Source organism: Pongo abelii, chromosome 3 (assembly GCF_028885655.2).
Source record: "Pongo abelii isolate AG06213 chromosome 3, NHGRI_mPonAbe1-v2.0_pri, whole genome shotgun sequence".
In the NCBI taxonomy this organism is placed as follows: Eukaryota; Metazoa; Chordata; class Mammalia; order Primates; family Hominidae; genus Pongo; species Pongo abelii.
The window spans coordinates 121,016,172-121,160,350 of NC_071988.2; the positions used below are offsets into that span (position 1 = coordinate 121,016,172).

At 36.4% G+C, this 144,179-nt stretch overlaps 4 protein-coding genes and 2 long non-coding RNA genes across 11 annotated transcripts in view; 2 read left to right on the forward strand and 4 right to left on the reverse strand.

Moving 5' to 3' along the window:
- The first annotated feature begins 1,632 nt into the window (after positions 1 to 1,632).
- Positions 1,633 to 37,023, forward strand: C3H4orf17 (chromosome 3 C4orf17 homolog). Its single transcript, XM_002814993.3, has 9 exons — positions 1,633 to 1,922; positions 3,633 to 3,852; positions 12,505 to 12,714; positions 14,524 to 14,588; positions 19,830 to 19,973; positions 32,438 to 32,519; positions 33,920 to 34,127; positions 35,129 to 35,172; positions 36,630 to 37,023. Exons 2-9 carry the CDS (start codon positions 3,726 to 3,728, stop codon positions 36,836 to 36,838), a joined length of 1,089 nt encoding a protein of 362 aa, XP_002815039.3. The 5' UTR covers positions 1,633 to 1,922; positions 3,633 to 3,725; the 3' UTR covers positions 36,839 to 37,023.
- A 5,118-nt stretch (positions 37,024 to 42,141) lies between these two features.
- TRMT10A (tRNA methyltransferase 10A) lies at positions 42,142 to 58,720 on the reverse strand. 5 transcript variants are annotated; one of them, XM_063723547.1, is made up of 9 exons: positions 58,547 to 58,684; positions 57,247 to 57,916; positions 53,838 to 54,045; positions 52,733 to 52,895; positions 52,036 to 52,107; positions 50,833 to 50,907; positions 48,474 to 48,623; positions 45,581 to 45,686; positions 42,142 to 44,050 (listed from the first exon to the last, which is right to left on the reverse strand). In XM_063723547.1, exons 3-9 carry the CDS (start codon positions 54,020 to 54,022, stop codon positions 43,782 to 43,784), a joined length of 1,020 nt encoding a protein of 339 aa, XP_063579617.1. In that variant the 5' UTR covers positions 54,023 to 54,045; positions 57,247 to 57,916; positions 58,547 to 58,684; the 3' UTR covers positions 42,142 to 43,781. The 5 variants fall into 5 exon arrangements, with proteins under 5 accessions (XP_063579617.1, XP_002815042.3, XP_009238489.3 ...); XM_002814996.6 differs by lacking the exon at positions 57,247 to 57,916 and having other exon boundaries at positions 58,547 to 58,720; XM_009240214.4 differs by lacking the exons at positions 57,247 to 57,916; positions 58,547 to 58,684 and adding an exon at positions 58,191 to 58,386.
- A 42-nt stretch (positions 58,721 to 58,762) lies between these two features.
- Positions 58,763 to 118,081, forward strand: MTTP (microsomal triglyceride transfer protein). Of its 2 annotated transcripts, none has more exons than XM_063723545.1 (18): positions 58,763 to 58,871; positions 76,312 to 76,499; positions 77,782 to 77,925; positions 83,713 to 83,820; positions 85,290 to 85,406; positions 85,702 to 85,841; positions 88,795 to 88,945; positions 91,125 to 91,282; positions 94,606 to 94,774; positions 95,643 to 95,750; positions 100,791 to 101,003; positions 102,799 to 103,010; positions 105,183 to 105,280; positions 105,369 to 105,490; positions 106,946 to 107,173; positions 113,009 to 113,133; positions 115,100 to 115,270; positions 116,753 to 118,081. In XM_063723545.1, the coding sequence occupies exons 1-18, from the start codon at positions 58,805 to 58,807 to the stop codon at positions 116,922 to 116,924; spliced, it is 2,691 nt and encodes an 896-aa protein (XP_063579615.1). In that variant the 5' UTR covers positions 58,763 to 58,804; the 3' UTR covers positions 116,925 to 118,081. The 2 variants fall into 2 exon arrangements, with proteins under 2 accessions (XP_063579615.1, XP_063579616.1); XM_063723546.1 differs by lacking the exon at positions 58,763 to 58,871 and adding an exon at positions 69,369 to 69,612.
- LOC129059041 (uncharacterized) lies at positions 87,296 to 91,256 on the reverse strand. The gene is made up of 3 exons (XR_008524658.1): positions 91,158 to 91,256; positions 89,558 to 89,739; positions 87,296 to 88,943 (listed from the first exon to the last, which is right to left on the reverse strand). It is a non-coding gene; the product is annotated as an uncharacterized LOC129059041 (long non-coding RNA).
- Positions 93,086 to 120,133, reverse strand: LOC129059040 (uncharacterized). Its single transcript, XR_008524657.1, has 3 exons — positions 119,977 to 120,133; positions 114,925 to 115,020; positions 93,086 to 93,149 (listed from the first exon to the last, which is right to left on the reverse strand). It is a non-coding gene; the product is annotated as an uncharacterized LOC129059040 (long non-coding RNA).
- Positions 120,134 to 130,615: 10,482 nt separating this feature from the next.
- The window catches only part of C3H4orf54 (chromosome 3 C4orf54 homolog), an 18,153-nt gene continuing 4,589 nt past the window's right edge, over positions 130,616 to 144,179 (reverse strand). The window contains exons 1-2 of the mRNA XM_024246254.2: positions 143,311 to 144,179; positions 130,616 to 135,287 (exon numbers count right to left, since the gene is read on the reverse strand). The exon at positions 143,311 to 144,179 is cut by the window's right edge and continues 4,589 nt beyond it. Of these exons, the coding sequence (XP_024102022.2) occupies positions 143,347 to 144,179 (833 nt within the window). The 3' untranslated portion in view covers positions 130,616 to 135,287; positions 143,311 to 143,346. The remainder of the gene's footprint in view (positions 135,288 to 143,310) is intronic.

A 144,179-nucleotide genomic window follows, 5' to 3' on the forward strand; every position in this document is an offset into this window, starting at 1 on the left:
TGAATTTCCTGCTTATCATGACCCCAGATAATGTTTAAAAATCACTAATTACCATTCATAAATATATGCACATATTCCAAAAAAACTTTCCATCTATTTTCTTTGCTAAAATAATAGAATGTCCAAGGCAACAAGGATACCTGTGCTACCCTGAGTGCAGCAGAGCAACCTCTATCTTTTTGATTCTGACAAAATTAATGCAAACAAGCCAGTTGTATCATTTTTTCCTAGTAATGAGACAGGAAAATTCCCCATGGGGCTTCATAAACGGAAAATAACATAGTTACATAGCCAAGTACGTGTTTATCTCTAGTGGCCCTCTCTAAGGGAAAGCACAGCACACAGAGTGTAGACTTCTCCTACCCAGAGTTAGGTATTAATGTCAGGATCTGTGGTTGAGATTGCTTTTTATAACCCAATATACACTTTCTCCATCTCTTGTTACAGCCCCTGTTTTAGAATGGGGTGTCAATGTGCCCTGTTAAGAAACTACATTTTCTATCCTTCCTTGTAGCTATAAATGGTCAATGCAACCTAGATTATTGTCTGAGACTCATGAGAAGGCTCTTACAAAGAGAGCAGATAGCTAGCATGTGCCCTTGTCAGCCCTTACCTCCCCAACCTTCCTCTTGTTTCCTGCTTGGAGTACAGATTTGATATGTGCAAATATAGCAGCCATCTTGGATGACTGGAACTTCAGGAACCATCTTGAACAAGGGATAATTTCAAAAATGGAAGCCTAATATTAAGAAAGATGGACCTAAAACATAGATGAAGCCGAGGTCCATAATGATGCTTCATAAAGTTTCCGTACCAACCCTAGACGGCTGAACTCTTTCATGTGAGGAAGTAATACATGTCTATCTTACTTAAAACACTATTTCTGCTCTCTGTTATTAGCTGTGTAAAAAAGTTTCTCAACTGATACAAAGTGAAAACTAAAAATCTCAGAATACAAAAAATTACCTTAGAAAGTCAATTAGATCTCCCATAAAATTCCCCATAAACTGCAGTAAAACAGGGAGGCATAAGGCATAAGAATGGGTTATAGGCAAAGGCAATTAAGCCTTTAATTCTTGGGCCAGTCAAGAAAATAGACAAATTAGGTTATATCCTTGCATTGTTTTAAGCTAGTATTTGCCTTTCAGAAATTGTCTGTATTGCTCTTAGAGATTGTAATTCAGAAATTCAAAATCCTATGTATTCTGAAAAGTCTTGTGAAGCACCGCATGTACGTGTGTGTGTTTCTCTATGACTTCTAATTAACATTTCAATATTTTTTCATGGCCGTTGAACAAGTCATCAGCACAGACATCCTGACTACCAGAGCAGTATATTCCATTCACAATTATTAGAAACTCCTTAAAAGCATGTATACCTTCTCCCCGTTGGTTTTGGATTAAGCTATGTTTGGTTATATCATAACTGTTCTTTAAGCAGAATTGTGGGAAAAACTGTAAATTTGATTTATATTGTTCTCTGTTTTATTTTTCTTCTTTTTCTTTCTCTTGCATTGGATTTAATTCTATTATATGTCCAAAATTGAGGAAAGCCATTTGTGGCCATATGGTTTTGTCAAGTGGGTAACTGGAGGTCTGAGAAGAATAGTGGGTGAGAGGTTCTAGAACTTAGATTTTTCTAAGGAATGTTACCACGTTGCTAAGCTATGTAACGTATCTTAACAACCAGGGAACCACACAGGCTCCTTGGAGTAAGAGCGTGAGAAACTGGATGAAGACAGCTGTATTCTTTTGGAAGCGTTCGAGATTGGTCTGTCTCTACCAACTAAAAACTTCTAGCTTAAGTGCAGAGATTTAAGGAGATCAACAAAAATTCAGTCTAGACATAGTATGAGGCTGGGAGGGTATCAACAGACTTGAGTTCTTGTCAGCAAGATCGCCTGCTTTTAATATTGTCCTCAGGTATAATTTTAAATTCATCATTAGAATAATGTTCTACAATTTTAGGTATGATTTAGTTAATAGTCCTAAAGTTTATTCTTTTTTCAAGAGTATGTAAAAGCCAAATAAGTCTGTTTTAAGAAAATGAAATACACATTGTTTTCTTGTTAACTTTTTTTTTTCAAAATTTAAAGTGTATCATTACCCTTTAATCTAAGAGAATTGATGTGGGACAGACACATATAGAATAACTGAATAATATCAGCTAACATTTGTCAATTTCATCAGGTTATAGATAAACAGACTGAAATCTAGACAATAAAACAATTAATCTGTGGTCACTTTGCTGGTTAATGGCAAATCTGGGACCATGAATCCTATCTTTAAATTTCTGGTTTAATGTCTTTTTCACTCTCCAAATTGTCTGTGTACTCTTTTCCCCTCAATACAAGTAAAAAGCAAATTTACTGGCTTAATTGTACAAAAGGTCCCACACCAAAAGAATAAGTCTAAAGTGTGATTTAAACAAAGAGGTTAGAACTAGCTCCTCACCGTGATATTCATAAACAGCAATATGAAAATATACTTTTTATTGCTAGATAGATATTTTCTGCATTTAATGTCTACATATATTTTACCCAACCTAGGATAATTTTAGTATTTATATATATCAAACTGAAGTTCCTGAAAACCAGATGTTCTGTGGCAACAAGTCTGGGAATTTATACACCATACAGTCTAAGTATATAGCATGAAACACTTAAACATAGATTGCTTTGGTCTAAAAAGATAGTCAACGATGTAAAAGCATCCATCCCAACAAAATCCTGAGATCAGTTTCTAGAATGTGAACATTTTTTGACACTGCAAATTATTCTAACCCAAAAAGTATCTGCCATGGTTATAAATAAAATGTGCATTTCCCAATTCTGCTATGATGAATAAGATTTCCATGTAAGATAGAAAAAATACAACAGGCACTAGAAAATCATCCTTCTTAGATTTCAAAAATATACTATTTTCAAGAAAGTTTAAATAATGACTTTCTATGTTCTTAATCCAGAAATGTTCTTTCTCACATGGTTGTGAATTCACCAAGATACATAACATTATCTTTAATCTCCCAGGTCTACGACACTGTAGGTGTCTAAAAATGTTAACTGTTACTCAATATTGCAAACAACAACATGGCAAAGGTTCTCTGCTTTATCATCTCCAGATACATCACTCTTTTGGATTTTTTTCGTTCTTTGGGTTTTACCATTCTCTCTGAAGATTATATACATTTTAAGATGCTGGGTTTTAAAAGTACAATATGAAGGGACTTAACTTAAAATTAAGTCAATGTGAAGTGCATTTGTGAGTATTGTATAAAAGTCATCATTTAAATTTACTATATCAAAATTGATAATCATGTAATACTTTTTTTGTTGGTAAGTCAACCAAGTGAGCTCAAATGAAATTAAAAACAATATACTTTATACTTTTTACAAATATAATATAAATATTTCAAAATAAAACACTTTGATTTTCCCCTAGGTAAATGTTTTATGATCCACCCATGCCTATACTTTTCAATGTTTACAAAAATTTGGTCTGAAAACAAAATAGCCTCACACTGCTGTAACAGGAGAAACAATTTAGTTCAAGCAAACAAGATGGAGAAATGTTTGATATATAAGAAAGTGACAAGAAACTCTTGTCAGAATGTTTGTCATTTTGTGATTTTAGGGTCTGAGCACATCTGGAAGTGAGGTCAATCAAGTTAGACTCCAAAAACTTTTGTGACAGCAGTGAAGAGGGGAAAATAAACACGCCACAAATATGAACCTCAACCCCCCGACATCTGCTCTTCAGATCGAGGGCAAAGGCAGCCATATTATGGCTAGAAATGTAAACTGCTTTCTAGTCAGGCACACCCCTCATCCCAGAAGAGTCTGCCACATCAAAGGTAAGGTGACTTAAGGTCCTAGTATGTGTCTCTATTCTCTACACTTGGACTATTTGATAATTCTGGAAGGTAAACACAACGCTGCTATTCAAAATATTTAACCACTGGAGAGGTATGGGCATTGACTAGATGCCAGCACTGGAGTGAGAGCAGAGGCCTGCAGTCCCTCTCTGTGTTGGACAGTAACCCTTAAATTGCTCGATTGTTAGGACAGGGGCCTGGAGAGGGGCCAAAGTGGCCAGGAAAATGGGGACCACTCAGGGAGCTCAGGGCAGCCTTGACCAATTGATATAAAAATATTTCAGTATTTTAACAATCCACACATCCATGCTAGCATCTACTTGCTAAATATCATCTCTAAGGAAGCATATGTTTTACTCTTGCTTCCTTCCCTTCTGTTTTGTCTTTTCTCCCTCCCTCCTTGCCTCCTGCCCTCATTCCCTCCCTTCCTTCCTCCCTTTCTTCTCTTTACTTCCTCTCTCTCTTCCTACCTTTTACTTTAACTTTATACAATAGAATTACTTAAAATTAGACATTAATAACAGCATTTCCCTTTTGAGGGAGGCAGTCCAATTGAGCTTGGATTGAAGAATTTTAAAAGTATACAGTTTTTAAACACATCTTGCATTCTGAGATGTTTTGAGAGGTACAAAGAGAGAAGGGTCCTGATGTTTTGAGAGGTACATTTCTCAAGGTTATGAAATATATGGAAAACAAGCAGAATTGTTTGGACTTCATAGGGTGAACCAGCCAATTCACCTAGGATGGGGTGACTGTGTGATACCACCCCCAACAAAGTAGCATATCAACACTGGCTATTGGGTGTAATCTAAATAGACCCTCACACCCATTCCTGAGATTCTTATCCCCAAGAGAAATGCTGCCATAGTGAGCTCCAGCAGATCGAAATGTGTCATATTCCTGAGGTCACAGAAAAAGTGATATTAAAAACCAGTGTCATTTGGCTTAGGCAAATAATTCATGACTAAGACCACAAAAGCAAATGCAACAAAAACAAAAATAAATAAATAAATGGAATCTAATTAAACTAAAAAGCTTCTCCACAGCAAAAGAAACAATCAGCAAACAGACAACCTGCAGAGTGGGAGAAAATATTTGCAAACTATGCATCCGACAAAGGACTAATATCCAGAATCGGTAAGGATCTCAAACAAATCAGCAAGAAAAAAACAAATAATCCCATCAAAAAGTGGGCAAGTAACATGAATACAAAATTCTCAAAAGAAGATCTACAAACAGCCAGCAAATGTGAAAATAATGCTCAATATCACTAAGTATCAGGGAAATGCAAATTAAAAAACAATGAGATATCACCTTACTCCTGTAAGAACGGCCATAATTAAGTCAAAAAACAATAGATGTTGGTGTGGATATGGTGAAAAGGGAACACTTTTACATTTATGGTGGAAGTGTAAACTAGTATACAACCACTGTGGAAAAACAGTACGTAGATTCCTTAAAGAATTAAAGGTAGAACTGCCATTCAATCCAGCAATCCCACTACTGGGTATCTTCTCAAAGGAAAATAAGTCATTATATGAAAAAGACACATGTGCATGCATATTTATACCAGAAGAGTTCACAATTACAAAGATATGGAACCAACCTAAGTGCTCATTAACCAAGTGGATTAAAACAATGTGGTATATATACACCATTGAACACTACTCAGCCATAAAAAGGAGTGAAATAATGTCTTTTGCAGCAACTTGGATGGAGCTGGAGGCCATTATTCTAAGTGAAGTAACTCAGGAATGGAAAAACAAAGATCATATGCTCTCACTTACAAGTGGGAGCTAAGCTAGAGGATGCAAAGGCATAAGAATGATATAATGGACTTAGGGACTCAGTGGGAAGGTTAAAAAGGGGGTGAGGATAAAGGACTACATACTGGGTTCAGCGTACACTGCTTGGGTGATGGGTGCACCAAAATTTCAGAAATCACCACTAAAGAACTTATCCAGTAATAAATCATTCTGTTATAAAGACACCTGAACCTGTATGTTCACTGCAGCACTATTCACAGCAGCAAAGACATGGAATCAACCTAAATGCCCATCAATGATAGGCTGGATAAAGAAAATGTGATACATATACACCATGGAATACTCTGCAGCCATAAAAAGAATGAGATCATGTCCTTTGTAGGGATATGGATGGAGCTGGAAGCCATTATCTTCAGCAAACTAATGCAGGAACAGGAAACCAAATATCACATGTTCTCCTTTGTAAGTGGGAGCTAAATGATGAGAACACAGGGACACATAGAGGGGAACAACACACACTGGGGCCATTCAGAGGGTGGAGATTGGGAGGAGGGAGAGTGTCAGGAAAAATAACTAGGCTTACCACCTGGATGATGAAATAATCTGTACAACAAGCCCCCATGACACAAGTGTACCTATCTATGTAACAAACCTGCAGTTGTACTCCTGAACTTAAAATAAAAGTTAAAAAAAGAACTTATCCATATAACCAAAAATCACCTGTGTCCCCAAAAACATTGAAATAAAAATAAAAATTAATTATTAAAAAAATTAAAAATAAAAAAACAATGTCATGATACAAATAAACCAAGCTTTATTGAAAAAAAGGGCAGATCCTGGAGATAGAGAAGAGAATTAGGAGGCTGTTGCACCTATGCAGATACACGAGGACAAACATCCCTGCTATGCTCTTGGCAGCAGGACCAAGCAATGGCAGAATATGAGGCTAGAGAGAGTTTGTAGGGAAGAAATGAAAAGGTCCTGGTAACTGATTAGTATAGAAGGTGAAGAGGAACAAATCACATATCCTTTGCACTTTTCTCCACCCGTAGTTATTATAACTAAAAAATGATGAAACAGGAAAGCTGAAAGGGAGAAGGTGAAGTCATTTCATTCAGCAGATATTTATTCAATTTCGAACATATAAGAAACTTTGTTCTAGATGTGGGAGACAGACCAAAGTTTCTGAGGGAGGAAAAAAATGTCCCTACCCTCATGGAGCTCACATTCTTGTCAGACAGTAAAATCAATTCAGTGGTATACATACTGCATGTGTAGTAACATCAGGCATCCAAATGGAAATGAGCTGCCCACAGTCCCAAACCTAGAATAGAAATCTATGTCTGAGTCTCAAATAGGAACTTAGGAGTAGAGATGCACATTGGGAATCATCAGCATAGAAATGATATTTAAAGGCATGAATATTGATCATCTGTTTACTCATTCAGCCATCTATATGTTTATTCATTCATTCAACAAACATTTATTTGGAATGAAAATACAGCCAAGAGCCTGCCCTCAGGAGCTGGACTATCTGGCTGGTCAAGCCACTCTGTAAAATGACATTAGTAACAACAATATCTACATCAGGGTTAAGTATACAAACAAGGAAGGCAAAGAGAACAGCGAAAGAATATTAGGAAACTTTGTAGAAGAAGCTCCATAGGCCTGTTATGGAGCATGTGGGGAGGAGGGAAGGGATAATGGGAAGTTGGGGTGGAGAAGTGGATAAGAGGCCAGATTTAGGCAGGCTCTGGATATCATGCTAGGGAATTTATATTTCTTCACAATCAAAATAAATGTCTACATTCATGGTTTTTACTTCCTCTCCTCGGAGCTACTCTTCAGCCCACCGAAGCCTGGCCTTTTCATCCACCATTCCGCATAGGCTGGGCTTGCTAAGGTTACCAATATCCTTCAGTTAGACGAATCCAATGCAAAGAGGATCTATTGGCTCAAGTAACTGGAAAGTCCATCAGGGAGGTGGGCTTTAGGTTTGATTTGATGGCTCGCTTAAACAACCTGCTTTTTAAAAGCTCTTCTCTCTGTCTTCCACAATTCCAGACTCAACCTAGAGCTGGCTTGCTCCTCTCCTAGTGGCAAGATAGCTACATCAGTTCTTAGTTTCACATCTGCATGCCGCTCTGACTTCTTTCCCAGCAGATTTCAGCAAAATTCTCTTTACATTTTCATTTCACTAGCACACACTAGGTCTCATGCTATCCTTGAATGAATCCTCATGGACAGGGAAGTGGCGTGCACAGATTAGTAGGCCATGGTTCAAATAACCAATCACTACAGCAAGGGGAATGAGTTCAATCTTCCCCAGAACATATGGCTGCAGGAGCTGCAGGGGCTGCAGAGTGGTAGATAAGGGGAGGATAATGAAGCAAAATAACCTGGGTACTGTTGTAAAGGAAAGATAGAAACAGGTCCTGGGCAGAACTGACAGATATCCACTACACTGCAATCCTCATCTTGACCCCTTAGCTGCATTTGGCACAGCTAACCACCCCTCCCTTCCTCTCTCTCTTTCTTTCTTCACCTTTAAAAAAATGTAGATTCTGTAACAATATATGCTTCAGTTGTTTTTCCTATACCTCTGTGCCTTCTCCTTCCTAGCTTAATTTTTGTTCTTCAGTAAATGCTGGAGTCCCTCACTGCTCAGTCCTTGGCTGTTTTCTCTTTTTAATCTGCACTGGGATGCTAGGCAAATACGTTCATTCACAAGTTTCAAATACCCTCTATAGACCAAATATTTTTCAAGTATGTATCTCAGACTCAGACACCTCTTCAAAAGTTTAGACCTGTATATTCAACTGTCTACTTGCAAGGCACGGAATGCCTCATGGGCACCTTGAACTGTGCTCTTCAAAACTGAACTCTTGATCTTCCTTCAAAAGCAAGGTCCCCCAACCAGTGTATCCTAACAAATAAATGGTGTTGTAAATTTGAAGTCTGTAAAATTGAAGTTCTTCTTTAACTCCTCTCCCTCATTCTCTGCCCCTCCCAATACTTCACTTGATCTTGTCATTTTCCTTCTAAATATTTTGTAAATTAAGCCACTTCTCTCCATGGCTACTGTCACAGCTCCATTCTAGGCCACTATTATCTCCTGCTTTGACTGCTACTTTGCAATTTGTAGCCCTCATAGCAGCTTTACTTCCACTCTTGCCCTCTCTCCAGTCTATGCTCCATAGAACAACCAGAAAGATCATATTAAAATATAAATTTGACTGTTTAGGCCAGGTTCAGTAGCTCACACCTGCAATCCCAACACTTTGGGAAGCCAAAGTGGGAGGATCGCTTGAGGTGGGGAGTTGGTGGTGCACCTGTAGTTCTAGCTACTCAGAAGCTGAGATAGGAGGATCACTTGAGCCCCGAGTTCAAGGCTGCTATGAGCCATGATTGTGCCACTGCACTCCAGCTTGGGTGACAAGCAAGACTCTGTCTCTTTAAAAAAAAAATATATATATAGAGAGAGAGAGAGACAGAGAGAGAGAGAGAGAGAGAGAGACTGTTTATCCTACACAAAATCCTTTGGAGGCTTCCCATGCATTTAGGATAAAGTGGTTAATTTTGACATAGGCTAAAATGTTCCCTATTATGTGGCCTCATCTCCTATCAACTCCCTCCCCCATTATGCATATGCCACAGTGGACTTGTCTAAGTTGCTTGAACATGTCACAAGCCCTTTCCCACCTCCGTCTGGATTTCCACACATACTCTTCCCTCTAATTATAAACCTCCCCTCATTATTTGTGGTTCCTCATTTTGGTTTAAATATCATTTCAGAGAGACTTTTCAGGCTTCACATCCTCAATCTAAATTAGATTTTCTTATGGTATTTTTTCATAGTACTGTATATTTTTCTTTAAAGTAATTGTCTTAGATAGACTCCGAGGTGGAGATTTGTGTGAAGGAGCTTTATTTGGAAGTGCTTTTGGGAACAACACTGATAAGAAAGCAGTAAGTGAAGGAAGAAGAACTGGGTAGAAGGGGAAGTGGAACTGCGGATACAATAGGGACCTCAGCCAGTTGCACAAGGAGCAGTGGAGCTGGGATATCCCTTCAGAGGTGTCTCAATTCCAGGTAAGGGGGCCAGGCCTTTGTAATTCCCACCAACCAGTCACTATATACAAGAGCTCTCACTGTGTACAAGAGCTCCCTTCAGCCGAGAGCAATTCCTGGAGAGGGACTCAGAATGAGCCATAAGTAACTGACATATGTGGAGCTGGGGAGCTGAGAGCCTAGGTGCTGAAGGCATGATCTAGGTAGGTGGTGGATGTACTACAGCAATTACCACACCTTATGATGTGGTAATAGTTATTTTCTTCATTATTTGAATAGTTTCAGAAATTCTCCACTAAGCTGTGAGCTCCATGAAGGTGTGTCTGTTTTGTTCATGATTTACCTCAACTTCCTAAGGAGTAGTGGCCACAAGTGAGGTGCTAGATAAATTATTGTGGGAGGAAAGGAGTTTAAATTGCATGCAGATAAAATTGTAGAGTTATTGACAGATTTTAAATAGGATTTACATTCTACATCAGCAGTCTCACAGTTCTGTGTCCCTGAGCAATTGATTTCTTTCAAAAAATCATTCTAGCTGCATTGTAGAAAGTGGAAGATGAGCAGGACCTCACTAGACATTGGGAGATCAGTTAGAAGACTGATTCAGTCATCAAAGTGGGAAGGAATGAGGGACAGGCCAGGGCAGAGAGAGGAGCAGAGAAGGTTGAACTTGGGGTAGAGTGAGGAAAGCCCAGCTAAGCAGCACAGAAAGAACCAGCAGAGGGAAACAAATTCAAGGAAAACGGCTAGGTGACGAGCAAAGTCATATTCCTAAAGGAGATTAGGAAAATGAAGCACTTGATATACCTCTTCTATATTTTATTTCACATTCTGCTTCAAATTTTCTTATCATATACTATAAAACTATTGGCAGGCAAGGGACTAATTTTTATGTCTTCAACTCTCTTCTAATGCCTGCCACAAAGCCATGCTCATAGTAATATATGTTCAATTGAAAGAAAATTTTCAATTCCAACATTATTTGTCTGCCTTAGAAATCTAGCAAATTTTAACACTAACTTCTTGGTGGGGGGGAATCTTTGATTAACATTTGGTCACATTTACAAACTTTGTTAATACCTTTGAAAGCTTTAAGTGGCACTTATTCATTAAATATACTTGATTTTTAAAAAGATTTTATGTACTTAACAAATTCTCACTAAGCTGTAAATAACTCCTGTAAGTTAAATAAATTATACTTGTGGATAGATTATTTAAGCCATTTCTTTACTGTTTACCAACTTAATAATATTTTCATAGTGTTCTACTTAAAATCAGAAATGTAAAATCATTTTAACATTTTAAACTGTAATTCCAAAGCTAATTTGTTAGATATTCTAATATTCCAAATTAGCTAATAAGCATTAGCTTAAATGTGTATTTAAGATGTAGATGGGGCCAGGCACGGTGGCTCAGGCCTGTAATCTCAGCACTTTGGGAGGCTGAAGTAGGCGGATTACAAGGTCAGGAGTTCGAGACCAGCCTGTCCAACATGGTGAAACCCCACCTCTACTAAAGATACAAAAAATTAGACGAGCGTGGTGGTGCACATCTGTAATCCCAGCTACTCAGGAGGCTGAGTCAGGATAATTGCTTGAACCTGGAAGGGGGAGGTGGCAGTGAGCGGAGATTGCGCCATTGCACTCCAGCCTGGGCGACAGGGAGAGACTCTGTCTTCAAAAAAAAAAAAAAAATTGTGGCCATTGCATATTGTGTATTTAAGATCTATATCTTAAATAATTTAATCTTACGTTCTAATGCAGCTCAGAAAAGCAATGTGCAAACAGATGTATTATGATATGTGATAAATGCTGTGGAAAAAATAAAAGCACATAAGGGGACAGAGAGTGATTGGGCACATTTCAGACAGAGTTGCCAGCAAAGATGATTTTGATGTTATGTGAGAAGACAATTAAGAATGAGGTGAACCAGTGGTACTGGAGAGAGATTTGGAAAAATGAGCAAGTGTAGAAAACATTATCCAGAAGCTTGCCTGGCAATTTCTGGGAAGACAACACAGCCATCTCTTACTACCTGTCATAACTCATTGATTAACAGAAAGCAATGCCCAGCACACCCCCATTTCCTAAGCTGTCCAATTCCACATGACTTAGCATTGATATTGTAAAGAGAACCTGTCTATAACTTATTATTTGAACCAAATCCTATATTTGAGCCAAAAGCGAATAGTTATTTTTAGGAGAGTGACTGAACCCAGAAATCTCATATGAGGAAGGAGTTCCTTTCATACCAATTTCTCCTTCCTCCTTCTGTCACAGTCCACCTTATCCTGTCTCCTATTTCCAGCTCCTACAGCTCTTTACCTTCTGCCAGGACAAAGGGGGAGCCAGTGTATCTCTTCTGGAAGACCTAGTTACATTGAGGCATTCTGGATGCTTTAAAAAATTTAAATCTGACATTCATGAAGAGAGGTAACACAAACCCTCTTAGTCATTATCAAGCTTTGGGAAGTGAGAGATTTGTCTGGGATAGAAGAAAGTCTACTCCACTTGAATCCCAGAACAAGATGGACGATGTGGTCTGGCTCTCAAGACTGACAAAATGGCAGGAGAGTTTAAGGAAACATGTAATTGGCTACACTGACTTTCAAAGAATGTCTACCTTGCACTGGTTCATAATACAAATTTTTTTTGGTTTATACAATTTGAAGTCCAACATTTTGCATAGATTTAATGATATTTGGTTGGGAAACTGTTGATAATTCAAAGAAAACCTTTCAAACATCTAATCTGGTTGTTTGATCTGTCTCTTTTTTTAATCTTTACTCACCTAGGCTTGAATAACATTCCAATCTGTACTGTGAATGATGATGAGAATGCTTTTGGAACATTGTGGGGAGTTGGCCAGTCTAACCACTTAGAGAAGAACAGGATACCATTTGCCAAGTGCAGTTACCCACCCAGCACTGCAGTCCAGGAGAGCCCTGTAAGAGGAGTGTCGCCAGCCCTAAACAGTGCCAAAGTGCCTCCACGGCCTCATTCTGGTGAGTTGAGTTACAACTGATGAAATGTTTCCTTACGCCTCCTGCAAACAAGGGTGTGGGGAGTCTGTATGATGCTAAAATAGCTGCAGTGGTTTTTACATCAAGTTTCCTCACTGTGAGGAACATACATTTTGTTACATAATTTTTTTTCACTCTTCTAATCTCATTTCAGTAGCACAGTGATGTCAAAAATGTTATTACCATTATTATTAATAGTGCCTAAGACATATTTGGTGTGGTCCTAGTCTTCAATCCCTACAAAACTAGCTAAAAGATGCCAGAAATGAATGTTGTTCCAACATTGATAGGGAAACTATGTCAGACGAAAATCGAGTCCAGGAAACGCAGTAAGAATGAAATTGCATGTTTACATTGTCCTCATGAGACTGTCGTCTCCTTAAGGTCAGGCCCTGTGTTATTGCTTTCTGTGTTTTTGCCATCCTTCCTTTCTCCCCAGGTCCCAGCACAGTGCCTGGTCCTTAGTAAACAATTGAATTAATTTTTACTGATTTGAAGGAAAAAGGCATTGATCAAAAGTAAAGTGTGGAAAAATCCAAAGAGCAAGGTAAAATAGAAGAAAGGAATTCTGCATGGTAGAAATTATATCCAGTTCTCTTTTTCTTGCCCCATACAATTTACATGCTATTACTAAAACTGTCAGGATACATGAAAATTATTATGGCATAATGTAGTAAAATATATCTCTAAAGATAGCAATAAGAGTGGTCAATTATAGAGTACTCACTATGTGGACATATACCATTCTAAAGTCTTCATACTTAATTCATTTCATCCTTTCAAGAATTTCTCTTCCCTCCCTTCCGCTACCAATGAAGAGTTGAAGCCCACTTATTTTCCCTTATTTCTTGTGTCCCTTTTTATACTGTAGAACCTAGAAACTTAAAAACTACATTTGCAAGAAAGAGGCCTTTGATGGGAATCAGGTGTCACCACCTAATAAGATTTCTATAGCAGATGTGGGAAAAGCTCATCTTTTTCTTTTATCTATAAATTAATGTAAAGGGAAATTAAGTAAAACTTTAAGTGGTTTTAGGGTAACTTAGGGGGATTTAGTTATATGACTGAGTATGAAATGGGTAGGGTTGAGAGGCTGATAAAAGAAGAAAGAAAATAAACAATGTAATTGTAATTCAGCACAAACCATCTTTCTGTCTAAAGGTCAAATAACAAAAAAATTCTCTTTAATTAGATAAAGTGACATTTATATGGACAGGAAACAGAGAAAAATATGTCTTACACTAAAATATATACTTTTTTTTTTTTTTTTGAGACAGAGTCTTGCTCTGTCGCCCAGCCTGGAGTGCAGTGGCACAATCTCCACTCACTGCAAGCTCCACCTCCCGGGTTCACGCCATTCTCCTGCCTCAGCCTCCCAAGTAGCTGGGACTACAGGCACCCGCCACCACACCCGGCTAATTTTTTTGTATTTTTTAGTGGAGACGGGATTTCACCGTGTTAGCCAGGATGGTCTCGATCTGACCTCATGATCCGCCTGCCTCGGCTTCCCTAAAATATATACTTTTTAAATCAGTTTAACCAGATCAAGAAAGCATTTGCCGTGTGTTTTTATATCATCATCTTGGGCATAGAACTAGTTTTTAAATGCAAATACTTTATGTTATTATAATGCCATTTACCTGCAAATTTCCTAATATTTATAAACAGATTCCTGAATTGACCTTAAAGTCAGAAATACTCTCATCTATTTCAGCAATTGACACATATATCATGTGATATAAATTCTTTTTCAGTTTAATCTAAATACATTTTTCCTCAATTTTATTTCAGAGCCCAGTAGAAAAATTAAAGAGTGCTTCAAAACTTCCAGTGAGAATCCCTTAGTAATTAAAAAGGTAAGGAACAGCTATTTACCACTATCTATTTAGTTTGACTTCTATGAGTCCCTCTCCTTTTCTTAACATACCTTTCCGAAAAGTCACCATGTTTCACAATATTTTTACAGCTTTAGTAAAGTCTAATTAACATAATATAAGATACACATATTCAAAATGCACAATTTAATGAGCTTTGACAAATACACACCTGGGAAACTACCACTGCAGTCAAGAGAATGCATGTCCTCATCACTCCCAAAAGTTTTCTCACGATTCTGGCCCTCCCACAGGCAAATCTTTGTCTGCTTTCTGTCACTAAACATTAGCATGGACTTTTTTGGATTTTATAAAAATAAAGTCATATGGTGAGTTCTCTTTCTAAAATCTGGTTTCTTTAACTCAGCATGATTATTTTAAGATTCATCCATGTTTTTATGTGCATCAATAGTTCATTCCTTTTTATTGCTGAGTAGTATTCAATTGTATGGTTATCCTACAGTGTGTTGATCTAGTTACCTGTTGAGGGACATTTAGGTCGTTCCCAATTTCTGGCAAAGCTAATATGAACATTTGTGTACAAGTCTTTGTTTGGATATATACTTTCTTTTCTCTTGGATAATTCCTATGAGTGAAATAACTGTGTCTTATAGTAGTTGTATGTTTAAGTTTCTAAGAAATAGCCAAATTGTTTTCCAAAATGATTGTCCCATTTTACATTCCCACCAGCAGTGTATGAATTTTTTTCCTCCATGTCTTCCCCAAGCTTAGAATGGTCAGTCTTTTTATTTTTAGCCAACCTAGTGGGTATGTAGTAGTATCTTATTGTGGTTTTAATTTGCATTTTCCTCATGACGTTGACATCTTTTCCAATTCTTACTTGCCATGTATATATCTTTTTATGGGAAATATATTGTTAGATCTTTTGTCCACTTCTTAAACTGGGTTGTTGGCGGGGCGCAGTGGCTCACACCTGTAATCCCAGCACTTTGGGAGGCCGAGGCAGGCAGATCATGAGGTCAGGAGATCGAGACCATCCTGGCCAACATGGTGTAACCCCGTCTCTACTAAAATACAAAAAAAATTAGTCGGGCGTGGTGGTATGCACCTGTAGTCCCAGCTATTGGGAGGCTGAGGCAGGGGAATTGCTTGAATTCGGGAGGTGGAGGAGGTTGCAGTGAGCCGAGATGGTGCCACTGCACTGCAGCCTGGTGACAGAGCAAGATTCCGTTTCAAAAATAATAAAAATTGGTTGTTGACTTTTTAATTATAATGTTGTAAAAGTTCTTCATATATTCTAGATTAAATCTTTTGTTACATGCATGTTTTTGCAAATATTTTCTTCCAGTCTGAGGATGTTCTTTTTTTGATAAGTGTCTTTAAAAAATTTATAATTTTTTCCATCATAGTTTCACATCTGCATGCTGTTTATCTCTGTATTGTGCTTTATTGCTATGGCTAGAACCTCTAGTACAATGTTGAATAGAAATGATGAGGGCAGACATCCTTGCCTTGTACCTGATCGTAGGAGGAAAGCATTCAGACTTTCACCATTAAATATTATGTTCATTTACTTTATTAGTGGATGACCTTTATATGGCTGAGAAAGTTCCCTTCCATTCCTCGTGTGCTAAGAGTTTTAACAGAAATGGGGAGAGATGTATTTTGCCAAATGCTGTTTCAGTATCTAGCTGAGATGATCAAATGATGTTTCTTTTTTAGTCTGTTAATATAGTAAATTACATTGGCTAAGTTTCAAATTTGAACCAACCTTGCATATCCAGTAAAAACCTCACTTGGTCATGATGTATTATCATTGTCATACACTAAAATTTCATTAAAAATTTTTAGCATTCTTGTGTCTATGAGGAATATTTGTTTGTAGTTTTCTTATAAAGTCTTTTTCTGGTTTTAATATCAGCATAATGCTGGCTTTAGAGAATAAGTTGGGAATTCCTGTTTAATAGTCTGGAAGATTTTATGTAGAATGGACATTAATTCTTCCTTAAAAGTTTAGTAGAAATCTTCAGTAAAATATTAGGCTAGATATCTCCTTTGAGTCAAGGTTTTTAACTACAAATTCAATTTCTTTTTTTTTTTTTTATAGATATAGGCTATTTGGGTTGTCTATTTCTTCTTTAGCCAGCATTGGTAGTTTGTATTTTGCAAAGAATATGTCCATTTCATCTAAGTTGTTGACTTACTGATATAAAGTTTTTAAAAATATTCCGTTTATTATTTTATAATGTTTAATGTTTGTTCTCTCATTCCTGATTTTGGCAATTTGTGTCTTGTTTTTTTCCTGATGTGTCTAGCTAGAGGTTTGTGAGTTTTATTGATCATTTTAAAGAATCAGTATTCCATTTCATTGAGTATCTCTATTGTTTTGCTTTTGTGTTTCCATTTCATTGACTTTGGCTCCTATCTTTATAGAAGGTAAAATCTTAGGTCATTGATTTGAGACTTTTTTTTTCTAATATAAGCATTTATTATTACATTTTTCCTATAAGCATTACTTTGGCTGCATCCCCCAATTTTACTGTGTTGAATTTTGATTTTCGTTATGTTCAAAATACTTCCTAATATCGTTTTTAATTTCTTCTTTCACCCATGGGTTACTTAAAATCATATTATTTACTTTCTAAATATTTGGGGGATTTTCCAGATATCTTTATGTTATTAATTCCCACTTAATCCCATTGTAGTCAGAGAACACACTTTGTATACTTTGTAATGTTTTAAATTTATTGAGACTTGTTATATGGCCTAGAATAGTGTTGACTTTAATAAATTTTTCATCTACCCATGAAACAAACATTCACTCTGCTGTTGTTTGGTAGAACGCAATATAAATATCAATTAGGTCAAGTTAGGTGATACTGTTGTTCAAGTCTTCTACAGCAGCAGCTCCCAAACTTTTTCGGAAGACTATTTTTCTACAGACCTGTGGTGGGGTGGGGGAAATGGTTTCAGGATGAAATTATTCCACCTCAGATCATCAGGTGTTCCATTCTCATAAGGAGCACACAACCTACATCCCTTGCATGCGCAGTTCACAAGAGGGTTTGCACTCCTGTGAGAATCCAATGCCGCTGCTGATCTGACAGGAGGCAGAACTCAGGCGGTAGTGCTCACTTGCCCCTCCCACTGCTCACATTCTGCTGTGCAGCAGGTTGTGGTCCAGGGATTTGGGGACCCTCGTTCTATAGCCTTACTGATTGGCTACTTTTTCTGCCAATTATTGAGGGAGAGGTGTTGAAATCACTGATTATAATTGTGGATTTTTAAATTTATCTTTCCATTTCTACCAGTTTTTAATCATGTATTTTGAAGCTCTCTTATTAGGCATAAAACTGTTTAGGTTTGCTATGTCTTCTTGATAAAACGACCTTTTTATCATGATGAAGTTACTCTCTTCATCCCTGACACTATTCTTTGCTTTGAAATCTATTTTTTATAAAACTGTTCAGATTTTCTATTTCTCCTTGAATCAGTTTTTGGTAATATATTCTTTTCTGAAAGTTGTTTATTCAGTCTAAATTCAGATTTATTGACAAAGTTATTCATAATATCCTTATATTCTTTTAAAAATATCTGCTGGTTCTGTAAGAAGTACCCTTTTACATATTAGTTGTGTTAATTTGTGTCTTTGCTTTTCTCAATGAAAAGAAGTTTATAATTTTCAACAAAAGTTTATTCAGTAAGTTTATTGATTTTATTAGTATATCAAAGAATTGATTTTCATGATTTTTTGATTCTCTATGTTGTATATTTTCTATTTTATTAATTTCTGCTGTTGTTAGTTTTCTCTTTCTATTACATACTTTATCTTATTGCTGTTTTTCTAACTCATTTTATCTTTCTAATATATGTATTTTAAAGCTATAAATTCCCTGCTGAAGATTGCTTTAGCCACTCTCACAATTTTTGTATATACCATTTTCACTGAGTTCAGTGTATTTTCTAATTCTCATTATTATTTCTTCTTTGACTCATGACTCAATTGCTGGACTTTATTTGTGTGACATATACAAGATTGGGTAATTTATAAGGAAAAGAGGTTTAATTGACTCACAGTTCTGCCTGGCTAGGGTGGAGTCAGGAAACTTACAATCATAGCAGAAGGCAAAACTGGCATGTCTTACATGGCAGCAGGCAAGAAAAGCGAGAGCCAAGTAAAGGGGGAGGCCACTTATAAAAACCATCAGATCTCATGAGAACTCACTTTCATGGGAACAGTATGGGGGAACCTGACCCCATGATTCAATTAACTCCACCAGGTCCTGCCCTTGACACATGGGGATTATCACAATTCAAGGTGAGATTTGGGAGGGGACACAGAGCCAACCATATCAGTTGATGAGAAAAAAAACTGGATTTGTTATACATCATCTCACATAAAGTCAGTTTCTAAGAGCTATCAACAACATTAAGGACTTACTGTGTTATTATTTTTCCATAACGACGTCTGTATAATAAACTTAAAAAAAGAATGCCTCAAATATAATGTAGATTTATTTTTGCTAAACATAAAGTTAAATATTGTTTTATCAATTCCAATCATCAAAATCCCAGGTTGTTGACTCATTTAGGCACTAGGTTCTATGTGTTGTTATAAATCAGTCACTTCTGAAGGGTAGAAAGCCTTTCCTGGAACAGACCCATGGATCTAAGGCTTCTGTAACTCTTCATGGACTTAAAGCTCCCAGAACCTTTTAATTTTTAAAAACTGCAAACAGTGTACTTACCTCCCAGAATGGGAAAATAACCTTTCTATTTCCCTTCTAACTGATAATGGAAGAAATTTAGTTTGCCTTTCTAACTCTCAGCTGTTAGCTGTTACTTGGAGCAAGGAAGTAGCAATTTGCATCATGCAGTTGCTTCACAGACAAAGCATAAAACCTCTCAGCTGTCTTTTCCTGGCCATAAAAGAGAAATCTTCCCAACTTAACAGCAAATTTCATGTGTCATGAGTTGGCTGTTATCTGGAACTGCAATATAAAAGGTTATACATTGCATATTACAAATTTGTTATCTTGTTATTTAGCCAAGAGTTTAAAATGATTTCATCAAAAGTTAATATCACTATTTGTTTTGTCTCCAAATATAAATATTTGATAGCTTAAGATAAAACTAACCTTTTTTTACTTTCATGTATCTCTCTTATTATCCACAATATTTCCAATTCATTTTACATTGAATTTTCATAGAAAATATAGGTGGATGCAAATGTATATTGGTTATATTATACCTTTGATTTAGGAAGAAATTAATGCCAAAAGATCACCATCACCTCCAAAGGCATGCTCTACTCCTGGCTCCTGTTCTTCAGGGATGATGAGTACCAAGAATGATGTGAAAGCAAACACCATTTGCATACCAAACTATCTGGATCAGGAAATAAAAGTAAGTATCAGGTTTATCAAATCCTTAACTTGGAAACAGCATGATATACAAAAAAATTTATACCACTAACATCCTTAAAACTCTTAAATGATTCCTTACTGATAACTGAATTGATTTAAGACTGCTTAGCCTGAAATCCAAGGCATACTCCTATTTTCATTTCCAGTCTTACCTTTCCCTGGAATCTTGCCACTCTCAGATAAACACAATTATTGATTCAGATGTAATGAAAAGCTTGTTGTTTATCTCACATACCCAGCCCTATTCTTTCCATCTTTCGTTATCATCTTTCTAATACTTGAGAGACACTACTCTTAATGTCTTGCCGCAATCTATACATTTACTTCTCATATTTTAAAGCATAGATTCCTCCAATCAACATTCATCTCTTCCTCTTTTCTTTGCAAAACTATGTCTTCAAACTTTCTCTGTCTGGGGTTATAAACTTAGTTATATTAATAGTAATATGTCATATCAGCTTCCTGAAAGGCCCTCCCCAGCCACAGTTATTTCTGAGAATGATATAAAATCAAGAATACATCAGTCAGCTGATATTTGTCATCTGCCATTTTTTTTCCTTCTTTTAATCTCTTTGGTAACCTCCATATTGAACTACCGTTAAGTCCCACTACAATGAACTAAGGGTTAAAAGATTGTAAGATGCCTCTAACTGGAATTTTAAGTAATCAGTGTCTGTAGTTACAATTACAAATAACAGAGCATGTTGTAGAGATGGTTATTGAATAAGCCTAACAAAGAAGTATTTTAAAAGTAGAGCACAGACTATGATAGTGACATTAGTGTAATAATTTATGCTGATAATTAAACTTGAGAAGGAGAACAAAAGGAAATGTATAGAAAGGAGAGTATCTACATATTTGACTTATGCTTATACATTATTTCCTGATGATTCTGGCTAAAGACTTTATATTATACAGAGTCTTCAGAATCACTGTTTCACCTGCTACACTCTGGCCACTTTGATCTTTCTAAAATTTTCTCATTCTCATTTTAAGAGCTTTCCTCTAAGAATTATCTTTCTCTTTATTGGCTCAGTGATCACCTGCCATTAAGGTCTCAGTTTAAGTATTGCTTACTCAGAAATACTTTCTCTAACCATCCAATCTAAAGTAGCTAACCAGTCACTCTATATCCCATTACCCTTGGTAATTTTTTGCATAAATATGCTATATATGTATGTTCAGACTTATTTATTTAGTTCAATATTTTCTCTCTCTCCTCTCCCTACTCCCACTAAAATTTAAATCATATAAGATCTCACACTTGTCTGCCTTTGCTACTGCTTAATCTTCAGTGCCTAAGTGAGTGCTAGACACCTAGTAATTGTTAGATAAGTATTTGTTGGATATTGAATAAATAAATTAAAAGGAAAAGTGAACTCAAAATCAAAAGCACAACTGTAGAAAATCAGCTAAATACATAGTTCTCAACTCAAATAATCCATAAAATGAATGCAGTTTTAGTAAGACTGTCATTCTTCCTTGGGCATATGAATAGAACAGCATGATCCTATAGAGCTGGCTTTCTGGGCATCTATGAAAGAGCCCTCCTCTCAAAAGCATCTTCTATCTTACAAAAATCAACTTAACTGGACATTGGTTGATATAAAACACACTAAAATATAAACTCTTTGAAGGCAGGGATCTTGTCTGCCTTGTTCACAACTGATTTCTTAGCACTCACCACTTCGCTTTAAAAATATTAACTGGCACACAGACAATGGCATTTTGCCAAATAGTTGTTGACTATTTGCTAAATAAATGAACAGAGAGGGAATAAAGTGATAAAGTAGTTTTTATCAAGATTTTTTTGGCTTGTATAAAAGAGCCCTGGAAATACTGCTCATCTTGGAGGCATTCTATTCTTCCATGTTTCCTACAAAAAAAATGTGGAATATTTTCTAATTTCCTACTATCCGTTGAGTAACTCTAAATGGGCTGTGAAATCAGGAAATGTTTTTGCAGGGGTATGTGTGAAAAGGTATGCAGTTTCATGATTATTACTTTAAAAGGAAAGAGAAACATAACTCCATGTCTATTATCTATTAGCACCATGTTTTAAGCCTTCCTTCCAAAGATCTTTATAGACATAACACCAAAATGTCTTCCAAACTCTTATAAACTGTTGGTGGGACTATAAATTAGTTCAGCCCTGTGGAAAGCAGTTTGGAGAGTTCTCTAGGAACTATAAATAGAATTGCCATTCAAACCAGCAATCCCATTACTGGGTATATACCCAAAGGAAAATAAATTGTTCTAAAAGATAAAAAGACACCTGCACTGGCATGTTTATCACAGCAATACTCACAATAGCAAAGACATGGAATCAACCTCAGTGCCCATCAGTGATGAATTGAATAAAGAAAATGTGGTACATATACACCATGGAATACTACACAGCCATAAAATATGGAATAATACATTTTGCAGCAACATGGATCCAGCTAGAGGTCATTATTCTAAGTCAATGAATACAGAAACAGAAAACCAAATACTGCATATTCTCACCGGTAAATGGGAGCTAAACACTGGGTACATGTAGACATAAAGATGAGAACAATAGACACTGGAAACTCCAAAAGGTAGGAGGAAGGAAGGAAAGCAAAGAATGAAAAACTATCAGGAACTCTCTTCACTATTTGCGTGATGTAGTCAACGAAGCCCAAAGCTCAGCATTATTCGGTATATCCATGTAACAAACGTGCACATGTACCCGCTGAGTCTCAAATTTAAAAAGAAGAGTCGACCAAACACATCCATTTATTCTGTAAATATTTAATGTCAAGCTACAAAATACTAGAGTATGATACAATCAATTTCTTCATTCATAGAGGTTATGAAATAATAGTGCAGCTGTTATAGGAATATGTACCAGGAGACTTTGTAGCTCGGAGAGCCTTCAAGGAGAAAGGGACATAAAGAATATTTAGGATATAATTAGAAGATAAAGAGAAGTATGGAAGAGATCTTTCCCAGTCAATTGACCTTCGTATCTTAAGACTAAGGAGTGAGAGCATTGCTTATTTAAAACAACGAACAACAATTAATATGATTGATGCAGACAGTGCTTGGAGAAAGTGGCAAGAGATGGGGCGGGGGACTTAAGAACAGACTGGATAATGTAGTACTTTATAAGTCCTATCAAGGTGTCCAGATTTCATCCCAAGGGGTGTGGGAAGCCAATAAAGAATTTTAAGCACTAAATGATACTGAATTACTTTGTAAGTATAAGAATTACATAGTTAGAACTGTACTTTAGAAAAATCACTCTGGATACAATATGCAGATTAATTTGGGGAGATAAGGGGTGACAAAGTTGCAAACAAGGGACTCTGGTTCGAAAATGATAGATTAGGCTGGACCCTTAACCTCCTGCTGTAAAAAACTATATAATTCAGCAAAATATATACAGAAACGATTTTCAGGTACTGGGCAACAGACACTACAGATTGGACCATTGAGAGAAGAGAAACAATTGGGGTTATTTCCATGTTCAACCCAGACTTCTGCCTGGGGCACATGCCTAATCATGGCACAGAGAAGTGGAGCCTGAACAGAGAGCAGCAGTTTCACTAGGTACAGAAAACAGAGTTTAGTATTTGGGGATGCTGAGGTGGCTGGAACTTGCAAAGTAAGATCTGAAGAAGATAAATCTGTGCAGAGAATGAGCTCCAGAAATTTAGGGGTACCATTAAGTGTTCAGTCCAATATGAAGCCTCACATGTACAGGGCGATTCTGAGACCTGGCAAGGAGAGCTAATGGAAGGTATCACAGAGCTTAGAGTTGCTGGAGTTCTAAGAAACCTTGAAAAGACCTCGCCAGAGTGAAGATACCTTGCGGAACATACCAGGACTTCAATTCAGACCACAGAAAAGTTACACCTTAAAAATAGCCCTGCAATAGAGGCTACTCTAGGCTAGATTCTCAAATCCTAAAATAAAATTTCAAGACATCAAGTTCACTTGCCAATATATTAATTACGTTCAAGAACCAAACACTATTTTTTCCCTCAACTTTTATTTTAAGTTCCGGGATAGATGTGCAGGATGTGCAGGTTTGTTACACAGGTAAACGTATGCTCTGGTGGTTTGCTGCACAGATCATCCCATCACCCAAGTATTATGCCAAGCATCCATTAGCTATTCTTCCTGATGCCCTCCCTCTCCCCCAACCCCCCCCGACAGGTCCCAGTGTGTGTTGTTCCCCACCATATGTCCATGTGTTCTCATTGTTCAGCTCCCACTTATAAGTGAGAACATGTGGTGTTTGGTTTTCTGTTCCTTCATTAGTTGCTGAGGATAATAGCTTCCACCTCCATCTATGTCCTTGCAAAAGACATGATCTTGTTCCTTTTTATGGCTGCATAGTATTCCATGGTGTATATGTATCACATTTTCTTTATCCAGTCTATCATTGATGGGCATTTAGGTTGATTCCATGACTTTGCTATTGTGAATAGTGCTGCAGTGAACATATGCATGCATATATCTTTATAACAAAATAATTTATATTCCTTTGGGTATATACCCAGTAATGAGATTGCTGGGTCAAATGGTATTTCTGCCTCTAGATCACTGAGGAATCACCACACTGTCTTCCACAATGGTTGAACTAATTTATACTCCCACCAACAGTGTAAAATTGTTCCTTTTTCTCCACAACTTTGCCAGCATCTATTGTCTTTTGACTTTTTAATAATCACAATTGTGACTGGTGTGAGATGGTATCTCATTGTGGTTTTGATTTGCATTTCTCTAATGCATTTAGCCCATTTACATTTAAGGTTAGTATTGCTATGTGTGAATTTGATCCTGTCACCATGAATGTTAGCTGGTTATTTTGCAGACTTGTTTATGTGGTTGCTTCATAGTGTCACTGGTCTGTGTTCTTAGCTGTGTTTTTGTAGTGGCTGGTAAAAGTTTTCCTTTCCATATTTAGTGCTTCCTTCAGGAGCAAGGCAGGCCTAGTGGTGACAATTCCCTCGGCATTTGCTTGTCTAAAAAGGATCTTATTTATCCTTCTCTTATGGAACTCAGTTTGGCCAGATGTGAAATTCTGGGTTGGAAACTCTTTTCTTTAAGAATGTCGAATATGGGCTCCCAATTTCTTCTGGCTTGTAGGGTTTCCACTGAGAGATCTGGTGTTAGTCTGATGGACTTCCCCTTGTAGGTGACCTGGCCTTTCTCTCTGGCTGCCCTTAATGTTTTTTCTTTCGTTTTGACCTTAGAAAATCTGATGATGATGTATCTTAGGGTGGATCTTCTCATGGAGTATCTTACCAGGGTTCTCCAGATTTCCTGAATTTGAATGTTGGCCTGTCTTGCTAGTTTGGGGAAGTTCTCCTAGATGATATCCTGAAGTATGTTTTCCAACTTGGTTCCATTCTCCTCATCTCTTTCAGGTATTCTAATCAGTTGTTAAGTTCAATCTTTTTACATAATCCCACATTTCTCGGAGGTTTTGCTTATTTCTTTTCATTCTTCTGTCTCTATTTTTGTCTGCCTGTCTTATTTCAGAAAGATATGCTTCAAGTTCTAAGATTCTTTCCTCCACTTGGTCTTTTCTGCTATGAATACTTATAATTACATTGTGAAGTTCTTGTGTTGTGTTTTTCAGCTCCATCAGGTCAGTTATGTTCCTCTCTAAACTGGCTATTCTTGTTATCAGCTTATGTATTATTTTATCATGATTCTTAGCTTCTTTACATTAGGTTACAACATGCTCCTTTAGCTTAGCAAAGTTTGTTATTACCCACCTTCTGAAGCCTACTTCTCTCATTCAGCCATCTAAGCCTCAGCCCAGTTCTGTGCCCTTGCTTGAGATGTGTTGCAGTCATTTAGAGGAGAAGCAGCACCCTGGCTTTTTGAGTTTTCAGCATTTTTGCATTGATTCTTATTCATCTTTGTGGGCTTATCTACCTTCAATCTTTGAGGTTGCTGACCTTTAAATGGGATTTTTGTGGCATCTTTGTTGTTGTTGTTGTTTTCTGTTTGTTTGTTTTTCTTCTAACAGTCAGGCCACTCTTCTGTAGGGCTGCTGCAGTTTGCTGGGGGTCTGCTCCAGACCCTGGTTGCTTTGAGTTTTCCCATACCTAGAGGTATCACCAGTGAAAGCTGCAAGACAGCAAAGGTGTCTGCTTGCTCCTTCCTCTGGGATCTCCATCCTAGGGGGTTACTGAGCTGTTGCTGTCTCGAATGCTCCTATAGGAGGTGTGTAGAGGCTTCTATTGTGAGGTATTACCGGATCAGGAGGAATGGGATCAGGGACCTACTTAAAGAAGCAGACTGGCTGCTTTTGGGAAGAGCAGGTATGCTGCATTGGGGGGAACTCTTCCTTGTCCAGACCTGAACTCTCCAGTGCTGGCAGGCTGGAATGGCTGAGCCAACTGAAATGCAGAGACAACAGCTGCCTCTCCCCCAAGGGGCTCTGTCCCAGGGGGAGATCAGAGCCCTGTGTGTATGACCCTAGCTAGAGTTGCTGAAATTCCCACAGGGAGGCCCCACCCAGTGAGGAGGAATGGATCAGGATCCCACTTAAAAAAGCAGTCTGGGCATGATCTGGCACAGCAGCTGTGCTGTGTTGTGGGGGACTCCTCCTTGTCCAGATGGCCTGCACTCCTGGAGCCAGCAGGCTAGAACAGCTGAGTTGACCAAAACACAGATATGCTGGCTGCCCCTTCCCCTGGGAACTTGGTCCCATCACAGGCAGTCTCCAGCCTGTTCCCACTGGCTGGCTGGAATTCCAAGCCAGTGGGTCTTAACTTGTGAGATGCCCTGTAAGTCGGGCAAACAGAATGACACTGCTTAGCTCCATGGATTCAGTCCTCTTCCTAGGGATATGTACAGATGGATTTCCTGCCTTGCCAGGATTCCTGAGCTGGAGTATATAAAACTCTCAGGTTTCTGTGTGTGCCTGAGTGGCTATTCTGCTGAGACTCCACACAGCTCTGTGTTTCAGGCCCAGGACCCTGTGGCGTGGGCTCATGAGGGCACCTCCTGATCCACAGGTTGCAAAATATAGACTCTCCACAATGTAGCATATATAAAGTCGCTAAAATAATAGTTATTAGACATGCAAAGAATAGCAAACTACAACCCATAAGCAGAAGAAAAAAAAAGAATTGATAATAACAGACACAGAAATGGCACAGATGTGGAAATTAGTAGAAAAGGCTGTAAAAGAGATTGTTTTTAAAGATTTTCAAGGATTTCTAGGAAAAAAAAAGACACACTGAGTGAATAGATGAGGCATCTCTCAAGAGAAATGGAAATTAAAAAGAGACCAAAAGGAAATTTTAGAATTGAGAAATACAGCTATGCACTGCATAACAATGTTTCCACCAATAACAGATCATAAATATGACAGTGGTACCATAAGTATGTAATATGGTATCTTTACTGTACCTTTTCTATGTTTAGATATGGTTATATACACAAATACTTACCAATGTGTTACAATTGCCTACAGTGTTTAGTACAGTAACACGCTGTACAGGTTTGTAGCCCAGGAACAATAGGCTATACCATATAGCCTAGGTGTGTAGTAGGCTGTATCATCTAGGTTTGTGTAAGCACACTCTATGATGTTCACACAATGACAGGATCATTAATGATGCATTTCTCAAAACATGTTCTTGTCATTAAGTAATGCATGACTGTACAATATTTGAAATCAAAATTTCACTGGATGTGATTAGCAGCACACTTGGCACTGCAGAAAAAAAACATATAAGTGGAGTTAAAGAGAGGGCAATAAAAAATCCAAATTAAAGTAAAAAGACTTAAAAAATGTAAACAAAACCTTATTGACCTGTGAGAATACATTGGGTGGTCTAACATATGTGCAATTGGAGTCTCAGAGGAAGAGGAAAGAGAGATTAGAGCATAAAAGTTATTTGAAGAGCTAATATCTAATATTTTTCCAATTTTGACGAAACCTTACAAAACCCAAGAAAGATAAACACAGAAGTTACATCTGGGCACATCATAATAAAGTTGCAGAAAACCAAAGAGAATATCTTGAAATCAGCAAGAGAAAAAAGACGTATTACATATGCAGTCATGCATCACTTAATGACAGGAATACATTCTGAGAAATGTGTCAGACAGTTTCATTGTTGTATAAACATCACAGAGTGTACTTACATGAACCTAGATGTTACAGCTACTACACACCTAGGCCATATGGTATAGCCTATTGCTCCTAGGCTATAAACCTATATAGCATTTTACTATACTGAATACTGTAGAAATTGTAGCACAATGGTAAGTATTTGTGTATCTAAACAGGAAAAGCTACAGTAAAAATACAATATGACAATCTTATTGGACCGCCATCATATATGTGGTCCACTGTTGACTGAAACATTGTTATATGGTGCATGACTGTAATGATAAAAATGACAGCTGACTTCTCACTAGAAATATGCAAGCCATAAGACAATGAAATGACACTTTAAGGCTCTTAAATTTTTTTTAAAAAGCTGACATTTTATAGTTCTGTCATTCGGAAGTAAAGGAAGAGGTGAGAGGGAGATAAGTGTGGTTATAAAGAAAACAGAGTGGTAAAATGTAAAACAATAACACAAAGTTCGGGTGAGAGATAAATGGAAGTATAACTCATAAGGTTCTTACATTATACATTAAGTGGTATAATATTAATTCAAGGAACACTATATTAGGTTAAGGATGCATATTTTAATCCCTTGAACAACAAAAAAAGTATAGCTAAAAAGCCAATGGAGAGGATAAAGTGGAATACTAAAATACACTTGATTAATCCAAAAGGAGGCAGAGATAAGAATAAGGGGAACAGTAAGAGAAGGAAAAAATAAAAAACAAATAGCAATACGGTACACTCAAAACTATGCAAAAGGACAAATAGACTAAAAACTCCAAGAAAAAGATAAGGATTGATAGGTTAGATAATAATTTTTAACAAGGGCCATTGTTTCAGCTTCTTTAAATGTTTGGAGTTGATAGTGAACATATTTAGAATTATTTATTTTAATACAGATGTGCAGAGTAAATGGTAACTCCTTCATTTCAAATGTTAAGTAATCAGCAAACAAATAATTTAACATCTCTTTTAAGGGAAAAATATGAATAAACAATGTCAGATAGTTCATGCCTAGGTTTTCAATTTTAAAAAAAAGTTTGGACAAACATAGGGATAGAAGTCTCCTATTCCAGAACCTGGCAAAACCAGTTTTCTTTGACCAGAGACGACAGTTTCTTAGAAATCCAGTTCATTGCCATTCAAACCTCGAATCCCAGGACTGGTTTGGGTAGTTTCTTCTGGTAATGTGCATTAATACCACCGATTTTTTCCCCTGTGACCACTCCTTACAGAGATTCGAAGTCACTAAATCCTGCCAGACCTGACCTTTTACCACTCGGGAGGGCAAATATATTGTTAAAGAGGGCTCAACCATGTTCTTTGCACACTCCATTTCAAGCCACAACACACAAAAACTGAAGATGGATCCTTGACTCTGATTTCTAATTGAATAGGTCCAATGACCAGGGAGCTCCCCGCTAGTGGGAGTAATTGAAAAAGTTCCATTTCAAGTTTCAGGAATTTCCCCATGTGTTAAAATTTGCACTCATCCTTACAGCACATAGACTTGTGAGTATAGAATAATGCCAATAAAGATGAGAAGATATGAATCATATACATTATGCCATTTCATGAAATATGTTCAGGACAGGCACTCAGAACTCAAGGTCAGGAACCATTTTGGAAAATATGATTGTTAGAATGAGAATTGCAAAGTCCTGCAAAGACAGGGTGTCAGGACAACTTTTATGGTAGGTACCAAGGCTGGAATCCCCAGAATCTTTGCTGGACAATGGTGGATATCTCTGATGCTGAGCACCTATCCTCTGAAGTTGGAAGAGAAGTTTTCAATTCCAGAAGCCTTCCTGGTAGTCTGCTCTGAGTTTTTGCCAACCAAGATGATACAGAGAACCCTACATGTAATTTTTCAGTTACTCCTATGGCAAAAGAAACATGGGGTTGCCTTGAGGAATTAAGGTTTCTCTGCCCCTAGAAATCATGAGATCATTGACAAAAAGTATTTGGAGGGATTCCAAAGAGTGAGTTCAATAAACTTCCACAGGTGGAATCACAGAGAGAATCTACGCATTGGATACTTTTCCATTTCTCCAGATCTGATCAAGACTCGATTTGTGACCCTTTGGAAAAGCTATAACGTCTCTAACACTCAAGAAGCCTGGTTTACAGGCATAGTCATCCCTGCCCCAAGCTGCAGAAATAAATGTTTTTCTCAAGGGATTGGAAGCTACTGTGTTCATTGTGCATCTGCGTAGGTTTCTGTAACAGAGAATGCAGGAGATTTCCCAGGAAGACATATTCTACATCCTCTCACTAAAAGGATAATTATATTCTCTAGGATGTTGTCGATCAATTAGTGATGTATGACAGAAGAAGCTAGGAGTGATGTGCAATCACTATATTGATGAAAAATCTATAGAGGCAGAGTGGCTTGGAAAATACTGTGAGGCTTTTTTTCTATTTTCGCCACAGTTGTTGATTTGTTGTGAAATTAGGAGCAAATCTAACTTTCTCTCTTTAGGATATGTCATTATCAAAGACAGAAATCTTAACATAATAACAAAGTTCAATACAGGGCAGTTGATTTTTCAGCCCTTTAATTTTGCTTCTCTATCTTCAGCATCTAGATCAATGACTAACACAAATATTTGTTAAATTAATAATAATTTAAGACTTCAGGCAGAAATACTAAGAGAATAAATGTTGCAGTAGTTCAAACCAGATTTGATGTTGCTTTAGGCAATGGGGATGAAGACAAAAGGAGTGATTTAAGAAATATTTAGAAGGTAGACTTTACTGAATTTGTTTAACATTATGTTTTAGAAAAGGGCAAGGGAGTTGTCCAGGATGAATCTCAGCATCTAGTTTGGACAATTTAATGTATGTTGGCGCTGTTCATTGAGATAGGGGAACCAGGAGGAAAAGTAAGTTTGGAGCACGTTTTAGGAAGAGAAATGTGGGTTTTGTTTTATATATTTTATGCCCAAAATATCTATAGTATAGCTAAGTGAATACATCTGGTAGGCAGATGGATATATAGCACTGAAGTTCAGGAGACAGATATGAGTATCAGATATGTCTAAATTCTAACAGCAGACACAATTAAGACTCAGTCTGGAAACTTCATTACCTGCGCTTATTTAACACATTGTACTTTTATTTTAATGCTTATTATAGTCAATTTTTATGAGAATTATTCCATATTTCTATCTCTACTGTCACCTACATTTAAGCCTGTAGCTCCAGAGTTTTTTTTAAAAAATCTCAAGGAAGCATTCTGAATAAATACAGGGAATTATATTCCTATCCCATTGGGCCAATTGCTGTGTTCAGGAAACTGAGGTACAATAACTCCAGCCCAGATCACATCCCTCTGTCTCAGACTATGTAGAGGAGCAGGGCAGATGGGGTCAGTTCTGTGACTGATGGATTCTCATTAGAACCCTATGGTACAGTGGGAAGGATAAATTCACCAAAAGTATGTTCCTACTAGAAGATGTTGGTACTGAACAGAAAAACAAGACAAATGTTGGGATTCACTCAGGATGGTGGCAGAAATATTAAAGGGAAATATTAGGGAAAGTTATAGGGAATAGTCACGAACCTTTTGGAAGGCCAAAAGGTTACACAGCTTGTAATAATTGAACAGGCTGGAGGCAGCCCGTTCTTACCTCAGAACATTAGGTCACAGGGTAAATACTAGGGACAATAGAGGCTTCCCCAGTTGTCTGTTTACCCCACCTGCATTAACTAACCTTTGACCCAGATGGCCTTCTTGGTAGGAGGCTGACTAGGGATATTGCCCCCTAATGGTATTTACCTTAGACCTCGGTACCTGAGCTTTAATCATTCCTAGAACTACTCTCTTAACCATGTTAATTATCTGCAAGTGTGTTTACTCAAAGCTTCTGTTGTTAATTGTATATCAAATAAATGCCTGGAGTGCGAGCTGCTCAGGGCCAACCACAGTGACAAACCTGTCTTGGTGCGCAGGCGGTTGGACACTCAGCTGGACTGGCAAAACAGAATATCTGTGTGTCAGTGTATGTTTTATTCATCTGTCGTTTAGGTCAGGGTCTGCAGGCAGACCCCCACAGCTAATGCCCTCTTGTGAGGAGCAGTACCTCAGACAAACACACTCCATAGCCTACCCTAAACTGTTAATTGTACTGGAAATGTTGTTTTCACTAAGATTCTACTGTGTGCTATTTGAAATTGAGCTCGTGAGTTAAAAATCCCAATTGACTAAATTGCACATCATATACAAAGTGGTATTTGGGAAGATGGGATTCTGGAGAAGGTAAAGGAAAACTGATAAGCCTTGTACTATTTATTTGCTCATATGTAACTCTAATGTTCTCTGTCAGATCCTGGCAAAGCTCTGTGGCATTTTGCATACTGATTCTCTGGCAGAAGTTTTACAGTGGCTGCTTCATGCAACTTCAAAAGGTGCGATTAAGATACAAATTTTAAAACACCGAGCTCAATTTATTGTCAGAAACTGGGAATATGCCAATATCTAAAGTTTTGTACCTTGGATTTGCAAAGATAATGTTGCAATATTATTTCCGCAATGTTTCAGTATCAGGATAATTGCTGTTCTGCATATCCAGCTGCATGCATGTGGGTCATTCAATGAACCCAAAATTCAGTATGCTTTAAATTGAACTCATGTGGGTGCCATGAAACACTTGTGTCCAAAGGCGGTCTTATTCTCAGCTAGAGTTGGTTTATGCTCCTCCAGAGTCCACACACCCAGAGGCCTCCCTGAGCACATCCTCTGGCCTGTTGTTAACTCTGAACACAAAGCTTATTTCTTTCCTTTGGTAAGCAAAACAGTAGAACAGCTATCCAACCTGTAACAGCTCTGCCAGTTGCCCAGCAAAACCATCAACTCAGTCATCTCCTAACCTCTTTTGGGCCCTTCCTGGCCTGTTCCATGAAAACACATGCCATTCCCAATTGGGACAATGATAAATGGCAGAGAGCAGCTATCCTCAAATGTAGTTGATCATCAGACTGACTGAGGCAAAATCTCTGCAGTGGGACTTGAGAATTTGTGTTTCTGACAGGTTCCCAGGTGATGCTGATAATGCTGGTCTCAGCACTACTCTTTGAGAATCACTGCACTGATCAATGCTAGGAAGTACCAATGTGTAAGGAACAGTCTAATGTTTTAACGTAGGAAGCATTCTGGAAATATTACCTTGCCCCAGGAATTCAATACTACTTTTTAGGCAATTGAGAAGTGTTTAGAGGCAATGGGTCTTTAGTTACCTTCCAATTATTTTTCCTTTTTAAGAATGTAACATTTAATAAACTATACAAGTAATAAATCCTTATTGTTGGGAGAAAGAACAGATGAACCAGAAAGAAAAAAAGAGATGAGACAGAACAAAAAGAATCAATAAAATTACCACAGACATCATTTCAGTGAATACTTTGGTGTATATCTTCCTTGATATGCTTGTAACTATTTATTACCTATTAGTCTGTATTTTAATGGAATCATGTTACCCTTCTTATTTTTGTATAGGTATCCTTATATCTTTGGCAGCAGCCTGTAAGACTGGCTACTGTACTCAATATTTTAAAACTATTCCACTGCTATTCAGGGACAAGTGCCTCAGTGAGTTAACTACTCTGGGCACTCTACAGTATCACAGTTCAACACAAACTATATTAAAATGAACCAACTTTTCTGCAGAAGTCTTTACTCCCACATAGGTAACTATCTAGAAAATAGATAACCAGTCTTTCATACTCAGGAGCTGGATATTCCTGTGTTTCCAGACAACATGATAATTGCAACCTTCACTCCTCCCACCTGTTTTTGTCTTTTAAACCAGAAAAAGAGTGGGTCTCAGCTTTGATTCATTCTGAGCTTGCCGAGATAAACCTGTTGACTCATCACAGCAGAAACACCTCAATGGAACCAGCAGCAGAGAGTGGGAAACCACCCACAGTTAAATCACCACCCACAGTTAAATTGCCCCCAAATTTTACCGCAAAATCAAAAGTGCTGACCAGAGATACAGAAGGGCATCAACCAACCAGGTAATTAGATATAATGGCCCCCTAGAGGGAGGGCCTATGGCACATGAAGACTTTGAATTCTCTTGTTATTTATCTTTCAAAATGTTAAACAGGAGGTTCTAAAGTTCCGCTTTATTCAGTAAGTGACTGCAATATATATTTGCTTTCATTTTCATATATGTAATATAAAAATTGTTCTCAATTCTATTGTTTAGAACATTTTGGCAGAAACTATGTCTTTCTTATCTGGTAACCTTTCTTTTTAAGAAAAATTATTTTTCCACTAAGGGAAAAGCAAGAGTGACTACCTAGAAATCTAAGATAATAAAGGTTTTTATAGTTTAACTAAAAATAGATACAATTAAGGAAATCAAAATTGTATTGTTACAGTTATTGTATATTTTGTTAAATGTGTATCACACAGGTTTCACTTTTTTGTGTAGAACAATGCAAGATTAAAATAAATTGCTTCACTTAATTTTCTCTGATTTACTCCTGGGGCCCCCTAGAGAGAAAAATAACTACTAAAATAATTGAAATTATTGCAGGAGAAATTTTTCTTAAATGCTGTTATTTCAATAACAGAAGAAAAATATATATTTATGTAGAATCATGGTGAAAGAATGTGTGGTAGGATGTTATTTAAGCTCGGAGAGAAAATCTTGTTGCTTTAAAATTAAAAGTTGAGTAAAGCTTAAAGTTAGAGGAAAAATACATTTTTGAAAATATAAATATGTCACTTTAAAAAGCATTAAGACAAAAAAATTGTATTACTAATTGTCCCTATCTTAAAGTTTCCATAAAATCAGAAACTGGAAGATAGTAAGAGTTAATCTCTACCTTAATGACTAACATATGATACAACAGTTAAATATTTACTCAAAGAAGAATTTTTCATTGGGAAGTAAATTTAATCATATTTAAGATACATATACACTGAACTTATTGATGACAGTGTAGTCTATAGAAAATACTTTTTTGTATCTGTGAAATTCACTTTTGTCTTTCTCCAACTGATCTAGAGTGTCAAGTCAAGGATCTGAAGAAAACAAGGAAGTACCAAAAGGTTAAGTACAGTTTTTGGTAATTATTGAGTTGGTATAAAGAAACCAGTAAGTACTAATGACTCAGGGAACAGATTTTAAGGATCAGTGCTTTTAAAAAAACAGAAAAATACAATAGTAATTTCCAGATCAATTCTTGAGAGAGCATCTGCTTACTTTCTCATAAAGATAAATTTACCTTTGTTTTGAAAGGCAAAGTGCCTGATCATGGACAGACACTCTTTGAGAAGCAAGACAGCAGGACAACAGGAACTATAGGTTTGGTTATAGCAATTCAGTGAAAAGGGAAACCCTGCATTGACCTAACAAAAGGACAATGATCTCAGAGTTTTGGTTCTTCACAGCTTAATGGAGTTAAATAAGTTCACTGGAGACAAAGTCAACCAGAGAGAAGAGTAAAATGGCAATCAGCCACAAGCAGGTGACTTACAAGACAGCTGAAATACAATTGAAAAGAGCAGTTTTGTGTTCCACCAGAAGCCCAGCTCCAGTCTGTAGGGGAACCAGGGAGAATCAAGAATTGTGGAAAGTCCTACCTTGGTCCAAAATAGCCCAAACAAAGTATCCTTGTATGTTTGGCAGTTTCTAGCTTTAAAACAAGCAGAACATTCACGACTACAGAGCAACAACTACGAAGTGTATCTACAAGCTTTATACAAAAATGTGTCTTGTCATTTCTACAAGTTCCCTTTATACCAGGAATGATATATAATCAATTAGAGCTTACTGGGGTCACCCTAGACCCCAGCAAGTTCCGCTGTGATTAACCAAACCCAAAAGAGACACTATCTGCTAACAGCCAATAATAAGTATAGTTTAAAAATTACAAAGTGCTCCCTTACTTAGACTCCAAGGACAGCCTATTGTATCCGGCCTCTCCTACCAAACTCCTCACCCTGGGACTATAACATCATGACAGTGATGGTTTCTATTATTCAACTTTATGTCTTACCTGTAAGGCTCACACATATTTTATCATTTAGATATTTGGAACTTTTTTGTATAAGAATTCCCAAGTCATGCCCCTTTCTCTCCATTGCCAATATTTAGCATCTCCTTACATCCCTATTCCTGCTTGGGTGCAACTATGTAGGTCTTATGAGCACAATTAACTTGTTTTAGCCTGCTTGTCTCTTCTCTTGTTGCATCTATCAGGACCATAGATCTTCCTTCTTTCTCTCACTGTCACTCTTACCTATAACCAACTCTATGCAATCAAAATCATGTTTACTTTTGAGAGTGAAGGAACATATCCTGCATGTTACAGAACAAATAACTCATTAAAGATGAGCATGTGGTGAAAAAAAAGAAAAGGAATATATTCTTTCGTGAATTTTGGGTGTATCTGATTCACCTAAACTTCATATAGTTTTTTATAGATAATTTACTACTAAAACATGGAGAAGGTGTATTCAGTGTCTCAATTATGGTTGTATTTAGATTTTTTTCTCCATTTCAGAGGCTGAGCACAAGCCTCCACTACTTATAAGAAGAAATAATATGAAAATACCTGTTGCAGAATATTTCAGCAAACCAAAGTCTCCTCCCAGGCCTAACACTCAGGAGAGTAGATCAGCAAAACCAGTGTCAGCAAGGAGTATACAAGAATACAACCTCTGTCCCCAAAGAGCATGTTATCCTTCAACACACCAGAGGCAGAAGTTCTAGACTGGGTGAATTCTTTCATGAATATGAGCTTCACATTTACATAATCGAATTATTTTTCAAATGAATATTTTTGGTATAGAGGAATCAAGTGGTCCTCTTTATGGTGGCGCATGTAAATCTAAAAATACCTGTATGTAATGCTACAAATAAATATTACTGGAAATGATATTTCCATTTGTAGTTAATACGATGTGTAAAAGAAATATGTTTATTTATATACTATGTTTCCAGTCTTGCACTATTAGTACATGAGCATAGAGCCCTGATACTAGAAAAATCATCCATAATCAGAATTAGCAGTTACAGTTTGACACCCACCCCAAACTCTGTTAGAGGGGGAAAAAAACACAAAGAACAAAAAACAAAACACCACCATCACCGCAAAAACAAACAAACCCAACAACAGAATTTTAACATGTGAGATGATTTTTATCATCTAGTGTCTCACTGTTGTTGAACTATTATGAAAAAATGCTCCCCTCCCCTCCAAAAAGAAAACATATACATATTGTTTCTAACTCATAAGCCAGAAAGAAACTAGTTTTCAGTCAGTACTAATGGTGGATATTAACATTTCATATTGAATTTTTTTTGTTTTTAAAAGAAACCACTTGGCTGGGCATCGTGGCTCATGCCTGTAATCCCAGCACTTTGGGAGGCCGAGGTGGGCGGATCACGAGGTCAGGAGATTGAGACCATGGTGAAACCCTGTCTCTACTAAAAATACAAATATTAGCCAGGTGCGGTAGTGGGTGCCTGTAGTCCCAGCTACTTGGGAGGCTGAGGCAGGAGAATGGCATGAACTTGGGAGGCAGAGCTTGCAGTGAACCGAGATCGTACCACTGTACTCCAGCTTGGGTGACAGAGCGAGACTCCGTCTCAAAAAAAAAAAAAAAGAAACCACTCTTGGGCCACAGATATGATTCTTTGAGCATGTTGCTGCAGTCTATCTACCAATAAGCCAATCCTTTATTTAGAATGTTCGCACTGATGTTCATCAGAGATATTATAAATTCAGTGTGTGGTGTGTGCATATGCATGCATGTCTATACATTAAATTTTAATGATAACATACTATGTGTCAGGAATCATTCTAAACACTTTAGATATAATAACTTATTTAATTTTCACAAAAACTATCTGAGGTAACTTCTCTTATTTTTCTCATTATTTAAAATAAGAAAGCTGAGGCACAGATTTGAACTCATGGGGATGGGATAAGTTGTAACAAATGCTATCATTCAAATACAATTATTTCCCATGTGAGAGTCTAAAGTGTGTGTTTCAAAGATAACTTTGCTTTACTTGGTGATTTAGAGGCCCAGGATCTTTCCATCTTGTGGCTCAACCATCACCTAAGGCTCCATTGTCAACTGTACCATGCTGGCAAAAGAAAAAATGAGAGTAAAGTATTAGTTTCCTATTGCTGATGTAACAAATTACCACAAACTTTGTGACTTAATGCAACACGAATGTATTCTCTCACAATTCTGCAGGCAGAGGTCTGAAACGGGTCTTACTGGGCTAAAATCAAGGTATGGCAGGACTGCATTCCTTTCCTAGGCTCTAGGGGACTATTTGTTTCCTTACCTGTTCCATTTTCTAGAGGCTATCTATACTCCTTGCTTCATGGGTCTCTTTCATCTTCAAAGTCAGCAATGGCCAGTCAAGTTGTTCTCATAACAAATCACTCTGATGCTGACTCTTTTGCCTCCATCTTCCACTTTTGGGACTTTCTGATTGCATCGGGCCTGTTATCCAGCTTATCCAAGATAATCTCCTTCATTTAAGGTCAGCTGATTAGCAATTTAATTCTATCTTCAACCTTAAATTCCCCCTTACCACGTAACTTAACATATTCAAAGGTTCTGGGAATTAGGATCTTTGAACGGACATTATTATGCCTTCCACAAGGAGGATATATCTGCTTAAAGTCTTTGCCTTGAAATGGTAAACATCACTTCTAGTTACATTCCATGGTTGAAGATTAGTATAGCTGAAAGGGAAACTGATTAAAAACTCTTGAGTGGGAATCATATTCCAATTACAGCTATGTCCTATGTTAACAAAAATTAGCTTTTGGTGGACAGTCAACTTTCTCTGACACAAAGATTTCATGGCTGGCTCAAGGTATGGCTAGAATCTGTGTGCTGAAGCACTAGGTGCTAGTGATACATAACAAGATTATGCTCAACTCATAAAATTAATAAAGTGCACTCTCTCTCACTTTTCTGTTATGAAGATGTTACAATGGCATTGCCAATTCTTTTTCATTAAAAATTTGCTAACATTCATCTATCAGACCACATAGGTTTTGTGTTTTGGGGGTCGTAGCTTTTTGACAATTTTATTTCTCCTGTGGTAACTGGTCTATTTATATTTTCTGTATTTTTGGAGAGGAGGATCAATTTTGGAACTTCATATTTTCCCAGAAAACTATCCATTTCATCCAGGTTTCCAAATTTATTTTCATAGAATTGAGATTTATCTCATAATTCATCTAAATTTGTTTATTCTGCAATCTTATTTTTGTGTATTTGTAATTTTTTTCTTGATCCAGTTAGCTAATATTTTTCACATTTTGCTACCATTTTCAAAAAACAACAGATCTTGGATTTATTCATATGTCCAACCATTTTCCTATTTCTATTTTGTATCTCTTTTCATTTTTTATTAAGTTCTATTTTTTATTTCTTCAGGTTCATTATTGTTCTAATGCCTTGAGTCAAATCTTTTTAATATGTTTATATTCAGTTATTCTCATTAGCATAAATTTTTTAAGTGATGAATTTTCCTCTAATCACAGCTTTAGCTAGATCTATAGATCTGATATGTAGTGTTTTTATTATCTCTATTTTCAAAATATTACATAATTTCAGATTTGGTTTCCTCTTTTACCTTTCCCCTTTTATAAGCACTTGAGAAAAAAATTTTAAAATAAGGCTTTCATCCCATCTCACCAAGTTTATTTTCCAGTTTAATGTATTGTTATCAGAGAAATTGCCTATATTTTTACTTCTCGAAAATTTTCCTTGTGGTCTAATATAGTTACTTTTATGAATACAAGTTGCATTTTTTTAGCCTACAAAATTTGATATCACTATTTGTATTAATTATAGCATGTACATTTTCCACATACTCATCTTTTGTCTACTTACATTGTCATAGGTTGAGAAGTATGAGTTAAAGACTCCTTATACTGATGTATTGTTTCATGTAATTCCCAAAGGCTGTCAATGACTTCGAATACTATGTTACCTGATACACAGATATTCATAATGGTTAGATCTTTACTAAGGACTGCCTTCTTGACAATTATAACATGTCCTTCTCCTTTTCTTTATTTGTAATGTGCTGGACCTTATCTAATGTTAAGATTGTGACTTCTGACTTCGTTTTATCAGCCTGGTATGGCTTTTTCTATTTTTTATTTCCAATATTGCTGAGTAGCTTTAAATACAGCATATATTTCTTTTATAAATCCAATCTGGAAGATTTTTGGACCATTTAAATTTGCTGATAGGCCATATAGATTTTGTCGTGCGATTGTGTTTTATGTTAGCATTGTTTTTGTTGCTTTTATAAATGTTTCACTAAATGATCTGTAATTTCCTTGTTTTGTTTAGTGAGTGTTCATTTGGTAATTTAGAAAGTTTACATTTTAAAAATCTTATCTAAGCCTGGGTTCCTCAGAAAGTACAGCCTGAAACAAAAGCCCATATATTATTACCATTTTAGGACAGGCAATGTCAAAAAGACTGAGAAACAAGGGAAATAAGGCAAGAAATGAGAAAGCCAATACAAGCATTATCATTAGCTACTGCTTGACAATTGTTTGCTCAAGCAAGCTCTGAGAGAGAGAGTAAATGGAATAACATTTCCATTTTACATATAAAAACACTGAGACCTAACAAAGTTATTCAACTCATCCAAAGTCTCATCACCAACAGTGGCAGTGGCAAGGCTTATGCTTAGTCCAGTTCCCTACTGTTTCCATTGATTCTGTCAGTATACCACCTTTTGATTCTGTCACTGCTTCTCTTCTTCACATTTATTAGATGACTACTGTATTTCTCTGGTAATGAGACAGGGAAACAGAGATAAATACTTGGATGCTAACTGAAATCAAAGTTTAATGACTACTAAATGCCTTTACTGCCCTGAATTCCTGAATTCAAATCTCTGCCATTCTCTTTTCTTTTTTTCTTTATCTCATTTTACACCTGTTGTCTGTATACTTTCTCAGGGCTCTATGGACAATTCTTGCGTTTTATCTATATCATTTCTGTGACCTTTTCTGTCTATAAAGTCAAATAGTATGTCACTTTGCTTTACAATTGCCAGTCACTGGTGGATTTCATCATTGTTCATTTACCTCCCAAAAGATGTTTATTCAGTAGAATTACTTTCTTTTCTCATTTTTGATTTTTCCATTCTGAGCATTTTCAAATGCTGTAATGTCAACAGCACTAAACTCTGGAGAATCAGAATGAAGAATGGTTCTTCTCTTAAGAATGAGCTTGCTTTATGATGACTGTAGGTTATTAAAGAAATTAAATGTGAGGAAATTCTGTATTTCAGCAGACATATATTTTTTGATGTGTTTATTTAGGTAGTTTAATTCCCCACTTTTATTATGTTCTAATACAAGTAACTTTAATATTTACTGAAGTTTTAACAAATAAAGAACCTAAATAAACCAAAACAATGTTGACAGAAAAATATACATTCAAATGAGCAAAAAGCTTAATGTTTTTAAAACCAAATTTTTAAATACCTCAGAAACTAGTTATATCAAAAGAGGTAGTAATCTTCGCCTTCTTGCCACCAACATCCTAGATAAGATATGGGCCTGTAGTGGGTAGAATTGTGTCCCCCAAAAGATATGTCAAATCCTAACACATGGTACCCTGTAAATGTGACCTTATTTGGAGACAGGGTCTTTGCGGATGCAGTCAAGATGAGGTCATATTGGATCATGGTGAACTCTAACCCAGTGCTGGTCTCCCTAGAAAAAGAGTTTAGACACGGATACAAACATAGAAGACAAGGTAGAAGACCACTTAACAACAAAACTGAGATTCGAGTCAAGCCACTATAGGCTAAGGAACAGTAGGGATTGCTGGCAACCACCAAAAGCCTAGGAAGTATTCTTTGCTAGGGCCTAAGGAGGAAGCATGGCACTGGGACATTGTGAATCTGGACATTTAGTCTCTGGAACTGTTAAGAGAATAAATTTCTGTTGTTTAAAGCCACCCAGTTTGTGGTAACTTGTTATAGCACATCTAGGAAACTAATACAGATTTTCTTATAATTAATAAAAATTAAACTTTTATTTGGAATGATTTCCCCCTTTCATAATTAAACAGTGCCCTATTTTAGTAAAAGGCATAATATTTCATGCTAATAAACCAATTTATTCAGAAAAACATGAACCTTTGAAAAAATACAACTTAAGACATAAGCTTTGTTATTTTCAAATTGTAGGGCTTGTCTTTACTTACATATCTTGCCTATAGACCTTACCTTAAAATAGGTAACTATAATAGATTACTAAGAACAAAGTAACAAAAATAGACAGTAAATATCAGTACTAAATCCAATAAACTTTGTTGTGTATATATATGTTAGTATGTAACATATATAGTATGTTATGTACTTTTTAAATATAACTTTTATATATTAAAAGAAGACAAAAGAACAGCAACTTATTTTACCCAAACTCAATAAAGGCTACTGAAATCTTTTAGCTGTGACAGAGACCAATCATTTTACCTTAAACATTTAACTGCATGTACAATCACTGATAGGAAACTAAAACAGTTCCCTTTTACACTATTCTTTCTTGCCAATGTTCCCATACAAACGTTAAGGATTTTTGTACTTAATAAAATTCAAATTGTTCTTAGTGTGTTTAACACAACCATTCACACAAGTAATACAGATATATGGCAAATCAATCATGCTATCATCAATTAATAACTGAGAACCATACATGATGAGGATAGTTATATATTTACATGCATATTATCACATGTGCATTTGATTTATAGAAACATACATTAGTATGCATATTCTTATAGAAGAGGAGGCAGATGCACCTATAAACTTTATTCATCTTAAGAGCCAACAAATTAAAAAAAAATATGGAAAAAAAAACCACAGCTGCTAAGAGCTGTTCCATTTTAAATGCAGGTAAAGACAAAATTGATCTTTCAATAGCAACAGCCTTATAAAATAATTTAGTCTGCAAAATTCAATTTTATAATTGAAGTAACTTATCACCATTGTAAGAATTAAGAAAATGCATTAAAGAGATTCTCAACTCTTCAGTAATTACTCCAGAACCATAAAAAGGCATCACAAAGGAGGAACAGATATGCGCTCCATAGTCCAAAAGAAATGAATTATTAAGTCTATCAAACTGATACTTCTTCCTAAAATTACTACATTCTTTCAAGTAACTAATTTAAACATAAAAGCTGCAAATAGAGGGTAACCTACCATACACAACATTCTGATAGATTGACAGTATATTTATGAATATGTGCCCTCACAGATATATAGGCAATAGATCATAAAGATGCTGATGTGACTATAAAATTAAAAAACTGAAAGGTCAGAAGGCACATTCTAAAGAATATAAAATGAAATAAAATGAAAATATACTAATATAGTAAAATTATCTATAAACTACTATTTGAGGCTTTAAAAACAAAAACAAAAAAATCACATACACATTTAAATCTTCTTATGCAAAATCAAAAAATATTTCCTTACAAAGTTTAAAGGGCTTTTTAAATTATTATTTAGGTCCAAAAAAAAGTTTTTAAAAATCACAACAGAAATAAGAGAAAATAAAATGTTCTTCCAATTTCAATATTCTATATAGCACCTCACTTTCTCCTAATTTTTCCTTAAACTAAAAGGAAACCAGGTATCATTAGTGTGGCAGAGAGTTCACTGTAGATTCAGTGTGATTTTCCTTATCCTGCTTTTCTTCACGTGGTGAATCTAGTTCATTTCTGCTATATTCGTCCTCACTGGAATCACTGTCCGATCCACCTTCCTCCATCCTGAGAGACTGATTGTCATTAGAAGCACTTTCATAGGCTTTGTCTGTGGGAACAGCTCCTTTCCGTTGGGGCAAGATAGTAAAAAATGCTTCTTGCCAGTCTCTTGTTTCCAGGTATTCCAGAATAATTTCAAACACTGCAATAAAGACAAACTCTGTACATTTCTTAGCCAAGTTCATCACAATGCTGCACAATGTCTTTTAAAATACATTGCCTTTGTGTTAAGAGTGCTAGTTTGTCCTAATAACTACTTTGTTCTTATTTCTTCTTTCTATTGTCTGTCAAGCCCGATTTGCCCCAAGGTACTTAAGCCTATTACCTCCTATCTAGCTTTTTCTCAGTTCAGTTCTTAAGCACTCAGAAATTTACCAGTATCCCATGTCAATTATAATCAATAAATATCTTTTCAGTTTCTCTCCTACTCTTTTTTAGCCCCTTCACATCTTTATCCTTTACATGCTAACAACCTAGTTAGCATTCACTTAACTTTCTTCATGTTTCCTGTAAAGAGCCACTTACACTAGGACCTCCTTGCCTGGCTTTTTTCTTTTTTCTTTTCACATTGGTTGTAGTAAAGAGTATCAATATTGTCTCCAGGGTACTCTCACATCAGCATACTGCTGAAGGGCTAACCTGAATTACTTTGTGGAAAAAGTAATTTCTACTATATATCAAAGGTTTTAGAGGCAATTCATTTGTTGAATCGATAATTTCATTTTTATAACTCCCTAGGACCTGCTATATAGAAAGTAGCGCATAAAAAGTTTAATAAGTAGTTGTGTATTGACTAAAAACTCGGCTTAAAATTTTTTTTAAAGCAAAGTCCAGGCAAAGACCAGTACAAGGATGTCTACTTCAATGTTATTTGCAACAGCAAAAAGAAAAAAACACAATTCAATCATAGTAGAATGGTTAAATTACTGTATATTCAAATGATGCACTAGTACATAGCCATTAACAACCATTTTTTAAATTTATTTATTTGAGACAAGGTCTCACTCTGCCACCCAAGCTGGAGTGCAGTGGCACAAACATGGCTCACTGCAGCCTCCACCTCCTGAGCTCAGGTGATCCTCCCATCTCACCCTCCTGAATAGCTAGGACTACAAGCACCCACCATCATGCCCAGCTAATTTTTGTATTTTTTGTAGAGATGAAGTTTCACCACGTAGCCCAGGCTGTGTTTGAACTCCTGGGCTTAAGTGATCTGTCTGCCTCGGTCTCTCAAAGTGCTAGGATTAGGATTACAGGTGTGAGCCACTGTGCCTGGTCACCATTAACAATCATTCAATGACATGAAAAAATAAAGTAATAAAGGAGAGAAAATATCCCAGATTCACAACATTGTATGTAATATAGTAAAAATCCGATTATGTAATAAATAATAATATATATACATAGGAAAAGAACTAGAAGTCAACACCAAAAAGTTAACACCAAGTATCTCTGTGTAGTAAGACACAGCTAATTTTTTAATATTTTCATACATTTTCAAAATTTTCTAATACACATTATTTCTGTTACTTAAACAAATTATAAATGATTACTTTTTACAATTTTGTCTCCAGGAAGGTGTAATACTTTCTACTTGTTCAAATACTAAATGTAATACTCTTTCTCAGAATGTTTGCTCAGGTATATTTTCAGTTTATCCCTTACAGCTTACCATGATTAACTGCCAAAACTTTTCGACTATTCATCTTCACAAAATTTCCAAGTGGGAGCTGTGCATGATTGATTCCATAATCTGACGCTTGTTTATATGTGAGTCCCTAAAACAAAGACACTATGACTTCGACAAGAACATTAAATTATTTAAAGTTTCTGTAATAGTATAAATAATTTTTAGATAAGATTTATAGTTCAGAGAATTTATAGTTCAGAGAATATTATCTGAATGGGGGGTATGTGTGTGTTTTACTGCTCATTTGGAAACATTCTCTTGACAATAAGTATAGTCAATGTGCAGAGCATTTGTTTTAAGCTCCTCAAGTTACAAATGAGGAAACCAAAGACATTATGTTTCCTGCCGAGTTACAAAGCTCCTCAGTGGCAGAATCACAAGAAAAATCTGGCTCACATATCTCCTAACTGAAATATCTTTTCCGCATTCTACCCTGCCTTTATCTCAGTTTAAAATACAGTCCTGCACTGCATAACACAGTTTCAGGCAACGACAGATTTCATACACAGTGGTAGTCCCATAAGATTATAATGGAGCTAAAACATTCCTGTCACCTAGTGACTTTGGAGCTGTTGGAACATCATACTGCAACACATTACTCATGTGTTTGTGGTGATGCTGGCAGAAACGAACCTGCTCATCACATAAAAGTACAGCACATACAATTATGTACAGTACATAACACCTGATAATGATAATAAATATGTTACCTGTTATGTATTTACTATACTTTTTATCGTTAGAGTGTACTCCTTCTACTCCTAAAAAAAAATAATAATTACATATAAAACAGCCTCACGCAGGTCCTTCAGGAGGCATTCCAGAAGAAGGCACTGTTATCACAGGAGATGACAGCTCCATGCATGTCATTACCCCTAAAGACCTTTCAGTGGACTAAGATGTAGAGGTAGAAGACAGTGATTTTGATGATCCCGACTCTATGTAGGCCTAGGCTAATGTGTGTGTTTGTGTCTTAGTTTTTAACAAAAAAGTTTAAAAAGTTAAAAAAAAAAAAAGAGGAAAAAAATTTTTTTAATTTTAAAAAGTTAAAAAATTAAGAATAGAAAGAAGCCTATGGAATAAGGATATATGAAGAAAATATTTTTGTACAGCTGTATAATGTGTTTATGTTTTAAGCTAAATGTTATTACAAGAGTCCAACAGTTTAAAAAATTAAGTTTCTAAAGTAAAAATGTTACAGTAAGCTAAGGTTAATTCATTATTGAAGAAAAAATTTTAAATAAATTTAGTATAGCATAAGTGTACAGTATTTATAAAGTCTACAGCAGTGTACAGTAATATCCAGGTCTTCACATTTATTTGCCACTCACTTACTGACTCACCTAGAACAACTTGCAGTTGTGCAGGCACCACTCATGGTAAGTGCCCTATACATGTATACCACGTATACCTGTATTTTAAAAATCTTTTATATCATCTATGTTTAAATATGTTTAGAAACACAAAGACCTTTATGTTACAATTGTCTACACTATTCAGTACAGTAACATTCTGTATAGGTTTGTAGCCTAGGAGCAATAGGCTATGCCATACAGCCTATGTGTAGTAGGCTATACCATCTAGGTTTCTGTAAGCACACTCTATAATACTGATATCACTTAATGACGTAATTCTCAGAACATATCCCCATCATTAAGCAACGTATGGCTGAACTTAAACTGAATTCCTATAGAAGCACCATCATTCTTCCCATAAATGTAAAAAAAAAATTACATTTCAATTAGTAACACCACTTTGCACAAATGGCAAAGACAAATTAAATGAAAACTTGAATTGAGAAATTTTAAATAACTGACTATAAGTTTTATTTTTCCTCGTCAATTAAAAAAACGCAGAATATGAATTTCATGTCTTCTCAAAATTAAAATCCTTGAAGCCTATGTCCAACCAGAACTGAAATGGTCAAAAAACAGAGTACAGGAGAAAGAAAAGCTCAGTTTCTCAATTGATGGTTTGCAAACTTGGTGGGGGGGCAAATAATAATAGATTGAAGCAGGTGCTTTTGAAAACAAAATTGTTTTAGTTCAGAGAAACATAAACATGAGAAAAAGTGTGGTTCTATATAAATAACAAAATAGAATTTTTCCACTAAGAAAAAAACAAAAAGGCTAAAAGATCATTCTGATAAAATTCCCTATGATGCAATAGAGCAGCAACTGTCCAATTGGTAGCCATGTGTGACTACTTAAATTTAAATTGATTATAATTTTAAAAATTCAGTTCTTCAGTCATACTGTACACATTTCAAGTGCTCAATAGCCACAGAGCTAACATACTGGACAAGCAGATATGAAGAATTTTGCATGCTGCAATGTAGCCGGTGAAGTACAAAATGACATTTTCTTTTAGAAAGTGCATTTCTGTAATTTTTCATCCAAATAAAGGTATGGATGGGAAGACAGAAAAGTACAAATGAAAGATAATAGAAAAAACATCCCATGAAAATAACATATTTAAAAACTAGTTTAAGTTCCAATGGCTTAGCAATTGATTAGCAGCAGAATCTTCTATCACTAAAGCATAGATAGCATTTAAGCATGTGGACTCCAGAGCAATCGGCCTGGTTTCAAATAGCTGCTTTGTCACCTACTACTGTTGATTTTAGACTTAATTTCTCTGTGCCGTGAATTCCTTACCTGTGGAATGTAGATAATAATAGCACTAATCTCACTGGGTTGAGTGAAGATTAAGCAAGCTAATATATGTGAAATACTTTGCTTAGCTCAAAAGGTGACTGACATATAGTAGGCACTCAATAAAGATGAGCTATCATTAGTATTATTGTTACTTTCAGGAAATGGTGATATATCAATTTTAAGAACAAGCAAAAGCAAAAATAAAAATTTAATAGTACCTTGTGATGGTTGTGATCTACTAATCCTCCAATCACATAGGCCTTTGATTCATCTAATTCCTTCAGTATATTAGGTGAATCTGATGTAAGGTAAATCAGGTCTTCTTTTTTTATGAGTTCACTATAGTGCTCTGGTTTGATATGGATATCCTTTAAGACAACAGGGAAAGAGGGTACTAATTAATAAGACCTTATGAAAGTTGGCTAAAAATGATTACTCTCTTTTCCCAAAACAACTCCATTCAAAAACATATGAAACAAAGTTTGAGATAATATAATTACAATGCATTATTTTGAATTGACTACATCAATTTCTTATGTCTCACACTTTGATCATTTAAATAGCCTCTTAATTTTATTTCCTCCTTGTTGGTCTCAGACCCCTCCAACCTACTTCCACACACTGATAGCAGGCTCATTTTCTAAAAACACTATTTTCAATGTTTTATCTTTTTCTGCGGGATAAAATCTAAACTCCTTAATATAAAAACTCTTTCCTGAATATGACAATAATCTACTTTTCCAACGTTATTTCCGTTCCAACAAAACAAACGCATTTTTACTGCCATGTATTTGCTCACATTGTTCTACGACCAAAGAATGCCTTCTCCAATTACTTCCTCTCCATCTACATGAATCATGAAACGGAAATAGCTGGCTACGTGTGGTGGCTCATGCTTATAATCCCAGCACTTTGGAAGGCTGAGGCAGGTGGATCACAAGGTCAGGAGTTCGAGACCAGCCTGGCCAACATGGTGAAATCCTGTCTCTACTAAAAATACAAAAATTAGCTGGGCGTGGTGGCGGGCGCCTGTAATCCCAGCTACTCGGGAGGCTGAGGCTGGAGAATTGTTTGAATCCCGGAGGCAGAGGTTGCAGTGAGCCGATCGTGCCATTGCACTCCAGCCTGGGTGACAGTGCAAGAGACTATGTCTCAAAAAAAAAAAAAAAAAAAGAAAGAAAGAAAAGGAAATAGCTTATAGATTTAATTAATTCCATGTATCTGTTTCTACAAAGAGACACACATTTGAAAACTTCTTCACCAAAATTGTCAGGTCACAGGTACAAAATTGAACAATAGCTGGCAGTCATGATTTTGTAAGCCACACTGATTGCATAAAAGATGTATCACCAGGTTCAGATGACACTTATCCATAATTTTTAATGAAACCAAGAGTGAAGCAAAAGAACTCTCTCCTAAAATGTATAATTAATAAACAGCCAGTTTTCTGGAAAATGTTGTATTACAAATTTAATAAAGGCCCCAAGAGGAACCTGATTAATTAGAGACCAATGAATCTCAAGTCTCTCTGGAAAGGTGATGGTATAAATGATAAATTTAACAAGCCGCAAAATAACTGAAAACATGCCTCTTTTAATTTATTACACTATTTCTTAGAAAAATGGGCACAAGTATAGGATTTGGTAAATATATTGTACTTAAAAACTTAAAAGCCTTTGAAAATGTTTCATATCATAGGCTATTAATAAAATAAATGCCTTCATTATGGAATTAGTGAGTGTGAAAGGGAAAGTGTGTCACTGAGAGAACTGACTTTGAGAAAGAAAAAAGGTATAGGGATAACCCAGTACTTCCCTAAATAGGATCAAGTTCCTCAGGGACTGGTACCAAAGCCAATCTATTTAGTCACCTTTACCAATGACAGAGAACAATTTGCTCCAGTAGAAAAAATTGTGAGGCCACATAGGCAATTTTAAATATTCTAGTATCCAAATTTTAAAAAGTGAAAATAGGTGAAATTAATTTTAACAATTTATTTTATTAATACAGTATACCCAAAATTTTATCCTTTGAACATATACTAAATATTTTAAAAATTACCTAGGAGATATTCACATTCTTTCTCTTTTGTGGTACTGAGTCTTTGAAATCCAGTATGTATTTCACATTCATAGCACATCTCAATTCACAATTCAGACTGTCACATTTCAAGTTCAATAGCCACATGCGGTTAGTGGCCAGCACAGAGTAACAAGAAACAGAATGCAGGCACACTTCCAAAATTTAGAGTGACTTCATTTTTATAGGTAACATATAACGTATAGCTAGTATGCTAGGGAGAAATGATATAAAGGCCCTTAAAATTATTTCTTTTTAAAAATACGTTTTAAAAGTTGACCATAAAATAGGGAAGATTTAATGAGAACAAATAAAAGCTACCAGATGTCTCACTCCCTCCTTCAGCATCTCCGATTTGTAATCTTAGACTTAGGTTCAGAGATTACATCTGGAGATTGTTGTACTAAGTAGCATTATATAGAATTTAGGTACAAAATGTAGACCTTTAGAAACATAAAAATACTTGGAATTATGTGAGAGTTTATCTGTTTTAATTACCTTCCAGTTGACCCATCCTTTGTCATTTTCATCCATGTTCTTTTTCAGCTGGCCTCCGTGGCTTGTCAAGTAAAACTGATAAAAGATTTGTAAGTATAGAAAAAGAGAACAAATGACCATTTAAGTCTAATATTTTATTTCTCTCATCTACTCATCTGACGATCAATGAAACACAAAATATATTTATTCTCATTTATCTAGAAAAAAAAAATTTGTGACATGCTTTGAGCATACAATAAACTGTGGTAGAAATAGTATGTTTTGTGTGCATGTTTCATAACCCAGTAGCTGCAGTATCCCATTTACATTTTCATCCCAAGTAGTTATAACATGCCTGTACCTTAATCATCACTTGTCTGCAAACTCCCTGCTTCCATGTCAAGTTCCCACTCCTCTTTTTTTTTAAAATAATACAAAGTCTTCATAATTTTTCTTTGATTCTAAACCTTGATACCTATTTAAGTTTGAATCAAGGGTGAGAAGGGGTCTACTACAGATAAAAATGGGGATAAAAGGACTATCATAGAAGTGTGATATGAGACTATAAAACAAAAAGTACAAAATACAAAAATATAAAATTACTATCATTTGGTAAAAACAAAATTATCTAACCAAAATATACGAATAGTTCCTGGTTCTTAACATCAGTGAGCCAGTACTAATTTTTAGGTCACCTAGAATTCCAACAGAAAGATGTTATTCTTAACAGTGGCCAAATAGTCTCCAAAATCACTCCCTCATCTCAGCTTAAAAAAGACCTGTTAAAACTCTCAGTGACCCAAAAGAAAACTAAAAACCTTTAAGTAGACAAAACCTATACAACAGATACCATGACATATATCAAGCGGTGGCAGCCACAGCTTCTGCCTCTCTGTCCAATCTCTCTCCCACACTAGAAGTAATTGTAAACTGATAAACTGGCATAAAAATCTATGTATGTCCCATAATGAAGATATCAACTACAGGCAATGAAAAGGCCAATTTGTATAAGACTGATGATTACCGGAAAGAGTGTGTCTAAGATAACATATTAAAAGATGTTTAAAATATTTTGCTTTATTTCTGTCAAAAAAAATTTTTTTTCACATAGACATTAAACAAGATTACTTGTAAGACTACTGCAAAGACTGTAGGAATTATCTGTCTTTTGCCACAAAAGATATAAAAGAAAACTAGAGTCTGCTTTAAAATCTTCAGACATACCTGTACAGGATGCAGTGCCCGTCGGTTTTCTGCATAACATCGTTGAATCTGCTTATGAAGTTTCTTAATGTCCTATTACAGAGTTCAATTTTTAAAGCAAAGTTATTAAAATTGTCTATGGCCATTCTATGATCTTAAAGGAATGGAATAAGCAGAAGGGATGACTATATACGTACAATTTTTCTAATACATTCTGATAAATGTTATTTGATTTCCTTACATACTAACAAAATTACTGTAAGTTAATGCTCTGTAAGTGACCCATTATTTCATATTTTGTATTTATTTAAAATGCTAGTTCATGAAAATGGCTACTCTCTTAAGAGACAACAACAAGACTTTTAGAGCCATAATATTACTATTTTCATGTTTTACCAACAACACTGGTAAAACCCCACAGATCTTTATGATTAATAAGTAGTTAATTTAGTTCTGTCATCTAGACTATGAAGTGTGTGTTTGTCTCTCTTTCCTGTCTGCACACATACTGACACACACACATACACACACATATAAATATACATATTTATTATATCAATGCAATTTGCTAGCTAATTTAACTTAGGAGAAAGAAAGTTTGAAAAAGTTAAGATTCATTTCAATACACAAATGTATATAAAAGGGATACTGCATACTAAAACAAAAATGATTCGACCTAATTCACATACAAGATTTTTCTGACAATGATTCATGATACCTTTAATACCATCAAGTCATCAAAACTACAGTCAATAATAAGGCGAAGGGTGCTATGAACAACATCTCTTCGAACACGTTTTCTGTCATTTCCATCTGAGTTCGATTCCATTTGACATTGTCGCTCTAATTTTTTCCTCTTGCGTTTTTCTTTTCGCTTTTGTCTAAAATTAGTAATTGGAATAACATTTTGTTATTGTGTATTCAGTTATTTACAAGACTCTTCTAAATAAACAATTACTTTTAAAAATCATCAGGTTAAATCATAAGAAACTGTCACTTCTGTGACCATTCAAAAATGGTCAAGTATTAGCAGTTTTATACAATCCATCTAAAAGCTTCAGATAGGAAGGAAATGAGCTTCCAAAAATGATCTAAAGCTTTCTATCTAAATCCTAACTATACTATCTGAATAGTTTCATTTGTTATTGGTATCATACTATCCCTAACCTTATAAATACTGAGTTTGAGTTATGATGAATTTTATTTTCATAATTCACCTATATGATTTTTAAGCCATATTTATAAGGTATAGAAAAAAGCAAAATAAAATTGTTCATTAAAAAAATTACATACTTTTTCTCTAATTTACACCAACTACAGTTTATTTTCTCTCCATAAATTTTGGCATTTATTATAATGACAAATTTAGCCAAACTGCTTTCACCAAAACCTGCAACGGTTCTTGTGGCAAAATCAATGTTAGGCCAAAACTTGATCTTTCTGAGTTGGCTGTTTTTATTCCATAACTAGCACATGGAAACTAATTACATCCCTTATCTAAGTCAGCTGTTTCAAAAATTGTGCTGCTACTCATAATAAGGTTCTGCATTAGAAAAAGTGTTGAGTGCAAGATCATCAACAGTGCTAAAAGAAACCCCAACAATTTTAAAAAATAGTTTTAACAGCCAGTTGGCAGTGTTAGCTAACAATATACATTGTTAGCTTCAATTTTTTTCTCTTGCATTTTTCTTTACGCTTTTGTCTAAAATTAGTAATTGAATTTTAAGTAACACAATTACATTTAATATGCCAAAGGGCTATGCAAGGTCTAACATTCCATATCTCTAAATAGGAAGAGAGCATATACATTTTGAAACACATACTTGCGGAGTTCCCGTTGCTCTTCCCATTGTTTCTGTTTTATTAGTTTTTTCATTTGTCGTTTAGATATTGGTTCACACCCTTCACCTAATCTTGGCTTCTGGCTCTCCTCTTGATCTTCATTTATGCCTTGCTTTTTGTCAACATTAGAAGTTTCAATAAATGCTGGCAACATTTCAGATGACATTATTTGGTGCCTCTGAAAAATAACTTTTGACATGAACAGATAATTTACAAGCACAAAAAAGTTAAAAAACTCAAATAATCAATATGACTAAAGTTAAACCATAAAATAATAGAAATAAAACTTTAGACAAATAAATGTCATTTATTTGTAAATATCATTTAAATACCATTGAATATCAATTAAATATTCAGCAATGCTAGTAAAGGTCTAAAGAAATGGAGTGTTTCATATACTACTGGTGGTCATGGTATAATTTTTCCAGAAGGCAACACATATATATGTTTTAAGAGCTTCAAAATCTCTATTTAGACACCCTTTGACCCAGTAATTTATTTCCTTAAATTTCTGTAAATAAATCAGAAATGCACACAAAAATGTGCACAAGAGTATATGCAATGCAGTGTTATTTTTAACAGTGAAAAGTTAGAAACCTCCTGAATGTCAGTGAAAGGAAACTAAACAATTATGGTTAATCTATAACATGGGCAAGGAATATTAAGCAGCCAGTAAAACTTACATATCCAAAATTATTTAATGATAAGGGGAAACGGTTATACATTAAGCAAAATCAAAGAAAACAATATATACATTACGACCAACTTTTTAAAAAAGGTATACACACACACGTTTAATTCTTACCCATGGTTTTCTGCATTTTCTAAAGTTATATAATGAAAATACAGTTTTTAATAAAACAAAAAATTTTAATAAGAGATGAAAAGCATCTTTTCTATAGTCTTTAATGCTGTAGAATGAGGGAAACTACAAAAAGAACTGATTTTTAAAACTGAAATCAATAACCAAGAAATAAATTCACTTGATACAAATTAAAAATAGGGCAATCAAAATGACTTTAAAATAAATTTGGCTGAAATATTTCAGAGAGGTCATAAGGGAATAAGAAGTATAAGAACAAAACAGAAAATTGTGATATAAAAGCAGGCTTTACTAAAAAGCAAAACAAGAATCCGTGACAAAGAATCCGTGAAAACTAGGAAATGAAGACATAAAAAGTTCAATAGAAGAGACAAACTCCAGATTACTTGGAGTCCCAAGAAGTAACTGATGACTTAGAAGAAAATCTAACTCAGGATGCAGACAAAAATAGAACAGAAAAATAATATGGAGGAGCAGTAAAGACTTGGATAACAGAATAAGAGAGATACAGGAAAAAAAGGTAATTAGAGATAAACATATAGCCTCGAATGCATTCATTAATTTTTTTTTAAAAAGCTAGAAAGTAAGGTAAGCATTCAATTTGAGAAACTGGAGGTGGGGAAACAGAATAAGCCTAAAAAGGCTAGATGGAAAAAAATTTAAAAATATGCATTTTGATCCCCTGGATCACTTTTATTTTCCTTTCTTTCAATATACATTAAATAAAATTCAGCTATGCAGGTATCCAAAACAATACCGAGTGGAGGAAACTTAAAAGCACAATTAAAATTGACAGGAAACAAATTGCTCTCTTCATGAAATAATAATATTCCAAGAGAGCACATTTCTGTTTATCAGTGGCATCATTTTCAGTTCTCTATTTTATTCAAAAACGGCATGTGTTGATTAGCTCTATGTGAAGTTTTTTTTTTTTTTTTTTTTTTTCTGGAGAGAGTCTCGCTCTGTCGCCCAGGCTGGAGTACAGTGGCGCGATCTCTGCTCACTGCAACCTCCGCCTCCCAGGTTCAGGCGATTCTACTGCCTCAGCCTTCTGAGTAACTGGGATTACAAGTGCGCGCCACAACGCCTGGCTAATTTTTGTATTTTTAGTAGAGAAGGGGTTTCACCACGTTGGTCAGGCTGGTCTCGAACTCCTGACCTCGTGATCCGCCTGCTTCGGCCTCCTGAAGTGCTGGGATTACAGGCGTGAACCACCAGGCCCGGCCCACGTGAAGACTTTTTAAAGAGCAATGTAATGTTTTACAGCTCATGTACACCAGGGGGAGCATTTGCCTTTCCTAAGAAGTCTTAAGTTAAATTTAATATGACCTGTCATAGTACAGTAATGTTTCAATCTCTCAAATACAAGGAAAGGTCATGAGATGGTCAACATCTTCATCATCATCACCATCATCATCATCATCATCATCATCATCATCTTTTTTAAAACTATTCGTAATTAAGAAAACGACTGTACTAAGTGAAGTTTTTAGGCTTTAAATAAGCCGGGTGCACTGAGACAAATGGAATGCAACAAAAATGATGCTAACTTGATATCTTATAAATTATTCCGTATAGTATACTTTACAAAGATATCTACCAAGTCGCACTGTCTACACTATACAATAAGTATAATGTATATCTACACTGCACTATGTACTAGCGTGTTCAGATTACCTGTTAAGCAAAACAGCATTTTCTTAGGTATACTTGCTTTCTAATTGTTTTAGTTTGGGCAATAATTTATAAAATTCCATGGCAGAGTTTTTCATTCCTTTCTCACACGCAGTGATGCTCACAGTACATTTTCATTCATTCAACCAAGTTCAACAAATGTTCAAGAACGTATTTTACAGTAACTATAAAAATATTTGTGTGAGGTCGGGCGCAGTGGCTCATGCCTGTAATCCCAACACTTTGGGAGGCTGAGGTGGGCGGATCACCTGAGGTCAGGAGTTCAAGACCAACATGGCGATACCTCGTCTCTACTAAAAATACAAAAATTAGCCAGGCATGGTGGTGGACGCCTGTAATCCCAGCTACTCGGGAGGCTGAGGCAGAAGAATCGCTTGAACTGGGGAGGCAGAGGTTGCAGTGTGCCATGATCGCAGCACTGCACTCCAACTAGGGCAACAGAATAAGACTCCGTCTCCAAAAAAAAAAAAAAAAAAAAAAAAATTTTACATATATGTGTGTGTGTGGGTGTGTGTGAAATTTTACTTCTGCATAAAATTTTAAAAATTTGTGGGGTTCATTCGCAGACATAGGTTATCAGGTGGGCTTACAAACTATCTCGCTTTGTAAGGCAAGGATACATCCTACATCAATGAGTACCAAAAGAAAAAAAAAGTTTTTAAAAACTGCATTAAGTTATGGATTGGGATAAAATAAATAACCGTCGTAATTTATGACAGTCTCCCTTTCAGAAAAATCTCAACCAATGTGGGAATAATGCAGATTGGAAATAATGACAGCGATAGCAAAGGAATGCCTTTTTTTTTTTTTTTTTGAGAGGTAGTCTTGCTAGGTCGCCCAGGCTGGAGCGCAGTGGCGCAATCTCGGCTCACCGCAACCTCCGCCTCCCGGATTCAAGCGAGTCTCCTGCCTCAGCCTCCCAAGTAGCTGGGACTACAGGTGCGCGCTACCACGCCCAGCTAATTTTTGTTATTTTTAGTAGAGACGGGGTTTCACCACGTTGGCTTGGATAAACTCCATCTCTTGACCTCGTGATCCACTCGCCTCGGCCTCCCAAAGTGCTGGGATTACAGGCGTGAGCCACCGTGCCCGGCCTTTCTTGTTTGTTTGAGACGGAGTTTCGCTCTTGTTGCCCAGGCTGGAGTGCAATGGCGCAATCTCGGCTGATTGCAACCTCCGCCTTCCGGGTTCAAGCAGCCCCCCCCCTCAGTAGCTGGGATTACTGGCATGCGTCACCACGCCCGGCTAATTTTGTATTTTCAGTAGAGACGGGGTTTCACCATGTTGGTCAAGCTGGTCCCGAACTCCTGACCTCAGGTGATCCACCGGCCTTGCCCTCCCAAAGTGCGGGGATTATAGAGGTGAGTCACCGCGCCCGGCCAGGAATGCCCTTTTTAAAGACATGCGGACTAAACATGGAGCAGCGAAAAGCCCTTTGTTCACTTCAGTTGTCAAGCCTTTTGGGCAGAGGGTTGGGAATGGAAGGGGCAGAGGAAATTCTTTCAGAAAGTGACAAGTAATGTGTCGCCATCCTCTTCATATCTGTAGAAAAATTCCCAAATTTAAAGTATTTCAGTGAAATCAAGTAACACTTCGATCTTTTTAAAACTGTCCTCAGCTCACAGAACCTAGAGCAACTTCCCCTCGGGCTCTCTACATTTCAGAGTTCAGCGACGTCAGCCTTTTGCAGGAAAAATAAGGTAAAGCAGCTTTAAAGAGGTAAAGCCCACGGTCTCTAGCCACGAAGTGGCAGGGCCATAACACACTTTCCGGCCCTTTAGAGTACGGATTTCCCACTGATTCTTTGCAAACTCACTTTTCACATACTACGGGCCGATGGCAACCCCAAAACACACGCCGACGGAAAGCGCCCCACCACGGGGGCGGAGCCTCGCCCACTATCCCTTCTAGGCTCCCAGCCAGCAAACGCATTTCAGAGACGGTATTAAGCTGTCGCTGGCGAACCAGGGAGCAGCTGGGTAGGCCGCGGGGGACGCCTGTCATCGACGTCATTTCCTTCAGCAAGAGCGCCGCAGGCAACCACTTCCACACCACTGCTCCCCTCTCCCCCGGAAGCCCTTGTTGCTACTCGGGGGCTGCATGGCACGCGCCCCTTTGCGCCCAGAGAATACCATAGTGCAGGGGAACGCCAACCAGTGCCAGGGCACTTACCGAGCTGAAGAGTTGATAGGGAAGTGAAATCTCAGAAAGAAAGCCTTTCTGGGTTGGCCTGGTTACCGCTCACGCTTCCTTCCACAGAAACTTCAATTCCCAGAGGCAGGGGCGGTAGTTACACAGTGGAGGCTACGGCGGTTGCGTCTTACGTCATCGAACTGCGCCCATTTCGAACCCGCAATGGAAGAAAGGGGAGGGGTTTATGCGGGGCGGGGTCTGGAGTTAGGGTTTTGGGAGTGGGAGGTAGTTACAGTGATGTCTGTTTTTTCCCGTTCAAGAATTAAGTGTGTACCTGCAGACGTGTATTCATTCATATATTCTTGTGAGTACTGGATGAAGGAATTAAGATAGTCCCACTGTTAAAAATGAAAAACAACGAAGAAAGGCTCCTAATTTTTCTGTGTTGAAAATGAGAGAAAATCATCTCTTGCCTGTATTATTTTTAATTTATACAGAAAATTACCATATCACATGATTTTACATAACTCAAGTGGAAAATTAAATTCAAAAAGTGAGTCAGATTCACAATAAAATGCATTTAAATTTAGAATCTGTAAGGCCTTTTTATGGCTGAAGTAAAACAGCCATAGCTTTACTCTTTATTCATTCCTTGAGCTATTTTTCCTATGCTGTTTTGCAAAACATCAGATGACATTTCATTGTTTATAATACTTGACCTTATATAATCTTTTTGCTATATATAGACCGTGTCAACTGAGAGAGAAATGAAATACAATCCCGTAGATTGTCGTTTTCTATTTAGTTTTTTTCTCCTCTACTTCTAATAGGTGATTATTGCAGAATTTGAAGATAAGAATGAGGTTTGCATCTTGAATAGAAGACTAGCTTCTCATATGGAAAGAATTTTGAAGTAAATTATCCTTGATGCTTGAAGATATTTGAAGATGTTTAAAGGCTTCAGTGAATAGAAAATTAAATCCAGAATTTGAGGTTCTCTAAAAGAGCCGAAATTTCTTTGACTTTAGTTACAAAACTAAAGTCACTCTTGCCATAAGCCCTTAAATTTTACTTGAAACACTGTGTCAGCTATAACACTCTTGTGAGTCCCTCTTCTGTTTCTTCCTCATCTCAAACCTAAAAGATCTTTGTTAACTGAGCACTAGCAAAAAAGTCTGGATCCACTTCTGATCTGTTAGTAGGGCATCTTTTTTCAGCTGCCTCCATATGAGGGCAAAGAGTAGCTGAGGGAGGATTAGTAATTGGATATGTAGCCCTTCACATGTAGGTCATTAAATTCAGGCTGGCAAAGTGATGTGCCAAATCTTTCCACAGCTGTTCAGTTGCTCCTATGGGATCTGTTTTATAAATAATTGTACAGTTTTTTCAGATTTAATACCTGGCATCCTTAGATATTTTAAACAAAGTTTTAAAGCAAAAAAAAAAAACTTCATATTCTAATAATGAAGTCAATAAATTTTCTTTTAACATAGACATTTAACTTTGTAGTCATTTGGTGCAAAATTTAAAATGATTCTATTATTAATCCAAAGTAAGCACCAAAAGAGCACCAGCAAAAGTCAATTTAATAAAAAATTGAAACATATAGAAAGTTTAAGGAGGTGAAATCATGTGAAACAATATTTTCATTGATTTGTAAAATTTATGTATTTATTTATTTGACACATATATCGAGTTCTGTGCGTTTTGTCTTAGTATTGGTGATACAGAAATGACGAAATCCTGCTCTCTGTGCTTAAGGAATCCTTATAATCTAATAGGGGAGCCAGCAGTAAATAAATACCATACAACATGTACTTGAGATGCTTGTACTTTGAAAGAAGCAACTAAATGCTCCTTGAGGCAGAGGACATATTTTTGGTGATTAAATACTTTTGTTTCATCTTGGAAAGTAAGTAGGAGTTGTACAGGTGTCAGAAAAGTAAAGAAGTTTAAGATATTGGGAACAGTGAAAGCAGACCTAAGCGTGTCACAGTTTTGAACATGACTGAAAAGCTGTGGATAGAAGGAGGAAGGAGGAGGAGATAATAACCCTAAGGGCTTCTCTAACTTGGACAACTGTAGGAATACAATAACATTAACCGGGTCATTTAGGGAATACTGGAAGAAAAATAGGTTTTGAGGCCGGGCGTGGTGGCTCACGCCTGTAATCCCAGCACTTTGGGAGGCCTAGGCTGGCGGATCACGAGGTCAGGAGATCAAGACCATCCTGGCTAAAATGGTGAAACCCCATCTCTACTAAAAATACAAAAAATTAGCCGCGCGTGGTGGCAGGCGCCTGTAGTCCCAGCTACTCCGGAGGCTGAGGCAGGAGAATGGCGTGAACCCGGGAGGCGGAGCTTGCAGTGAGGCGAGATCGTGCCACTGCACTCCAGGCTGGGTGACAGAATGATACTCCGTCTCAAAAAAAAGAAAGAAAAGAAAAATAAGTTTTGAAAAAATAGTTTTGTTTTAAAATATGTGGATTCTGGGGAGTCTGCAGGACATCTGAGTAGAAACAGATTTTAAAAAGAATGAGCACATACTTGTAGTTTAAGCCAATATAAGAGGTTGTACTCAAAGAGATACTACTCCATGGGTTACAAATGCATAGTATCTATGGGGACTGGAAGGTAGCAAATGAGAGAAGCGTCTAGAAGGAAAGTATCACAAACCCGAGAGTGCATTTCCTCTTTAATCAGGGTACAAGTTCCAGGAGAGAATATGGGCCTAATGGCACCAGATCTCATTTTTTTAAGAACAGCCGTAAATATGAAATCTGATTTTAAAGTGTTGGCAGCTATTTTGTTTGTTTTAAAATACTGAGCAGACTAAATAAAATATGTCTGTGGGCTATATACAGACAGTTGGCAACCAGTTTGTTAAATTGGGCCCTAGTTTGTAGAATAAGAAGGAGGCTACAGACAGAACTAGAACTTTAGGACATAAAAATACAGTAATAACTATGATTATGAACCCCTCCATAAGTTTGATTTCAAAACATTGGGCAATCATTACAAATTCCATTATTTTAAGTTTAATTCTAAGTCTTACGATACTCTTTAGCAAGTTGGAAGTAAGGAGATGTGGAAATAGAATAACACTTGTGAGTACTTTAATTTCAGGCTAGGAAAGCCAAAAAGAAACCCATTTTTAAACATGACTTGAAAGGTAGCTACAAGGAAGAATCGACCACTCATCTATAATCATTTCAACCTGCATTTCGACTGACGCCAAAAATACAGAAAAAAAAACTTTAAAATGTATTTGTACATTTACATACTTATACATACATATTACTCGTATCCTCCCAAGTAATATATGAATATTGAAGACTCTGGGAAGGTGATTAGACAGGCAGTGTAGAACTTCCTGAATCTCCTCATAAAAACAGGTAAAGCATCTAGGATAGAAAATAACAAAATCCCAGAAGATAGCTATAACATAACTAGGTGAAAAGGAATCCCTAAAACCTCAAAATATGAACAGGAAGGAGCAAACCCAACTTAATGTCAGCAACTGTGTAGGAGGGAATGGTGGGAAAACAACAGATCATCTGAAGACCCTCAGAATGAGAAGGCCCCAAAACTGCCAACAAATAATCACTAAAAAACAGAGGAAGCCAATGTGAGGTCGGCGTCAAAACTGGCAGGTTGTTCAGCAGACTCTAAGCTCAGCTAAGTGTAAAGGAATGAGCAGGAGGGTCTGAAGCTGCTGGAGGGATGTGAGGCCTGTAAATTCTCGAAACCAACAAACTGGAGCTCCGTTCTTGAACATAGCCCAACACTAGGGAGAAACTGCTGAAAGTAGAATCCAAATTGAACAGAACAGAGACAGTAGAGGCCAACAAAAAAGCAGATGCAGATAAAAGTGGGAGAGTAGAGAGGAGACAGATCTCAGAAAATATAAAGTCACATGTGTGTCATTTTATGAAATATTAGAAAAGGAACCTCTAGAGCCATGAAACTGGAAAAGATATTCTACCCAATCCTCCCTCTTAAAAATACAGAATAACTTAATTAGCCTAAAAATATACCACAGAAAAGGATCATGGTTGAATTTCATTTAAATTTGCTATAATAGAAAAGAGAATATGAAACAAAAAAAAAAGTGGATGAAAACTATAATGGAATATTTCAAAACAGAGAGCAAGTTTTAAATAATAGAAAATATTAAAGAACCACATAAAAATGAAAATGATTCAAAAATGAATATTTGAAGATGAATAACAGAACTCAGACAATAATAAGAAATATAGAAAGCACACATATATATTCACCATTGTACTGGAAGTTCTAACCAGTGCAATAAGATTTGAAAAGAAAATAAAAGGAAGGAAGAAATAAAACCATTTGTAGATGACTGAATGTCTGTCTAGAAAATCCCCAAAAATATACCAAAAAAAGACGCTCACTAAACTAATAAGCAATTATAGTAAGGTCACATGACATAAGGTTAACATGCAAAAGTCAATTGCCTTCCTATATAGCAGCAGTGCAGAACTGGAACTTGAAATTAAAAAGAAACAACCCCTCCAAAATGAAATAGGTATAAATCTAACAAAATTTGAGCAGAATCTACATGAAGAAGTTGCAAAACTCTGATGAAAGAAGTCAAAGAAGATCTAAATAAATGGAGAGATATGTGTTCATAGATTGAGAGACTTGATGCTGTAAAAATGAGCACACCTAGTGTCCAGATCTTGGTTTCTAGTACAATTCTTCAATAAAGGAAACCAGAGATTCTTGGAGAAATGACTGATTCTAAGATTGGAATAAAAATGCACGAGATGAGCTGGGAGCATCTTGCAGTGCCAGATAATAAGGAGATGCTAAAAACCAAAACCAAACCAGAACCCAAACAAAACACATTTATGGGGTATGTCAAAGGAACACGGGGCCAACTGAAGGAACTCCCAGTGGCTAAAGATAGAACAATTGTAGCAACAAAGAAGGATTCAACCTTAACCCAAAGTATAAATTAAATATCCACAAGTCCTTATTGATATAGTGATTAAATAAATCAGTGGGAAATTAAAGACAAATTTCCCATGTGGAATTCAAATAATTTATGTAGCTACTCCACCCTCGAGGAAGAACATAACTCCTCACTCCATAAATGTGGGATGTACATAGCATTTCCTTCCAAAGAGTGCACTATGAAAAAAAGGGTGAAGAAAAACAATTAAATTTACAATGGAGAAATCTGACAACATTGCTGAGCCAGGTGATCAAAGTCAATGTAAATAGAGATAAATCATGTTGATATTATGTACCTCTGATGTAATGTGGTATCAAGAGAATAGCACTTTGCCTCTGTGGTCTTCCTCCTCCAAACTTACAACCTCAGTCAAATCATGAGCAAAATATCACAAAAATTCAGTAGAGGAGTATCTTGCGAAGTATCTGACCATTTCTCCTCAGAGCTATTACAGCCAAGAGGAGCCTAAAGATATTTGAGAACTAAATGTAATGTACCCTGGATGGGAGATTGGAAAAGAAAAAAAGAATTAGGTAAAAACAAAAGTAACCTAAATAAAGTATGAATTTTAGTTAATAATATATTAATATTGGTTTATTAATAATAAGAAATCAACTACACTAATGTAAGTTATTAGCAGAAGTAACTGTGCAGGCTATATGGGAAATCTTTGTATTATTTTATCAATTTTTCTGTAAATCTAAAACTGTTATAAACAATAAACCTATTTTAAAGTAACATATACATTATACAATGTGAGAAAATATAACAGCAAAAAAAGTAAATGAAATCACAAACTATATTCCGTCTCTCAGAGATAATAATTATTAAGGTGTTCAGTGAATATTGTTCTAATCCTTTTTCTGTGCTCATATGTATGTATATTGTTTAAACAAGAAATCTCAAACCATATCTACATCTGCTGTTTCGCAGACTGCTTCCTTTACTTACTAAGATATGGTAAATATACTATATTTACATGTTTACATATTTACATATACCAAACTATACAAAATACACACTTATATAGTATTATTTTAAAATGGCTTCATGGAATTCTGTTGAATCGATACACCATAATTTATTGAACTATTTTTGTCATTAAACAAACATAGTATCCAAATTTTCAGTATACCACAAAGTTCCTTGTGACACCATTTTTAATGTTTTTTTTTGTGCACTTTATGCTCAACTCCACAAGACACTATTATTAAGAGCCAGTATGTTTCTCCACCATACTTTCTTTGCTCTTCATCCCTTCTTGCATCTCAGATTTTATCTGGGGTCAATTTTTTTCTAATTGAAGCAGATTTTTAAAGATGTCATTTGGAGGAGTCCTTTACTGGTAAATTTTCAGTTTTAATTTTTCTGGAAAATCTCTATTTCAAGTTTATACTTAAAAGACATCTTTACAGAATATATATAGAATACTTAATTCACAAGTATTTTCTCTCAGCACATTGAAAACAACATTCTAATGTCTCCTAATTTTCATTGATACTGTTAATAATTTAGTAGTTGTCTGCTTCTCTTTCTCCTAGAAAATAATCTGTCCTCTCTATCTAGTTCCTTTAAATATCTTCTCTCTCTCTTTGATATTCTGCAGTTTAATTATGATGTATCTACTTTTGTGTATGTGTGTTTTAAAAATTATCCTGCTTAGGACTTATTAAGCCTCATGAATCTGTGGATTGGTATCTGTGATAGGCAGATAATGGCTCCCCAAAGATGTTAAATGTCTTAATCTCCAGAACCTGTGATATTCTAAGTTAAGGTTGTAGATGAAGTTAAAGTTACCAATCCACAGACCTCAGGGTAAAAAGATTATCCTGGATTATTGAGGCAGGCCCAGTATAATCACAAGGATTCATAAAACGGAAGAGGGAGACAGAAGAGATGGTCAGAGTGATATGAAGTAAAAAGGATTCAGCTTACTCTTGCTGGATTTGTAAATGCAGTAAGGGACCACAAGTCAAGGAATGCAGGTAGCTTCTAGAAGCTAGAAAAGGTAAGGAAACAAATTCTCCCCTAAAGCCTCCAGAAAGGGATACACCTGCCAATACTTTCATTTTATCCCTGTGAGACCAGTGTTAGACTTCTGACCTCCAAGAGTATAAGCCAATAAATCTGCTGTTTTAAGCCACTAAGTTTTGTGGTAATTTGTTATGGTAGCTATGGAGAACTGATACAGTGCCTTTCAATAGTTCTTGGAAATTCTTCAAATATATTCCCCAAATATTGCCTTTGCACCACTCACTCTATCCTCTATATCTCTTGACCTCTCTTTAACATTTTTTATTTTCTTATTTTGGTAATTATTTAAAACAATTGGCTTCTTGTTCCACTTCAAATAAATTCATATTTTTATACCTACATATTAAGAATTAGTTCATAAATGTAATTGTTGTATCGTATATACTTTAAAAGGAAAATTGCATTTATACTTGGATACTATTTTATTTTAGGTTTTGAAATTTCTTTTTTTAAATGTCCAATAAATTTATTCTTATCAAAATTAAAATCTTATTATATTTACAGTAGTCTACTAAAAGAGTTTCCATCAATTCTCTCCTTTAAATGCTAGCAATTCAGTTTTGTGTGGTCAAAGATAATTTAGAATCCTTTTATGGTAACTGATATGATACAAAGGATTTTTTTGGTTGTCAAATTTGTATGTGTGTATATATGTATAGGGGCTAGAAAATTTGGTTAATGACTCTATTTTGGAAAAATGAATGTTCTTTTTGGAGTCTTAGATTCCCAGTGTTTCAAACCAGGTTTGCTTTTGATAAGGAATTCAATGAATCTTTATTTTCTTGTAGAGAATTTTTAAACAATACGTTTCAAAATATTGTATGTATTCCTATATAATTTTGCCTTGGAATAAAAAAAGTCATCACATTAAGAATTTTTTTAAGAAATTTTTTCAAGATTCTTTCAAAATGCTAACTCCCTCATTGATTTGAAATACTTTTAGATTTTAAACTATTATGACCATGTAGGAATAACTTAAAGTGTCCTTCTAAATTTTTTTTTCATTAATGTCATGCTTCTTTCTAAGAACAAAGTGTTTCAATGTTATAAACAGACTGTTTTTTCACATAGCTTTCATACATCCTGACTTTCTATATCTAGTAGGGTAATACATTTCCTTCCAACCTTTAGTGGGGTGAAGTTCATTTGTCTTCTAATCTAAGAAAATACGTAACTGCTGACAACCTCTGACACTCAACAGAAACACAACTGTACTTTGGAATTAATCATCCATCTTTATTTCATAGTCTCCTTATTTATCAATACAAATGGAAGTATAGCAAATATTTCACAGTGTCATGTACTACCAAAGGAATTTCATTGCAATAGCATTGTTTTGAAATGCATCATTTGATTTTGATCTAACTATCATAGATCAGTTTTACCCCTGTATATTCAGCCTGAATGTCTAACCACAAATTCACAAAAATCAAGGGCTCTGTTAGTTTTCATACAAAATTGTGATGACTTATTGGAAAGACAGTCCCAATTAACAATTGCATGTCATCTGTAAGAAATCAATTTCTTTCTCACTTCCCACCTGTAATTTTTTTTAAGCAAAGAATAATACTTGGGTCTAGGTTTCAAGGTTTATTTTTCTGTAGTCCTAATATCACTTCAGTAAATTAATCTGAGACTCATTTTTCTAATATGTCAAATGACTGTTGTAAGGATTACTATAAAAACGTAAGGTGATTAACAAAGTATGTAATGGTTCCATAGATGGCAGCTCTTGTTTTTTTTACTGTGCTTTGCTTCTGCCCTGCTTCACATGTTATGTAAAATAGCTGGTGAGTTTTAGGAGGTAGTGCTCACATACTTGCACAGTGTTTGCTGTGCTTGATCAACAGTAACAGAAGAGAATACTTCTTCGATACACAGAGTTTGCTGAATTTGGAAAGGCTTTGGCATTCTTATGTCATCTGTAATGAAACAATCTCAAGAAGTCTTTTCTAAAATGTCCTTGTAAAAAGAAAAAAAGTTATGTTTATATTTTATAAAAGGATGATGTTATTTATAACCAGCAGAAGCAGCCTTATTTGAACATCTTATGTTGAAATCGCTACTTAAAACAGTGACCCATAGGAGCTTTCTAGTGGAAATCAAATGCTCAAATGAAATAGAATTTAGTTTGTTAGGCAATAGTGATATGTCTTTTATTGGTTGGACTCTGGAAAACACTTGACAACGAGTAGTACTTTACCCGAAGGACACGTATCATGCACCACATAGTCTAACCACAAACATTAAAGGTCTTGTAACTGTGAGCCTCAAATGAAAATACATAAGGACAGCTCTCATACAATCAAATACAATACAAACTAGCTTTTAATTTAAATAAATACGTAAGTAAAGTTCAAGTGACTATAATGATTTTATATCCCTATGTATGTATGTATCACAGAAATTGTGGCAAACTGTAGAAATCTATTCAAATGGAAAGTAACAAAGCACTTTCACATTGCCTTGTATTCAAAATCCCTACTCTTCATAAAAACTTACATTTCTTTAACAAAGCTACTTTTCTGTTTAACTCCTGGAAAACTTCGTATTTATAACTTAAGGGGGTTTCTCCAACCAAACAATTTATTTTTGCTAGGTACTATAGCTATATTTTTTATACAAAATTTGTGATAGCAAATGAAATTCTAATCCCACTAGAAGAACAATTTTCATGTTTCGATCTTCATATAAAGATATAATTCAAGAGGAAATATGCTTAACTTTGTAGATTTTTACATTTTAAATTGCATTGTGTCCGTATCAAGTCTACTATCTTTTACCTAGATTGTCTGGAAGATTTAAGCTCAAGGTTAGGGTTTGAGAAAAGGATTTTGAGAGTGACCAGGGTAGATTTAGTAATTCCTTTTATACTAAAATATGGCCATAAATATTTTTAAATACATTCAAATAGCCCTTTGCTAGCACATTTTTCCATTCTTTGCCAAAACATTCCCACAGGCGGCTTAAGTCACCTCATTTTAATAGGTTTAGTAGGTTTAGCAGGCTTTATGTGCTCTAGTAGGGTTAGTAGGTTTTGTTCATATCAGGTCTCTCTCATGGGAGTTTCCAGGGACAAAGATTGCTTCAGTTAGTATGGCCTTAGCCATACTAGGGTATTTGCTTTAATGCTACAGAAGTTTTCTAATTAATATTCTGTAGCAAAAGAACTAAGATCTGGAATTCCCCCTCTTAATCTCTTCCTAGAAATGAGATTCAGAAAGGACAGGACTGCATCCAGCCTGTTTGGGGACTCAGACAAATGTGTGTTGTCACAGACACAAATAGAGGTCTACTATGAAATACTCAATTGGCTTGCCAGTGTGCTAACGACAGACAATGCTGATGTGCTCCAGCCTCATACAGTTTCACACATAAGGACAATCATCTATGTTTCATGAAAGTTCTATCTACTTTAACATTATTTTGAAGTGATTGGTGGTGGTATGACTTAACAGTTTAAATTTAAATCCTAAAATTCAGTGTTAATTTTTTATAATAGCATACAAATATTATAAAAATTCAAAGATGTCCATACAAGAAATATTAAAATTTGGTTAGGTTTAGCTGAGTTTGAGAATCCTTACTACCCTCCCACATAGTATCGTAATGTGAATATAGGCAGTTTCTATTACAGGCATAATGATGATTATGTATTAAGCAGAAAGGAGTATCACCACCAGTTTTTTTCTTTGAATGCCCCTTAGTACTTCTGCATTTATAGGATGGTAGACTGGTTTGGTTTAGCTCTCAAAAGTGAAAACATTTAAAGTTTCCTCACTGGGTGAAAAAAAATTAAAAAGAGTGAGAGACTGAAAACTGCAGCCCACCTACGTTTAATCATTAATAGTGAGCCCTTCAGTGAACTTAGGTCCTGATTTTGGAGTTTGGAGTCTGACCTTCCCCAAAGATAAACATGATTGTTGCAGGTTCTGAAGAGGGTCACTCCCTCACTGGCTGCCATTGAAAGAGTCCACTTCTCAGTGACTCCTAGCTGGGCACTGGATGCAGTTGAGGTTCGCTGGTCAATATGATTCTTCTTGCTGTGCTTTTTCTCTGCTTCATTTCCTCATATTCAGCATCTGTTAAAGGTAAGTTTGTGTTGCCTTTTGCTAAACTTTAATTTCCATCTTTGGAGTTGGAGGCAGATACGTGCGTGTGTGTGTGTTTGTGTGAGTGAATAGTTAAAGAGTTTCTAACTAAACTATCTTCAAAACCATGTAACTTTGGAATGTTTGTGAAAGCATGGCTGAGTTGAAATGAAAACCAAATTCAAATCCCTACGAACGTTAAGAAAACAGATATTTCTTTTAGTTTCAGTTCTTCAGACCAGTGTGTTCTTGATTCAATTTCTCATTCATGGTCTGTTTTTAAAAGAAGGCAAAAAGATACCCACTATTGTTACCTGCTGCTGTTGGTCATGCTGAATGCAGCTCCTTCATTTGAATTGTAAATGAGGATTTTTTAAAAAAACCCAGTTCTTAAATTTTCTTTTAGTTGCTTAGCAATGTGACCTCAAGAAGAATTAGACCCAATGAAAAAGGCATTTGATTTGCCAAAGAATTATGAATGAAATGGCACAACATGTATTTAATTCTGTTACAATTAAAAAATTATAGAATTCATAGTGAATTAAAGAAAATTAAATTTCCTGATATAGATTAAAGAAATAAGACATTATCTTTGGAAAAATAATGTTGCTGCTTACAGTTTCTATTTTAAGATGAAATTAATTTTAAAAATACATATGAATTAATACCATTGAAAAGGCAAGAGAAAAAACAAACACTTTATGAGGAATGGTTTCATAAAACTGTTGTGAAGTGTATTAATATAGAATCATGTTTCAGATCAGCTAGATTATAAACATCGGTTTTCCAAATGCTGTATTATGTAAAATGATCGCTTTTTAGTTTCTTAGGAAGACACACTGTTAAAAACCAATTGATATAACAACTTAGCATTATAGGGACCAATTTTAAAACCATGTACTCTAAGTAATTGATAGAAAACAATTCACTTATAAACTTCTAAAACCTGTTAGGGATAAATGTGGCTTTTGATATTAAAGTAAAGTTTGCCTCAGGATTTTTTGCGTAGAAAATTTCCACATGAGGAAAAAAACCTAATCTTCATTATTGGAGCAATAGAGGGCTAAATTTAAACCAGTTCACCTCAGCAAATCACACTGTAGGTTCTTGAATGAAAGAAAATATTTTCACCAATTTCTAAATATTTACTATTTAAACATACAGTTCTTACTTGGACAAAAGAAATAAAAAGATTTATAAATTATATCTGACTGAGAGTGTTATATAGAGAACTTACTATTTCATCTGCCAAATAAACTGTTGAGTAGTCAAAATATGTGTGATTTAAATACCATAGTATCAAACCTAATACCATAAGTATTTTGAGAAAAATAATTGAGACATGGTACTTATCATGAGCTTCTCCTGTTTTCCCATTTTGTAAACTAGAAAATCGGGTGACCTCATGTTTTCAAATATACTTATAAAAGATTTAAATATACACTAGACAATGGCATAATTGGGAAATGGCATAAATGAGAAAATGTGGTTTAGAATATTATAGGTAGCTACAGTTTATTGTAAACAAGCTTAGTAGTAAATCTAGATTTTTAAAGCTTGAAACATATATAATTTAGGGGCCACTTTTGAGAAAAGATTACAAAAATATCTTACTGTTGCAAAGGTTACTGAAAAAGATATGGCATGTGGATACATTGCTAGGGTCCACTTCTGGAGTCTTTGGAAGGATCCTGGGCAAGAGAGCTTAAGCTTCATCAGCATCATGGTACGTTGCTTATGCTGATATCATAAATTAAAAGTGTACAACTTGAGAGCTTCTTTACTTAGCTGGAATAACTTTTTGCATTATGGTACCATGATTTAATTATAGATTCTTTGCCCTTGTAACAACTGACATTAATTAGCAAACAACTTGTGAAGAGTTTACCTTAAAATCAGTCCATTTAAAATTTGGGGATCCCATGCCTCATTGCCTCAAAACTCATCTCTAAATTACCAATGCAACTGTTTGGTAAATCCTCAGATCTGGGTGGATGTTGAGGGCAGGTTAGAATCTAAAGAAAATTGAGGCTGGGTGTGGTGGCTTATGCCTGTGATCCCAGCACTTTGAGAGGCCAAGGTGGGTAGATCACCTGAGGTTGGGAGTTCGAGACCAGCCTGACCAACATGGAGAAACCCCATCTCTATTAAAAACACAAAATTAGCCAGGCGTGGTAGCGCATGCGTGTAATCCCAGCTACTCAGGAGGCTGAGGCAGGAGAATCGCTTGAAACTGGGAGGTGGAGGTTGCAGTGAACTGAGATCACACCATTGCACTCCAGCCTGGGCAACAAGAGCGAAACTCTGTTTCAAAAGAAAAAAAAAAAAAGAAAGGAAGGAAGGAAGGAAGAAAAAAAGGAAAATTGAATGGCAGATTGGAATCTGAAGAGGGTATTAGGATTAGGATAAAAGAGCACATCTATATGATTTGCTGTGTGAACTTTCTAAAGACTCAAGTTTTCCCTACTTTTTCTTGATTATACTTGGTCATGGTTGAACTATTTTCAGCGCCTTCTCTGTGTTTTCCTTATATAGTATTTTTACCTTCTATTTAATTTTGTCACCTTTAAACCTGTACACTTCCTTCATTTCCAGGCTTTCTCTCAATCCCTCACCCCACCCTTACTTTTTAGTCAATTTTTATTAATCATCTTCCAGTTCTTTTTTGTTCTTACCCTTCATCCTCTTTTTTAACTTCTGACCCTTTAGTTTTCTGTTGGGTTCATAAATGCCGTTACCTATCACCCTCGTCATCACTGCTTGTCTCTTCAAACCTCACCAATAACTCAGCTCTGCTTTGTCTTCTTGGCTAACCAGTTATCATAAATGCCATTACCTATCACCCTCGTCATCACTGCTTGTCTCTTCAAACCTCACCAATAACTCAGCTCTGCTTTGTCTTCTTGGCTAACCAGTTATCAGTGATTGTACTCATATAAATCTGACAAAGGAGTATTTAAAAAATATTTCTTGAAGATTCAAAACTCACAGTTTTGTTGCTTTTAAGTCACTTAAAAATTCTAAATGCACTTGAAGGGCAAATGAAAGAGATTCTGACTTTTTTGGCTAATATTAATTTCTGTTTTGGTTTTATCTAACAACAGTTATAAAAAAATATTCTTATACATACTCTGAAGAGCACTATCCTACAAAAGGAATTAGGTCAACAATATAAATGGGACATGCCCCAATGCCCAGTGTTGCCAGATCTCTGCAAAACACAAACAGAGAAATACTTATCAAAAAGGAAAGTATAAGAGGATGACACTCTAGCACAGTCCACCTTATTTGAACCATTTTAGGCTTTATCTCCTGTTGAAAGAGGTAGGAAACAGTTTGGAGGAATAAAGGGCCCATTCTTTTCTGTGCTTTAACATTTCCTACTTATAGTCAAAAATTGATTTATTATATGGCCAGTAAAGTAGAGGTAAGAAAACAAGTGAATAACATAATAGTTTGGAAGGCTTTGGAATTTAGGAAAGGTTACCTTCCTACAAATAACCAGAAGACACCTTAATATAGTCCACAAAACTTGGATTTTGGTAAATTTAAACATCAAATCTGCATTATATTTGCTATGTTGGGTTGAACTTGGAGTCAGCTTCTATCTGCTGTCGCACAATGCTTACTTTTCAGAATTGCTCTGAGGATTAGATAAGACAACATGTATTTCCTTTATACCCTATGTGGAATTTGATAGATGTCATAAAAAGAAGGCCTGACTGAAATATTTTTCCTGACCAGAAAGCCAGTATTTGAACCCGCTATAGAGTCCCCAGTTAAAATGCAGAAGAGATAGAGATAAGAGGGAATCCCAGCCTTCATCCCCTTCAAGGTTTTTCCTGACTCTCTTTGCCTTCTGTGTCTCACACCTCAGCTTCTGCCTGACTTGGTGCTTGGACACAGCTTGGTTTTGTGTATACACATTTAGATCCTTTCATGCTTCCTTCTCCTGGCTCTTCTTGATTCCTATGAAAATCCTCATCCCTTTTCTTTAAAGCTTCGACAGATTATGTGACTTCACTACCCAAAATTCTATGGCAGCGTCCCATCTCACTCAAACTCCCCAAATCTTCCTGCCACCCATAGGTACCTCCTTGACCTCATCTCCTTCACTGTGTCTTTTACTTACTCATTTCCAGCCTCTTTGGTCTCCCTGCTCTTCCTCCATTACACCTGCAGGAGCCCTCCTCAGGGCCTTTGCACTTTCTTTGCACTACTTTCCTCTGTGAGGGGAAGGGGTAGAAAGGGTAGGACTTGGGGGAGGGGATGCCCTTCCCACAGATATGCATGTGGCTCACCGAAAACCTTTGTCCAAAATGTCACCTTTCCACAGAGGTTTTTCTCTCAGCATCTCCATTCCCTTTCCTGCTTCAGTTTTCTTTATGAGCACTTCTAACATACTATGTAACTTGCTTATGTACTCATTTTTTCTATTGCCCTTCTCCATCGCATTTAAATGTAAATTCCAATTTACATTTACAAAGGGTAGAAAATTTACAAAGGGTATTAAATTTACAAAAGGTAGAAACTTTGTCTGCTGGTCGGTTGCGGTGGCTCACACCTGTAATCCCAGCACTTTGGGAGGGTGAGGTGGGTGGATTGCTTGAGCTCAGGAGTTCAAGACCAGCCTGGCCAACAAGGCAAAACCCTGTCTCTACAAAAATACAAAAATTAACTGGGCTTAGTGGCGTGAGTCTGTGGTCCCAACTACTCAGAAGGCTGAGATGGGAGGATCACTTGAGCCTGGAGATGAAGGTTGCAGTGAGCCGAGATCGCACGACTGCACTCCAGCCTGGGTGACAGAGTGAGACCCTGTCTCAAAAAAAAAAAAAAAAAAAGTAAAGAAAGAAGAAGAAACTTTCTCTGCCTTTCTCTGCTTGTTAACTGGTGTAGTCCCAGAGCCTTAAAAAGTAGTTACTATTCAACAGGTACTCACTATATTCTAGTTGAATGAATGAATAAATTTCTAGCTCACTGCCTAGGAATGGAAAATAATTCAACCTATAGTTTTAGAGATACGTAGTATAGATAAGAGCATCATCTTTAGAGACAGACAGCCTGGATTAAAATCATATCTCCAGCCAGATGTGGTAGCTCACATCTATATCACTTTGGGAGGCCGAGGTGGGTGGATTACCTGAGGTGAGGAGTTCAAGACCAGCCTGGCTAACATGGTGAAACCCCGTCTCTACTAAAAATACAAAAATTAGCCGGGCATGGTGGCACACGCCTGTATTCCTAGCTACTCAGGAGGCTGAGGCAGGAGAATTGCTTGAGCGTGGGAGATGGAGGTTGCAGTGAACTGAAATGGTGCCACTGCACTCTAGCCTGGCTGACAGAGTGACACTCTGTCTCAAAAAAAAAAAAAAAAAAAAAAAAAGACTCATGTCTCTATGATGAATTACCTGAGTGACCTTAGGTAAATTATATAGTTTCTGTGTCCCCTCAGTCTCTTCATCTATAAAGGACTAATAATAGTGCCTACCTCATTAGATTTTTGTGAGGATTAAATAAATTAATACACATAACATGCAGATGATGGATTTTTGACCATTTCCTCTGGGCAAGTATGTGCTGTCGTAGGTAGAGGAGACAGTGAACAGATTGTTACTGTGTAGGTGGGTAAGGCCTTTTCAGAGGTTTTCTTAATTTTTTGGCATTGCAAAGTAATTTTTGCTATCACCTTTCTCAGCTGCTTTGCTTCTTGTCTAGTCACCCCAAACCCCTTTTCTGTCACTCTCCCCATATGTATATTTCCTGAGAGAAAAAAAGATTATGGTTGCGTGTTATAGTAAACTGGGCAATGCAACCCCATTAGCATTGAGGAATAAGGTAAACTGAAGTCTTTTTTAACTATCTCCTGAGAGCCATAGATAGAAAATATACAAAAGAAAAAAGCTTTATGTGACCATACATTTTAAGTCATCTCTGGGAAAGACTTGCTCCTTGGCATTTCTTTGGGCTAGGTAAACTGTATTGGCTACTGTGTGAACTCATTCATACATCAGTTTTCTTGGCTCACAGTACAGATTTGTATACTATTTGATCTTTTTAAATTATCCCATGCCAACTTTAAGCCTGTACTAAGATTTCATATAGTAAAACATTATTTTATTTGGGCACATCTAATTTAAAGTTACATATGTGCAATGCTGAAATGTACCTTTGTACTAAAAGTTTGATAATTACATTAATAGAGTAAATTACACTGAAGAGATGTTTCTTAAATATCAAAAATATCCAAATTAAAGAACTTCCTTCTAACCACTAAAATTACCTTGGCATTGATCTGCTTGCATTTAAATAATACATTAATTATGAATGGCTCATATTAAATTTATAAACCAAATCCTGGTGGGTCCTCTACTTGAAATCATGTTCATATAATTAAGAGAAATACAATGGCATTTATACAAAAAAAACTCAAAATATCTATAGTTCAACCATGGCACTATCTGATAAGTCATTAGGAATACAAAGTAAGTTTCTCTGAAATGGGAGCTTATTTGTTTGTTTTTTGTTTGTTTATCTATGTTTTTCAAGTCAATGATTTCAGCAGATGAAGTAGAACCTTGTTTCAATCAGCGAATATTTACCAAGCTTCCTGAGCCCCACTGTGGTAGAGAGATGCACTGATGGTGAGACAGCATGTTCCCTTACAATGAAAACTGGATATGTGTCATTATCTTTATGCAGGTCACACAACTGGTCTCTCATTAAATAATGACCGGCTGTACAAGCTCACGTACTCCACTGAAGTTCTTCTTGATCGGGGCAAAGGAAAACTGCAAGACAGCATGGGCTACCGCATTTCCTCCAACGTGGATGTGGCCTTACTATGGAGGAATCCTGATGGTGATGATGACCAATTGATCCAAATCACGGTGGGCATTTTCTACCAGATAAATGCATAGATTAGATGTCAGAAGTTTTTGAGAAGTGTACCATTGGGCAACACTTGTATTGGGTTCCTGGTTATACATCCATTTAGTTTCTTATCTATCACCAAAACAAGCAGTTCTATGTATTTAAAGGTTTTGCTGATGAAAAGTGAACTGATCTTTCCAAGTTATTGAAACAGACAGTAGAAGGTATATACTGGTAAACAACCACAATATGGTGTTCAATTCTATAGATCATATTAATAGGGACATTATACTAGAGTCTTTTCAAAATATTCTGGGAGAGAAGGGTCAATAATCCATGTTGTATGAAAAACAATTTAGACCACTCTGACTCAAGAGGAGATCCAGTTAGGAGGTTCCTGCATTCCTTGATACAACAGGTGGAATTACTGAAGAGAGAGTAAACCTAGTCTATGTTCTTCCTGAGGAAGGAAACAAGTACTCCCCTGAATAAGAGTGTTTGGTCAGTTAAAATGGTTTAGATTTATGTGTTGAGAAGGGAGGTCAAATTAGATGGTCTCTGGGGACTTTTCCAATTGTAATATATGGTGATTCCCTTATTTGCTTCTCCATAACCTAAAGATAATAGATTCCTTGAGTAAAGTCAGTTATTCTTCTACATCTTGGTGTGAAACAGGCACATAGGACAAAGTACTTGGAACAAGTAGTTGCTGGTGTCCTTTATATTGAGGTGTCATAGCAATACATTTACAAGTGATATTTGCTTCTTTGGATGTCTCTAATTGCTCTTGTGTTTTCCAGGTTAGATCAAAGCATCATCATCCATCTCTCTGAGCCATTTCTCAATACAACAGTAAACTATTCTCCAGAAAACATTATATTCCTCCTTATTCAGTAATTAGACTTTATTTTTATTTACACAGATGAGGTAGAATGGGGCAGGGGTCCTTTTCAACAAGTGGTAAAGAAAGTGAAGTGATCAGGCAGACAGCAACCAAACAAAACAAATGAAGAGTGGCAATGATAGGAAAGAACCACATTCAAGTCACAGTTATTTTAAGCCTAAAGTCACAGAATTCTTTAAGTATTGCTATTTTTTGCCTTATTAAAAAACCTAGTTTTTAAATACCTTGTCCATTCTTTTAAAGTGAGTGGCAAGGTCCTATAAATCATGAACTGAAAAATGGCAGAAGAAATTGTGGCCAACTCTGTCCGTTTCTTTATCATTTTATTTTCAGAGAGACTCTGATGAAGACAGACACAGGAAGTTTTTTTAACAGGTTTCTTTCTGTTACTCCAGATGAAGGATGTAAATGTTGAAAATGTGAATCAGCAGAGAGGAGAGAAGAGCATCTTCAAAGGAAAAAGTCCATCTAAAATCATGGGAAAGGAAAACTTGGAAGCTCTGCAAAGACCTATGCTCCTTCATCTAATCCATGGAAAGGTAAAGGGGCGTTTAGGTTCCACAACTTTTTCTCCAACTTCATATTTTTCTTCCCTTCAGTAGATATTATTTTGAGGTAATCACATTGTAACTACTTTTATGGTAAATGGAATTTATTCAAGAACTAAAGAACAGAGATTGTAAATTAAATGTTTCCAAACTAAATCAATGCCCTGGGTTCCCTTACATTTACTAGCCAATTTGTTTCCTATTTTTCTGGAAATCTTTATAGTAGAATCAATTATTTATTTATTGATGAAAGGCATTATTAAAAGGTAAATTTCTCATCAAATTATAAGGGATTACAAACATAATGTAACAAAGCAAGTCATCAAAGCATGATTGGATGAATTCAGGAAAGGAGACAAATTATGAGACTGAAATGATCCAACTTAGATTAGTAATATTGATTTGTTATGAGATTATCGATATCTGGCTAAAGTACAAGGTTAAAGCTTTTAAAAGGGTATGACAAGTCTAGAGTTTTTTAAAGCCTTTAGAAATTATTTTAAAACTATGACATGGAAAAGCATTTTATATATTAAAATAATGATTGAACACTTTATAATATCCATTTGAAAATCTGTTTTAAAAATTCTATGTGTGCATTACTTATAGCTTGATTATAGTGAATTAAAATGGTCTTAATAAATTTGGAATTGAGAAACAATTGTGATAAGTTGATTATTAGGCATTACATATGTGTGTTTATGAAAATTACAGATAGTGTGTTGACATACATAAAAATGTGTCTAAAGATGAGAGCTCAATTTTAGGAACAAAAGCAGGAAAACAGAAAGGGAACATTAGAGTTATAATTCCATACATCTCTAAAATTTCACTTTCTAAATTCAAAATAAAGAAAAACTGATCTTTATATACTGATAAAGTAATACTTTATTTATTTTCAACTGAAGTATTTGAAAACAAATACTTTGGACATTTCATATATATATATTGCTAATCATGATGCACATTTTTATATGAAGTTCTAAAAAGGAACTCACAAGAAGAAATCTTGTGTTTTCACCTCGCCTACAACCAAATATGAATCACTATCTTCAAGAATGCTTTCTCTTCCTTCTCCACTTGTCAAAATACTTGCCATGTTTCTGACTGCTCACATGCCATTTCTGTCATAAAGTTCACACTCTTCCAGCCAGCTGGAAATAACCATCACTCTTTAGAATACTCTTAGCACTTTGCAGCTCACTCATGACCCTTATCACTTTCTTTTTGGCCATTTGTGTTCATTGCTAGATTATGGGTGTTGGATAGAAAAAATCCAATTCCTCTTTGTATTTCAGCCTCTTCCCCTCACCTCCATGCCCTTCCACTCCCTCCTTCCCCAAAGCACCCAGAATTATGCCTTGCATTGAATATTTTATGAAGCCTTCTCCGACATCTTTCCAAACCCCTGGGCCTATTTCTATCAAAGCGTTTATCACAGTGTATTGTCACTCTCCTTTTATGTCTTGGCTCTCCACATTCAGAATAAGTTTCTCATGGGCAGAGTTGTATCTGTCTATTCAGCACCTTGCTCATAGGGGAGACTGAATATAGATACTTCTAAAATAAAGGATAAACAAATAAGATTATATGGGGCTCAACTGAGTTGAACTTTGATAAAGGTTTTACTTATTGTTTACTTAATAATAGCTAAAACAAACTAAGCACTTACTGTGTGCTAGGTGCTGACTAAAGGCATTACACGAATTGTCTCTTTTATTCTTGTAATGGCCCTGAGCAGTAAGGGCTGCCTTATCAACCTCTTGTGATAGATGAAGAACCAAAGTTAAGAAAAGTTAGGAAATTTGCCTATGGTCATACAACTGGCAGGTGGTGGAGTTGGGATTTGAAATAGAGTCTACGCTCAAACTTCTATGTCAATTGTCTTCCAGCTGGAAAGTATTTGGAGAAATGCCTGCCTCTTTGGTTGACTTGTAGTGTTCCTTATTTACATCATGAGATCAGTTGACTTATTTGATTTTCTTATGGCTCAACTTTGTTAACAACACGAAATATTGTTATTTTCTTCTCTGAGCTTCCAATGTGGCAAGACACTTGAGTTCCTAGATATTATTTGCATTTATAATCTTAATGACAACCAATCATTTTATAGCTCCTTTGGTAGCAGCTGAGTACAAAGTCTTCTGCTACACACATGAAAGGACTCAGTACCCTCACTGTTCAAAGGCTGGGATGGAACTGCCACATCATTATTTTAGTAACTGCAATGGGCCAATTCTAGAGGAGCTATGATTTGCGATGATTTACTGTAACCACAGGTTAAAGTACATCATCGTATCTTTCAAGTATATAATAAAATATTTGTTGGAAAAAAACTTAACAATGAGGACTAAGAAGCCAACAGGAAGTTTTGGCCATTTCACTGTCAGAAAGATCATTACTTAAATTATCATTTCAGTTTACTATGAGAGAAATTATGGACAGGCAGAGTAAGGCTATGGACAGGCTATTTTCTTAGAGAGCATTTTCTACCATAGGCTCAAATTAAGTTGTGCTCCCTGAAGTTTCTGAGATTTCAAGGATGCTCATCAGCATGTAATTTTTGTCCTTCCGGACCTCCCCCTGTCTCCCTTTCCCTTCTGAGGCTCTCATGTTTACATTTTAAAAGAGAGTCCATTAAAATACTTAGATACATATTCATTGCACATCTTCTTTTTTCCATGCCCACTCATCTTCCCTACATAAGTGGGCATGACTCTAGTTTTGTCTACAAATCATTAAGTTGTAAACGTGACAGTTATCTGATTAAGTTGATTAATGCTAACGAGTGAAAGATGCCTCAAGTTATACCATGGATTCTTTTTTTGGCCTGAAATGCTGCTCCAATTAACTGGATAATTACCAGATTTCCATTTCTGGTTTTGGCTTTGTGTTGATTAAATTAGCCACGTGGCTGCTGAGTCAGACCTTTATTTTGTATTGTTTCCAGGCATTGATTTGCTCTCTAAATCAGCATGGCTCTTGTACACACACTGAACTGCCACAAGAAATGCGACATCTTGAAAGTCCTTCTGAAATTTGTTGTATATTTCTTTACTTGTTTGTTCTCCAGTGTGTCATTTCCTAGACATGCTCTGTCTTAGATAGATATCAAAGATAAAATTACTAATCTTTGTTTGCTGGGATTCTTTTTATTATTTTTATTGTTTGGCCACTTAATGGAATTTAGTCTCCTCTTATTCTTAAAATAAATGTAAAGGAAGGTGGGGAGAAAGGCATCTTCTTCCTAAGGAAAAAACAATATGAATGATGCCTACCTATTTCAAGAGGAAACCGGCCCCTCATATTTGGCTGGAAGAGGCACTGCACCACCTTCCCAGCCATTTTACCCAGTCTCCCTCTAGCTGTGGTTTCCTTGGGTTAAAGACTTCGTTTGTAACCAGGTCGTACCTGCTGCTGTTCTTTGGAAACTCTGAGTACTGTGAATTTAGATAAGAACCCTGTGCTCTTGGATGTTCAGAACTAATTTCATTCCTGAATGAAGTAATCAACTTTATGGCCTGAGTATAATAAAACGTACTCAGTTCCTGTTGTGAAATAATAAATTTAAGATTATTGCTGTGACAGCCATGTGGCTTGAACTGCAAAATTCTGATTTCAAATTATTATTTTTTAAATGATTGCAAGGCAGCTCAATTCTAACAGTTTTGACATTTAGCTGGTATGGATATCAGTACTATCTTCACTTTGGATCTCATCAGTCTACACTAAAGAAACAAAATTTAGGCCCTAGAAGTAGCAGTCACATAAAAGAAAAAGAGATGTGTTCATTTTTCTAGTTCTGGGGAAGCAATAAAAACTAATAGAAAGGATGAAAAAAACTTTTTTCTTTGTGTCTCACAGTTTATATCTATCATTCAGCCTGCCAGGAGGGAAAAAGGGCTCTAACACCATTTTCTAAGGGATCCAGAGGTCAAGATCAAAACTTGATCCATTACAGTGGGTCAGTAACAGATAAGCACTGAACCTTATGCACAGTCCAAAGATTAAATCCAAGAACTGGGTTTCCTTACCTTTTAGGTAAAACTTTAAAAATAGCTCAGGTACATTTTGTAGCCTGGAAGGAAAGTGACATAGTGGTGACAATACTGGTATTTTTCCCACTTAGGAGATCTTGCTTTCTAAAGTATTTAAGGTTCATACCAAAAAGACATGGGCCATATAGACATGTGTGCATTGCCACTGAGTGAACACTTCTGACTATTTTGGGGCAACCTAGTTATGAACTTCTAATGGTCATGATATCTGGAGATACACTTCCAAATATTTGAAAAGGAAATTACACTGTGATTATTAGAGGAAGGAGATACAGGTTACAAAATAGAACTTCAGAAACTCAGGCTTGGGTCTGAGATATTGCCAGTGATTTGTTTGAGAATATGACACTGTGAATTTTCAGACACTGAGGTCATTATTCCAGTTCCTTTCTAAGTAGGACAAACACTATTCCAACATTTATAGGTTAGTGCAGTCTAATGACTAAAACTGATTGCCAGATAAAGTACCTAGTAAATCTATCACTAGGCAGAGTATATGTAGGAAGTAAAAATAGAGATTTGAGACACTTGTTTGGATAATTCAGGAAAAGTATTCTCTTCTTCTAAGGCACAAGAGAGTTTTCATGTAGACTAAATTACTGAGCTTGGTATTATTTGGATTCATTGCATAGCTATTGAGCTTTATGTTTTACTTTAGAAGCTATGGTTGGTTTTAAAGAGTACTAGGAAGGCATTCAGGATATTTCTGGTAGAAATGCTCAGCTATAATTATCTTAGACCTTGGGAATTTTTACAGGGAACATGTATCTATCCTCTATTTCTAAATTGTGTGATGTGTATCAAGTCTACAGGGTGAAAACCAGCAAGGTGATTTCCATTAAATTCGCTTTGTACTTTTATCCTTGTTTCTTAAACATTAGTTAAATTATCAAAATGGCAAAAGACACTTATCATCTCTGTGCCTATAAATATCAAAGATGATAAAACAAAGCTAAGTGGCTTACTATTCCTGCCAAATCATAGTCACCCTCCTCATTTCAACCTCCTTTCTCTGCCTTTTGATGGAAACCTCAAAGCAGTGCCTGGGGCAGGTTATGCAGCAGTAGCAATCTCAACCTCAAATTTTCCTGCCTTCTGAATATATATGTATACACACACACACACACACACACATATATATATATATATATATATATATTTACCCAATACCAACATAAATGCTCTGGAGGGTGGAAAACATTGCCCCTGTGAAATGTTGACCATGGGTATTATGGCCATGCCTGGGGCCTTGCAATAGCCCATAAAGGCTGTGCCATCTCAGGAATCTCAAAGGTAGTGATTGCCATTTTTGTCCAAGAACCTTTTTATTTGCTATTATTTTAAACCTTAGTTGTTTTTTGTTTCAAGCACTGTTACAGGTAGAGAACATGCTGACATGTTCAAACAGAATGTTCATCATTTCTCTTCCCTGGGCCATCCTTGTTTTCATGAGGCTCCCAGCCTATATCAGTGCTCTTTCCTAATGCTGTGCCCATCATGCAAGAGCCTTCATTATCAGTCTCCCTAAACTTCATATTCTGATGGTCTCAGAGATTTAAATAGCTTCTTTTCACAAAAAGGAAATTCCAGATTTGGAGTGTCAGATCTCTTTCTCCCAGGATTAATACAGGTAAGAATCTGACCTTGCCTGACACTTATTTAAATCTGATAAATGATGCATTTTTGCTTCATTTGTGTTCTGTTCCCCTCTCCCCACCAGGTCAAAGAGTTCTACTCGTATCAAAATGAAGCAGTGGCCATAGAAAATATCAAGAGAGGCCTGGCTAGCCTATTTCAGACACAGTTAAGCTCTGGAACCACCAATGAGGTACTTACCAATATTATTAAGGATTCAGCATCTCAATAAAGTTTGTAAGGATTTCTACTTACACAATTTCAGTAGAAGAGTTACTACTAAGGTAATGCTCAGAAAAGGTGAGTTGTGTAGTGAAGTCGCATTTGCCTGTGAAACAATTGCCACTTATCCCAATGTTTTGTTAATTAATTACAAGGTAGAGAGAATTAGAAATATTTATACTAAAGGAGCTTCGTGGGGATCATTCCAGTGGTTCCCAGACATCACTGTGCATGACTGTACCATGGAGGGGCTTGTTACAAATATAGATTCCCTATATTCATCCCAGAGATTCTAATTCAGTAGATCGGAGAGGACCTGAACATCTTTTTTTTTTGAGATGGAATCTCACTCTGTGGCCCAGGCTGGAGTGCAATGGCACAATCTCGGCTCACTGCAACCTCTGCCTCCCAGGTTCAAGTGATTCTCCTGCCTCACCCTCCCAAGTAGCTGGGATTACAGGTGTGTGCCACCATGCCCAGCTTGTATTTTTAGTAGAGATAGTCTTTCACCATGTCGGCCAGGCTGGTATTGAACTCCTGACCTCAGATGATCCACCCGCCTTGGCCTCCCAAAGTGCTGGGATTACAAGCATGAGTCACCGCGCTTGGTCAAACATCTGTATTTTAACAGTCTTTGTGGATTATTTGGATGCATTGTCAATGTAGGGAACCACTGGTCTATACCAACACTGTTCATTTTGCAAAAGAAGAAACTAGAGAAGTTAGGTGGATCTTCCAGTATCATACCTGGAGTCAAGGCTGGAGTCCAAGTTTCTTAGACTGAATTCAACCAGCCCATGAGTGGGTGAAAAATCTGATGGTAGGGTTGGACCAAAAGAACGTTGGTTAGCTTGCTAGAAAAGAGACCTCTGCTTCTGTGATGCTGGCAGAGGCCCCAGGAAAAAGCTCAGAGAAGCTTGACAGAGTCTGTATTGGGTTACATTTGCCTAAACTCAAACTGATGATGTAGCTAATGATGATTTGAGTTAATCCCACCGGATTTTAATTAATCCCACAGGATTTTAAGAATTTCTAATCATGTTCAGCTAGTTGAAGTTACACAAACACACACCACACACACACACAATCTAGATACAGGATTAACAATCAACTCCCTTGCCACAGAATTACCCATTTATCCGAAGTTTCAATTATTACTGGCCATTTGTCTAACTTTAATTGGATTTAGAGAGAAGTAGGAAATCCCACATTATTCGTGAAAAAAATGAGAAGGTGCTATTAAGACACTCAACCAAAGAGAATGGGAGGGAATCAACGAGCTACCAGAAACCTTGTTCTTGTCTTTGTATTTTATCATCCTGGGGGAGAAAAAAAGTCCCCTATGGCCTATTAGAGACCTCAATTTTCAAGCCACTTCTCATTAGAATTCAAATGGCCCACAAGGAATCCCAAGCATTATGCCCTTGCCTTTCTTTTTAGGTAGATATCTCTGGAAATTGTAAAGTGACCTACCAGGCTCATCAAGACAAAGTGATCAAAATTAAGGCCTTGGATTCATGCAAAATAGCGAGGTCTGGATTTACGACCCCAAATCAGGTATGATAGATGTCACTTTCTTTGAGGCATTCAAATAATTATATTTTGTAGAGATTAATGTAATAGAAAAATAAAGTAGAAATAGAATTTTGAAACATTTGTAATTTTCAGTTTAGGCTACAAATTCACACATATGTAATGAATAGACCCATTTCAATAAGTTGTAGGTGTTAGTAATGAGGGATGGGTGTAATGGGGAAGCTGTTTGTAGACTGAAAGACAGTTTGCTATTTGACTTGATTCGATAATTTAAACGATGATTACTTGTTGTAAAGATGGCTATTTATTTATTTAGGTCTTGGGTGTCAGTTCAAAAGCTACATCTGTCACCACCTATAAGATAGAAGACAGCTTTGTTATAGCTGTGCTTGCTGAAGAAACACACACTTTTGGACTGAATTTCCTACAAACCATTAAGGGGAAAATAGTATCAAAGTAAGATAATGCTAAAATTTTTATTTTCTTTGCTATTCTTTGTTATATTATTATACTTGATTTGTAAATAGATCTGTGTTTGTGTTTGTGTGTGTGTGTGTGTGTGTGTAGTCATGCATTGCTTAACAATGGGAATAAGTTCTGAGAAATGCATTGTTAGGCAATTTCATCACTGTGCAAACATCATAGAGTATACATACACAAACTTAGATGGCATAGCCTACACTACATTATATGGTATAGCCTATTGCTCCTAGGCTACAAACCTGTATAGCATATTGCTGTACTGCATACTGTAGACAATTAAACACAATGGCAAGTTTTTGCGTATCTAAACATAGAAAAAGTCAGCAAAAAAATACAGTATAAAAGATACTATGTAGGTGTACCTTTATTTATAAAAGGTACATAAATGAAATTTGCAGGGCTGAAAGTTGCTCTGGATGAATCACCAAATGAGCACTGAGTGAATGTCATAGACTAGGACATCACTATACACTACTGTAGACTTTATAAACACTGTACACTTATGCTACACTGAATTTCTAAAAAACTTTTTTCCTCCATCAAAAATTAACCTTAGCTTACTGTAACATTTTTACATTAAAAACTTTTTAATTTTTGTTAACTTTTGAACTGCTCTGTAATAACACATAGTTTAAAACACATTGTACAGATGTACAAAAATATTTTTTCTTTAAATCTGTATTCTATAAGCTTTTTTCTATTTTTAAATTTTTTATTTTTATTTTTTACTTTTAAAAATTTCTGGTTAAAAATTAAGACATAAACATATATATTAGCCTAGGCCTACACAAGGTCAGGATCATCAATATCACTGTCTTCCTTCAGTGGAAGGCACTTACAACCTCCAAATGTTGTCTCACTGAAAGGTCTTCAGGTGCAATAACATACATAGAACTGTCACTTCCTCTGATAACAATGCCTTCTTCTGGAATAGCTCCTGAAGAACCTGCCTGAGGCTGTCTTACAGTTAATTTTTTTAATAAGTAGAAGAAGTACACTCTAAAATAATAATAAAATGTATGGTATAATAAATACAGAAATCAGTAATAGTCATTTGTCATCATTATCAAGTATGTATTGTACATAACTGCATGTGCTATACTTTTATATAACAGTAGCACAGTAGGTGTGTTACCACCAGCATCGACAAAAACACGTGAGTAATGCTTTGCACTGTGATGATAGGACAGCTATGATGTCACTAGGCAAGAGGAATGTTTCAGCTTCATAGCCTTGTGGGACTACCTTCGTACATGGGTCCATCATTGACCAAAATGTCCTTGTGCAGCACATGACTGTATTTATTGTGCTTCCTCATTTCAACTGTGAGCTCCTTGAAAATAGTGATTATATCTTGTTCATCTTTATTTTTTACATCATCTACAACAAATCACGGCACGTGGTAAATAATTACTTTTTAAATAAAATTGTATGAAAAATCAATTATTTATTGAACAGGTTTTAAGTTTTAAGAAGACAAACTACTTGATTCATTCTAGTTCATTTTCTAATTTCTCTGTCAAATGTTTTTAATGTTAAGGTAAAGAAGTGGTAGCATTTGTAATTTTTCTCTTTAAGAGTTTTAAAAAATATATTGTTGTTAAAAAACATAAAAAGTTCCATAGTAAAGAGATGTGACAAAATTTTTGATATGACTTATGCAACTTAAATATTTAGGCCTGTTTATCATTTGAAGACCATTCTCTGGACAGAATTGTTCTAATAGGATTAAGAACTAGAATTTTAAATCTTAGAGTTTCTGTTATTTTCAGATTTTAATTCAGAAAACAATGTTTTCTAGCAGTGAATGTGTTATACCTTATGCCATTGCTTCTCAAAAAATTTCTCTGGAGTAGCTCTAATATTAGCAACAAATAGATGCGAAATAGTAGTAAAAATGCCTCATTAAAATGCTTGAAATTTTATAGAAGTCTCATCTGGAATAGAATTTTGCATTCTACTTCATCTACTACTGGTATATCTATAGTGTGTTATTATATTTTCATATAAAATAAATATTTTAAATAACTTATCAGGCCTATGAGATTTCCATTGCTATGTAACAACCCCAGATTTAGTGGTATAAAATGCAACAATCACTGTACTGTTCTCTGTCATAATTTACAGGCTTGCCTTGGCCTTGCTAGGCATCTATTATGTAGCTTCAGACAGTCAAACTATTCAAAGGTTGTTCCCCCATGTATCTGGTGCATGGGCTGGAAAGACTCAAACATCTGAGGCTCCTCATGCAACTATCTTTATTTCCCTGTGGCCTCTCAGCATTGCAGCTTCATGTCAGACTTCTTATGTAGTAGCTCAAGGCTCTGAAGCACATGTACTGATAGTGTGCCAGAGAAAAGCTGAATTCTCTTTTAAGACATAGCCTTAGAGATCACACAGTGTTACTTTCAGTCTCCTCTATTAGTTGAGGCAGTCACAGAGTCCTACCCAGGTTCAAGGAGAGGGATGTAGACCCTACCTTTTGATGACAGACAGGTTCTGGAAGAGCATGTCAGACAAAAATATAGTTGAGACTATTTTTGGAAAATAAGATTTTCTAGCTGTCTTGGTTAATAAGTAACACGTGGTTGTATTGACGATACCATTTTCAGAAAGCTGGGCTAAATTCAAAAGAGCTGACATTGCATATCTTATTCATCATCCAGGCAATTTTTCTTCCCTGTATACTGTTGACGTAATATTTTGAAAATCCAAACTTAAATTTTCAAATCTTTTGATATAATTGTTGCTCCAGAAAGACTTCATAATGAGCTTTCAGTTACCTCTGGAGATATCACAGTTTGAAAGACATGGCTATATACAACTTGAATAAATTACTATCTTGTTTCCCAAAAGAATGGCAATTAGTATCTTGTTCACTCAAAAGAATGATTATAATATAGCATTTCCCTTTGGTATTATGCAGGCAGAAATTAGAGCTGAAGACAACCGAAGCAGGCCCAAGACTGATGTCTGGAAAGCAGGCTGCAGCCATAATCAAAGCAGTTGATTCAAAGTACACGGCCATTCCCATTGTGGGGCAGGTCTTCCAGAGCCAGTGTAAAGGATGTCCTTCTGTAAGTGCAGACAAATATGGGAATAATCATGACATCAGACTCTGTTTTCATTTTGTCTCCAGTGAAAGCATCAACTCATTCAATGAAGACAGTTTCTAAAGAACTACCAGCTACCACAGAGTTGTGATGACAACAGTCTCACAATATGCACCTGACATGGTGCATGACACATCAATAATTAACAAATAGTTACCATTCATTCCTCTCAAAAAGTGTTATAACTTAAGGGCAGCCTTTAATAAGTCACATCTAGAATTCAGGGAGGATAGAGGTCTTAATGAAGTTAGGGGGAAACATATGGTATCAAGAATGTGGACAAAGGCTGAACCTTGAAAGTTCTGTCACATAATAGTTATTTGTCCACAGGTGACATACTTTACTGGCCTCAGTGTTCTGATTATTGCTGCAAGGACTGAAAAAGGATACCAGGATCTTTGCGTAAATTAGGAAACATTTATTTACCCCAGTTTCCCCTACAATTCCTGTCAGAAATGCGATATCTCATCCCCGGGGCAAAGTGTAGATCATCTTGTAACATTTTTAATCCAACAAAGAAAATTTTCCTTTTATTGCATGAATCAGTTATGATATACATTCAGAGAAATGACTTACCATCTAGCATTTCCTTATCTGTAATCTCTTGTCAGAAGAGCAAACCATTGGCTTCATGCTCTGTGTGTAACTATAGGGAGATGCTCTTTCCTTCAATATTACTGGTGTTCAGAAAAGTGAAATCATCAAGATGTAATACCATAATTTGCTTAAAGTACAAGACAGTAATTGCTTATTGGTTTCTGAAATTGAGTTAGAGGAAAAACGAAACATTTTAACACAAAATCATCATTTTCAAACATTGTTTCTTCTTTTACCTGTTTTTTTTTCATATGTCATTTAATGTTCTAATGTAACTTTCTAATGCTGTATGAGATGGAAATTATTTAGGAAGGTGGCTAATAAAACTAATCTTTTCTTATGCTCTGCACTATTAATTTCTCTCCCATAGATATTAAACATTATGAACCATCTAAGATTTTTGATAATTATTTCTTAATTATTATAGAAAAGGATTTATTTATGTCGTTGAGGAATTTGCTTTTCCAAATTTGGAATTCCAAATTCCAAATTTGCTTTTGTAAATTCTATTTCAGCTCTTTAAAGTAAAACAAAAACAAAAACACCTGAATTCATATCGATATGCTCTCTGCCTTCAGAAATGACCCAGTAAATCTTTAGCTAAGTGCAGCTGGAATTTCACTTGGAATATCTTCTTAAGATTAGATAGCTAAAAGGCACTTGAAAAAGAGAAAAAAAAGGATCCATTGCCTATTAGAAGTAATGAATAATTTAAAAACTGGCAGCAAGTTATTACTATAGAGTTAGAGAGTTAGTAGTCACTGGTAGTATTTCATAAAACTAGGGGGGAAAGTAGTAAAGTATGAAAAATAAGTTCTTCAGTTAGTTTCAAAGCCAAGAGATGCTGTTAATTAGAACTATTTATTAGGTTGTTGCAAAAGTAATTGTGTTTTTTGCCATTACTTTTGTGACAACCTAATACTATTTTTAAAACTACAATAGAATAACTTAGTGTGTGTGAGAATTGCCTTTATCTAAATGCTACTCTAAAAAACATAGATATAAGAAATGAATAATTCAGACCTTAGTAACAGCAAAACATTGAATTTCGTACAAATAATAAAATAAAGAGACTGCAGAGCTCACCAGAAAATTGATTTTCAGTGAGGTGCAGGTAAGTTAGAAACGTGATGCAATTCTTCAGCAGTTCTCATTATTTTATCTCTGAAATATTTTACTGTTAATTAAAGTTCTGCACTATTTAAATTGCACTATGTTAGTCAAAGCCTGGCCTCGGATACAATTCCCTTGGTGTAGCCATGAAATGACCTATATACCCAGAAACCAGTTAATTATTGCCCTAGGATCTTCAAGCTAAATATGAATAGACAAAAACAGTCCTCCTACAGAGCAATGGTACACAGAGTGGGTGGAAGTCCCAGGGGTATGATATGGGCAGGGAACTGTCATGTGTATTGAGGTAAGGTACAAAAAGCTGCTTTTGCTTCAGACACAAGGGACATTTTATTCCTGGGAGAACACCCTTTGTAAATGTGGATGTTCACAGTTATGAGTGGGGTATGAGCCTGCAGTTTATGTTTTGCAGCTCTCAGAGCACTGGCAGTCCACCAGAAAATACCTGCAGCCTGACAACCTCTCCAAGGCCGAGGCTGTCAGAAACTTCCTGGCCTTCATTCAGCACCTCAGGACTGCGAAGAAAGAAGAGATCCTTCAAATCCTAAAGATGGAAAACAAGGAAATATTGTAAGTTCCCCAACCTTTGTGTGGGGCTGTCTGTCAGAAACATTTCTGGATTGTTGGTTTTTTGAAGTAAGAAAGACCCCTTTTAAACCAACTTCCCTACCTCCAAAACAATTATTTTCTTGTACTATATTTTCATTCAACAGTTATGCCACAGTGCAGTAATTTAATGGTCACTTGACCAGAAATACAATAGCAGATTTTCAGCAGGGACTTGGAATAAACATGTTGTTGTGTTTTTGAGTTTAAATCAGGACTAGATTGGTACATAGATAAGTGAAGGCCGGGCTTCATCGTGACATCGTGGGGCATGTGCTGCCTCGCTGTTTTTGAAATTGTGTTCCTCATGCTGTTAATTGACACCTGAACAGACTTGAGTTCATTTAAAAGAAAACAACAAAAAAGGTTTGACTTCTTCAGTTGAAAATGTGATTTCACTAAACAGCCAGTTGAAACTATGTTTTATGTAGAAAAATTGAGAACTGAGGCGAATGGTGAAAAGAATCTGGAGAAAATAAATCCATACATTACTTAATATTTGGTGAAACTATGATCCATTTTACATGTGTAATAAACAGAGTTGACTTAATTCTTTCCCCAAAACATTGCATCTGTTTCTAAATAGAATGTATTTTTAGTCTATAATACAGAATTTGTGTATATATACAAATTGAGCTTATGATACCAATTATCCTAATTGATGATATAGAACAAGGCCCAATTAATTTGACAAACAGTGAAAAACAGTCTTTAACAAAAGTGGAAATTAGCCAAGTTACACACACGCACACAGCAGTAGCAGTCACTGAGTTCAAAGAACTGAATTCCCCAACAGGAGGAAAATTTCAGCTTTTTTCTGAAAAGTCTGTTTATGCTCAATTGCATTTACTTACTTGCCTTAAGGACATTAAAAAATCGATAGGAATTCCAAATGACTAATCAAATTTGGTTATTCTCTTCAAAAGTAAATAAATCAAAAATTGAAAAAGAAGCAAAATCATAAATTATCAGGCTCTGTTTTAATTACAGCATGTTAAAATATATTGGTAGAGGGACTTGTCTTAACATTATTTTTTATATTTTTAAGATTCTTTAAAAATTTTACCACCCTCAAAGTACATAGGCATTGTCTTAACATTAAAGGCAGACATTACTGAGAATAAAAGTGGAATAATTAGGTATTAATTTAGAATAGAGATTACACTAAACCTTATTAGCATTATCTGTATCCTAAAAATCTTAAGGCAGCAATAATTTGGAGGACTGCATGATGTATTTTCTAAATCATTATTTATACAATATTGAACCATATAACATGCAACAAACATGTAGTGTAGTGTAATAGAAAGGATACTAAGATGAACTAAAATCAGAAAATCTAGTTTAAATTCTGACCTCCAATAACAGTATACCCTTCAAGGAAGTCTTTTTTTTTTTTTTTTTTGAGACAGTGTTTTGCTCTTGTTGCCCAGGCTGGAGTGCAATGGCGCAATCTTGGCTCACCACAACCTCCATCTTCAGGGTTCAAGCAATTCTCCTGCCTCAGCCTCCCGAGTAGCTGGGATTACAGGCATGTGCCACCACACCCAGCTAATTTTGTATTTTTAGTAGAGATGGGGTTTTTCCATGTTGGTCAGGGTGGTCTCAAACTCCTGACCTCAGGTGATCCACCCACCTCGGCCTCCCAAAGTGCTGGGATTACAGGCATGAGCCACCGCACATGGCCAAGGAAGTCTTTTATATTTGGCTTCTCTGAGCCTTACTTTCAACATCTGTAAAATAGGGATAATAATTCTTTCTACTTACTGTAGGATAGTGAGAGGCAGGGTGGTGGAATGTAACATTTCCCAAAGAGCCTATATGCTGTCTCCTGTAATTTGCAGGAAGATAACAGGTATGCAAAAAGGAAAAGATTCTGTGAGCAACTGAGTTTGTAAAACTGGATGAAACCTTGTTAATTTCTCTCTGTTGCAGAATTTTTTAGTATCTTTAATCAGATAATATTCTGGTAAGTTTTGAATATTTTCTAAAACACATGATCCTGAAAATCCCTTTTCTTAAAGCATTTTGTAAGACTAGTGTTAACATGGAAAACACTTTGAGAAACACCAATGTAATTAAGAAACCAGGGACCCCAGAGTCAGAAAAACCTAGGTTTCAATCCCAGCAATGCCATTTACCAGCTATGTGACCTTGAACAAATGACTAGGTATATCTGCGTCTGTTTCCTAGCATGTACAGGGGAATATTAATATTAAACTGACAGGGATGTTCAGTGGATTAAATGAGGTGGTAGTACTAATAACAGCTAATATTTATCAATCACTTACTATATGTCAAGCACTATTCTGAATGTTTTACAGAGATAACATAATTTAAACCTCCCAACAATCCTGAGGTAAATACTACTTTAGCTTCATTTTACAGATGAAGAACTTAAAGAGAGGTTAGACACATAAAATTTTTAGTACAGTGCTTGCACAATATAAACTCAATAAGTATTATGTCTTCTAGTTATCTAAGCTTAATTCACTAGTTTTTTGTTATGATTAAAATAGTACAAGTATATCATTTTTTAAAAGTATAAACTACTAAGCACATGTCATATGGTCTGTTGTGCTTATATAGATGTAGTATGTAATATTTACATACATGTGTTCATTAGTATGACAACTACTTTTAGAAGTTTTACCGTCCCAGGCTCAAAAAACCAAAGATTTTTGATGACTAGAATATATAACTAGAGTTTTCCTGTAGGGATTCCATTCTGTTCACACATATTCATTGTGGTTAAACATAGAACTATACTATGGTGTTTTTTTATTTTTAAAAAGAGGAAAACATTTCCCCTTGGATTTAAGGTTCAAGGATTTTCCATCAAACAATACTGCTTTAGTTCAATTAGGCACTTCTGAAATATGTGTGTTTGCAAAGCTAATTAAAGAAAGAGAATAAATCTGGGGACCCATAGCTTTTATGTATTACTCATATAGGAAAGAATTCGAACTTACTTTATAGTTGTATTTATATAATTTTTACTTACAAATCTCCAAATTATACTTGGCTTAGGTTAATATAGTAAAATTAGTTTGTATATTCTGAGTATACATTGTTTGAGTGAGAGAGAGGGGCGTTCAAGGAGAAAATTAAAATAAAATGGGGAGGGGTCTTTTTGAGAAAGTCTTAATCATTTTTTCATTTGTTCAAATTAAAAAAAAATCACTTCTTGAGAAAACTCAAACCAATAGAGACTCTGTGAATGGTAGAGATTTTTAAGTATTCCTTCCCCTAAACATTGATAACCATGATTATGCCTTTTTTTATAGACCTCAGCTGGTGGATGCTGTCACATCTGCTCAGACCTCAGACTCATTAGAAGCCATTTTGGACTTTTTGGATTTCAAAAGTGACACCAGCATTATCCTCCAGGAGAGGTTTCTCTATGCCTGTGGATTTGCTTCTCATCCCAATGAAGAACTCCTGAGAGCCCTCATTGTAAGTCAAATAGAAAATAAAGACCCTCAACTCCCATAAAACTTCTTAAGAATATTAACAGTAATTAAAACTTTCTTAGATCTGAATGAAGGCTATCAACTAGAGACTTCTGAGTATTCATATTCAAATTGGGGTATTTTCTATCCACTAATTATTAACTGTACAATAAATTATTTCAGTTAGTGCCTTATTCGCAATTTCAGTAAATGGTATTAACTATATGGAAATTTAAAGATTGTGTTCACCTATCATGTTATATAGCATAGGACAGAATTTCAGAGGGGAGAAATCTAGGTTAAGCTTCAGTAATCAATTTTACAAGATTTGTTTTGACTTCAGAAATTCTCATGATATTTAATACACCTACATTGAAGAGATACAGTTCTGCTGTTAAAGATTTATGTTGAAAACAAAAGCTAGACTTCTCTTGTGTCCAAGAATGTTATCTGTTTAATTGCACTTGTCTACCTATGATCTAGTGGAATAGTTCATAATCTTTACGGAAAATGTACCCATTGAGAATCTGATAAAAGTGATGAGGCCCCTTTCTACTCATACATAAAATTTTATAACCCTCCCCCCGACCTTTTTTTTTTTGTTTTGTTCATTGACCCCATGAATCCAATCCATAAACTTCCAGGGTTAAGAATTCCCTGTATCACAGGTTAAAAATCCCTGAAAAGGGCATTAACTCTTCAATTCAAAGCTAGATAGCAAATGTGTAAGTGTCTCAAAAGCAAAATTCTGAGTTTGCAATCTAGAAACATAAAAATACTTTCCCAAGTATGTATTTATTTTTTAACTAAAAGTGTTCCTTGGAAATATTTAAATGTCTTGGTAACCTATTTTATCCCTGTTTGGTTAATAGAGTAAGTTCAAAGGTTCTATTGGTAGCAGTGACATCAGAGAAACTGTTGTGATCATCATTGGGACACTTGTCAGAAAGTTGTGTCAGAACGAAGGCTGCAAACTCAAAGTAAGTGCAAATCCAATCTCATGTATTTCATCATTCTACACCGTCGTCCTATTTGATACTCACCATGCTGCCTACTATTGGCACTCCTAATTCTCTTTACTCTATTCTACTTACCTTATTTGCATAGCAATTTTTGCCATCTAACATATATTAAAATTCAGTCGTTTATTATGTTTATTGTATATTTCTATTTCACTAGAATGTAAGTTCCATGAAGAAATGGATCTCAGTTTTTTTCAACACCAATTGCTCACCAGTTCCTGGTACATAGATAATATTTAATAAAGACTTGCTAAAAAGTGAATAGTACAATAACCTCCCTACCCATATACTTTATTGAGTGCCCACTGTGTACTCAGTTTTAAATGGTGTGTATGATATACTTCTTGTTTTCAGAGAAATGTTAGACTCTAAGGCTATCTCCTAGAGTAGAACTTTGTATATAGTAAGTGTGGTTTCCAGTTTTAAGTTTTGATAGTAGGAATTTAGTTACTTCTAATCACAGAGAACTTTATATTTTATTTTCAATTTCATTTATCTAAAGCTTTTCCACTTGCCTGAGTGGATTATCAATTTTCATGTCTTTCTTATTAAAAAGCAAAAAGCAAAAACACTTTTTAAGTATAACTAAATATGTAAAACCAAAATAGATTAATGTCTAACACAGCCCATCTTTCTATAATGCAAATAAAGATGCTAAATATATAAAAACATAGTCTTTTTTTCTGTCCACATTATACAGCCAGTGTCCCATCAGCATTTTTTCTACCTCAGACAGCACTATATATCATTTTGCTTACTAAGTGCTTGCTATTAAAAATAGTAGGGAAAATGTTCTTGAAACCAAATGGTCCCAAAAGAGGCAAGCCAAAACTAGAATATACATTAAGTATGAAAAAGATCACTAAAAACCAGTAGTACTGAAAAGGCTTGAGTATTAACTTATTAAGTTCTGGCAGAAATTAAATTTATTATTTTTATATTAGGGAAGCATGACTTCTTATATTTTTCAATTTCCATAATTATTTGAGTAGTTGATTTACTTCAGCTATTTGTGTATTAAATATCTTGGCAAAAGATAAAACCCACATATCAAAAGATCTATTCAGCAGTATTTAATGAGCATCTACTGTGTACTAGGCATGATGCTAATCCTCAAATATAAAGATACATAAAATATTCTACCATCCTCAAAGAACTCCTAGTCTGTTTATCAAATATAAACAAATAAATAATATTGAAATATAAACAAAGTGCTCAGACAATACAGAAGATGCAGCAAAGTTTTCTGTTTGAGTGTGCTCGAGAAGTTTCCACCAAAATAACAATTTTTGCACTTAATCTAGAAGAGGTTTTTAAGTGAAGAGGTCAAAGTATGGAATGAAAGACATTCTAGGAGACATACAATAATGTATGAAAAGGCCCAAAGTCAAAATAGGCCTGGTATGCTTCGGAATAGTGAGAAATTCTGTGGGGTTGGAACATAAAATATGTATGTTTCTGGGGGCAGATAAGTGACAGTGGAGACACAGGAAAGATGGGAAAAAAGATGGAAGGTGAGCCAGATCTTCATTAATAACAAGCTAAGGAGTCTGGCCTTCATTCCACAGAAAGAAGAGAACAGTGAAGTCTTTAGGCAGATGAATGACATACTCAGATTTTTTATTAAGAAAGAAGCAAGATGTTGTGTGGACTGATTGTTTACTGGATTAGAGTTAGTGAGATCTGACTGGAAGCATTTGCAATAACCTAGGCAAGAATTAGTAAAGGTCTGAATTAATGTAGGGGCAGAGGGCTGAGAGGAGATAGATTCAAGGGCCACTTTATTTAGTGACTGATAAGATGTGGAAAATGAGAAAGAGATAAGAATCCAGGTGACTCTAAAGCTTTCAGTTGAGGTTACCAGGTGTATGGTGATGCCAACCACTTAAGTAAGGTTTATACCGCCTGGTTTGGGGGTGGGAGGAGAGTAGAGCTATTAGTTTGTTTCGGCCATGTTAAGTTCAAAATCCTTTGGGTCACCAGGCTCAGTTGTCCGACAGGCAGGTGTCCACATTCACCTGAAGCTCAGGAGAGAAGTTATGGTCAGAAATAGAGAGTGGCTGAAACCTTGAAAGAGACTGGGGTTACCTAGGAAAGTCATGTAGCATAAGGAAACAGAGCAAAGCATCAAATTTAAAGTTCTTCTGATAATGGACAGCCTGGTTCTCATCACATCTTTAAAATTCTCTTGAAGGTAGCTGCAAACCATCTACTATCACTGGCATTCAATTTTGTTAATGTTTTTGAGCAAACATTTTTTTTTCATCTTTGAGGATAATGAGATTTGGCCATAGTGAATTTACTACAGAACAACTGTAGTAAAGGTTCAGTTTTTCTTTTGAATTTTCCGCTGTGAAACACTCATCTACCTTTTGCCCAAATCAAAGAGATATATGAAAAGAAGGAAAGAAAATTATGTATTGTATTAAATAAGCACAAATTTAAGGTAGCTACTGGGCACACTATATGCATGCTGTGTAAAAGGAACCTGCCATTCTGTATAGTTCTATAGCCTTTTAGAACTTACTAGCATAAAAGCTACTGTCCTGTGACAGTCTGAATGGCAGCTAGACAAGTGCACAACCAGTACTATGCCACATGTTTCTTTTTTATGTTTGTCTTTTGCTTATGTTTTGACCTCCCGGCATCCTAATTCCTTATTTTCACTGAATTTGTACTTGAAAAATTTAAACCTACAGAAAAGTTGTAAGAATAGTACAATTCCATGAACACCCAGATATCTTTCATCTAGATTCATCAGTTAACGTATTTTCATCTTTGTTTTATCTCTTTCTGTCTAATTTTAGTTGAATAATTTGACAGTAAATTGCAGACATCTGACATTTTACCTCTAAATACTTTTACTTCTTATTACTTGAGTGCCATTGCAGCTAGTCTCTTACAATGAAAAAAATACATGTATTTACCAAATTGTGAGTTCCCACTGCTATCTCTAATTCTAATTCTAATTCAACACTACAGGGTTATTTTTTCCCTCATTTCATCATTATATTTTCCTTCTCCCACTGTGACAACTGTGGTTTTCGAGAACACCAATATATTGATTCACCTGCTCAATTCTAAAACATACACAATATATTTTTGGAATTGCTACACTGATATTACTACAGAAACAAACTAAGTAAAGTTCAAGACTTTTACATTCTTTTTGTCCTTAGAATATATTCCATCACATGTACACAAAGTTCTATGCTCAAAAGTTACTTGGATTAATTTTTTTTCATTCTCTTCTGTTTAGTCATATTATCAAGTTGATAGACATTTAGTTTCATTTGTTTCTGGTTAAATTGAATTTTGATAATTTTCCATCCTGTTGATTTAATTTTATTTCTTGAACATGTGAAATAGTAATGTGGTTCAAAAGGCAAAACTGTGTTTTAAAAGTATTAACAGAGAGGTCTCATCGCTTCTCGATGCTTTTCCCCCAATCTCACCTACTTCCTTTAGGTAAACAAAATCACTGATTAAAAAAAAATTTTCTTTCTATGTTTCTTTTTGCAACAGTAAACAGATGTTCACACATTTACATACTTTTTTGCACAAAATATATCATTCTATACATACTCTTTTTGTATCTTACATTTTTCACTTAACAATATATCATGAAAATATTGCCTACATAGAGATCTTTTTCACTCCTTTTGACAACTGCCTAGTACTCCGTTGTGTCTATGGACTATGTTTTATTTAACATCTCCTGTGAATGGTCATGTAAGTGGCTTCCACTATTTTGCTATTACAAATAATACTGAAGTGAAAAATCTCAGGCACAGATTTTTGCTATGGTTGAGATGTAGGCTCAGGGATAGAGTTGCTGGTCAAAAAGCAGTTCTGTTTGTTTTTCTCACATTATCTTCCATAGGAATTGTACCATTTTAGGCTTTCATCAGCAATTTATGAAAAGGCCTATTTCCCCATAGTCTCACCTACAAAATATGTTAGCAAACTTTTGAATTTTTCACCAGTTTGATAGTTGAGAAATGTCACTTCTCTGATTAAGTGTGATGTTTAGCATCTTTCCTTCTATTGGGAGCCTTTTGTTAATACTTCTCCACTCTTCCCCATATCATCCATTCTCCCCAACCCCATGTATGTGTGTGTGTGTGTGTGTATGTGTGTGTGTGTTTGTGTGTGCTTGTAGCCTAATTTCAGAGATTATGAATCTTGTGGATGAATTAGATCTTGAAACCCTTCACTTAAAAAAAATTTTTTTATCCTAGACTCTGTCATCCAAAGAATCTTTATTTTAAACATGAAACTGAAGCCTCTAAAACATATGTAGTGGCAAATATAAGACCAGAACCCAGATGTCCCTATTTCTAATTTGCTTTCCCATTAAACTATTAACTTACACTCAATCCCCCTTTTTCTCAGACTAGGACAAAAGAACTTTTCTGATTATAGAACATATTTGAAAAGTACCTTATAGTAAAGTACCTACCACATAGGAGGTACTAAAGAAATATTTTTTGAACTATATTGCAGCACTAATTAAATTTGGAATTAAGTGAAAACAAGCACTTTTAAAACATTTAGAGCCAGACCTTATGGTTGAGCTCTAAGAGGTCTCACCCAAGTTCTTACTTAAGGAAAGGTATATGGTGACACTAAGTCTCCATCTAATTGTTGCTTTAGCAATTCTGTGAATGAGCAGTTTTTTGAATAACCAGTCACAATGAAATTAAAAAGTGGCCTTATATATTCAAAATGTGTTCAAAACGAAATATGCCCATTGTTGATAATACTCGTTGCTTCTTAAGAATGTATTAGTATATGTATTTTTATTTTTAAAAAGCACAACAACTTTATCAGGCTTTACTTGTTTGCTTTTATTCCACTGTGTGCCTCAGTCAAGCAACCAATGCAAAACTTTGTAAAACTGTAGGTTGCTTTCTTGGACCCAAGAATAAAGGCAGTTTTGCCCAAGTCTTCTTCAATGTATGGTCATGCATATATCTAAGGTATATGATTTTTCAGGCAGTAGTGGAAGCTAAGAAGTTAATCCTGGGAGGACTTGAAAAAGCAGAGAAAAAAGAGGACACCAGGATGTATCTGCTGGCTTTGAAGAATGCCCTGCTTCCAGAAGGCATCCCAAGTCTTCTGAAGTATGCAGAAGCAGGAGAAGGGCCCATCAGCCACCTCGCTACCACTGCTCTCCAGAGATATGATCTCCCTTTCATAACTGATGAGGTAAAATCTCCAAGAATATTTGCAACATTTACAGAAGAAAAAAAAAAGCATACTGAACATGAGTCAAATGCAAATTCTGCTCAAGTCACTCTATATTTTCCCCAAATAGTCTTCTCTCCTGCTTAAAAATAACTCTTAAATTGCATTTGAGGCTATTCTAAATATCCTCACAGGGTAACGTCCTATATCCTGAAGCATAAATATTGAAGCATATTCTCTTATTTTAAGAAACAAATTCTTTTTTGAAATATATGTACTTTTATAAGTTTTAAGATGCTGTTACATTTTTCAATACTGAAATATCCTGGTTTAAGTATAACTTTGTTTGTTACTACAACTACATTTTTCAGGAAGCCATCTAAATTAAACCTTTGTTAGGGCAGAGAATGTCTATAAATCTCAAGATAAACCATCTGCCGAGAATGGTGTTTCCAGTTTGTAGCTAAGCACCTTCCCACCAGTTTTGTGTTGAAGTTGGTGGCTGCAAATCATGACGGTTAGGGGCACAGGCTTTTGAGAAAGACAGACCTACATATAAACTCTGGCTCTGTCCTTCCCTGGTTGTTTGTTCTTGGGTGACTTATTTAACATCTACATATCTGAGAGCAAAGCCAAGATTTGAGGGAGTTAGTAAAAGGTAAAGGGAAATGAAATTAAAGAAATATTTATAAATGCTTAATATAGATCCTTACACATTGAATATCTTTAGACAGTTCTAATAATCAATGAAGTTACTTGCTATGGAATGCAATTATTTTGGCATGTTTTCTTCGATGCTAATGTTTTGTTTAGAAAACAAAAGGATCCTAATGTAACCTACAGACTTTGGGTAATAATGAAGTGCCAGGTAGGTTTATTGAATGTAAGAGATGTACCACTGAGGTGCAGGTTGTTGATACAAGGGGAGATTGTGCGTGTGTAGGGTTAAAATGTGTGTGGGAACTCTCTGTACTTTCCACTCAATTTTGCTGTGAACCTAAACTGCTCTTTAAAAAGTCTATTAATTAAAAAAAGAGAGATGGGAAGATTCTGAGGTACTTCATTGTAAGGAAACATTACTTCATATAACTACCTCCCCAGAGCCCCATTGCCATGTAGTATCCTTAAAATTCTATATTAGTTAGGTAACACCAGGTTATGCTGCAATAACAAATGTCCCTCAAAATCTCAGCAATTTGTTAAAAGTTTATTTCTCAGCCAGGCATGGCGGCTGACACCTGTAATCCCAACACTTTGGAAGGCCAAGGCAGATGGATCACGAGGTCAGGAATTTGAGACCAGACTGGCCAACATAGTGAAACCCCATCTCTACTAAAAATACAAAAATCAGCTGGGCATGGTGGCACACGCCTCTAGTCACAGCTACTTGGGAGGCTGAGGCAGGAGAATCACTTGAACCTGGGAGGCAGAGGTTGCAGTGAGCCGAGATTGTGCCACTGCACTCCAGCCTGGGCAACAAAGCGAGACTCTGCCTCAAAAAAAATGTTTATTTCTCATGCTATGCCTAATGTGCATAAGGAAGTATGTGGTCTGAAGTTCACTACAGTCATGGAAGAAAGAGATGGAGAAAGCCACCAGCTCTTAATGGCCTCAGCCTAGAAGTGATCCTCATAGATTCTGTCCATGGCCCATTAGCCAGAACTAGTCACATGGCCCCCACCAAATCACAAAGGAATCTGGGAAATGTAGTAACACATGTATATTTTTATGAACACTCACTATTCCTGCTATTCCTGCTGAAATATCCATTAAAAAAAATCTAGATGTGCACTAAGTTTGAACATCTTATGAACAGGTGAAGAAGACCTTGAACAGAATATACCACCAAAACCGTAAAGTACACGAAAAGACTGTGCGCACTACTGCGGCTGCTATCATTTTAAATAACAATCCATCCTACATGGACGTCAAGAACATCCTGCTGTCTATTGGGGAGCTTCCCCAAGAGATGAATAAATACATGCTTGCCATTGTTCAAGACATCCTACGTTTTGAAATGCCTGCAAGGTATAATACATTGCACATGTCTCTCTGTGTATTCAAGCTTATTTGTGTGTTCATGGGGTACCCATGTAGCTAATAATAATGATGTGGTCATTATGCAGGGTTACATTGCATAAAACAAAAGAGTGCCAGATTTCCCATAATAGGGCTATTTAGGGGGCCAGATGAAACAACTTCACTTTGGCACTATGAGTCCATGAGTGGGAACTCTGGGTATAATTTTTACTAGGGATGTCTTGTTCAGTCTGGCAAGTGTATATTGCCAAATGTTTTAAAAGCTAACTGCATTTTCAGCAGGATTTTAAAAATAAGTACAACAAAACAATGTAAATTCTTACCAAATGGTTTTCATTGTAACATTTCAAGTGTTAGGAATTTTTGAAGCCTCATTTATCACAGATCAAATAAATTTCCCATTTAAGTTTAAAATCTTAGGCACGGCCCACATTTTAAGATGATTCAAAATTTAAAGAGTGCAATCAGTAGAGTTCATCACTCTATAACTCTTGCTGAATTAACTTCCTTCCAGTTACCAAGTCTGTCCTCCCAAATGCAAAGTGGATCCCCCAAGGTGCCTCCTCCCTGGAATTAGAGTGTCAGAGAAGGAAGTTTCATTTTTCCTGAGTTACATGCAGAACACTACCCCCAGGAAAGATCAGATTTAAGCATTCACCACAGAGATTGGAAGGGTGGAAAATAAAGAGAAAGAAAATGAGAAAAGACAGCATTAAAAGGTTGAAAGAAAGAGAAACAAGGACTAAGACTGAAGGAAGACGTAAGAAACAGGGGTGTGAGTAGAACAGAGATAACAGCAAGACATTCAGGAAAGAGCAATGGAGCAGGTGAGCGAGCGAGAAAAGAAGCCAAATCTCTCTGCAGTCATGTATTTCTAGTTGAACGCATTTAGCTTCTCCATTTCTTTGTTTGCTTTTATGAGACCCTGTGAAGGAGATCCTGGGTGTACTTGCTGCCTTTGTCTTATGGCTCTAGCATTTCAGGGAACCGGAAAGAGGAGACAGTGGGGTAGAGAACAGACTAGAAATTGTGAGGAAAATATCACCAACATTATGATTCAGAATCTCAAAGCCAAAAACATTAGAGTGAGGAGGAACACTAAAGGCTCCCTTGCTTGGTATCTGTCCACTGCAGGGCTGTAGTCTCCCAGCAGGTGGTATTCAGACTTTGCTTCCCTCTCCCGATGACAGGAAGCTCACCATCTTTGAGGGAACTTGTGCCAGTGTTGTTCAGAGACTCTCACCATTATGTCTTTGTATAACCTGGAATCTTCCTATTGGCTCTGGTTTTATCCCAGGAGCAAAGCAAAATACGTCTAGTCATTTATCCACAAGAAGACCCTTTGAATATCTGAGGATAGCTGTCATAACCCTCCTCATCTTTGCTTCTCTAGGCTAAAATCTTATAACCTAGTGATATTGGAGGGGAAACCTCTCAGGATGCCATTGCCTCCCCTCAATTATTTTCTACCTTAGACCTAGGACCAGATTTCTATAGTTGATTATTTTGATGTTTTGCTGTGTTGTCATAATGTTGCTATTACTGAAATGATTAATGTTATGTAATCAGAAATGAATATCTTAACACTAATTACTTAGACAAGATGGACGCAATGGGGTAAGGATTAAGACTTACTCCAGAGGAGACAATGATTTCTATATGGGTTTTACTGAGCTGTTTCTGTAATTGGAAACTTCACAGATGTAGAAGAAATACTGGAAATGTACTGTTGTATGTCATTAGTGAGAGAGACTATTAGGGAATGCAGAAAAACATTTAAAGAAATATCGTGCAATCTCCCCAGTTTGGCACAATTTTCCTTTAAGTGTATGCACTATTAAACAATAAAACCATGACGAATCAAAGAATTTTGCCATGCCTGAAATGTGTCTACTAGTCAACTTAAGCCACCTCAAAGCTGGACACCCTTGCCTTGCTGTCATTTTGATACCAAACTAAATTTCAAATATCTGAGTAATGAAGGGGCTAGCCCTAATCCTGATGCTACCACGCCAGCTGGCACTGCCCTGGCTCTTGGAAAGGCATGAAGAAAATTTGGCTTCCTCTTTTTTCCACTGAGGATTTTTTTTTTTCCAAATTTGACTTGGGAAACAGTCATTACAATGAATGTGCAGCTTTTTTTTCCCTCATATGTTGCAGCAAAATTGTCCGTCGAGTTCTGAAGGAAATGGTCGCTCACAATTATGACCGTTTCTCCAGGAGTGGATCTTCTTCTGCCTACACTGGCTACATAGAACGTATGTACACCAAAAAGAGGTTCTTCCGTACCCCACAACTTAGCATTGCTGGAACTGCTATTAAATTACAGTTATTGTGTGTCATCAGGTAGTCCCCGTTCGGCATCTACTTACAGCCTAGACATTCTCTACTCGGGTTCTGGCATTCTAAGGAGAAGTAACCTGAACATCTTTCAGTACATTGGGAAGGCTGGTCTTCACGGTAGTCAGGTAACTCACTTTTCATGGATTTTTCTTAATAAAGTATGCAAGAAATCAGGCTGAGGTAAAATAAAACATATATACTATGGGTAATGCTATAGAATGTATGAGTTAATGGTGGCTTCTGTCGTATTTTGCCCATGATTCCCTTATCTGTAAGAGGCTGTATGGTTTACAGTCACTCAGAGAAAGTTTCAAATATGAACTTGAAACCTAAGTAATTTGATCCATTGAACTTGACAAATGTCCATGTCTTTTCAAAGGTGCACATATTCACAAAACTGAAATTGTGCCAATATTTCTCACATAAACGTTTAAAAATAATATTTTATTTTTATTCACAGATATATTTCTTAGCCTCCTCTCACCTCCAAGTATTTAATTCTAGAATATGTTTTCCTTTTCTGGGTGTTTCTATGAAGAGATTGATTCCCATAATAAAACCCTTCATGATAGAATATGACACTCTAAAGAGTCAATCTATATTTCTCCAACACTGCTAGAAGAGAAAAGAATAAAATGTAGGCATTCAACAGCTGGCTGACTTCCATCCCTTTAGTGTTATCCAAGTTGAGGTGATGGTCTATAAAGACTTCCTAATAATGACATGTACTTTCTTTTTGGTTTCTATGTACATCAAATTATAACCTTGTAAATACAGCCATTTAAGTTTTTAAAATGATCCAATGCTATAAAAACTTGAGTTTTTATCAATCTTATATTACTATACTTTTTGTTAGTTCTGTAGTCAGAATACTATGCCTTTCTGTCCTGAGGAATCACAATCTGTTTTCTGATATGTACTTTGAAATGCAAAACACCCAGGGGTTAAAGGGCTGGGTATGGAGGACAGAAAATATGTAGGATTCCTATTTGTTGTGGAAATAAGTGTGTTAGCCCCCTCATGGTGTTTATCGACTTTTTTTTTTTTTTTGGCTAGGGGGAAAAATTTGACATGGAATGGGGTGAGTCATGGCTTAGAGAATACCATGTCCTCACATAGCAGCAGCCTTAGAATGACTCCGCCAACACCTTTCCATCTACTTTTAGATGCTCTGTGAGACAGCTGATGCATTGCATATGACAGTCCTGGAAAGACTAAGAGTCTGTAGGATGACATTATAAAATAGAAAGCTCATGGTCTTCATAGTCAGACAGAAGGGGTATGGGTCCTGCCTCTGACATTTATTAGCTGAGTAAACTTGAGACTTTTTTTGCTTCATCTACAAAATGGGTAATATCATATGTACTTCAAAGAGTGGTTGTGAGAATTAAATGAAAAACTAACCCACCTTATATTCAGGCATAGAGGTTTTTGTCTGTTTTAGTTTTTGTTTTCAGCTGTTGCAAATATTTTAAGTTTTTGGCCCCTTGAGAAGTTCTAGCTGCAGCTCAGAAGCTTCACCATTATTTACAGAGCAGGCAGGGAGCTTGCGTCATGAACATTATATTGATTTTATCCAGGTGGTTATTGAAGCCCAAGGACTGGAAGCCTTAATCGCAGCCACCCCTGACGAGGGAGAGGAGAACCTTGACTCCTATGCTGGTATGTCAGCCATCCTCTTTGATGTTCAGCTCAGACCTGTCACCTTTTTCAATGGATACAGTGATTTGATGTCCAAAATGCTGTCAGCATCTGGCGACCCTGTCAGTGTGGTGAAAGGACTTATTCTGCTAATAGATCATTCTCAGGTAATTCGTTCAGTCTGTGAGTATTTATTGAGTCCCTAAAATATGCCAGGCACGTTTTAAATATGCTTAGTTCTTGGAGGATACAAGACAAAATTGTGCCCATCTTGGAGCTCATATTCCAAGCACTTGGCCCTCTTGGTATTGTTCCCCTTTCTCCTTTACTACAGATATGTTATAATTTTATTTATTAGATGATTAATAAGTGCCTTTAATTTGAGGCAAAGAGAAAATGTTGATGCTAACAGAAACAAGAAAGGTTAGGACACAACAGAATAGAGCTACCACTGTCTCCTCACTTGGCTTTCTCAGGCACGAGGGCTTAGGTGATATTTATCCTGAAGGCAGGAGCTGAACTATGTGGCCTTATAAGTCACTGATGACATTTGTAATGACAATGATGATGAAGATGCATACAGTGCATCATTTTGACCCTGCCAAATTAGCAGAGGCACAAGCAGCCACGGCCATGAGCCACATGCAAGAAATCATGAAGACTCTTTGCCCAAAATGCTCATGTACATAAAATCTTAGAAAGATGTGTTCATTCTTAGAGTATAGGAGTACTTTCATTCTCTAGAGCCACATTCTTCAAAATGGTTTTCAATTTTTGTGGACCGAAATCTTATGATACTATACCAAAAAATGACAATACTATCTTTGGTGCAGTAAGATTTAAGTGGCCAAGATACTGTGGGATGGAGATGGTCTGCCTAATTAGATTTTCTGAAAAACGGAAGCGGGTTAATCTGAATAACCTTTGAGTTTGAATGTTTGGTGCTTAAAATTTTTCTTTAATAGTTTGATTTATTTTCTGCTTCACTAAGCATAGCAACATAAAAAATGATATATTTGCTAAATAAAATCTTATAAGGAATCAAAGTGATCACTGTGTACTCTAATTCATACTTATTATATTGAGAATATATAATGAGATTGAAATAAAAATTTACAGATGATTGGATTGACTTGTAAAGTTTACTTTATTGTTTTAATACATTAATGGATAATAGCCTACGTTTGAATTTTGCCTCCATAACCTTCTTGCTATGTGCTCTTGGGCAGTTACTTAATAGTCTTAAGCCACAATTTCATACTAGTAAAGTGAGGTACCTGGAACAGGTGGTCTGAAGATTTTATCAGCTTTTTTGTTTGCCAGATAATTTGAGGATTCTGATTTGTTAGGTTCTGGTTATGAAATCATAGATTTTAAGGGCTGGGAGATATCTTAGATATTAGACTGTATTAAAACTCCTCCAAAACCTCATTATTTGGGATTAAATAGTGTTAATTTTCTATCTTTCTTGTTCCTCATATCAGCTCAGGATAGCTGTATATAACAAAAACAAAAGCAATTTAGAGTGGCTTAACTAAATAGTTTCACCTTTATAGTGTAACAAACATTTGGAAGTAGGTGGTCCAGGGTTAATATGGAAACCTTAAGATATCATCAGAATCCCAGCTGCCTTCCTTCAGCTCAGCCATTCTTACTTGTGACTTTTGACCTCATGCTTGTCACCTTGTGATTATCAGATGGCTGCTCCACTTCCAGCACCACTTCCTCATTCCAAGAAGGAAGAAGGGAAGGATAAGAGGTCACAGAGTCTGACTCTTTTTCAAGAATTGTTTGGAATCCCTGTCTAGGTTTTGGACCAAAACGGTGTTACATGGCTATTTCTAGCTGAGAGGGAAGCTTTTGAACATAGTTTTTCAATGGGTGTCTGAACAAAATTGTTTTTGTCAATACAAATGTAGAAAGGACAAAGAGCAGTGTGTCTTGTATCCCTTAATCCTCAAGTCACACATGAAAAAAACAGTTCTCAAATTATATCAGAATTTTACATTGCACAATTCCAGTTTTAATGAAAGAATCATCTAAAGGCAGCATAAGTACTGAAAAGGTAGTCCACGTTTTAAGACACAGAGGACAGCTCAACACCACCTGTATGTGCTTAGCTACCCATAAACAATGCCTGAGGATTTGAATCGGGGTGTAAAACCACGAGGAGTAATCTAGACCTGGGTCAGCAAACTTGTTCTGTAAAGGGTAGAAAGTAAATATTTTACGCTTTGCAGGCCACATGGTCTCTGTTGCAGCCACTCAATTCTGTTACTGTAGAGTGAAGACAGCCATCAGCAATACATTAACAAATGGGTATGGCTGTGTTCCAATAAAATTTTATGTAGAAAAATAGCCAGTGGGCCAGACTTGCCTGCTGGCCATAGTTTGCCAATCCCTGATCTAGATTATCTTGTACAGTTTTTTATTCACTAAGCTAGGGCAGCTAAGGCAAGGCATATTCTATGAGAAAGATTGCCCCCTAGCTATTAAACATAGCCCAGTGTCTGTGTGTCAGGTTGGAATATTTGGCAGATCTGAGTTTATTATACAAATTAAGCTGTCTGAGGCCCCCTGGCTCTGCAGAGCACTCTAGTAATGCCATCCTAGCTTCAGAGGCACATACCACTCTAGGTCAAGTGCTGACACTGAAGGAAATGTTGGCAGTGGGCAGCCCATCACAGCCACCAGGGCAGATGGAATTACTCTGTGCTTGCTCACACTTTCTCTCTTCAGCTAATTGGATTACTCTTCAGAGAAAGATGTCTGATAAAGTCAGTTTAATAAGGGGATCCTCTTTAGCCAGTAAAGAACATATTTCCCTAAATGGAAGCAACAGGATGAGTTGTCAAAATGTCAGCATCTGAGCTATAAGAAACACTTATGGGACCAAGAGGATCAAAGCGGTCACATTAGCTACAAAGTTCTAATATCTTTTTCCTCTAGTTCATAGGAAAGAATCTAAATAAATATGCACTCTGGGCCAAACAAGGACATAAACTTATGCTCTCTCTCTCTCTCGTTTTTTTATTTTTTGCAATATTTCTTAGAACAGGCTTTCTTGTACACCAGGAGACAAAAGAGAGGTATGAGTTTGTGATAGCCATGAATATTAGTAGAAAAGTCTTCACCCAGGCCAGGTGCAGTGGCTCACGCCTGTAATCCCAGCACTTTGGGTGGCCAAGGCAGGTGGATCCCTTGAGATCAGAAGTTTGAGACCAGGCTGGGCAACATGGTGAAACCCCAGATATACAAAAAATAAAAAAATTAGCTGGGCATAGTGGGGTATGCCTGTAGTCCCAGCTACTCAGGAGGCTGAGGTGGGGGTGAGAGGATTGCTTGAGCCCAGCAGGTTGAGGCTGGTGTGACCCATGATCACACCACTGCACTCCAGCCTGGGTGACAGAGCAAGACCCCATCTCAAAGAAAGAAAGAAAAGAAACGTCTTCACCCTAGAGACAATTGGAGTGTTTATTCTGCCTTCATGTGTAGCCTCTGAGCCTGATTTTTCCTTTCAATCTTAAGATATAATGCCTACCACGGAAGATTGGTATGAGGATTAAATGAGACACCAAAGCTTTGCAGAGCTTTGGGCACACAGTAGGTGCTCAAAACCCGTTAGTTCCAATTACTTTATACTGCTTAAAAATTAGCACCATGTGGCTTAGTCCCTTTCAAAAAGGAAAGAGTGCTTTGTTTTTCTGCAGGGGTCAGTGGTTTATTTTTATAAGGGGGCCCAAGAAAATTCCTCTTTGCACATGCATTCTTCTATTGTCCCTTTGTGTAAAGAAGGAGAATTTTCCCAGAAATCCAAGGCACTCCTCATAACCCACCTTGCAATGGAAATGCTCTCTCCCCACAAAAGGTGCATTGTCTAACAGCCATGAAATGGCCTTTTCCATGGCACTTGGTGTATTTTGCCTTCCATTTAATATATGGTTGGTGGGAAGGCCAAGATCCACATCACAGGCCTCTGCTGGACTGGGTGGATGAACAAGATTATAATTTTCAAATTAGGAAGAGAGAGAAAGACGCAAAGAAAGGAATACTTCTGAGGTGAGGCACACCATAGCTTTCATTTGGAAACAATCATGTTTGGAGTACACATACAGAACTCTCATATTTTGGTCCCATAGTTCACAGGCATAGGTGAAAATGTGGGCATGACTATTGTGTTTTCTTCAGGATAATTTGTGTCTATCACGTTAGTTATAATGCCTGAGACAACCCCTTCATCCCATGCAGCCATATTTTGTTCTATATCAAATGTCTCTTTAAGTATCCTTAGGGCTATCTCCTAATGTGTCCTGAGCATGGCACTGAGAATCTCATGCTTCCATCAAAGAGTGTCCTTCAGACTGAAAGTAGCTTCATGCCACAACCGTACTTTTTTAGTACACCTGGTTGTAAACCGAGTCCTTTGCCTGGGGTTTCCTGTGACCTTTTTTTGGAAAGTGAAGAGAACTCAGGGAGATCAACACAATCCTTGCTAGAAAGTGAAATCATGGCAGTTATAGCTGGCAAATGCATGGCTTGTTTGGTCTGAGTAGGGCAGTTACATAAAGAAGTTAGTCATTCTGCCAGTTGCCAGGAATTTAAGATCTTTGGAGGAATATCAAAATTAAGGATACTGAGTCTTTATCTCAAAATCATTATCACTTCCAACACTGTCCCCAGGCAATCTGATTCCAATCCAGCTAAAAAGTTTTGTGCCAACATCACCTCAACTAATGTACGTGAAAAAAAAAATGCAAGACTTAAAGGCTAAATGCAGGCAAACAGCACAAAACAATGGGCTTCAGACAACCACAGAATTACTCAGGATGGGCCATGTTTGTAAATAATTACTGTCCCTCTGAAAAATGCTATTGAGTTCACGTTGAACTTGATTGTTAACTCAGTGTAATTTCAAATGTCAAACAGCAGGGTATTAGGCTTAGTTAAATTGCTTTGCCTTCTTTTTCTAGTTGGATGTAGGCAATTCCTGGAACTTGTGTACAGTTGGCATCTCTGTAACCGCTGGTTCCTCATAAAATTCAACCAACCTCAGATCAAAAATATTTGGAAAAAAAACACCAAGCAATAAAATATAGCAAAACGACAGTATATATTCATACAATTTTTAAAATACAGCATAACAGCAACATAGCATTTACATTGTATTAGATATTATAAGTAATCTAGAGATGATTTAAAGTGTATGGGAGGATGGGTGTAGGTTACATGCAAATACTATGCCTTTTTATATAAGGGACTTGAGCACCCTTGGATTTTGTTATACTCAGGGCTGGGCAAAGGTAGTCCTATAACCAGTTCTCCTTGGATACTAACACACAAACACACTCCACTGGGAGTTTTAAATCTTGTCTGTTATTTTCTAGCAGGATGCAGTTGACTGTATTTGACACAGCACATAACTAGAGAAGTGCTGAAGGACCTCAAGAGACACCTGATCCAAACCTCCTCCCCTCTCTTCCCTGGACAAAAAGCCACAGCTAGATTTCTGATGGAGATGACTTCATTTTCTTTAGTTCAAAAGTTTCCAAATTTAGGTGGATCAGAATCATACAAGGTCTTGTTAAAACATAGACTGCTAGACTCCATCCTCAGAGTTTCTAATTTAGTAGGTGTGAAGGGGAGCTGATAATCTGTACTTCAAACCAGTTCCCAGGCAATGCTGATGCTGTTGTTCACAGAAACACACTTTGAGAACCATTGTTCCTTTCAAAGTGTAGCAATGATTGAAGGAAAACATCCTTCTTAATTGGCACTTCATCACTCTGGTACTTTAATTGACTAATTAATTTAGCAAATCAGCAGAGTCTACTTCTGGTGCTTAAAATTGGGACAGCATGTTTCCAAGCCTAGAGAAAGACTCCAACATCAACACAACTCAAATGGAATTATCTACAGCAGGAGGTCAAATGTGCCATTGGAAAGGGGGTTAACTAAATTGTACTTATTATTTTTATAACTATTATTATGCTTTTTTCTTCTAGGAACTTCAGTTGCAATCTGGACTAAAAGCCAATATAGAGGTCCAGGGTGGTCTAGCTATTGATATTTCAGGTGCAATGGAGTTTAGCTTGTGGTATCGTGAGTCTAAAACCCGAGTGAAAAATAGGTAAGTGTTTATGCATTATACATTTATGAATTACATATAAGACTATATGCAGAGAACTTCAGAAATATGTTTTTGGAATTAACCTTCTGACTTTTCAAAATCTATGCTTTCTATTTGTAATTATAAAATGATAGAGTTGGAAGTGATCATAGGAAACTATTCTGTCCATACCTTCTTAAGAGCAGGTCAGTACCTAATATGACTCAGCCAAGAATTTTCCTGCTTTTAAAGACGTACATAGACAGGATGCCCTGTGAATCAGATGGTTCATCTTCTTTTGGTATTCCACCAAGAGAAGAAATTTCACTTTAAGGTAAACTTTCCTCTTCTGTTGTCTTCAGTGGGGAAAAATAAAATAGATAATTTCATCTGTGCAGAAACTAACTACTAAATGTTAGGAGTCCTTAAGTCTTTTCATCAGCATTCCTTTATCTAAATAAAATACTCTAAGCTCCTTTAACTTTTCTAATCTACCTGTGAGATTTAATGAAAGTGTTTTACTTTGAACATAAAACAATGTCTGTGAACTAGTGTGAAGATGAAAATTATTAGTTTTCTGTTTGTTACAGAATTTTTAAAAAGGAAATAGAAATGCAACTAATTTTAATTTTTTGACATTTAAAAACACATTCAGGCAAAAGTGAGATACGTGATAAAATCAAATTTTTGATTCATCTTGAACTATGGATGAAGGAACTGAGAGCAATCAAACAGTAGCACATTTAATGTGAAGTGTGACCAACAGTGTTACTAAAAGGAACCACAGAATGCAAAATGACACTGGTCATCAAAGGGTTCACAATATAACTTAGGGCTTCCCACATAATCAGTCATCTTTCACCTCTTTCCAAAGTACTTTCTAGACAGAAGTTTTTCCAAATGAAATGGAATTGAATTCTTTGCAAAGAGAAATCAACAACAGCAACAACAACAAAAAGTAATTTGGATTTTTTTAAAAAGTACACAGTATCCTTAAGAATCTACCATTATCCATATTGTAACCAATCTGTCTTCCATTTCCACTTGTTCATTTGAAAAAATATCTTTTAAATCTTTGCTGAATATAGGACATCAGAAGGTACTCTAAGTGATTCAGGGATTAAAACGACCTCTGACCTATTTTTACACTGATCATAACAGCAGCAGGGGTTTTAATTTGCACAGCAAAAATTAGTATCCCTGTCAAAACATATGGGCATAGAACTCTGATTTAATTATGAAAGTAATTTCTCACAGTTTGATTTAAAGTCCACAATTCAATTACAGTAGAAGTAAGTCTTCTATTGAAATTATTTATCCTCTTCATTATTATCCAGAGCACATTCCCCAGCCAATGCAATCTGTTTATCCAGTTATCTAGAGCATCATTAAAGGACCCATCACATTTTTCCTCCTGGGACCTACTGTACATGCCCCACTGTAAGAATCATTTTTTGTAACACAATATTTTTTTCAAATATCTTGGCAATCAAGGGCTTACGCCTCTAGAGACTCTTTGGAGAAGGTAATGAAATGGAATTAAAATAGCTGCCTAGAAGCCAACGGAGAGATAGTTAACAAAAAACTATAAGCATCGATTGTCTTCTTGGTGAGTTTAGACTCCATTGTAATATAACTTGGGTATTTCTGACCTGCTGAGAGACTGGGTTCCAAGAATGTTTTTATTTTGGTATTTGTTATGCCCATACAAAACAATGTAGTATCTCACAGACACTCCCCACATCTGCAACTGAAGGCAGGGGAGAGCTCAGGGGAACGGCAAACCTTCCCTGCCCAATATCTGAGACTCACCAGGCCCTGGTTACCAGCAGAACTCTAAGCACATCCAGGTCACCTCTGAATCCCTTAAGTGTTTCCTTCCAGTCACTGGCATCATATGTTCAGACCCTGTTAAAGTTATAGCTGTTAGTCCAATTCCATTAAATATAATATGAACAGGTTTTTTCTTTTTTTCTCAAATGTTTAGGGTGACTGTGGTAATAACCACTGACATCACAGTGGACTCCTCTTTTGTGAAAGCTGGACTGGAAACCAGTACAGAAACAGAAGCAGGCCTGGAGTTTATCTCCACAGTGCAGTTTTCTCAGTACCCATTCTTAGTTTGCATGCAGATGGACAAGGATGAAGCTCCATTCAGGTAAGATGCAGCGTTCAGGTCATGTTCCAGGACCGTCCCCAGTGCACCAGGAACTTGCATTCAGTTTAGAACATTCAGTTTCAGAATTAAAAGGATTCTGTTTAATTCAGTTTCAGAATTAAAAGGTTTCTACTGTTTGGTAGAAACCCAGGGAAAGATGAATTTTCTTTAAATGAGTAGAAGAATAATTGATAAGGCCAAAAAAAGTCAGTTTCTGGGATACTAAAAAAATCTAATGACTAGTTCATTTGATTCTGGAGATAGTATCATATTCTAATCCAGAAACAATTTATCAAGGAAAGAAAGGCCTATGATTTACCATAGGAGTTGCCACATAGTTTCATAAAAAAAAATCAGATACACATTTACTGTCTGGTATCTTCACAATAAACTGCTGGACAAAAGATTTCAAATGAAACAGCTGGCAATCCATTTACCATCTTTAAGGGCCAAAATGAATTCGTAATTATTAAGTATTCCATATAGCAGCAACTTGACCCTGTTTAAATTTTGGCTCAAGTTTCAGAGTTGGGATTCTGATTTTTTTTAAATAATGCTTTTGGTAAGATTGTTAGTGTTTTAAAATACAAAGATATAATTTCCATGTAACATTTATGCTGTGTCATTTGAATTTTGTAACCATTATTTGTAACAATACTATCACATAGAGCTAGAATGCCTTGGGTCTAGGTAGCACTGACCCTTTCATAATAGTTGACCTACGGTAACCATAAGGGTCATTTGTACAGTTAAAACAGCAAGCCACATCTTACATCATCTCCTTTTTTAAGTAGGCCAAAATTGAGCACCTTCATTATTTTCCTGACATTTCATGATTCATATTAAAAAATGCATCGATTATATAAAAGTAAACATGAGTAGGTTGTATTTTCACAGAATAAAAGATTGTGCATTATAGTTAAACTATTAAGCTGTCACTAACCTACATTAACTTATATCTAGAATAAACCTCCACAAATGCATTTTAAAATCCCCAACCTTCTAATGGTTGAAATGCAGTGACCACCAACCCACCCACATGATTAATTGGTTCCACATTTGCCTTGGGCCAGAGCTCTTAGAATGTTTCTCTGTCCGCATTCTCTGCTTAAATCCAGCTGGGCTTGCCTGTTACTCAAAAGGAGAGTGCTCCCAAGGTGGGGCTTCTGGAATGAAGGGTGAGACACAGCATGGCCTGCAAAGCTTAACAGCATCACCAAAAAGCTGAAATGAATTTAGTCTTTCATTCTAGAAAAATGTATGGCAGGACTCCCATATCCCAGGCATTTGAAGTGTTTCTGTTGATGTAAAAAGAAATGAGAAGAAAATCACCCATTCATGGAGTAGCCTTTGACACTCATATCCTTTCTGAAATTGCTTTGGAACAAGAAACTTCAAGTATACACTCAGTAACTTGGCTGGAGAGGTATAGGGTGACTTAACTGTGTGTGTAATTCTGTTGTTGTTGCTGTTGTTGTACAGGCAATTTGAGAAAAAGTACGAAAGGCTGTCCACAGGCAGAGGTTATGTCTCCCAGAAAAGAAAAGAAAGCATATTAGCAGGATGTGAATTCCCGCTCCATCAAGAGAACTCGGAGATGTGCAAAGTGGTGTTTGCCCCTCAGCCGGATAGTACTTCCAGCGGATGGTTTTGAAACTGACCTGTGATATTTTGCTTGAATTTGTCTCCCCGAAAGGGACACAATGTGGCATGACTAAGTACTTGCTCTCTGAGAGCACAGCGTTTACATATTTACCTGTATTTAAGATTTTTGTAAAAAGCTACAAAAAACTGCAGTTTGATCAAATTTGGGTATACGCAGTATGGTACCCACAGTGTCATTCTGAATCATCATGTGACACTTTCAACAACGTTCTTAGTTTACTTATACCTCTCTCAAATCCCATTTGGTACAGTCAGAATAGTTATTCTCTAAGAGGAAACTAGTGTTTGTTAAAAACAAAAACAAAAACAAAACCACTCAAGGAGAACCCAATTTTGTTTCAACAATTTTTGATCAATATATATGAAGCCCTTGATAGGACTTCCTTAAGCATGATGGGAAAACCAAACATGTTCCCTAGTCAGAAAAAAAAAAAAAAGTAAGTAAGACACAAACAAACCATTTTTTTTTTCTCTGTTTTTGGAGTTGGGGGCCTGGGGAGAAGGGACAAGACTTTTAAAAGACTTTTGTTAGCCAACTTCAAGAATTAATATTTATGTCTCTGTTATTGTTAGTTTTAAGCCTTAAGGTAGAAGGCACATAGAAATAACATCTCATCTTTCTGCTGACCATTTTAGTGAGGTTGTTCCAAAGACATTCAGGTCTCTACCTCCAGCCCTGCAAAAATATTGGACTTAGCACAGAGGAATCAGGAAAATTAATTTCAGAAACTCCACTTGATTTTTCTTTTGCTGTGTCTTTTTGAGACTGTAATGTGGTACACTGTCCTCTAAGGGACATTCTCATATATTAATCATTTTATCTCACCTTTTTGGGGGTGACAGCTCTAGTTCATTTAACTGTAATCTGCACAATAGCTAGGATGACTAAGAGAACATTGCTTCAGGAAACTGGTGGATTTGGATTTCCAAAATATGAAATAAGGAAAAAAAGTCTTTGTATGAATTAAAAGATCCATGTTGAACATTTGCAAATATTTATTAATAAACAGATGTGGTGATAAACCCAAAACAAATGACAGGTGCTTATTTTCCACTAAACACAGACACATGACATGAAAGTTTAGCTAGCCCACTATTTGTTGTAAATTAAAAACGAAGTGTGATAAAATAAATATGTAGAAATCATATTGAATTCCTTTTGTCTTTCATTACTTCCAACACCATATTTCTCATTCCTGCCATTTTCTGAGCCTAGACACATACACAGCTAAGCCTCTGCAGCAATACAGGTCAGGCCAGTTTCTCTAGATGGGAGACCAGACCCATTTGAAAAACGGGCCACTGAAAATATCAGCAGTCAGAACCTCTTAAGGACCTGTGAGCTTGAAAACATGCCATAACCCCAGTTTTCATAAAGCTCTGGACTGGCCCCTTCACTGTCATGTTACTAAAAAGGAAGAAAGGAATCAGAAACTAAGGTGGTGGGTGGAACATGGTACGTGGTAGCATCAGCCTTGGGGAAACCACTCTGTAAAGATACTGACGTTGCAGGGAAAGTGAGTTGGTCTAGGGCACTAAGCTGAAGATGTTGTGGACTCAGGCCCTTCAGCCCTGTAAGGTTTAACAAATCACAGCCACCTCTGCAAAATGTAATCATTTACTTAACAGTGATGACTGTGGTGTCCTGAATGTTAGTGTTTTGCCATTTCCCAACTGTTTACCGGGCTGCTGAGCCAAGTATCTGCCCACCCAGTGGAGAATGGATGATCCTGAGCAACTCTAACATGCTCCAAAGAAACAAGAAAGCAGCAGCATAGGACAAACAGTAACTCCTTTGCAGATAAACAGGATAGAAAATGAAGAGGGGTAGAGTGATAGTCCACATTTGGAAATAAGATATTGGAGCCAGAAAAATAACTTTAAACCTCATTTGCAGTCCTCTAGTTCTGACTACTTCACCATTATAAATGTCAGCATACAGACACATTTGTCTTCTGAAAAGACATCTATTTCGGAATTGTATAGCCCCCTAATGTGAATCTCCAGGCCTCTGTCCAGTCAGATCTTTCCTGCAAGCCTTAAGATTAGCCTGGCTTCTTTTCTTCTGTGAAGTGTTATTGTCATTCCCTAGCTCATGTTGCAGTCCTGCCTGTGACAAGTTGCTCCCTGCTTCTCTAAACTGACCACCTTCAAGTAAGTATTAAAGCTAACACTTACTGAGTTCCTATTATATGTATTATATGTATTATAGGTATTTTGAAGCATTTTCCATACATTAATTTAATCTTCATAAAAACTATATTTAACAGGTAGCATTATTTCCATATGATAGATCAGCACTAAGAGAAATATAATATGAGTCACATAAGTAATTTGGAATTTCTAGTAGCCACATTAAAAATGTAAACCAAAACAGGCGAAGTAAACTGTAATAATATATTTTATTTAACCCAAAATATCCAAAGTATTATCGTATCAGTATGTAAGTAATATAAAAATTATTAATGGGAAGCTTTACTTTTGTGGGGAAGATTAGATCTTCAAAATGTGGTATATATCTTGTATATAAAGTGCATTTCAGTTTGAATGAGACACATTTCAAGTGTTCAGTAGGTGCATGTGGCTAGAAGCTGTTGTATTGAATAGTACAATACTGGGCACACAAGACATTTAATTTGCCCCACAGAAGACACTTTCTCACTTAGAAAGTGAAAGAACCAGGACTCAAATATAAATAGTTTCACCTCAGAACCTGCTCTCTCAACCCATTATAGGATGTTTCCCACATGCTTTTGGTTTTAAACATTTGCTGCCAAACGAATACAGGCAGTAGGTTATGAAAATGAGAAACATGTGACAGTAGCAATAAAGCTAAGAGTTGTTGCCGTTTCTTTTTTTTTGAGACAGTCTTGCTCGGTCGCCCAGGCTGGAGTGCAGCGGCGCAATCTCGGCTCACCGCAACCTCTTCCTCCCAGGTTCACGCCATTCTCCCACCTCAGCCTCTCGAGTAGCTGGCACTGCAGGCGCCCGCCATCATGCCTGGCTAATTTTTTGTATTTTTAGTAGAGACAGGGTCTCACCGTGTTAGCCAGGATGGTCTCGATCTCCTGACCTCATGATCTGCCCGCCTTGGCCTCCCAAAGTGCTGGGATTACTGGTGTAAGCCACCGCCCCTGGCGGAGTTGTTGCCCTTTCTCTGTGGTCGTTCAGTCTCCTCCTCTGATGGAATCAGAAGCCCACCATAATCAATTGTAGAACGTATCCATCATTCCAAAAAGAAACCTGTACCCTTTAGCTATCACTTCCAACGTACCCATCTCCCAGCCCTAGGAAATCACTAGCCTACTTTGTATGCCTATAGACTCATTGTGGACAATTCATATAAATGCAATCATATATACTATGTAGTCTTTTGTGACTGGTTTCTTTCACTTAGCATTGTGTTTTCAAGTTTCGTACACGTTGTAGCACGTATGAGCACTTTATTCTTTTTTATGGTCAAATAATATTGCACTATACAGTTATGCCATGTGTTTATCCATTCATTAGTTAATGGACATTTGGTTTGTTTCCACCTTCTGGATATTATGAATAATTCCGCTATGAACATTTGTGTACAAACTTTTTGGTGGGCATGTGTTTACATCTCTTTATACTTAGCAGTAGATTTGGTGACTCAAATGGTAACACTATATTTAACTTTTTGAGAACTGCCAGAATTTTCTCCAATGTGACTGAACCATTTTATATTCCCACCAGCAGTGTATAAGGGTTCTGATATTTCCACATTCTCACCAACACTTATTAATATCCTTCTTTTTGATTATAGTCATCCTAGTGGGTGTGAAATTATCACTATATTTTGAATAAATAAAAAAATGTATTTGGCTGGGTATGGTGGCCCACACCTGTAATCCCAGCACTTTGGGAGGCCAAAGTGAGATGATTGCTTGAGGACAGGAGTTTGAGACCAGCCTGAGTAACATAGGAAGACCCTCATCTCTACAAAAAAATAAAAATAAAAAATTAGCTGGGCTTGGTGGCACATGCCTGTAGCCCAGCTACTCGGAGGCTGAGGTCAGGGGATTGCTCAAGCCCAGGATGTTGAGGCTGCAGTGAGTCATGATGGTGCTAATGCACTCTAGACTGAATGACAGAGTGAGACCCTATCTCAAAAAAGAAAAAAAAAAAAAATGATTCAAGTCCTTGCCCTTTTTAAAATTGAATATTTTTCCTCTTATTTTTGAATTGTAAGAATTATTTATATATTTTCAGTATAAGTCCCTTATCACATACATAATTTGCAAAAATCTTCTCTCATTCTGTTGGTGTCTTCACTTTCTTGATAACGGCCTTTGAAGTACAAGAGTTTGTAATTTTGGTGAGATACAATTTATCTATACTTTTTCTTTTTGTTTGTTTGTTCTTTTGGTGTCATGTCTAAGAAACCATTGCCAAATCCAAAGTCACAAAGATTTAACCCTATGTTTTCTTTTAAGAACTTCATATTTTAGCTCTTAAATTAGTCCATCATGGTTAATTTTTTATATAGTAAGAAGTAGAGGATCAAAATTTATTCCTTTGTGTATGGATTTCCAGTTGTCCCATCATTGACTGTTGAAGAAACAACTCTGTCCCCATTGAATTATTTTGGCATCCACAAACATGAAGGCTCATTTCTGGACTGTTAGTTTTATTCCATTAATCTCTATGTTGATCTTTATGCTAGTACCACGCTGCCTTGATTACTGTTGCTTTGTAGTAAGTTTTGTACTTGTGAAGTATGAATCACATATTTTGTTCTTTTTAAAGATTGTTTTGGCAATTCTGAGTCCCTTATGTTTTCATATGAATTTTAGGATTAGCCTGTCAATTTCCACAAAGCCAGCTTGTATTCAAATGGAGATTGTGTTGAACCTGTGCATCAAAACTTAATTATATTGTCTCCAGGTCCATGAACACGAAACATCTTTTCATTTATGCACATCCTGAATTTCTTTCAACAGTGTTTTGTAATTTTCAGAGTATAAGCTTTGCACTTTTTTTGTTAAATTTATTTCAGATGTTTTATTCTTTTTGATGCTATTCTGAACACATTTGTTTTGTTTCATTTTTTGATTGTTCATTGCAAGTATATAAAAATATAGTTTATTTTTGTATAATATATTGCTCATGTAAAAAATTATGTTGCAACACTGCTGACCTCATTTATTCATTCTATATCTTTTGGTAATAGATTCTTTATAATTTTCTATGTAAAGAATAATGTCATTTTTGAATAGACATAGTTTTACTTCTTTCTTTCCCATCTGAATTTTTTTATTTTTTTATTTTCTTGACTAATTGTCCTGGCAAGAACCTCCAGCACAATCTTGAATAGAAGTGGTGACAGTGGACATAGCAAAGATGAAAATGCTGGTGAAAAATGTGGTGGTGGTGACAGCAGTGACAGACACTAATAACCACGGGACATGAAAGGAAGGCCCAAATCGTTTGGCAGTAGCTCTAGTTCTACTTTCACTAAGTAATATACAGTTGTTCCTCGGTATCTGTGGGGGCTTAGTTCCAGGACCCCTATGGGTACTAAAATCTGTGGATGCTCAATCCCTGATATAAAATGGCATAGTATTTGCATATAACCTACACACATGCTTGAGTATACTTTAAAGCATATCTAGATTACTTATAATACCTAATACAATGTCTAAACATCACTTCATCCACATGGCTTCAACTTAGTAGTCAATGTGGGGCAAATTCAAGTTTTGCTTTTTGAAACTTCATGAAATTTTTTTCCGTATATTTTTGATTCTCAGTTAGTTGAATCTATCCATAGATGGAGAACTCGTGAATATGAAGTATTGTAAATTCTGCTGTGCTTGAAAATTAATAAAAGCTTATTTGAATGTTTAAAACACTTTCAAGATAGTCTAGATGTCCGACCGCACAGAGAAGAGATACACAACTTGAGGTGCCTGTACCAGCACTAAGAATATGTTTGAGATTCAGATTGGTTGAAGCTTCAGTGTTCTTTGTCAACTTAGTCAACTTCCTCCCCTAGAAGGAAGGGGGGAGAGAAAGGGAATAGGACAGGGAGGCCTGGCTTAGAAATCCAGCTCCACTACCTGCTGGATCTTGGGTATGGGACTCAACCTATCTGCCATTTCCAAAATGGGTATTATAATCTTTATTTCACTGTGTTGTTTTAAGGATTCATGGAGATAATGCACGTAAAACATACTGCCCAGCACATACTTGGTAGCATTTGGTTAACGTTTTTAATTTTGGAGATGTAGTGAGCAATATCTTATAACTGATCAGTTTTAATAAAAAGGAGTTTGTTTGCACTTTATTTCTAACTTCTCCTTACAGGTAGTTGGAGAGCATAGTAGTAATTTTCTCTCTAACTCTCCAGAATTGGTGCAGAATGGCATGAAAACCTTTCCCATGCAGCATCCAGGAAGGTGGGAGGCAGGGGATTGCAGCAGTGAGGAGATATGGAGTAAGATACTCCTGCATACGTGAAATCTCACCTCTTCTTCTTACTACTGCTACATAAACCTTCAAGCCTCTCAGCTTCTACATTGGGAAAATAAGCAGCACCTCATAGGTTGTTGTGAGGATGAAGTAAGGTAATAAGCAAGTTTCTGGCACATAACAAGCATTTAATAAGTACTCATTAATACTAACTTTTCACGTGCAGTCTTATACAATTTCTGAGTAAAGCAACATTTTATGTTCTGACTCAATGGAGTGAATCTATTTTCTGGACATTCATTCATGAACATCATAAGTTTTGGAATGGCTTCCAGTTTTGTTTATTTATCATGAAAACACTACTTTCACATTATAAAAAATTATTCTTCCATTTTGTAAAAACATGACTTTCATCCATTTCTCTGCTTACCTAAATTGACCTGAGATTTCACTGATCCTTTCTTTACCATTTTTTTTTTTTTTGCTTTTGTCCTCTGTAAATATGATAATTACCAAGAGGAAAAGAGTAAGTCTTTTCACTAGGGGGCATGGAATGAATCTAAAATTCATCCACAAAATAAGAAAGTTCTAGTAAAAAGTTTTTGGAGAAAATCTTAAGAGAACTCTACATCATAAGTAAAATGGATAGGATTTTTGAGAGGAAAGAAAATACCAGAAGACACCACTCCAGCTCAGTCATTCTTGTTTAGGACTTGAGCAGAATGTCGTATCTGTGTTTAAACTTCTACCTATTCTCAGTCTTCATCTTCCTTAACATCAGTTTCTCCTTCCATGTCAAGGCCCCTATAAGAAATAGGGTTGTTACATGAAACTGAAACTGGGTAATTTGAGGAGAGCTCAAAAACTCTATAAAGATGTGGGCAGGATATAGAAAAACCCACAAGGGATGATGTAGCTCCCTGAGGCTCCTAACAACAGGGATCCCGAAAAGTCAATGGAGGGAGTGATTATTGGCACCCATAGAGTATAAACTGTGTGGGGCTGTGGCCTTGGGTAGAGGGATGCAACCACCCTCACCATCTCCACTGGGTGGAAACTAGGGAAACTCTGTTTTCACTTTCTTTCATCTCTCTCTCTTCTGTTGATGGTATCCCTTAGCTGAATCAGCCAGGAGCCAGAGGGCAAGAGTGCACTATTAATCTAAACTATATACAAAGCAGGTAGAAACAGTCAAGAGTAGTTTGGAGGGGAAAATGAAAGAAATCCAGCCAAGCTTATATGATGAGTCCTTCTCTACAACTTGTTAATTTATTTAATCATTTGTCTTATGCAATATGGAGCATCTATTAGAATCAAGAAATGTACTAGATTAAAAAAAAAGCAAGATATGCTGCTTTATCTCAAGAAACTAGGTGAAGTGAGGGAAGCAATACATGTAAAAATAGTTTAGTTCAATGATACAAATGTAAAAGAAACATATTCAAAATCCTAATGGAGCATAAAGAGAAAAATGATAAAGAAAACATCATCAAGGAGGTGATATTTGAATTAGGCTACATGGGTACTTTACCTCAACCCCAGCTGCTACTTAACCAACTGCTATTTTCCTTTAACTTTGTATCAGCTTCCATTACTGTCCACGACATCTAAGACCCCAGCATAGAGTCACGTCTGCTAGTCTTCAGCTTGAGTGTGCAGAGAAATAATCCGCAGCCTTACAGAGCCTGCTGTAAAAATTGCAATCCTATTTGATGAGAGTATAAAAGAATATGAATACTTAGATTGATAAAAATTCCACTGCTGGAGGTATATTAGCTAATCATTTACTTCCTATCTTGGGATTATAGTTAGTCTAGAATGACATTAGTAATCCTTTGCTACCTTCTTATTCATAAAAGCTTAATTTATTCATAGTTAACTGGAACATGATGTAAATCTGTAAACTATTTTCACCCTTCTATTTTTGATAGAAAGATTCCTGCCATAATCTTCTAGGATTACATGTAAAAGTGTGGACATTCTCTTTCCAGAATAGGCTTTAGTTATAAATTAACTGATTTCCTTTGTTAGTGAAAATGAGTCAATGCTATTTTGTTTGGGGGTACCTATCTTTTAAAAATACTTCTCCCACTCAATTTGCCTGAAGATTAACCATGTAAACAGTCATAGAATAAAATTTCAGGGTGCAATGAATCTTTCAAATTGCCAAGATACACAGAGATGCTTAAAGGTAGAGATGCTCTCATATATTCCTCAAATGGTAAAACTCCGTCTCTTCTCAAAATACAAAAACTAGCAGGGTGGTGGGCGCCTGCAATCCCAGCTACTCAGGAGGCTGAGACAAGAGAATCGCTTGGACCCAGGAGGTGGAGGTTGCCGTGAGCCAAGATTATGCCACTGCACTCCACACTCCAGCCTGAGTGAGACTCCGTCAAAAAAAGAAAAAAAAAACCAAAAAACAGACATTCACTCTTCAATGAGATCTGAAGGAGTTATGGTAAATACAAAGCACTTGTTAGATGAACAGACAATTAACATTACTTAACATGCCTAAACAAAGTTTTCTCTACCTTTATTATTTAGCAAACATTTTATGTTACACTTGTTAAGTGCCATGTACTGCTCTATGCTCTTTACAGGCATTAAATCAGTTCCTTCTCATAACAACCCTACCAAGTAGGAACAATTATTACACACTCGATTTGTTTAGGAAGAATCAAAACACAGAGAGATTCAGTGACTTGTCCAATGTCTCACAGCTGGTGAAAGGCAGAGTCTGGATTTAATTCTGAAAGATTTAACTCTAGAGGAGTCTGCTACCTATGGCAAGATCAGGTCTGAGCTCCTAAGACTAGAATTCGATTCTCTCCTCACACAGATTCCACACTTCATTCCTGTCTCCTATGCATGACTCTTCATGAATATCACCTTTCCTGCTCCTGAAATATGCACTGTTCCAAACAGATCTTACCCTTAGCTGTTTGTTTCTCTGTTCTTGCCTTCCCCCTTACCTTCTGCCCAAACAAATCTTACCAAGCCCAGCTCCTATTACATTTCCTGCACATAGAATCTGCCAGCTGTGGAGACACCTGCTTCCAATGTATGCTTATTAAATATACAATCCAACTGGAAATTAACCAAACCAACTTAGGTGACTGCCTTTCTCTGTTGCCTTATGTCATTATTTTTTAGAAGTTTTACTTTAAGATTACTTATGTAAATATCTTTCTAAATAAAGTGTGAGCTTCTGAAGCTCAGCGCCATGTATGTATCCTCAGTATTCTCCATGCAGTGTATAGTCTGTGTTCAATGACCCCTGAGCTATTCCCTATGGATGCCAAGGGCATCCATAACTTAAACTGCTCTTCAGGATGTCCAAGGTGCCATTTGAAGTGGGCAGATTTCTGTTACAGCTTCCACAGCAAAGCAATTTACCCTCCCCTCATGCCCTGGTACTCTGACACTTCCTTCAAAAGAAAAAAAAAAAAGATAAGTGGTCAAAAAATAAAGGCTAGATCAATTGTATCAATATAAAAGGAAAACAATATTTTTTAAGAATTGTTTTTATGAAATGTTCACAAAAACCCTGAGACAGGCATTTATTGTCTCCATTGTTAAAAATCATTGAGGAAAATGAGGATTGGAGAGAAAATATCTCACTGGGGACTAGTACACTAATATAATGGGTCAAGAGCAGAGTTTTCTACTCAGGAATATCAGTCTTGCTGCCGTCCAGGAAGGTGACCAAACTGTGTTGCCAGGGCACAGTGTTCCAGAGCAGTGGTTCCCAAATTTGCATGAGAAGCACCTGGAGGGCTTGCTAAAATACAGATGGCAGCTTCTCCCCACTCCCTGGCCATTTCAGATTTAACAGGTGTAAGATGGTCTAAGGATTTGCATTGAAAACAGGTTAAGTTTCCCATGCTGTTGATATGGGGACCACACTTTGAGAGCCCTGTTCTAGAGAAACTTGACCCAGGAACAAAGAAAGACAATGACAATCATAAGACCCCATAAGACCATTAGTCCATTGCTCTTTCCTGATGTCTGTAAAGTAGCAAGTGAGGGAAATGTCAAAGTAAAAGTTTATATAATACTTTCTGCAGTGAAATATGTATTTCTGCAAATCACAAGGAGCTGCTCATGCTTCCACCTTCAAGATAATTTGAAATAAGTGAAGTGCTAAAATATGAGGCTTCTAAATGCAGTGTTTGCATGGCAGCTCTCGTTAGCATAGAGTATTTCTAAGGAACTGGTGGTTTAGGTATGTGTGGGGATGGTGGAATTGGGAGATGGAGGGAGGAAGACATTTCAAAATCTCATGTGTCAAAATTTCTAAGAATGCTCATGCCCTTGTGTTTAGTAATTCTAATTAGAGGACTTTACCTCATGAAAATAATCAGAGATGCTTACAAAGATTTATGTTAAAAAATATTTATTGCAGCATCATTTTCATAGCTCCAAACTATAAATACTTTAAAATACAAGATTGATTAAACATATTATAATACAGCTATATGAGAAAAAAATAGAGCAGTTAAAAATCATTCCTCCAAGAATATTGGAAGACAAAGAGGTAGAATATTGGTGTAAGGAAAATGGATGTGCTGTGGTGAAGAATAGGCTGAGGCAGACATCCAGTCCAGCATGACTCAGTGAGTTTGGAGCAGAGGTGCACAACTCTGTTCATTGTGTAACCACGCCACATGAGGAGCATTAGGTGATCACCCACGTGAGTTCATGCTAGGCTTGGAGCCACTATTGTTTGTAAAAGGTATAATTATCCTGCTACCGCTGTACATATGGCTCGTGCCTGGACTCGCTCATGCCTAGAAAGAGTAAAGCCATGTCAAAACTGTCTACATTTCCTTGAGTGTTTTTCCAGCTCCCCCGCACTTGCCCACCGACTCCCCTTGGATCTCCATTAGAACCTGACAATTGGTAAATGAAGAGGTACAATATTATGAAGCAAAAAAAAGTAGACAACAAAATAGCATGTAAAATATCAAATACACTTATAAATATTTATTTTCTAGAGGCAATTTGTGCAGTGGGTCTCCAAGTAAAAATTTTTCCCCCTGCTTTCTAATTTTTAAAATATTGTAATTAAAATTTTTTTCAATGAATATGCATTATATTTTTAAATATAATGCACACAAGGAATCCCAATAAATGATTGAGTATTTTTAAGTACCCTGTATAACAGTGAATTTGAAGTTTTCAGAAGCAGAGGCGCTATAATGGGGAGGTGTATCATAGCAGTTAATGTTTCTTGAATGCTAACTGTAGGCTAGGAGTGATACATATTATCTCATAATTTTCTCATAATAATATATATGTCATAAATATAATATGTTATATTGTAATACTGTTAAATATATTGTGTTTGTGTATACTATATATATACACACACAATCGTATTTTATATACTATTAATAATAGTGCTATTACTAAACTTATTTCACAGAGATGATACTGATCTAAGAACTGACTTAAGAATTTCTTTTAAAAAAAACTGTTTAAAAACACCTCTTAATGAGTATGGTGCTTTTAAAACATGTCCCCCAGTTCTTTGGCACTCCACCCATTGAGAGGTAGAATTTATGCTCTGTCCATTGAATCTGGGTTCTGTGGTTTCCTGTCAAATACAGATGATGAAAGTGATGCTGTCAGTTTCTGAAATAGGTCTTAAGAAACTGGCACTGTCTGCCTCCTGTCTCTGGGGATACTTACTGTTATAATCCAGCCACCATATTCTGAGGAAGCCCAAGCAGCAAGATGCCCAAATGAAGAGGAATCAAGACCCTTTTCTCTTGGGCTTAGCTAAGCTTCCAGCTGACAGCTAGCCTCAACTTGTCAGTCATGTGAGTGTGCCATCTTGAAAGTAGATTCTCCCATTCCTAGACTGATACTATGTGAATCACACCCAAATCTGCCATGCTGAGCCCTGCCTGAATTGCAGATTCATGAGCTAAGCAAATGATTTTTGTTATTTTTAGCCACTAAGTTTTGAGGTAGATTGTTTCTCAGCAGTACATAACTAGAACAATGGGCATGCTTGTTTATGAAAGTAAGATCTTCTGGATATACTGTAGTGGGTCTGCATCAGTAGGGATTCATTATATAGGTAAATTGCTTTATACAAGAAATTACAGAAACATGGAGGATGGGGATCCAGAAATCTAGGGAGCAGAGGAAGTGGAAGATGAAAAGAGAGGGCTCTAGCAATTAGGAGAGTGTCTGGAGCACAAATAAACTCAACAACCAGTGAAAATGATCTCGTGCCAGAGATGGCATGGGGCTATTTAAGAATAGGAATGCCAGTGGTTCAGGTTTAAGGTGTATGCTAATGCAGCTGCCTGCCATATGATGAACTACCTGCTAATCTCCATCTAGTTACAGCAAACCTTCAGCAAAATCCTGCCACACATACAGTCGCTGTTTCTGGAATACTCAGGATTGGGATTGGGTGAGTGTGCTGCAATGAACACTGGTGGGGTAACGCAGTGCAGAGAAAAATGGTGCATACTTGATGCAAAGTGGAGACTGCAGTTTGAGAATTGATTAGAAACAAAAGCCGAAAGCCAGAGGTGACTCAGAGGTGACATATAAGATCTGAAACTGCCCTTAATTTCCTTTCTTGCTCTATATTCCCCAACCACTAGACAGATGTGAGGAATCCTGGATGTCTGTCTTTGTGGAATATAGGTTCAAGTGTTTTGGGGCCTTAATCTTAAGGTTTATAGTGATCTCAATTGACTAGTGGATTATTTAAGGGACATGTTACAGCATTAATCTTCACTGTGCAGTAGGTTTCCAAAATGTATGTCTCTGATATGTAGTTTTTGAGAGGGATGACCACATTACTTTCTGGGGCCTCACTGTGGACTCTCAGGGACACATGTTGTCTGTGTTGCTCTTTGGTGTCAGTGGAGTGTCAGACACCTTGGTAGGTGTTCCTCACAATGCTACTTAATGAGCCAAGCTCAGATCAGACTCCTTAAGTTGGCCAAAATACTCTAGGTACAGGAAATAAAATACTCTGGGTACAGACAAAAATCAATACCAGAGTTCTGACCTCCAGAGCTGTAAGATCATAAATTTGTGTTGTCTTAAGCCACTAAATTTGTGGTCATTTGTTACCACAGCAATAGAAAATTAATAGTACCTGGATGTGAAATACTAATAGAGTATTTTAATTAAATGAAGGATTTAAAGTAGAAGAAAATAAAACTATCCATAGCTTGTTTTTTGAGTTAAAGTAAAGACAAACAATGCATGTTTTCTTTGAAGTAATTTTTACTGGGAAAAAAAAACAATAAAACATTTTTTTTCCAAAACAGTCAAAATAAACGACCATTACACAAGATTGCACAATCATTTACAAATGCTAGCAATTAAAGGTAAGTAGCCTAGTCTCACAGAATCCTTGTCTAAATAGTTTACTCCATATTCAATGCACTGAAAATGTGATTCTCAGAGCTGTCGAGATTCAAAGTCCCCTTGGCTGGATTCAAAGTCCCCTTGGCCAAGCTCATTGCATTCTACAATTGAATCATATCAGACCTCAGGTAGGAACTTTTCCACCCAGATTTCTACGTTGAGAGCAGTTTAAAATTTCACATTCTTCCCATTTACCACCAGCTTTTTTCATAGTCCGGGGTACAACATTATCCAATAACCTTCCCCATTAATCACACAATTTACTCTCCTTTTTTCCAACATAACTTCTACAGTGTTCACATTCTTTTCAACCACTGCTGTCTTTACTATACAATAGTATGATTTATGTGTAAATACAGAAACACACGTCTTCAAAGTGGGGATAAAAAGAAAGCATGACCTTCTATGGATACAGCTATGGTAGATTACTCAGGGAGTCCTGGGAAGGACTTTTTGCCATTAACGCTAGCCATAAAAAGCAATTATGAAACTTAAAAAAAGAAAAAGAAATCAAATCAGATGTGTGTGTGTGTTTTATTCTGCACCATTATGAATTAAACAGGAATAAATCTAATAATGCGTTCTAGTTGCAACACAAAATACTGAATGTTAACAGCTTACAAATGCTGCTCTGAACATTCAGTTCTCTTCTGAGACACAGGACATACAAAAGAGTTCAATTTTCAGACTCTTCCCCTGGGCCTAGTACTCACATGTGCCACAGACGGACATGTTTTTTTCCCCACAGGACCAGAGTCTGCAGTTCTGATTAGATTCAAGCTTAAGGCACCAATTAGCAAGTGCTACATGCTTTATTAATGATTTTATGCACCTGTGAGGTCTACTTAGGACCCAGAAGCTAGTTAAGAATATATAAGCAGTCTCTTGATAATATATACCTTATTTCTACATATATCTCCTTAGAAATTATGTAAAAGCCTAACATATTTTGCGAATTTGATTTTTATAAGCAGTTTTATCAAACAAACTTACACAAAAAATTTCCCCCTCAACAGTACTGATAAAATACAGGGCACCTTTTTCTTTCAAGTATTTGGGTGAAATAGCATACCCTGAGAATTTGGGGTGCAAACCTACACCTTGTAAACTGTAGAATGAAACTCCTCAAGCACCACATAAGAAAATGTATACCATGATAGTTTTTAAACACAAAGACTATTATTGAATGTTGTTTTCCCATGCACGTATACATACTTATCATGAGATTATAGTCAATCTACTTAGGAATCAATACTGTCCTGTCCTGCAGTCCAAAGTATTATTTCAGGTAACGTGAGCATTCAATTTGTAGCAAACACAGACTTTGATTTCTATGAAGTATGAAAACAATTAAAATGTATCTTTTTAAGAGGCAAGGATGATAATGTCAAATTTGAAAATACGAAAAAGGAATCTATATCACCAGATATTTCCAGTGACATAAGGATGTATTAGAAATGCATGTCAATAGTTGAGATTTGTTACAAAGATATAAGGTGTAATTTGCTTTAGCTTATTTACTCCATGATAAATGGACATATAGAGAGCCCATCTGCTATGTCATTACCTACATATCTGGGCCTTCACTTAATCCTGAGGGCAATTTCATTGAGTACTTTTTAAAAAAATACATTCTGGTGAATTAAATTTTTATATGGTTACAAACGTGTTCAGTTTTCCAGAAACGATTGAAATAGGACATATTTCAAATATGACCATTTTATCAACAAGTAAAAAGTGGGTCTTCTGGAAAACTGAGCCACACATATAACCTTAAGAGGATATTATAAAAGCCAGACTCTGCAATTCTGATTAGATTCAAGTTCAAGGCACTATTTAGGAAATGTTTTACTAATGGTTTTATAGTAATAAAAAATAAAAGGGAAGTTCAGTAACTAAAGGGACATTATTAGGGTAATAGTTTTATGGGTCAGAAGGCTTCATAGACTCTTGTTTGATTCCACTTGAGTTATAAAAGGAAGGATATATCACTTCATTCAAATATTCATGCAACCTCAAGAAATGACAAAACAATAAAAATAAAGATTGAGATTTACCTCATGCCCCTGAAAATATTTTTTTCCCTATCACTGGAGGTAGTGAATGGCCTAGCAGCTTTGTATGATTTGGTGAAATAGAGAACCATAAAATTATCAATAGATGACATAATATTAATAGAACATTATTTAAAAGTTGCGTTTTTAACCACTTGGACATCACTGTGTCCTTGGCAACTTCCTAAAATGTGAAGGCTCTTGTATAGAACAAACAAATGAAAAGCTTTTTCTTTCTTTCCTTAGTTTGTGTCCTAATTTACCTCAGTGTGAGAATTCAAAACTCAAATCTGCTGGCAAGAAACACTGATACATAGATTAGGGGTCCCAAGCCCTCAACTCCACCACATTTTATAGAGAAGGAGTTGTCTCTCTTTTGGAAGAGTTGGCGAGCAGTCACTATTCAACATGGCCACTGGTTTTTCCTGAAAGTCGCATTTGGCTTTAAACCAGTCTTAACAATTTTGGTACTATCCACCCAAATCCTGTATAGGTTTCACCAGGTATATTCAAATACTGCAGGTTTCTTGGTGCTGCTTTCAGTAAAATAAGTGTAAGATTTCTGAAAGGGATTCTACTTTCTTGGGTCAATATTAAGTTACCTTATACCCAGCCAATCTCTCCTGAAAACGAGGAAGTTCCGATGCCATAAGATTTGTTCCTCAGTGGAGAAAACTTAAGTAAGTTCTGGGGGGAGTTGATTGATGTGCCTGGGTAAGAAGACCTCTATGATAAAGAAATATCTTTTTCTTGAATTTGGCACAAGGGCATCTTTTTTATACACAGAGACTATGTTTCATATTTCATGTCTCATAAAGTCTACAGCTTCATTTCATAGCTCATCAGCACAACAAGCAATTGAATCGTGATCAGAGCTGACTATTCCCGCCTCAAACCTCTCCCTATATCCAAGAGAACTTTTTTTCAGAGTAAGATCCCTTAAAGGAAGGCCCTGAAAGTGAAATTAAGTTTTTTTTAAGAGTCTGAGATGGGAAGCATAACTACAAAGTAATAAGATTATATAAATCATACAAAACTCAGTCTCCTAGTTTTTTACTCACACTTTTTGTCATGAGTAGCATAAAATTCTGTGGCTTATGAAGAAAATTTAAGCAGAAATCAAATATTGCTGATGTTTAAAATAATAATAGTGTGTTTAAAAAATTACCAGAATGCTTTATCTTTAAACAAATTGGTAAATAAAAGGAGATTCTTAAAAAAAAAAAAATCCTGGGAAAACCTTCAAATTATTCCTTTAAAAAGTAATTAAGTAATATTTCAATGTAACATTTGCCAAGTATATATTGATACACTTATTATGACAAGCTAAATATTTATCTGTTCAATCAAGTCTTCCAGTCTTCAAGACTCCCTGTGAACACTCACTCAAATAGCCTTCAGAATTGGGTTACAGCTGAGACAGTATTAAATGTCGATAAAAGATTCCATGATTTGGATTCTTGACATCTCTTCAAACCTGCCTCATCCTCATAAGGAGCAAGTGCTGTAACTCTAGGTTACTGTTATTGGGATAGGGAGGCTAGGGCTGGAGTGAATCAGAGCCACTGAATTAGTGCCATATTCTACTCTACTGCCCCAAATGGGTCACTCTTTAGACTCCAAACAATCCATGAGAGACATGAGTATGCAACTATGGAGGGAATTATTGAAGAAAAGAAAAATGCTATGCACCCACAAAAATAATTGGATTCTTAAAGGAAAATTTTATACCTTTCTGAGACTAAGTACTTAATTTTAGATGCAATCATTGGCTTTCCAATATTTCAAGCCATTCTATTTTAAGGCAACAAATAGTGTCGTGGCATTGTACAAATGGGAAAATAAAATAAAGCACAAACATTAAAACCACCATTTTTCACAATCACATTTGAAATCATGCCAAACCTAATAAAAGAACATATAGAGCATAACCAAGAGAATGGGTAGGTTTGGCTGATATATGATTCAAAGAGCAGACCATCATATTGAAAACTTAAATATGTATTACAACTCAGCCAGCTAGTCTTGATATATTCCAAGAACCTATAAGGAGATTCATGATCCAAATTACTCATTTACTAGCTTGGTTTACAACAGAATCAATCCCATTCTGTTGCATGTTTTGAATGAACAATGGGAACAAAGGAATTGTTTGTCGAGTCACAAGTACGGGGGGAGGGAGGTGAATAGAAAGCTTATATCCTGTGTTGAAGTATAAAAAGAAATAGTCATAAAGGGAAAAAAATGCAACCATTCAATCAACTTAATAAAATTAAAATAAAAACTGCCTTAAGAGGATTGTTCAGAAAAATATAGAAACTTACACACTTGGCTTATAAGAAGCAAAAATTAAGAATAACACATGTGGAAGAAGTTTTTCAGATGAATTAATTCTTAGTGCTATTACAATGCAAATTCCAGATTAAAGAAGAATACTCCATCTTTTTGTCTTGCTCCTATAAAATAAAAAAATTAAAAAAAAACATAGTCAAGGAAAAGATTTTTAGTTCTAGAAGCAAATTTCACTTTTACGAAACAAGAAAAATATTAAAATACATTTTATTTAACTGTTTGACTAATTTCAATGTTAATAATGAAGTTAACATTTTAAAATGTGCTTGGCAAATGTGTTTACGAACTTACTAAACATTATGCGAACTTCAAGAAATTGCCCCAAGTGGAACTTGAATCAAATCTAATCAACTCTTCAAAAATGACTTTAAAATTAAATGTTCCGTTTCATTGAAATCATTCATAGCAAAGATAAAATAATATAATCAATATGTTTCTAATATTAGCATGAAGAAATATTTAAGCTAAATGGAAACATTTGAAATTTAGTTATCAATCTTATTAAATGAGTAAACTCCATACTAAGAATTCTTGTAAAGCAAATGACCAGTACTTAAATTATGTGGAAATTCACATAGTACATTTTGTTCAAAATAAGATGTACTAGTGAGAACCTAACTTAGTTAAATCCATTCTAGAACAGGATTGACATGTTCAAAAGCTTATTGAAGGTTAGTCTTTTCTCTCTATCTCCATATAAGTTCTAGTATATCTACCAGAACTTTACCTAAGTAAGTTTTTTTTAACATTTGGGAGTTGATATTTGAACATAATATTATGAAAACAGAAATAGAGTGGCCTACAGGTAATATTTATTAGGGATTAAGAAGGCTCATGTGAAAAATAACCTCTAAGAAGTATCAAATAACAGCTATCTAGCCAATTATATGCACTCAGAGTAGCAAGGCAAGGAACATTTTAATTCTGTCATCTAGAAACAAACCTGTTTAAATATGTGTTTTAAAAAAGAAGTCAATAAGAATAATTTTTAAGCTTATACGTATATACTCCATGTTTATTTTATTGTGTTGTACTTTATATTGAGGAATGACCTGCAAGATGAACGGGACCATTGTGAATTTGGAGACCTCTCATTTGCTAAATGTAAGTTTTTCTACCTTAGGACATAAAAAGCAGCAATACGAAAAGAACATTTAATTACAAGAGGGAGAAAAGAAAATATGGGACTAAGAAGAATAATTTCAATGTGGATCCAAGGATTTGATAACGACTCTGGCTGAGTCCTATCACTTGGCAAGGTTTGAAAAGACTCCTTGAGCAGTGAGAAGACATTGAGGGGAGACAGAGAGAGAAAAGAAAGAAACAGTCGAGAGAGATTGCACTATAGGAAGGTAATAGTCTGAGAAATGAAGGAGAAATCTGGTTATACAATTTGCTAGGATCGTATTTAGGGATTGATAGTGTAGATATTGCCTTTTTGGATAGTCACAGAATATCGCTTCTGCTTATATTAATTTCAGAGGAATTTGGTTTGAAATTGAAAAGTAGTAAAGTTGCTCCCAATTCCTATTAAAGAAAAAGTAATAAAAATCGCCAATATAGCTACCCTGTTAGAGGTCTCACAAACATTTACTGCGGTAGAATGGATCATGAAGAAGTCAGTAAAGACGAAGGGATGACTACACTGTGTCACCAGGGAGTTTAACTGGATGACTTCCCGTGGTTTTAGGACCAGAACACATGACAGAGTTCAACACGGATGCTGGGTCAGATTTTCCCTTTCTCCACGCCGGCCTGTGCCCAGACAGAGGGGAAAATCACCACACACAGCTGGCAAGCTACGTTCAGAGTTGTATAACATTCTGGAAGGCCTTGGGGGATACTAGAGTACCCTGACACACAGCCAACTGGCCTGCCCTGAGAGATCAGCCAGCTAGCTCAAAGAGGACTGCAGAGCTGTGGGCACTGCCTCCGGTTTGGGGAAATACAGAGTAATCCTGGGCACAGGTCCATGATGCTTACCCTGGGAGTCTGCATTGATAAGGGCTGATTTTCTGCTCTGGTGAGGGGCCCTGAGAAGATAAGGGGATTCTGAGGCATTTATGAGGATCTAGTTTCAAGGGAGCTTGAACGCTTACTACGAGCCATGTACTATGTGCTATGTCTTCTGTCATGGTTTTATAATTCAGTCTTCACTACTCTCCTGAAGTGTACCCCATTTTACAGATGAGGAAAATGAGGCTCAGTGACAGCAAGTCACTTGCCTGGACTACACTGTGACTAGTAAGTAAGACTAGTTACTCAGACTAGTAAGTAACAGTATTAGAATCTGAGTTGGGGTTGCCTGACTTCAAGGCACACGTACTTGTGGTTTAGTAAAAGCCACACAGCTTCCCTTCAACTAAAATGCTTTAATCCACTGGCATCCAAGAAGATTTCACCCTTACCTTTACAGCCCACATTCTTCTGCTTTACATAAACAAAAATTCTCCCACCGCTGGGAGCCACAGCTCCTAGGAGTCCTTAAGCTGGCTCAGGTTTCTTTTTGGGGCATACAATGTTCTAAGGACAGCTAGTTTTTTAATCAAATGAAAAACACACATAGAGTTTCAGTACATGCTGAACACTGACAGATTCAGGGTCAGTTTCTTACCTTATTCCCTTTCCCTGCCCTTTCCCCCAAGCCACAACACACACACACACACACACACACACACACAGACACACACCCTCCACGGCAGTAAAATGGCCAGAAGATTCTATTTCCTCTGAATGAAACAGAAGTTTGGAAAATTAGCAGCAGGGCAGCCAGTCAAATTCCAACTGTGTTCTCTTTCCCCATCCACAAGGACTTTAATGTTTCATATAATTAACCCTTTAGCGGAATGATGTGGCCGAGAGGAAAAATGCAATGGCTGAAAAATTTTGGAGAAGTTAGGTAGTGGGAAAGCGACACAAAGAACAGATAAGGGAAGAGGGACAATTTGCAACAAAGAACTGAGACCAGAGAGCAGAGAATAAGACAAATAGATGAGCAAGGGGGTGATCTATAAGAGCACGGGCCACGGAGCTCCAAGTGCCTGGATTTCAATAGCTGTTGATCTGGGATAAGTTAATGTTTAATTTGTCAAACAGAGATTAAAAATAGTACCTACCTGTGTTAATAATTCAATGATGTTAAGTCTTGGTATATACTAAATGATTAATACATACTAGCTTTTACTTTTAATTTCTTATTAATTTTAGATAAGTTAAAAAAGAAAATATAAAGGTAATGGAATCGTGAAGAAAGGTATAAAATAGTAAGCTAGAGGAAAGCCACAATGCAATTAAAGGGAAAGGGAGAAAAGAAAAGGCAAAAACAAACAAATACATTAAGAAGATAAAATAAAACAGAAGCTATATACAATAATTGGGAGAGGAAGTCACTACCAAGTTAGTGGGGAAAATAGAAATAAACTAATCAATTCATGAAGGTAACTATGGAATGAAGTGAAAATAAAACGTCTAGGTTATAGCCTGCAGATTAGCTAGCTGGCCTGCATGCACCGGAGCAGCAAATTTCCTGTCCTTCAGATGACTTGCCTGGGCTCCAAGTACAATGCTTTAAGAACATTCAGGTGAGGGAGCTGGAGGACTCATCCAGTCCTACCCTTTAAGCTGTCTAATCTATGGTAAAAACAAAAAACAAAACAAAACAAAACTACAAAAAAAGTGAGGAGAAGGGAAGAAGCAAGGTGGTGGAACGTTGAACTAAATCAAGTTGAAGTGAATGGAAAATGAGAAACCGCAATAAGGAACAAGTTGCAAAAAAAAAAAAAAAAAGGAAAGGACAGAAAATAAATTCTCAAGCAAATGGCAATGGAAAAAAGAGAGACTAGTGGGACAGACACCAGGAAGTAACTCCATCAAAGAAAAGTGACCTTAGGGAGAAAAGGAAAAGGAGAAATGGACAACAAGAAGAAGGCGCCTGTGCACCACTGAACTCCAGCCTGGGCAATGTAGTGACCCCATCTCTAAAAAAGAAAAAGACTCTGGCATGGAATATTTAGGTTTTGAGTCCTGGTTCTGTGACTAAGGAAGGGTCACTTAACCTCTCTGAGTGCCAATTTCCTCTTGGAATTTCAATACAAAGAGACTGGGTTTGATGATCTAAGGACCAGTCTAGGAACCCATTAGAATAATAAAACAGCTCTCCCTGAATCCAGCCCTTGCTCTTGCTACTTTAGTTGCTGATGCATGGGGCCCTATACAGGGAGTAGAAATAACTCTGAGGAAGTAAATAGAAAAGAAAGACCAACAATGCAGGAGCAACATGAAATACAGGGAGAAATGAAGAAACAAAGGCTTACAGTAAAAAAAACATACAAATGAAACAAAATAATTGCAATTCTCTTAGGCTGATATCCACTACTTGTGCCAATGAAAGTTTTCTTTTGTTAATATTACATGTTTATTTTATCTTTACGCCCTTGTAAATGGTATTTAGCATCAAGTCCCAATTAAAATCTTAAAACAAAAATACAGCATCTAAGTGGATGGGCAGCAGAGCATGTCAGGAAGGGAAAAATATAGCCATGTTCCTCAAGTAACAGAAATCTAAAAAAAAAACTCATTAAAAAGTTGTCAAAGATCATGTGAAGAAGGAACATTAAAAACCAAAATAGGCAGACAAAAAGGCCTAACAACAAAAAAGAAAGTGGTGAAGTTTTGCAACTGGTGTGCCTAGTACACTGGTGTGTTGCAATTGGGTTACTGCTGTAGCCATCTGGGCAGTTGGGTCCCAGGGGGTACACAGCCTTGTCCCTTAACCACAATGTGAAATGAGAGTACTAAATAATAATAAAGTGAATAATATTATCTTTTTAGATGGGTTGTGGCATGGCAAAATCTGAGAATTACTGGTATATTGGCCACAGGATGAAGAGAAATGAATATAAATTTTTTTTAATAAAGGAACATTTATAAGAGAATAATCAGAAAAAGATAACAGCAGCTGTTTATGTCCAAATATATATGGGAAGGAAGAAAAGTGAAGCTCCCTATTGCAGTGTGGTGCTAAAAATAGATGATGAAATACTTATTATTTGAACTGGAAGGAATCTTAAAGGTTATGACAGTTCTTGAACACTTGTTTTGCAGTTTTGTGTGTACAAGTCTGTCTCCTGCTGGAGTGTAGGCCCCTAATTTGTGTTATCCATGTGTGGGTTTACGGCCCCAACAGGGAGTACACAGTGGCTCAAAGAATGTAGGCATGTAATTCATGCTTGTTGAATTAGTGCATTTTGTTGAAACATTCATTTTACAAATGCCCAGAGAGGCAAATGGAAACACAGATGGCTAATGGCCAAATGCCACCACAGAGCAGACCCCAGATGTCCTTGCTGCCAGTTCAGAGCTCATTACACCTCCTTTACTGTCCCTTTTTCGCTCCATGCATCACACCAAGGAACACAGGGTGGTCTGCAGGGAGCAAGGTGTGGCCCAGGAGTTAAGAGCTGGTTCTAAAGGTCCTGGTTCTCTCATTCTCTGGGGACCTCAGTAAAACCATTTCTTTCTAAGTCCCAGTTTTCTTCTCTGTGAAATACTGTGGTCAGATAAAATCATTTACACAAATTCTCATTTGAAAAGGGGACATAAACCTACCCTACCTCAAAGCAAATATCTGCAATAAGCCTGGTTTTTAAAGGAAATTTTGACCTGAAATTACCTTTCAAGATTTCTTACACTGACCATCTATATGAGCATCTTGAAATATCTGAACAGTACTTACAATTTTTCTACACAAGGAAAAGAATTACACACTTAAAAAAATCCATCTGGCTTTTCTTTGGAGGGTGGTATTGAATGTTCAAAAAGGTGAGTTTTGAAAAATTTTTAATTCATCATTTCAATTTGGCTAAGTCAACTTTTACCTGCATACAAAAAGCTAATCTTTATTTGCCAACCAGATTTGGCCTTTCTGTCTATCCTTAGGGCTTTATTTACTAAAATAAAGATCGTGCTTTCAAAAAGGGAAAAATTTTCAAATATCACTATTCAAGTCCCAAACGCTAAAAACTCTAATGTATATCTGTGTCTACTGGAAAAAAACCCAAGTCTAATCTCTCTAGACTCAACAGACAGGGGAAAGGCCAAAGGCAGCTGCTTAAGAGGATACCGTGCAAGTGTGTGCCCCATCCTCCCTCCTCTCTTCCCTGTCCTCCCTTCCCCTTGCTTCTGCACCTCCACAGCTTGCACAGAGGCCTCATAGCATTAGTTGGTCCAAAATAGCCCTAGGTAAACACACCACCTGTCTAAGCGATTAAAGCACTTTTGCCTATAGGCTACTCTTTTCCTTCTGCGAAACTAATTCTCTAATTCTGAGTCTCCTACCCATGCATATTGAATATTTTTTTAATTTTCTACACTAAACAAAAGATGACTTATTTGTCTTTAATTTTATCCCTCCCCTCTTTATCTGTTATCATCACACAGTGTCTGTTGCAGACTCTTCCAGAAAAAGAATTTAAATAATGTATTTCTAGATTGCAGCTAAAATGAGGCTTGTGCTTTCAATTGAATTCTTAGAGAAAGATTTAAGGGTTTTTTAAACAGTGCCTAATATTGTCTTACAGTCCAATAAGTGTAATAATATTCAGTAACAATCCCTTAATTTGAACAAAATTTTTAGCTTGCAATACATTGTTATATCATCTGATATTTAGATACATGTTTAGGGTTAGATATTATTTATTGTCCCCACTAGAGATGACACATGAATGCTAAAAAGTTTGTCATGCCCAACATCACACAGCTGGTGAGAAGCTGTGTGGCTCCAAAATCCAATGATCCTAACTCCCGAATGAAGGCTCTTTCATTGCACAAAGCAACAATATTCCTGTTCCTTTTCAGTTATAACAGAGAAGAGAGAAATAACATATTTTTTATCATAGAAGCATAAAAGCATAAATAGCATTTCTCTTCTTTCCATCACTTTTTTTTTTTTTTTTTTTTGGTTCAGAATATGATCTTACCAAAGACTGAAAGTCCTAGAAGCTTTTATAATATCACCCTTTCCCAATCTGAAGAGAACAGGAGTGTAAGGGGCAAGTTTGTCCCCACACAGTTCTGACACCTTTACGCTCCTATCTGAAGGTGTCTTTGCCCTGTCATGTGTTTGATCTGAAGTGTCCTGGTTTGAACAAGTAAAGCTCACTCTTCCTATCAAGTTCCATGTACTGTATTTCCAGGGATTCCTGTTTGGACATTTGGATTAACTTAGTTGTCAGGAATCTATTTACTCTGATTTCCTTTAGCTAGGGGTAGGTGTGGAAGTTGATTCTTTTCTGAAGAAAGAATGCAGACATGAAAATAACAGTCTTGAAGGGATTAGCAGCAAAGCATAATGTGTTCAGTCTGGACAGGACTGGATTAAACACAGCAACTCCATTCAAGCAAAGAGTAACTGCAGCTCCGGAATCCTCCCTCCCCCACAGAGATCAAAGTGTGTGTGTGTGTGTGTGTGTGTGTGTGTGTGTGTGTGTGTAAGATACATTAGAGACCTTGAACTCATCCTAAGAACATGTTCTGATTATCTGAAAACTGAAAAACAAGAGCTTAAAAAATACAGCCGCTTTGTATAAGCAATTTCAAAAGGAAGATACAAGAGGAGAAAGATTTTCTGTAGATTTTAGAAAATGTTCCTACAAGAAAACATCTGTCTTTACTTCTCCATACTTCTGGGGAGCAAACAGATTGAAGGGGTTTCCAATGACCTCCTGGGATGTTCAGTGCCTCCTGTCCCTGGGACTGTCATGACCAGAGTGAGGCTCACTCCACAAAATCCAAGCTGGGTTTTCATTTCTTTGCCCTGACTACGTTCACCACAGACTGAAGGAACAGACCCAAAGTTCACCTCCCTTCTACTCTCAGGTGGGAAAAAACACTCAGGAAATCTGAAAAGGTCAAAGAGCAAAGGCTGACCTTGGGGACTGAAGCCTAGAGAGAGGGGGAATCCTGGCAAAATTATCCCCTCTGTAAATTGGATGCAGTTTTGTTCTATTCTCTCAAAACATCCATTTCTAGAGACAGCCTCCTTTGTTGTAAATCTCTCACTTCAAACACAAACAAAAAAATATTGTTCTTACTCTCTTAAACCTGATTATCAAAGTGAAATTCACTTACCAGCAGTTTTTCATTCCGCTTCCTGGTGGCTGCTCATCATCTGTGTTCTACCACAAAGCTCATGGTGGTGCCATCAAAGGAAGGGGGAGCAATGATCCGTGGCCCCAGGGGCTGCGAACTAATGCTGATGACAGGCTTGCCATGCAGCTGAGCAAAGCCCTTGGCCCCTACGAGTTGGGATGTGGCTGTTGGGGCTGAGGAGGATGAGGAGGCTGGAGACTGACCAGAAGCCATGAAGTATGGGGCCTCAGTGAACGTTGCAGCTGCCTCTTTGCTGGAAGGCTCTGCCACCATTGGGGAGAGCTCACTGCCTCCTGGAGTGCGAGCAATTGGTGTGGGCTGCAGGGCATTGGTGGGCAGCACGGTAGGCAGAAACCCAGGGTAAATCATGTAGGTGGGTCCATAAGCCCCGGGACTCAGGGCCAAGGGAGGCACAGGGATGGACATGGGAGCCACAGCCTGCTGCTGGGAGGTCATGGGCACATCCACATACTGCCCTGTCTCAGGGTCAAACAGTCTCCGGGTCATGGGCTGTACTGGTGTGTCCACCAGATAGTACTGGCCCGTTGTCACATCCAGGAGCATCTTACGCTGGGTCTGTTGAGGCTGTGGCTGCTGGAAGGGGTCTGTGGGGACAGGAGCTGAGCCTGCAGGTGCTGGGGCAGGCATGCTGGGTGGGGAGAAGCAGAGGACCTGGGGCTGGGCCCCCTGTAGGGTGAAGGGCAGCAGCGGCTGGTGGTAGATGGTGGTGGGGGGATGCTCGGGGCTCTGTGGCCCTGGGGGGGCAGCTACTGTCTCCCGGTGGTTGTCAGGTTTGGTACGCCAAGCTGGTCGGCTGGTTCCACTAACCTGAGAGCCTTTGGAGCTAC

Excerpts from the sequence above, each read along its gene's own strand:
- C3H4orf17 (XM_002814993.3), top strand. The coding sequence starts at position 3,726 with ATGAACCTCAACCCCCCGACATCTGCTCTTCAGATCGAGGGCAAAGGC. Across the intron at positions 3,853-12,504 it reads AAGAGTCTGCCACATCAAAG|GCTTGAATAACATTCCAATC; the intron begins GTAAGGTGACTT and ends TTACTCACCTAG. Across the intron at positions 34,128-35,128 it reads GAAGGGCATCAACCAACCAG|AGTGTCAAGTCAAGGATCTG; the intron begins GTAATTAGATAT and ends CAACTGATCTAG.
- TRMT10A (XM_002814996.6), bottom strand. The coding sequence starts at position 54,022 with ATGTCATCTGAAATGTTGCCAGCATTTATTGAAACTTCTAATGTTGAC. Across the intron at positions 50,908-52,035 it reads GGGCACTGCATCCTGTACAG|TTTTACTTGACAAGCCACGG; the intron begins GTATGTCTGAAG and ends ATCTTTTATCAG. Across the intron at positions 48,624-50,832 it reads AAGGATGGGTCAACTGGAAG|GATATCCATATCAAACCAGA; the intron begins GTAATTAAAACA and ends GTTGTCTTAAAG.
- MTTP (XM_063723545.1), top strand. The coding sequence starts at position 58,805 with ATGTCTGTTTTTTCCCGTTCAAGAATTAAGTGTGTACCTGCAGACGTG. Across the intron at positions 105,491-106,945 it reads CTGGTCTTCACGGTAGTCAG|GTGGTTATTGAAGCCCAAGG; the intron begins GTAACTCACTTT and ends GATTTTATCCAG. Across the intron at positions 107,174-113,008 it reads TGCTAATAGATCATTCTCAG|GAACTTCAGTTGCAATCTGG; the intron begins GTAATTCGTTCA and ends TTTTTCTTCTAG.